Here is a 144,179-nt window from a genome sequence, read left to right on the forward strand (position 1 = left end):
GTGGCACATTACGCCAACGTTTCAGCGCCGCGCAGGGCGCTTTTGTCAAGGCTGTGTGCAAATGCTGCATTTGCACACAGCCTTGACAAAAGCGCCCTGCGCGGCGCTGAAACGTTGGCGTAATGTGCCACTTATATTATTGATTTTTTCAATACACCATTTTTTTCACCAAGACCTTGGAGTGCCGCCTGTTCTTTTCATAGTAGGAGCGGATGGATGCATACCCCTCTCTATAAGAACGGCATCTATATTTATTGGATTTTCGGATGACACCAAGGCAGCTGCTGATTTAAGTGAGTGCCAACCTTACCAGTTCTGTATATATATATATATATATATATATATCACGGCCGTAACTAGGGGGGCCTAAGGGGTCACGTGCCCCGGGCGCGGGACTTGAAGGGGGCGCAGATAACAGAGAACACTTCCCAGGTCCCCTTACCTGGTTGCTCCTCCCCACCTGCCCGCCGCGATCATCTCCTGCAGCAGCAGCAGCCGCGTATGACACCGTCATGTTACGGTCCAGCCGCTGCTGCAAAAGCCTCCATCTGCCTCCCTCTGCATGTGCGGCCGCCGGCCACCCTCTTATTATTATTATTATTATTATCCTTTATTTATATGGCGCCACAAGGGTTCCGCAGCGCCCAACTACAGAGTACATAAACAAATAATCAAACAGGAAAACAGCAACTTACAGTTGACGACAATATAGGACAAGTACATGGTAAATAAGCATAGCTATATCAGCAGATGACACTGGAATAAGTATCAGGTGGCAGATGACTGCTGGATTTGGTGCAGCTGAAGATTATTAAAGTAAGAAAAGGGTAAGCACATGAGGGAAGAGGGCCCTGCTCGTGAGAGCTTACATTCTAAAGGGGAGGGGTAGACAGACAGGGGTGAGACAGATGGGGTACATAGAGAGCGTGGAACAGAGGTTTAAGATGAGATTTGGCTGGGTTTGGTGAAGAAGTGGGTCTTGAGAGCCCGTTTGAAGTTTTGTAGAGAGGTGTAGAGTCTGAGGGGGAGAGGTAGGGAATTCCAGAGAAGTGGTGCAGCACGTGAAAAATCTTGGAGGTAGGAGTGGGAGGAAGTAATCCGTAGGCAGGAGAGTCGGCGTGCATTAGCAGAGCGAAGAGGACGGGTGGGAGTGTAAAGCGAGATAAGATCAGAGATGTAGATGGGAGAGGAGTGGCTGAGGGCTTTGTAAGCAAGTGTGAGAAGCTTGAAATGGATTATGAAAGGGAAGGGGAGCCAGTGAAGGTCTAGTAAGAGAGGAGCGGTGGACGTAGTGCGTTTGGTGAGGAAAATGAGCCGGGCAGCAGCATTGAGGATAGATTGGAGTGGAGAGAGGTATTTGTCAGGAATGCCAGTCAGGAGGAGATTACAGTAGTCCAGTCTGGAGATGACCAGTGAGTGGATAAGAGTCTTAGTAGAATCCTCTGCCCTCCCGTCCTCCCGCTTCGGAGCGCCTCCGCACTCTCTCCTGCCCGGCGGTCTAACTGCTTGCCAAGACCTTCGGAGGGATGCTGAGAGAGTACAGAGCCGGAGACAAGTTAACAGCTTCCAATACTTTGCACTGAGACAAGTGGGCATTGTGAGGAAGGGGGGCTGGGAAAGAGGCTTTACAATATATATAGTATATGGGTATATATATATATATATATATATATATATACACACATGTGTATATATACATATACATGTGTGTGTATATATATATATATATTTATATATTTATACACACACACACACACACACACACACAGCACCAGTCAAAAGTTTGGACACACTTTTTCATTCAAATGAATGAGAAAGTGTGTCCAAACTTTTGACTGGCACTATATATACTGTGTGTGTGTGTGTGTGTGTGTGTGTGTGTGTGTGTGTGTGTGTGTGTGTGTGTGTGTGTGTGTGTGTGTGTGTGTGTGTGTGTGTGTGTATATATATATACACTGTACACGTATGTATATATATATATATATATATATATATATTTTTTTTTTTTTTTTCATTTATAAATATTTTCTTCTTTTTTGGGGGGGGGCGCTAAATTACCGCCTCGCCCCGGGTGCCGAGAAACCTAGTTTCGGCCCTGTATATATATATATATATATATACTAGAGATGTGCTCCGGAAATTTTTCTGGTTTTGTGTGTTGGTTTTGGATTCGGTTCCGCAGCCGTGTTTTGGATTCGGGCGCGTTATGGCAAAACCTCCCTGAAAATTTTTTGTCGGATTCGGGTGTGTTTTGGATTTTTGGAACCCTCAAAAACAGCTTAAATCACAGAATTTGGGACTAATTTTGATCCCATAGTATTATTAACCTCAATAACCATAATTCCACTCATTTCCAGTCCATTCTGAACACCTCACACCTCACAATATTATTTTTAGTCCAAAAATTTGCACCGAGGTCGCTGGATGACTAAGCGAAGCGACCCAAGTGGGCGGCACAAACACCTGGCCCATCTAGAAGTGGCACTGCAGTGTCAGACAGGATGGCACTTAAAAAAATTGGCACCAAACAGCACATGATGCAAAGAAAAGAGAAAAAGAAGTGCACTGTGGTCGCTGGATGGCTAAGCTTAGCGACACAAACACCTCAATATCCCAGGAATTATTCGTTCTAATCAATGGTATTATTGGTCCAAATCACTGGAAGAAAATGACAAAATCACAGGAATTATTCGTTCTAATCAATGGTATTATTGGTCCAAATCACTGGAAGAAAATGACAAAATCACTGGAATTAAATGGCAGTAATGTCGGGAATTATATAAAATGGCAGTACCACTGGACATATACGGAAGTGTCAGACAGGATGGCACTTAAAAAAATTGGCCCCAAACAGCACATGATGCAATGAAAAGAGAAAAAGAAGTGCACTGTGGTTGTTGGATGGCTAAGCTAAGCGACACAAACACCTCAATATCACAGGAATTATTCGTTCTAATCAATGGTATTATTGGTCCAAATAACTGGAAGAAAATGACAAAATCACAGGAATTATTCGTTCTAATCAATGGTATTATTGGTCCAAATCACTGGAAGAAAATGATAAAATCACTGGAATCATTTGGCAAGATCATTGTAATTAATAATTAATTATAAATCACTGATATTAATTGGTAAAATCTCGCTATCGCCTGCCTAGTGAAGTGGAATCTATATGGGATTTTGTACCGGGGACACAATAACTTCATCAATTGTCTAAATGCCAATGCACTAATGGCGGAAAACGGGCGCACATCTAACAGCACACTGATTATACTGAGAACTGATTATACTGATCAATCACTGATTATACTGAGCACTGATTTTACTGAGCACTGATGAGAACTGACACTGAGCAGCGAGAACAGCATTGGACTATTGTACTGTAGTATACTGGTCACCACAATGCTGCACTGTACTACTATATATACTGCTCACAACAATGCAGCACAGATATGGATACTTGCAGTGACACAGAGCTGCAAAATACAGCAATGGCCTACTGTACTGTACTACTATAATTATTATATAGTGACAGATATAAAGTTACATTGTGGGGGAATCCAGTATACGTTCTGTCACCAGGTACCAGTGAATGACCACATCATGTATATAGGTGACAAATATAAAGTTACATTGTGAGGGAATTAGAGATGAGCGGGTTCGGTTTCTCTGAATCCGAACCCGCACGAACTTCATGTTTTTTTTCACGGGTCCGAGCGACTCGGATCTTCCCGCCTTGCTCGGTTAACCCGAGCGCGCCCGAACGTCATCATGACGCTGTCGGATTCTCGCGAGACTCGGATTCTATATAAGGAGCCGCGCGTCGCCGCCATTTTCACACGTGCATTGAGATTGATAGGGAGAGGACGTGGCTGGCGTCCTCTCCATTTAGATTAGGAGAGAGAGAGAGAGATTGACCTGAGGCTGATACTGTAGAAGAGAGTGCAGAGTTTAGTGACTGACCACAGTGACCACCAGCAGTGCAGTTGTTTTATTTAATATATCCGTTCTCTGCCTGAAAAAAACGGTACACACAGTGACTCAGTCACATACCATATCTGTGTGCACTGCTCAGCCCAGTGTGCTGCATGCCTGCATCATCTATGTATATATTATATATCTGACTGTGCTCAGCTCACACAGCTTATAATTGTGGGGGAGACTGGGGAGCACTGCAGTGCCAGTTATAGGTTATAGCAGGAGCCAGGAGTACAAGACAGTCACATACCATATCTGTGTGCACTGCTCAGCCCAGTGTGCTGCATCATCTATGTATATATATTATATATCTGACTGTGCTCAGCTCACACAGCTTATAATTGTGGGGGAGACTGGGGAGCACTGCAGTGCCAGTTATAGGTTATAGCAGGAGCCAGGAGTACATATTATATTAAAATTAAACAGTGCACACTTTTGCTGCAGGAGTGCCACTGCCAGTGTGACTGACCAGTGACCTGACCACACTGACCACCAGTATAGTTAGTAGTATACTATATTGTGATTGCCTGAAAAAGTTAAACACTCGTCGTGTGACTTCACTTGTGTGGTGTTTTTTTTTTTATTCTATAAAAAACTCATTCTGCTGACAGACAGTGTCCAGCAGGTCCGTCATTATATAATATATATACCTGTCCGGCTGCAGTAGTGATATATATATATTTTTTATATCATTATTTATCATCCAGTCGCAGCAGACACAGTACGGTAGTTCACGGCTGTAGCTACCTCTGTGTCGGCACTCGGCAGTCCATCCATAATTGTATACCACCTACCCGTGGTTTTTTTTTCTTTCTTCTTTATACATACATACTACTACATCTCTTTATCAACCAGTCTATATTAGCAGCAGACACAGTACAGTACGGTAGTTCACGGCTGTGGCTACCTCTGTGTCGGCACTCGGCAGTCCGTCCATAATTGTATACCACCTAACCGTGGTTTTTTTTTTCTTTCTTCTTTATACATACATACTACGACATCTCTTTATCAACCAGTCTATATTAGCAGCAGACACAGTACAGTACGGTAGTTCACGGCTGTGGCTACCTCTGTGTCGGCACTCGGCAGTCCGTCCATAATTGTATACCACCTAACCGTGGTTTTTTTTTCTTTCTTCTTCATACATACATACTACGACATCTCTTTATCAACCAGTCTATATTAGCAGCAGACACAGTACAGTACGGTAGTTCACGGCTGTGGCTACCTCTGTGTCGGCACTCGGCAGTCCGTCCATAATTGTATACCACCTAACCGTGGTTTTTTTTTCTTTCTTCTTTATACATACATACTACGACATCTCTTTATCAACCAGTCTATATTAGCAGCAGACACAGTACAGTACGGTAGTTCACGGCTGTGGCTACCTCTGTGTCGGCACTCGGCAGTCCGTCCATAATTGTATACCACCTACCCGTGGTTTTTTTTTCTTTCTTCTTCATACATACATACTACGACATCTCTTTATCAACCAGTCTATATTAGCAGCAGACACAGTACAGTACGGTAGTTCACGGCTGTGGCTACCTCTGTGTCGGCACTCGGCAGTCCGTCCATAATTGTATACCACCTAACCGTGGTTTTTTTTTTCTTTCTTCTTCATACATACATACTACGACATCTCTTTATCAACCAGTCTATATTAGCAGCAGACACAGTACAGTACGGTAGTTCACGGCTGTGGCTACCTCTGTGTCGGCACTCGGCAGTCCGTCCATAATTGTATACCACCTAACAGTGGGGTTTTTTTCTTTCTTCTTCATACATACATACTACGACATCTCTTTATCAACCAGTCTATATTAGCAGCAGACACAGTACGGTAGTTCACGGCTGTAGCTACCTCTGTGTCGGCACTCGGCAGTCCGTCCATAATTGTATACTAGTATCCATCCATCTCCATTGTTTACCTGAGGTGCCTTTTAGTTGTGCCTATTAAAATATGGAGAACAAAAATGTTGAGGTTCCAAAATTAGGGAAAGATCAAGATCCACTTCCACCTCGTGCTGAAGCTGCTGCCACTAGTCATGGCCGAGACGATGAAATGCCAGCAACGTCGTCTGCCAAGGCCGATGCCCAATGTCATAGTACAGAGCATGTCAAATCCAAAACACCAAATATCAGTAAAAAAAGGACTCCAAAACCTAAAATAAAATTGTCGGAGGAGAAGCGTAAACTTGCCAATATGCCATTTACCACACGGAGTGGCAAGGAACGGCTGAGGCCCTGGCCTATGTTCATGGCTAGTGGTTCAGCTTCACATGAGGATGGAGGCACTCAGCCTCTCGCTAGAAAAATGAAAAGACTCAAGCTGGCAAAAGCAGTAGCACCGCAAAGAACTGTGTGTTCTTCGAAATCCCAAATCCACAAGGAGAGTCCAATTGTGTCGGTTGCGATGCCTGACCTTCCCAACACTGGACGTGAAGAGCATGCGCCTTCCACCATTTGCACGCCCCCTGCAAGTGCTGGAAGGAGCACCCGCAGTCCAGTTCCTGATAGTCAGATTGAAGATGTCAGTGTTGAAGTACACCAGGATGAGGAGGATATGGGTGTTGCTGGCGCTGGGGAGGAAATTGACCAGGAGGATTCTGATGGTGAGGTGGTTTGTTTAAGTCAGGCACCCGGGGAGACACCTGTTGTCCGTGGGAGGAATATGGCCGTTGACATGCCTGGTGAAAATACCAAAAAAATCAGCTCTTCGGTGTGGAGGTATTTCAACAGAAAAGCGGACAACAGGTGTCAAGCCGTGTGTTGCCTTTGTCAAGCTGTAATAAGTAGGGGTAAGGACGTTAACCACCTCGGAACATCCTCCCTTATACGTCACCTGCAGCGCATTCATAATAAGTCAGTGACAAGTTCAAAAACTTTGGGTGACAGCGGAAGCAGTCCACTGACCAGTAAATCCCTTCCTCTTGTAACCAAGCTCACGCAAACCACCCCACCAACTCCCTCAGTGTCAATTTCCTCCTTCCCCAGGAATGCCAATAGTCCTGCAGGCAATGTCACTGGCAATTCTGACGAGTCCTCTCCTGCCTGGGATTCCTCCGATGCATCCTTGCGTGTAACGCCTACTGCTGCTGGCGCTGCTGTTGTTGCTGCTGGGAGTCGATGGTCATCCCAGAGGGGAAGTCGTAAGCCCACTTGTACTACTTCCAGTAAGCAATTGACTGTTCAACGGTCCTTTGCGAGGAAGATGAAATATCACAGCAGTCATCCTGCTGCAAAGCGGATAACTGAGGCCTTGACAACTATGTTGGTGTTAGACGTGCGTCCGGTATCCGCCGTTAGTTCACAGGGAACTAGACAATTTATTGAGGCAGTGTGCCCCCGTTACCAAATACCATCTAGGTTCCACTTCTCTAGGCAGGCGATACCGAGAATGTACACGGACCTCAGAAAAAGACTCACCAGTGTCCTAAAAAATGCAGTTGTACCCAATGTCCACTTAACCACGGACATGTGGACAAGTGGAGCAGGGCAGGGTCAGGACTATATGACTGTGACAGCCCACTGGGTAGATGTATGGACTCCCGCCGCAAGAACAGCAGCGGCGGCACCAGTAGCAGCATCTCGCAAACGCCAACTCTTTCCTAGGCAGGCTACGCTTTGTATCACCGGTTTCCAGAATACGCACACAGCTGAAAACCTCTTACGGCAACTGAGGAAGATCATCGCGGAATGGCTTACCCCAATTGGACTCTCCTGTGGATTTGTGGCATCGGACAACGCCAGCAATATTGTGTGTGCATTAAATATGGGCAAATTCCAGCACGTCCCATGTTTTGCACATACCTTGAATTTGGTGGTGCAGAATTATTTAAAAAACGACAGGGGCGTGCAAGAGATGCTGTCGGTGGCCAGAAAAATTGCGGGACACTTTCGGCGTACAGGCACCACGTACAGAAGACTGGAGCACCACCAAAAACTACTGAACCTGCCCTGCCATCATCTGAAGCAAGAAGTGGTAACGAGGTGGAATTCAACCCTCTATATGCTTCAGAGGTTGGAGGAGCAGTGTGACGACATGTGATGACACAGCTGGCGCGTCGTGTCGCTCAGTGGTAAAAGACACGTGGTTACTTTCCTAGCCCTGGTCCTACACATGAACTTCATCAATTGCCAATGTGTTATTAGTTATATGTTAGGCAATATTGTATTATATTGTATGATGTTATTGTTACAAGGGTACAGTTATGTTTTCAATGTATATATATGAATGTAATGGTTATTGTGTTATAGTTTGTAAAATAATGTTTTCCCAATATGACTGATCAGATAACCTGTGTGTTTGCTGTTGTGTAGATACAGCCAGTCTCAGATGTCAGGCCATACACCCCCCTCATTCTTCCCCACACAATGGATTCCAGGCCACACAATCAGATTAAGTAAGGTTACTTTAGTTAACATCTATTGTGGCCTAGGGGACATGCCTGGGCATGTGAAACTGTTCTGGGGGTGTCGCCTTATTGTAGAAAAGACAAAGGCTTGATAATAGCAAAGAGGGGACGTGAGACAGAAGTTGAGAGAGAGGCAGGAGACTGACTAAGAAGTAATGTTCTGTCAGGAGCTCCAGGAGGGATTGTCGTGTAGAATTGGATCACAGAAGTGTGCTGAGCTGTGTTATAACCTATTCTGTCAATAAACCACTGTTGGTTTTTCATCTACCACCGTGACTGAGTGATTTTGAACCCAATATCCTCACATTTGGCGGCAGCGGTGGGATCACTCAAGACACCAGCAGAAAGGTATAAACCACAGCAGGCAATGGATTCCGCCCCGCTATGCTACCGTTACAGCAAGAAGGATCAACTACAGGACCTCTGTCGAGCAAGCCAGATTGAGTTTAATACAGTGGATACCAAGGAATCCCTAATTGGAAAACTGGCTCAATGGGACGTTGAGCACCCTTGTGATAAGGAGGAAGAGGAGGATATGGTCGAGGCCTCAGCGGAGGAGACCAGTAATGGAACCAGGGCAGTGGAGCTCGTGGTTGGAAGTTCGTCAGCATATCGGCAGGCTGAGAAGCCGGATATGTTATTTATATTTACCAAGATGCAGTACATTTGGGAGTACTGGAATGAAGCTCAGTGGGAAATCAGCAGGTGGAGAGTATCCAGCATACAGGACAAGTTGTGTCATCTTGGGAATGCGTTCATGCACTGCAGAAGTGAAGCAGCCACATGGAATCTGCTGGGGGAGCCAGAGTTTGAGGAATTCAGGGAGGAAGTGATCGCCACAGTGGCCCAAATGGCACAAAGGATACAATATCCAGAGACGGAAGGGCAAGTGCAGAGTAAATTGCCTTCCCGGACAGAGCCAGAAGAAGTGGCATTGGATCGGGGGCCCCTGGATACCCCAGCATGGCGAGGCCAGTGTTACAGGGTGGATGTGGAAAGGCACCACCTGCAACAGCTTCTCCCATACCCAAGGGAAGAAGTTGCCCAGTGGTCTATACGGAAGGAAGCACACGAAGTGAAGAAAGCAGTGAGCACAATCCAGGCACCCCAGGAGGAACTGCACTACAACTTCCCTGGTGCTGATACGGAAGATGAGGACTTAGTGAGAGAGCGTCAAGAACTGTTTGCCCAGTATGTTACACTGAAAAAGGATGAGCTTGTCCAGGTGGATGCAAGGAAGCACTGTCTGCAACCCGTTCTCTTGTCCCTGGGGGAATGTCGCAGTAAAACACTTGGTGACCAGTCTGAGCTGTGTTACAAGTGGCCATTTGCGGGCTTGGAGGATATAGAAACCATCGCAGAGTGCCAGCGAGACATTGAGGAAGAAGTCGCTACTATCACCCGACCACCACTCGAGCAACAGAGCCTCCAAGGGAATCCTTCAGGTGAGCACCAACCAGTCCTGGCTACTGAGCCATTTACAGTGTTGTGTTTGGGGGAGGCTACTGAAAATGAGAAGGAAGTGGGGTCTGTCATCCAAACACCCCAGTAGAAGATGCACTATACCTTCCTATTGGCAGAGGTGGAAGAGGAGATCTCTGCGAGGGCAGCAGTAGGTGGTAATGTCCCAACTATAAGCATGGCTAGTGCAGACAGTGTCTCACTGCAGGCTGATCAGCATATGCGGCTGAGGGAGGCCTATTGTGAAGCTATGTTCATGGCTGCCCCAGTTATTTTATCAGAAAAGGATGTTCAGGAAGGGCCCAGTGTATCCCCAGCTATTGTATCTCTCCCAGAAGATTCTGGAGGTCTGTTCCCATTCAGTGAACTTGATGGTAAAGAGCTGCAGTCTGAATGCCAGAATCTTCCCTGTGACTCAGAGAAAATCCAGGTATCAGACCTGGTGAAAATAGCATCAGCTCAGGAACTGGAAGGGAACATGTTGCTCTACTCTAGGGCACCTGAGTGTGTTTTGGACTGGCATTGTGTGCAAGGTGAAATGACTGACTCTAACCAGGACAATGGTGTTCAGCCAGGACATGTAGCAGTGACTGGAGAAGGTAATGCCACTGTCCCTGTGAACCTACATCCATGTTCCAGTACAACGATGGTCGAGTTGGTGGTTACACACAAGGAAGCTGAGCAGATTGTACTCCAGGCCAAAGCATACAAGACTCAGAGTAGGATCCCACAAGTTACCCAGCCAGCCAGGCTGGAGGAAGCATTTACCCAGGATAGCACAGAAGAAACTTCTGGCATGAAGGAATCCCCATTGTGCCCTGACAATTACCATACCCGTGATTCATGTTTGGGGGAGGGAAGCCACTGTCCTGATGCACCAGAGGTGATGGAAGTGGGGTTCCCAGGGAATACATGGTTGGGGAGGGAGAGTGAAGGCCCCAGAGATCAGATTTTGTTTATGGAGGAAAATTGTCACTATCTGAAATGTGAGGTTACCCAGTTGGGTGTAGGGGAATTATTAGGTCCCCAGGTGCAGTTATTGCACTTATTGAATTACACTGTTGCACATGCTGTTACCCCAACCCGGCGGCTGTCTACAAAGGGGACTTTGATTAATGTATTTAGATGGGACACCGGGTGGAAATACAAGAACTATGGACTGCTGATCACGTTTCCACCGGACACTGGTAAGACTGTATTGAGTTATGCACTGTGGGCCACACACCCACCAGACCGGGGAAAGAAATTCCCACACAAGCCTCATGACAATTACCACAGACTTTGGACCTGGGACGCAGGTAGTCTCCGTACAAACTGTACAATGCTATTCACAAAAACCACCAGACCCACAAGAGAAACCTGCCAGTCATTATTATGACGGGGCACAGACTGTCTGATGTAGGAGAGCATCACTGCGCTCAGCAAGCTTCAGCTACTTAGGACACAGGGCAAGAAAGTAGGGGAAGGTAATGTGACGACATGTGATGACACAGCTGGCGCGTCGTGTCGCTCAGTGGTAAAAGACACGTGGTTACTTTCCTAGCCCTGGTCCTACACATGGACTTCATCAATTGCCAATATGTTATTAGTTATATGTTAGGCAATATTGTATTATATTGTATGATGTTATTGTTACAAGGGTACAGTTATGTTTTCAATGTATATATATGAATGTAATGGTTATTGTGTTATAGTTTGTAAAATAATGTTTTCCCAATATGACTGCGCAGATAACCTGTGTGTTTGCTGTTGTGTAGATACAGCCAGTCTCAGATGTCAGGCCATACAACCCCCCCTCATTCTTCCCCACACAATGGATTTCAGGCCACACAATCAGATTAAGTAAGGTTACTTTAGTTAACATCTATTGTGGCCTAGGGGACATGCCTGGGCATGTGAAACTGTCTGGGGGTGTCGCCTTATTGTAGGAAAGACAAAGGTTTGATAATAGCAAAGAGGGGACGTGAGACAGAAGTTGAGAGAGAGGCAGGAGACTGACTAAGAAGTAATGTTCTGTCAGGAGCTCCAGGAGGGATTGTCGTGTAGAATTGGATCACAGAAGTGTGCTGAGCTGTGTTATAACCTATTCTGTCAATAAACCACTGTTGGTTTTTCATCTACCACCGTGACTGAGTGATTTTGAACCCAATATCCTCACAAGCAGCAAAAGGCCATTCAAGCCTATACAATTGAGCACGATATAGGAGGTGGAATGCACCTGTCTCAAGCGCAGTGGAGAATGATTTCAACGTTGTGCAAGGTTCTGATGCCCTTTGAACTTGCCACACGTGAAGTCAGTTCAGACACTGCCAGCCTGAGTCAGGTCATTCCCCTCATCAGGCTTTTGCAGAAGAAGCTGGAGACATTGAAGGAGGAGCTAACACGGAGCGATTCCGCTAGGCATGTGGGACTTGTGGATGGAGCCCTTAATTCGCTTAACAAGGATTCACGGGTGGTCAATCTGTTGAAATCAGAGCACTACATTTTGGCCACCGTGCTCGATCCTAGATTTAAAGCCTACCTTGGATCTCTCTTTCCGGCAGACACAAGTCTGCTGGGGTTGAAAGACCTGCTGGTGAGAAAATTGTCAAGTCAAGCGGAACGCGGCCTGTCAACATCTCCTCCTTCACATTCTCCCGCAACTGGGGGTGCGAGGAAAAGGCTCAGAATTCCGAGCCCACCCGCTGGCGGTGATGCAGGGCAGTCTGGAGCGACTGCTGATGCTGACATCTGGTCCGGACTGAAGGACCTGACAACGATTACGGACATGTCGTCTACTGTCACTGCATATGATTCTCTCACCATTGAAAGAATGGTGGAGGATTATATGAGTGACCGCATCCAAGTAGGCACGTCACACAGTCCATACTTATACTGGCAGGAAAAAGAGGCAATTTGGAGGCCATTGCACAAACTGGCTTTATTCTACCTAAGTTGCCCTCCCACAAGTGTGTACTCAGAAAGAGTGTTTAGTGCCGCCGCTCACCTTGTCAGCAATCGGCGTACGAGGTTACATCCAGAAAATGTGGAGAAGATGATGTTCATTAAAATGAATTATAATCAATTCCTCCGCGGAGACATTGACCAGCAGCAATTGCCTCCACAAAGTACACAGGGAGCTGAGATGGTGGATTCCAGTGGGGACGAATTGATAATCTGTGAGGAGGGGGATGTACACGGTGATATATCGGAGGGTGATGATGAGGTGGACATCTTGCCTCTGTAGAGCCAGTTTGTGCAAGGAGAGATTAATTGCTTCTTTTTTGGGGGGGGTCCAAACCAACCCGTCATATCAGTCACAGTCGTGTGGCAGACCCTGTCACTGAAATGATGGGTTGGTTAAAGTGTGCATGTCCTGTTTTGTTTATACAACATAAGGGTGGGTGGGAGGGCCCAAGGACAATTCCATCTTGCACCTCTTTTTTCTTTTATTTTTCTTTGCGTCATGTGCTGTTTGGGGAGGGTTTTTTGGAAGGGACATCCTGCGTGACACTGCAGTGCCACTCCTAAATGGGCCCGGTGTTTGTGTCGGCCACTAGGGTCGCTAATCTTACTCACACAGTCAGCTACCTCATTGCGCCTCTTTTTTTCTTTGCGTCATGTGCTGATTGGGGAGGGTTTTTTGGAAGGGACATCCTGCGTGACACTGCAGTGCCACTCCTAAATGGGCCCGGTGTTTGTGTCGGCCACTAGGGTCGCTAATCTTACTCACACAGTCAGCTACCTCATTGCGCCTCTTTTTTTCTTTGCGTCATGTGCTGATTGGGGAGGGTTTTTTGGAAGGGACATCCTGCGTGACACTGCAGTGCCACTCCTAAATGGGCCCGGTGTTTGTGTCGGCCACTAGGGTCGCTAATCTTACTCACACAGTCAGCTACCTCATTGCGCCTCTTTTTTTCTTTGCGTCATGTGCTGATTGGGGAGGGTTTTTTGGAAGGGACATCCTGCGTGACACTGCAGTGCCACTCCTAAATGGGCCCGGTGTTTGTGTCGGCCACTAGGGTCGCTAATCTTACTCACACAGTCAGCTACCTCATTGCGCCTCTTTTTTTCTTTGCGTCATGTGCTGATTGGGGAGGGTTTTTTGGAAGGGACATCCTGCGTGACACTGCAGTGCCACTCCTAAATGGGCCCGGTGTTTGTGTCGGCCACTAGGGTCGCTAATCTTACTCACACAGTCAGCTACCTCATTGCGCCTCTTTTTTTCTTTGCGTCATGTGCTGATTGGGGAGGGTTTTTTGGAAGGGACATCCTGCGTGACACTGCAGTGCCACTCCTAAATGGGCCCGGTGTTTGTGTCGGCCACTAGGGTCGCTAATCTTACTCACACAGTCAGCTACCTCATTGCGCCTCTTTTTTTCTTTGCGTCATGTGCTGATTGGGGAGGGTTTTTTGGAAGGGACATCCTGCGTGACACTGCAGTGCCACTCCTAAATGGGCCCGGTGTTTGTGTCGGCCACTAGGGTCGCTAATCTTACTCACACAGTCAGCTACCTCATTGCGCCTCTTTTTTTCTTTGCGTCATGTGCTGATTGGGGAGGGTTTTTTGGAAGGGACATCCTGCGTGACACTGCAGTGCCACTCCTAAATGGGCCCGGTGTTTGTGTCGGCCACTAGGGTCGCTTATCTTACTCACACAGTCAGCTACCTCATTGCGCCTCTTTTTTTCTTTGCGTCATGTGCTGATTGGGGAGGGTTTTTTGGAAGGGACATCCTGCGTGACACTGCAGTGCCACTCCTAGATGGGCCAGGTGTTTGTGTCGGCCACTAGTGTCGCTTAGCTTAGTCATCCAGCGACCTTGGTGCAAATTTTAGGACTAAAAATAATATTGTGAGGTGTGAGGTATTCAGAATAGACTGAAAATGAGTGGAAATTATGGTTTTTGAGGTTAATAATAATATGGGATCAAAATGACCCCCAAATTCTATGATTTAAGCTGTTTTTTAGTGTTTTTTTAAAAAAACACCCGAATCCAAAACACACCCGAATCCGACAAAAAAAATTCGGTGAGGTTTTGCCAAAACGCGGTCGAACCCAAAACACGGCCGCGGAACCGAACCCAAAACCAAAACACAAAACCCGAAAAATTTCAGGCGCTCATCTCTAGAGGGAATCCAGTATACGTTCTGTCACCAGGTACCAGTGAATGACCACATCATGTATATAGGTGACAGATATAAAGTTACATTGTGGGGAAATCCAGTATATGTTCTGTCACCAGGTACCAGTGAATGACCACATCATGTATATAGGTGACAGATATAAAGTTACATTGTGGGGGAATCCAGTGCACTTTCTGTCACCAGGTACCAGTGAATTGCCACATCATGTATATAGGTGACAGATATAAAGTTCAATCACTGATTATACTGAGCACTGATTTTACTGAGCACTGATTATACTGATCAATCACTGATTATACTGAGAACTGATTTTACTGAGCACTGATTATACTACGGAGAACTGACACTGAGCAGCGAGAATAGCATTGGACTATTGTACTGTAGTATACTGGTCACCACAATGCTGCACTGTACTACTATATATACTGCTCACAACAATGCAGCACAGATATGGATACTTGCAGTGACACAGAGCTGCAAGATACATCAATGGCCTACTGTACTGTACAACTATATACTGTTGGTCACCAAAATGCTGCACTGTAATACTATATGTACTGCTCACAAAAATGCAGCACAGATATGGAATGGATACTTGCAGTAACACAGAGCTGCAAGATACAGCAATGTCCTACTGTACAACTATATACTGTTGGTCACCAAAATGCTGCACTGTACTACTATATATACTGCTCACAAAAATGCTGCACAGATATGGAATGGATACTTGCAGTGACACAGAGCTGCAAGATACAGCAATGGCCTACTGTACAACTATATACTGTTGGTCACCAAAATGCTGCACTGTAATACTATATATACTGCTCACAAAAATGCAGCACAAATATGGAATGGATACTTGCAGTGACACAGAGCTGCAAGATACAGCAATGGCCTACTGTACTGTACTACTATAATTATATACTGGTGGTCCCCAGTCCCCACAATAAAGCACACTGAGCACAGATATTTGCAGCACACTGAGCACAGATATGATGGCGTTTTCAGGCAGAGAACGTAGATATTTTCAGCACACTGAGCACAGATATTTGCAGCACACTGAGCACAGATTACGGAGCTTTTCAGGGAGAGAACGCAGCCACGTCCTCTCCGTTCAATCTCCAATGCACGAGTGAAAATGTCGGCGACGCGCGGCTCTTTATATAGAATACGAATCTCGTGACAATCCGACAGCGGGATGATGACCTTCAGGTTAACCGAGCAAGGCGGGAAGATCCAAGGCTGCCTCGGACCCGTATAAAATAGGTGAAGTTCGGGGGGGGTTCGGATCTCGGAGAACCGAACCCGCTCATCTGTAATATATACATATATACACACACACACACACACACACACACACACACACACACACATACATACATCAGGGACATGCAGTCAGGGGAGGCAGGGGAGGCAGAGCCTCACCTGTCATACTCCCTGTCAGTACTCCTGAGTTTTAACTATAAAAATGATTAGAATAATACAAAGAAGATATTTATAACTTAGAAACATCTTCTTTGTACTAAAGTAATAATTTGTATAGTTACTGTAAAACTGTCCAGTTTTGCAGATCTCTCTGGAACTTCAGGGAGAAACTAGACGTGAGGCAGCAACAGCTTTGCCTCACGTCTCATAGTTGGGGACTGCTGCAGCGCTGACTGTAGAGCGAGGCGGGGTTACACAGAGTCCAATCACAGCACTTAAAAAAGAGCCAACTGAGGCATGCCTCACAGTGGCTCCAGCTATGATTGGAAACCTTGGATGTGTCATGTGACCATCCAGGAAGTGACCGGAGCTCGGATAGCAGCAGCACAATGGCCGAGGCTGCCTATTTTCTGCGTCCCGTACCCGCTGTGACAAAACCTGGAGGCATGTGAGCGCATACCTTCCCCCGCGCAGATGAAGCCATTTCCCACTGTGCCGCCGGGCCCCGCATGCCGGAAGGAGATTTTAGCACCTAGCAAATGAAACCTGGCCGCATCCCGGGGGAGGAGTGCGCAGACCCGGGTCCCCTGTCCACCGCCAGCCGCCGAGCTCAGTCTCTCCTTTCCCACATCAGAAGTCCAGCGGACGAGTGACAGGAGAGGACACCAGCACTGCCAGCGATGGGGGGGAAAGGAGACCAGCAGGTACCCGGCTAATGTGAGGCACTGGGTGGGCTCAGTTCTCTCATTAAATAGATGAGAGTGTGTGTAACGCTCCGTGCATATGTGCATACTTCATTCTGTGTGTTATATTTAAATGAGTACAGTGCCTTTTTTTCTCCTTTATTTATATATCTATTTATATAAAGGTATGCTGGGGTGGGGGGGATGGGAGGGTTAGGTAACCCTTCAGGGGGATGGTTATGGTTAGGCTGTGGGGAGGGAGGATTAGGGTTAGGCTGCACGGGAGGGAGGGTTAGATTTAGGCTGTAAAGAGGGTTAGGATTAGGCACCACCGGGGAGGGTTTGGGTTTAGGCTGCTGGAAAGGTGGGTTAGGGGTTTTTGGGGTCGCTTTTAAATTTAGCCAGTGTCAGTATTTTAAACATTAGGATGATGTTGTTGGTATTTTGCATCCCGACCGCCAGGATCCCGATATCAACGCACAAATATACATATATATATATATATATACACACTCTTCCTTGCAGCGATGGACACAGCAGTGTATCACACAACGTTTCCATGAGTAAATATTGTCATCAGGTGTAGGATATGGTTGAGAGTGCACCAGGCAAAGTAACCATTTGGAACTGGCGTGCCAGTCGTTTGGTATGCATACCAATTTTTTTTTTGTGTGTAATGTGTGTAAATCTGGCTCTGATGCTAGCCAGTGCCTCCCCAGGCATTAACCTCACCGCACGTCACTGACATACATACATACATACAAATCGAAACCCCATTGGCTAAATCCTGTGTTTGCCCCTAAATTGGGTGGCAAAGTCAAAGGCAGAGAGTGTGAAGGGGAGTTGAGGTGGGGGTTGGCAGAGGAGGGAGTTGACAGTGCCAAAGAGACGCCAGGGAATTTGAAAACTGGGTGGAGGTGAGGTTCTTGAAATATGATTGTTTAGAGAGGAAGGATGACAGCATAAATTTGAAACTGGAAGTAGTTCATCTTAGCATGATTTCCTCCACTGTCGCTCAGCGGTACGTGGACACTGGGAGGTGGTTGATAGACAGTTAAAATATAGACAGTCATTAGATCGACACCATAGGGTCAACAGTGAAAAGGTCAACAGGGTCGACACATGCTTTTACAACTTTTGCCTCATTTACTATCCATGTAACAAACCATTATCTTTAGTAACCTTGTAGTAAGTGAAGTAGGGCGAGCCACCAATCCCGAAGCGTGGAGCATGAAACGAGCCCGCGAGGGGATACAATTCCACAAATTTGGGTAAAAAAAATTAAAAACACAATTTTCTGTGTGTTGACTTTTTGACCCAGGCTACCTTTTGACCCTATGACTTTTTCACCTTGTAGACCCTACAGTGTAGATCTAATGACTGTCTATCTTTATAATGTCTAACTTCTGTAACACGCTCGTGAACATTTATGCAGGTATCTTATGAGTTTGGAAAGCCAGGGATGAGGTTTTGATCTGCTAGGGAGAATATTGGTTGCTGGAGAAACAATGGTGGTCATTCCGAGTTGTTCGCTCGCAAGCTGCTTTTAGCAGCATTGCACACGCTAAGCCGCCGCCTACTGGGAGTGAATCTTAGCATAGTAGATTTGCGAACGAAAGATTAGCATATTTGCGAATAGACAGTTCTTAGCAGTTTCTGAGTAGCTCGAGACTTACTCTGCCACTGCGATCAGTTCAGTCAGTTTCGTTCCTGGTTTGACGTCACAAACACACCCAGCGTTCGCCCAGACACTCCCCCGTTTCTCCAGCCACTCCCGCATTTTTCCCAGAAACGGCAGCGTTTTTTCAAACACTCCCATAAAACGGCCAGTTTCCGCCCAGAAACACCCACTTCCTGTCAATCACATTACGATCACCAGAACGAAGAAAAAACCTCGTAATACCGTGAGTAAAATACCAAACTTAATAGCAAATTTACTTGGCGCAGTCGCACTGCAGACATTGCGCATGCGCATTAGCGACTAATCGCTCCGTTGCGGGGAAAAATAACGAGCGATCAACTCGGAATGACCACCAATGTCCGCTCTTGCAGAAGTAAGGGATTTGCTGTATAGGGAAGTGGCTTGTTCAGGACATGAGAGAGAGAGATGTCAAAGTCGAAAAATATTGCAGAACACACATCACATACAAAATACACACACATGCCCACTGCGCGTGCACTTGTTCTGCCGTGCGTGCACATATCCGCAATTTGCGTATGGTCGCTCCCGCGGTCCTGCACATCGGCGCGTGGTATGGGTATTTACGGCAGAGTTTGTGAACGCATGGAGAGCCATCAAAACACATTACATATTTAATCCAAATAGTACACAATGTACACATAGGGGTATATTTACTAAAATTCGTATTTGTGCCGATTTGGAGGGAGATTCATAACGAATGACATCGGATGTGTAAATATGCAACTTTTTGAATTTTTTACGCCTCATTTACTAAGCTGCCGTATTTTACATTTTCGTGTTTTCCGATGTCGATGTTATTCGTGGTTTTGTAAGGTAGAATGCGGCCGATTTAGTGGTTTTGCGGCCGTGTTATGAGGTTTATTTTACGACTGCGTCACATTTCGGTTACGGCAGTGTTAAACCGTTCCCGGACGCGTTTTTTATCTAAGTTTCGTTTTTGTCACTCGTCTGTGATTGGTTTGATTCGTGGATGGAGGAGTGTCTGTGCTCATTACTATAAAAACGCCCCAAACCGTCCGCACCTTGTGGGTTTAGCTAGTGGAGAGGTGAGAGGAAGGTGTGTTAGAAGTTGGTGAGTTGTTTGGAGTTTTTGGCGGTTTTGAGGAGGTTTTTTGCGATTGTTGAGTGCTGTACTGTGTGTGTAAGTAGTCTTGTCATACTTGTTGTGTAGTTATTTAAAAATCTGTCTAGTTTTTTGTCTTTGTTTTTTTTTAACGTCTATTGTCATTGTTTGTGAGTGAGTGTATGTGTGTTTGGTGTGTGGTGTGTAGTGGTAGTGGAGGAGTGTGTTTACTGGTTTTTTTTCTCAGTGTTATTTGTTGTTTGTCCTGATTATATGTCCCAGCCAGAGGTGAGTGTGGTGGAGGATGTGAGTGAGAGGGAGGAGGTGAGTGAGAGGGAGGAGGTGAGTGAGGTGGAGGAGGTGAGTGTGGTGGAGGAGGTGAGTGAGAGGGAGGAGGTGAGTGAGGTGGAGGAGGTTAGTGAGGAGGAGGGGGAGGTTGCTGCTGCGGCCTTCAGTAATAGTGACAGTGATGGTGGTGTGGATCCGCAGCCACGCACCACTACAAAGACGGGCCGCAATGTTAAATTCAGCTACGCTGAGAATATGGCTTTGGTGTGGGAGCTGATGAGGCATCATCGCCAGTTGTTTGGCCATGATGCTGCAAAGGTGTCGTCACGCAGGAAGACTGTTCTGTGGGGGAAGGTCGTTGCGACTGTGAATAGTGAGGGTGTGGTTAGGCGGACCGAGGACACGTGTCGTAAGCGATTCTACGACATCAAGCGCCGTATCAAGGCTAAGATGGCGAAGGAGGCTAAATCAGCCCACCAAACCGGTGGTGGACACCCCTTCTGAGCGTCTTATCGGGATTGGGAGGAGCCTGTGCGTACTCTGATTCCTGCAGAAGTGGTTGGTGCTACTCATGTCCGTGATTCTGATCGGCCAAGGCAGGATGGTGAGTTATTATTTTTATTTTTTTAAAATTTCTAACATCTGTGCTTTGTCCTTAGTTGTCTGAAATGTCTTAGAGCTAATTGTGATTGTAAGTTGGTTCTTTCTTCTAATGTGTTGGTGATGTAGTGCAGGCATGGCCAACCTGTGGCTCTCCACCTGTTGTAAAACTACAAGTCCCATCATGCCTTGCCACAGTTTAGCAATTAGAGAATGCTAAAAGTGTGGCATGGCATGCTGGGATGTGTAGTTTCACAACATCTGGAGAGCCACAGGTTGCCCAGGCCTGATGTAGTGTTAATCTCTATTATGTATGTTTTTATCCTTTGTTTTGTTTTTTATTCTGGTTGGCTTGGCCTTTTTCTGGTGTCTTATTTCCAAAGTCATTTTTTGTTGGTGTATTTTTAATTTTTAATTTTTTTTTTAAACAATGGACTTATGTTTATTGTGTGTTGTTCTGGGTTGTCATTTGTGTTGTTGTTGTTGTTGTTGTGATTTTCATGCATATTTGGATTAGATGTTTTCAATTTTGTGCAGATATTTGTGGGTAGTGTTTTCTTGTTTGCATCAAAAATTGGTAACTTAGCGTGCAATATTGTGGTGGTGTCAAGCTACTTCATTTTTGTTTTAATTAGTATAATATTGAGCATTATTTACCTTAGTGTATGTATTGTTTGCTGGAATTGTGTCTTATTTAAAGTATACACACCCAATGAACTCAGGCAGAAAAGCATAAGCATCGTTTAGTTTACTTTTCATCAGGTTCCACATATGTTTACATCACAATAAGGTATTTGCATAAACATATACAAAATAAAGTTTGTTCATAAAGACATTCTTCATATTTCTACAGTACGAAAGAGAAGCAGCACAGCCAGGCCACATCCCACACTGCCAAGAGATGCAGATGGTGGCAATGCAGGTAAGATTTTAATGTAAACACATATTCTGCAAACACATAGACAAACAAAATGTTAATGCTTATCTTATCACATAGGTTCTTCTTCTGCCAACCCCCCTCCACTAAGGCGCCCATCACAGGGCTCGGTTACTGCGGCTAGGAGGCCTACCAAGACACTCCGTCTTGAGGATGAGTCCCCAGCACCAACATCACCACCCCAACGGCGCATCTCCGCAGTGTCGGCCCTGCCACCACAAGCAATTTTGGCAAGCCCACAAAGTGAGGATCCACAATCCCCTCAGTTGTCTGGTGAGTAAACATAACAATTACCTGTAAAGAGAAAAAAAAACAGTGGTGTAGAGGTATTAACCTGGAGAAGGCATAAGGAATTGAAAAACCTGTGATATGTGCAAGGTGATAAAGGCATCAGCACAAAAACAACATAACTGTTCATTTTCATATTGAAGCTGTTTGCCTTGTGCCTTTAACACCTTAGACATATCACTGGTTTATCGCTTCCTTATGCCTTCTCCAGGTTTAGACATCTGCCCCACTGTTTGTGCACAGCTAAAAAAAAACAAAAAAAGGAACAGTCATCCTTGTATTAATCACCAACAGCAAGCACATGGTGGTAAGGTTTGTTTCAGTGCTTAATTGTCAGATGTGATGTTGGCCATAGCAACAAATATATTTATTTTGAAGATTAGCGAAAAACTCCAACATAAATGTAATGTCTCATCCAATTGTTTTGCATGGCCAACATCACCAGTTCGAAACTTAGGCCACCTTAAGACTTTTACACCCATTGTTAATGTTTACATTTTACACCAATATTTTTGATAACGTTTTGGCCAGACCACTGACTGCCTTGAACAATGTATGAGTGTATTGGGTAACACATTTATTGTATTGTGTGTGTTGTCCCAAAGGAAGCTTCATACCCAATATGTAAAGGGAGTATTTGGTTTATTTTAGCGTTATTCGTGGTCACACATTAATTATGGCTTACAGTACAACAATTAGGTCAAACTTTACCAAAATGAGTAGTGAACGTTAGAAGCCACATATTTGTACAAAAAGGTAAACTACATAGTTTATTTTAGGACTCAATCTATTTTTCAATTCCTACATGAATATAAAGAAGCAATGCATGTTGACGAAAACATAAAGTAAGACCAATGCAAAAAAATCTCTAAATAGTGTCTGTCTTCAACCCCATACAGAACCAGCCATCATGACCGTGGATGCCTAGCAGGAAAGTGACCAGCAGGACACCTACACTCTACACCTGCAAGCCATCGATCCTACCCAGCCAACCATGGCGCAGGACATACCCCAACCACCACAAACATCCCACAGCCCCCAATTGATCACAACACCACCCCAAACACAAGTGGACACTGAGTTTTGGGACAGTTGGGTCACACAACAGGCGCTAAACTATGCGTGCCTGAAGACCCACAGCCAATACCTGGCAAGTCTGCCCCATCATCTGCCTAGACTGAGTCTTAACTCAGGCAGACTTATAGTTCAGGTGGGCAGAATTGCCAACTCAATGGAGCAGATGAGGGAAGACAACTTCCAAATGCAAGCCAATCTCCAAAGCATCATGGATGAGCAACAGCGGCAGCAGCAAGCACTAATTCAGCTCATCCAAAACAACCAAATTATCAATGACAACCTGTCCCGCATAATAGCAAGCAACACTGCAGCTAATACGCAACTGACTGCAAGCCTCAATATACTCAGCCAAAGCCTTAATGTATTGGCATCACACCAAGTCAGCTCTAGCTCGGGGACAACTACACCAAACCAGACACCAGTTCAATACCCAGTTAGACGCTCAAGTAGAACCAGGACCAACGAGCCAGCCCAATCCTCCGCAACCAACACACACAAAATAAATAATAATCTGCCCTGCAGCGATTATTTTGTTAATTAGAATATTATGTTGATTTTATACCCCAAAAATGACTGTGTTGAAGGTAATAAATTGCTCACACGGAATATGTGTCTTGTTTCATTAGCTACACAAACCACCAGCACATTAGTGTATAGGCACAGATGTCTATTGGTTTAAATATATTGGCTGCCCCTAGGTGGCCATAACTCAACGTGTGTGTAATCTATGGCACCCAGCACATTGGGCATGGCCACAAGCTCAGAGAAAGCTACCCTGAATGCATGCCACTGCGACTCCTGGGTAGGGAAGCAGAGAGAGGCATCTATGTGGCCATCCAAGACATACAAAACATGAGTGGACCTTCCTAAATTTAAGGTGCGTGTCATGACCTGTAATCAATACAATACTGTGTTATATTACATTACAGAAGCACCACTTAGACATAGATGTGTATGTATATTTTAACACACCTGAATTAAATATTTAGAAAAGGTGGCCTGTGAGATGCTAATGACATCGATAGTCACAGGCTGCAAGCTGCCAGTAGGCATAAAGTGCAACACAGCCAGGAGTTTGTGCAGGCCAGAGAAAGAACGAGACCGTGCTGTCTCAGGGTATAGGTTAAGTTTGACAAGGTCAAACAGACGGAAAATGTAATTTACATTTATTCGGACCATCTGTATAAACTGGTCAACAGCCAATTTGTTTACGTTTAATCGCACACTAAAAAAAACAGCCATGCCCAGCCTACGCGGAACCTGTTCAACCTGATGACCATGTTCATTTTCCTGGACTTGGTTTATTGTAGCCTCATGGAGCAGTGTCAGGTATCCCCCAGCAAACCAGAAAGCAGTACTACACACGGTAGCAGCCATTTCAGAGTGAGAGTGGAGAAAAATTTGTTTGGGCCCCTTTTAAAGGACCAAAAAGTCAGGTGTGAGTAATGTTGAATTGGCAACACATGTAAACAGGCTTCTCAAAAACAGGTCTACTTTTTTTTAGGCTTTTTGTACGATTAGTATTTTTTCACGGCCGCACATGCATTTTCACGGAAGAGATTTCAAATACGAATGCTTAGTAAATGACCGAGTTCTATACCTAAACAGCCGCGTTTGACCGATGGTGTATTCATTCGTTAGTAAATTCCCGAGATGACACTTTGAAGAAAAAACACAATCTCGGTCAAAATCGGGAGCTTAGTAATTATACCCCATAGTGTCCTTGCACCACATCAGAAAGTGATAGCTGTTTAAATGGTTACAGAACAAAGGGATTCACCTTTACAGGATAAGAGAGGACAGACTAAGGTTATAAGGTGGTGTTTGGTATCCAGCTGTAGGGTATTTTAAGGGTAACATTCCGGTGTTGGTCTGCGGAAGATCGCATGTTCCTGCGGATAGTTATGTGCAAAAGCAGAATATAGATATAAACTGTATTTACTGTATATTATGTATGCGGCGGGAATCCAGAGGAGACCACCCACAAGAGCAGTTGGGAAAGACATCGCCTACCTTTTCAAATCGACCTATGACCTCTCCTGTACTGTAAAAGTGCATTCCTGTGTCCAATGGACAAAGGGATTACAGTATCCATTGTATTGCTATTGGATGAATTGTATAAATAAAGCCTGCTGCAGCCTGGTCTGGCAGAAGACTCACAAAGTTATCTATCTGATGACCGAGGACCGGACCGGGTAGTGCAAGCGATTCCAATCACGTATGTACATTGACTGTAGCCATTATTCTGTTATATTGTATTATATTGTATTGTATATATTGTAACCCCCTTTCAGCAATATTACCCTGTGGTGTCGGAACCCAGTGGTTTAACTACAAATCGGTGTTGTGTCTTCCTTTTCCTGCTAAGGTTTAAGAGTGTATTAGTAACGCATTGCATTGCTGTATAAGGTTTAGAGTGTACTCATTGGGTGTGTACGCGCTGTGGGTGCATTGTACCGTCAGCGCGGCGTTTGTACACAGAGTCCGTACATCGTACGGGACTCTACGCTAATAGCGTAAAAAGTACGTAGCGTGTGTACCAAGTATAGCGGCCACAGCGGCTAAAGGTTTAAAGCGTGTTTAGAGTGTATAGAAGGTATAGCTTTTCATTCTTGTAAGATAATCGGCATTATCAATTGGGGGCTCTCCGGTTTTCCACATTTTTAAAATCTGTGAATTTATTTTTGGCGCCAAATGCGTACACAACAAAAGTGTACACCCATACTCTTTGTACACCCGCTCACATTGTTGCCATAGGACTGAGTACTAGATTCATAATATAAATATTAAGGAAGTAAGTGTAAAACACAAACGCAGTCTGGCCTAGTTATAAAGGTTTATACAGAAAAGAAACTGTGTGGCGTGTTAAGTGAGCGATTATAGTTAATATTGCTCACATTTATAGAAATTGTGTGAGTTGTTTTATTGCGTCCGCACATTGGTACACGTGGTACGGAACGTGAGGACAGCATACACAAAACGTGCACGTGGCGCAAGGCCGCACACGTGGCATAGAGGTACGCACGGTTGCGTAATTACGCAAGCTTGCGTAGCGTTGTGTGCGCAGAATAAAACCACACGATAGTTCGTTTAGTTTAAAGGTGGGACAGTAGCCACGCTACAACAGCACTTAATTGCCCAGTTTCCAAAGTTTAGTATAAAACTCTTATTTACTGTATTGCCTCTGGGAGTAAAACTGCTTGTCTGAATGAATGATAATTTTCTGTACAGAAAAACCAAAGTGTATTTGAGTGAGCGAACGTAGGAGCGAGTGGAAATTTGAACCCTGGAATTCGGGATCTCGTCGTGTGGTACATCAAGTGAGTGGAGACTTGGTGGCGTGAGGCGGCTGACTCACGTTAGTATAAGGTTTAAAACGCAAATCGTGAGGTGATTTGTAGCGGAGCGAGATAGTGCATTGTGTTGCGAAGTATTGAAATAAAAAGTTTTTTTTGGTATTACGCTCCGGACTGAGGGTCCCAGTTTGTACAACGACCCGTGATCGTACGGCAGATAGGTAACAAGTACCTATACGCTGTGCGATTGGACCGCGCATTTGTGGATGCAATATATATAGCGCAACTGGATACCCCTTTATGTGCTTTGCTTAAAATCGCTGTACCATTAGCACTGTATAGAGCATACGCAATTGTGATTTGTGTATAAGTGTATAGGGAGTTTTCGCTGGTCTCTCTCAGGAAAATCTCCAACGGTGTATTTTCACTGGAAATAGGTAAGTCACTCCTAAACACTTCCAGTGAATAGAAATCAGATAGGGACCTCACTGGGTACGCGGTGGTCATTCTTGGAGTGAGTCATGGTACCCGGCGGAGAAGGAGTGGGTGAAAGCGCTTTAAGAACTTTCACCGTCTATTCGGTGTGCATTGGGGATTGCGTAATAAGGAAAAAGTCCGCGATGGGATACAATTGCACAAGCGGTGGACGTTTAGCCAGGGTTCAGGTTGAGGTGCCACAGCCCAAGGGGTCAGCGAGGTTTGTTATGTGTGATAAATATGGATCACACACTGAAGACTTTTTGTCTGAACGGGTACGTATGACTGACAAAGATAGGGTGCCATTCCCTAAAGTGGGCAGTTTTGAACCAGAGGTATTGCAGAATTTAAGGATAAGGATATGTTTAATAAAATCCAGAAAACAAAGGATTAGACATACAGATTGTTTAAATTTATGTCAACAAGAGGGGGATATACAAAGAGAATTAGCTCGCGCAGCAGGTTCCAAACCTAGCGGGAAAATAATGGCGACAGCACCACCACCACCACCACCGTATATTGTGGGGGAGAAAGTGGCTACAGACAATGGCACATTGGTACAAGATAAGAGTGTAATTGATAAATGTACTAATGCTAACCCTTGCCAGTTGTATCCCATTTTAAATTTTCCCCAGGATTGCGAGCAGGAAGATGAGCCCAGTATGATATCGGCACTCTCTCTAGCAGCCACCATACAAGACACTCAGGTCGGCACGGCCCAACCAACAAGAGCGGTATTCAGGCCCCCTAGCGGAGGGATAAGTGAGGTCGTGTCCACAGGTAAGTACGGTACCGTACATTATGCAGAAACCATAGCACCCCACATTGTAGAATCAAACCAGAATGATGTAATTGAATTAAATCCTGTCAGGGTGATTGCAGTCCCCAATGAGAAGACTGACGCTCAGGGAGTAACTCCCGTCAGGAACATTGCCATGCATTGTCCCTGGTCCCGGACAGAATTAAGGTCAATTATGTCAGAATTTCCTGATCCCAGAAAAGATCTAGTCGCATGCCAGAGGTTCATTAAAGAGTTAGGTAACGCCACCGAACCCGCAAACAAAGATTGGCGAATAGTGCTACGGGTATGTTTACCCTCCAATATTGACCCCGCGAAGTTCATAACTGATTGTAACTTAGACGCAGAGGTACCTCTCACTGAGGAGTACACTCAGGAGAATGTGCGGCAAATAAATCTGCAATTAGGAGTATATTTCCCTACTGTTGTCAAATGGAATAAAATCTTTTCCATAAGACAAAAGGAAGGTGAAATGGCATCTGAATATTTCCATCGAGCACTGCAGGAAATGGCTAGATATACTGGGATCGAGGACATTAGGGACAATGCACACCACAGGCAGGTAGCCGTTTCTGTATTAATGGACGGGTTGAAGGACACACTGAGGACAAGGGTACAGACCTCTCTATCAAACTGGAGAGGTATCTCAGTGGCTGCATTGAGAGAGTCCGCTATCGAGCATGATAGGAACATCGTTAAACACAGGGAGTCACAGGGGGGGGGAAACTGATGACTGTAAGTATAGGTGCACTTACCACAAAGCGACATCAGCCGAAACCCCAGACCCCTGATGGTAAGTCACGTGAAGCAACATGCTATAATTGTCACAAGGTAGGACATTACGCAAGGGAATGTAGAAATAAAGGTTCACATAATGTATACCGACCCCCTAGACCAGGATATGAACCACACTACAATACACCTAATTGGGATCAGGGACCGCATAGGAGAAGCTACGAGCCACACGCCGGGGAAACAAGGAGGTACCCACCTAGGAGGGACTGGCAGACCTCTGAAAATTCTCAGCTACCCCCCTCACATATTGTAGCTGCCAGCGCGCTGTGGGAGGGTCTCACCACACAATAGGGGTTGGGCCACACCTGTAGTCTGCAGCCAGTGAAGCTGATTGCTAGCCTTGGTAGTGAACCTGAGGTCACGGTTGATGTAGCTGGTATACCATTACCTTTTCTTGTAGACACAGGGGCGGCCAGGTCGGTGTTAAATTCGACTGCAGGTATAAAAACCACGGGTATAACAATTGCGGCAATGGGAGTAACAGGAACAGTGCAACACTACCCTTTGAGTAGACCTGCAGAGATTACGATTAGTGATGAGCGCCTGAAATTTTTCGGGTTTTGTGTTTTGGTTTTGGGTTCGGTTCCGCGGCCGTGTTTTGGGTTCGACCGCGTTTTGGCAAAACCTCACCGAATTTTTTTTGTCGGATTCGGGTGTGTTTTGGATTCGGGTGTTTTTTTCAAAAAACCCTAAAAAACAGCTTAAATCATAGAATTTGGGGGTCATTTTGATCCCATATTATTATTAACCTCAAAAACCATAATTTCCACTCATTTTCAGTCTATTCTGAATACCTCACACCTCACAATATTATTTTTAGCCCTAAAATTTGCACCAAGGTCGCTGGATGACTAAGCTAAGCGACCCTAGTGGCCGACACAAACACCTGGCCCATCTAGGAGTGGCACTGCAGTGTCACGCAGGATGTCCCTTCCAAAAAACCCTCCCCAAACAGCACATGACGCAAAGAAAAAAAGAGGCGCAATGAGGTAGCTGTGTGAGTAAGATTAGCGACCCTAGTGGCCGACACAAACACCGGGCCCATTTAGGAGTGGCACTGCAGTGTCACGCAGGATGTCCCTTCCAAAAAACCCTCCCCAAACAGCACATGACGCAAAGAAAAAAAGAGGCGCAATGAGGTAGCTGTGTGAGTAAGATTAGCGACCCTAGTGGCCGACACAAACACCGGGCCCATCTAGGAGTGGCACTGCAGTGTCACGCAGGATGGCCCTTCCAAAAAACACTCCCCAAACAGCACATGACGCAAAGAAAAAAAGAGGCGCTATGAGGTAGCTGACTGTGTGAGTAAGATAAGCGACCCTAGTGGCCGACACAAACACCGGGCCCATTTAGGAGTGGCACTGCAGTGTCACGCAGGATGTCCCTTCCAAAAAACCCTCCCCAAACAGCACATGACGCAAAGAAAAAAAGAGGCGCAATGAGGTAGCTGTGTGAGTAAGATTAGCGACCGTAGTGGCCGACACAAACACCGGGCCCATTTAGGAGTGGCACTGCAGTGTCACGCAGGATGTCCCTTCCAAAAAACCCTCCCCAAACAGCACATGACGCAAAGAAAAAAAGAGGCGCAATGAGGTAGCTGTGTGAGTAAGATTAGCGACCCTAGTGGCCGACACAAACACCGGGCCCATCTAGGAGTGGCACTGCAGTGTCACGCAGGATGTCCCTTCCAAAAAACACTCCCCAAACAGCACATGACGCAAAGAAAAAAAGAGGCGCAATGAGGTAGCTGACTGTGTGAGTAAGATAAGCGACCCTAGTGGCCGACACAAACACCGGGCCCATTTAGGAGTGGCACTGCAGTGTCACGCAGGATGTCCCTTCCAAAAAACCCTCCCCAAACAGCACATGACGCAAAGAAAAAAAGAGGCGCAATGAGGTAGCTGTGTGAGTAAGATTAGCGACCGTAGTGGCCGACACAAACACCGGGCCCATTTAGGAGTGGCACTGCAGTGTCACGCAGGATGTCCCTTCCAAAAAACCCTCCCCAAACAGCACATGACGCAAAGAAAAAAAGAGGCGCAATGAGGTAGCTGTGTGAGTAAGATTAGCGACCCTAGTGGCCGACACAAACACCGGGCCCATCTAGGAGTGGCACTGCAGTGTCACGCAGGATGGCCCTTCCAAAAAACCCTCCCCAAACAGCACATGACGCAAAGAAAAAAAGAGGCGCAATGAGGTAGCTGACTGTGTGAGTAAGATAAGCGACCCTAGTGGCCGACACAAACACCGGGCCCATTTAGGAGTGGCACTGCAGTGTCACGCAGGATGTCCCTTCCAAAAAACCCTCCCCAAACAGCACATGACGCAAAGAAAAAAAGAGGCGCAATGAGGTAGCTGACTGTGTGAGTAAGATAAGCGACCCTAGTGGCCGACACAAACACCGGGCCCATTTAGGAGTGGCACTGCAGTGTCACGCAGGATGTCCCTTCCAAAAAACCCTCCCCAAACAGCACATGACGCAAAGAAAAATAAAAGAAAAAAGAGGTGCAAGATGGAATTGTCCTTGGGCCCTCCCACCCACCCTTATGTTGTATAAACAAAACAGGACATGCACACTTTAACCAACCCATCATTTCAGTGACAGGGTCTGCCACACGACTGTGACTGATATGACGGGTTGGTTTGGACCCCCCCCAAAAAAGAAGCAATTAATCTCTCCTTGCCCAAACTGGCTCTACAGAGGCAAGATGTCCACCTCATCATCATCCTCCGATATATCACCGTGTACATCCCCCTCCTCACAGATTATCAATTCGTCCCCACTGGAATCCACCATCTCAGCTCCCTGTGTACTTTGTGGAGGCAATTGCTGCTGGTCAATGTCTCCGCGGAGGAATTGATTATAATTCATTTTAATGAACATCATCTTCTCCACATTTTCTGGATGTAACCTCGTACGCCGATTGCTGACAAGGTGAGCGGCGGCACTAAACACTCTTTCGGAGTACACACTTGTGGGAGGGCAACTTAGGTAGAATAAAGCCAGTTTGTGCAATGGCCTCCAAATTGCCTCTTTTTCCTGCCAGTATAAGTATGGACTGTGTGACGTGCCTACTTGGATGCGGTCACTCATATAATCCTCCACCATTCTTTCAATGGTGAGAGAATCATATGCAGTGACAGTAGACGACATGTCCGTAATCGTTGTCAGGTCCTTCAGTACGGACCAGATGTCAGCATCAGCAGTCGCTCCAGACTGCCCTGCATCACCGCCAGCGGGTGGGCTCGGAATTCTGAGCCTTTTCCTCGCACCCCCAGTTGCGGGAGAATGTGAAGGAGGAGATGTTGACAGGTCGCGTTCCGCTTGACTTGACAATTTTCTCACCAGCAGGTCTTTCAACCCCAGCAGACTTGTGTCTGCCGGAAAGAGAGATCCAAGGTAGGCTTTAAATCTAGGATCGAGCATGGTGGCCAAAATGTAGTGCTCTGATTTCAACAGATTGACCACCCGTGAATCCTTGTTAAGCGAATTAAGGGCTCCATCCACAAGTCCCACATGCCTAGCGGAATCGCTCCGTGTTAGCTCCTCCTTCAATGTCTCTAGCTTCTTCTGCAAAAGCCTGATGAGGGGAATGACCTGACTCAGGCTGGCAGTGTCTGAACTGACTTCACGTGTGGCAAGTTCAAAGGGCAGCAGAACCTTGCACAACGTTGAAATCATTCTCCACTGCGCTTGAGACAGGTGCATTCCACCTCCTATATCGTGCTCAATTGTATAGGCTTGAATGGCCTTTTGCTGCTCCTCCAACCTCTGAAGCATATAGAGGGTTGAATTCCACCTCGTTACCACTTCTTGCTTCAGATGATGGCAGGGCAGGTTCAGTAGTTTTTGGTGGTGCTCCAGTCTTCTGTACGTGGTGCCTGTACGCCGAAAGTGTCCCGCAATTCTTCTGGCCACCGACAGCATCTCTTGCACGCCCCTGTCGTTTTTTAAATAATTCTGCACCACCAAATTCAAGGTATGTGCAAAACATGGGACGTGCTGGAATTTGCCCATATTTAATGCACACACAATATTGCTGGCGTTGTCCGATGCCACAAATCCACAGGAGAGTCCAATTGGGGTAAGCCATTCCGCGATGATCTTCCTCAGTTGCCGTAAGAGGTTTTCAGCTGTGTGCGTATTCTGGAAGGCGGTGATACAAAGCGTAGCCTGCCTAGGAAAGAGTTGGCGTTTGCGAGATGCTGCTACTGGTGCCGCCGCTGCTGTTCTTGCGGCGGGAGTCCATACATCTACCCAGTGGGCTGTCACAGTCATATAGTCCTGACCCTGCCCTGCTCCACTTGTCCACATGTCCGTGGTTAAGTGGACATTGGGTACAGCTGCATTTTTTAGGACACTGGTGACTCTTTTTCTGAGGTCTGTGTAAATTTTCGGTATCGCCTGCCTAGAGAAATGGAACCTAGATGGTATTTGGTACCGGGGACACAGTACCTCCAACAAGTCTCTAGTTGGCTCTGCAGTAATGATGGATACCGGAACCACGTTTCTCACCACCCAGGATGCCAAGGCCTCAGTTATCCGCTTTGCAGTAGGATGACTGCTGTGATATTTCATCTTCCTCGCAAAGGACTGTTGGACAGACAATTGCTTGGTGGAAGTAGTAAAAGTGGTCTTACGACTTCCCCTCTGGGATGACCATCGACTCCCAGCAGCAACAACAGCAGCGCCAGCAGCAGTAGGCGTTACACGCAAGGATGCATCGGAGGAATCCCAGGCAGGAGAGGACTCGTCAGAATTGCCAGTGACATGGCCTGCAGGACTATTGGCATTCCTGGGGAAGGAGGAAATTGACACTGAGGGAGTTGGTGGGGTGGTTTGCGTGAGCTTGGTTACAAGAGGAAGGGATTTACTGGTCAGTGGACTGCTTCCGCTGTCACCCAAAGTTTTTGAACTTGTCACTGACTTATTATGAATGCGCTGCAGGTGACGTATAAGGGAGGATGTTCCGAGGTGGTTAACGTCCTTACCCCTACTTATTACAGCTTGACAAAGGGAACACACGGCTTGACACCTGTTGTCCGCATTTCTGTTGAAATACCTCCACACCGAAGAGCTGATTTTTTTGGTATTTTCACCAGGCATGTCAACGGCCATATTCCTCCCACGGACAACAGGTGTCTCCCCGGGTGCCTGACTTAAACAAACCACCTCACCATCAGAATCCTCCTGGTCAATTTCCTCCCCAGCGCCAGCAACACCCATATCCTCCTCATCCTGGTGTACTTCAACACTGACATCTTCAATCTGACTATCAGGAACTGGACTGCGGGTGCTCCTTCCAGCACTTGCAGGGGGCGTGCAAATGGTGGAAGGCGCATGCTCTTCACGTCCAGTGTTGGGAAGGTCAGGCATCGCAACCGACACAATTGGACTCTCCTTGTGGATTTGGGATTTCGAAGAACGCACAGTTCTTTGCGGTGCTACTGCTTTTGCCAGCTTGAGTCTTTTCATTTTTCTAGCGAGAGGCTGAGTGCCTCCATCCTCATGTGAAGCTGAACCACTAGCCATGAACATAGGCCAGGGCCTCAGCCGTTCCTTGCCACTCCGTGTGGTAAATGGCATATTGGCAAGTTTACGCTTCTCCTCCGACAATTTTATTTTAGGTTTTGGAGTCCTTTTTTTACTGATATTTGGTGTTTTGGATTTGACATGCTCTGTACTATGACATTGGGCATCGGCCTTGGCAGACGACGTTGCTGGCCTTTCATCGTCTCGGCCATGACTAGTGGCAGCAGCTTCAGCACGAGGTGGAAGTGGATCTTGATCTTTCCCTAATTTTGGAACCTCAACATTTTTGTTCTCCATATTTTAATAGGCACAACTAAAAGGCACCTCAGGTAAACAATGGAGATGGATGGATACTAGTATACAATTATGGACGGACTGCCGAGTGCCGACACAGAGGTAGCTACAGCCGTGAACTACCGTACTGTACTGTGTCTGCTGCTAATATAGACTGGTTGATAAAGAGATGTAGTAGTATGTATAAGTATAAAGAAGAAAGAAAAAAAAACCACGGGTAGGTGGTATACAATTATGGACGGACTGCCGAGTGCCGACACAGAGGTAGCTACAGCCGTGGACTACCGTACTGTACTGTGTCTGCTGCTAATATAGACTGGTTGATAAAGAGATGTAGTAGTATGTATAAGTATAAAGAAGAAAGAAAAAAAAACCACGGGTAGGTGGTATACAATTATGGACGGACTGCCGAGTGCCGACACAGAGGTAGCTACAGCCGTGGACTACCGTACTGTACTGTGTCTGCTGCTAATATAGACTGGTTGATAAAGAGATGTAGTAGTATGTATAAGTATAAAGAAGAAAGAAAAAAAAACCACGGGTAGGTGGTATACAATTATGGACGGACTGCCGAGTGCTGACACAGAGGTAGCTACAGCCGTGGACTACCGTACTGTACTGTGTCTGCTGCTAATATAGACTGGTTGATAAAGAGATGTAGTAGTATGTATAAGTATAAAGAAGAAAGAAAAAAAAAACACGGGTAGGTGGTATACAATTATGGACGGACTGCCGAGTGCCGACACAGAGGTAGCTACAGCCGTGGACTACCGTACTGTACTGTGTCTGCTGCTAATATAGACTGGTTGATAAAGAGATGTAGTAGTATGTATAAGTATAAAGAAGAAAGAAAAAAAAACCACGGGTAGGTGGTATACAATTGTGGACGGACTGCCGAGTGCCGACACAGAGGTAGCTACAGCCGTGGACTACCGTACTGTACTGTGTCTGCTGCTAATATAGACTGGTTGATAAAGAGATGTAGTAGTATGTATAAGTATAAAGAAGAAAGAAAAAAAAAACACGGGTAGGTGGTATACAATTATGGACGGACTGCCGAGTGCCGACACAGAGGTAGCTACAGCCGTGGACTACCGTACTGTACTGTGTCTGCTGCTAATATAGACTGGTTGATAAAGAGATGCAGTAGTATGTATAAGTATAAAGAAGAAAGAAAAAAAAACCACGGGTAGGTGGTATACAATTATGGACGGACTGCCGAGTGCCGACACAGAGGTAGCTACAGCCGTGGACTACCGTACTGTACTGTGTCTGCTGCTAATATAGACTGGTTGATAAAGAGATGTAGTAGTATGTATAAGTATAAAGAAGAAAGAAAAAAAAACCACGGGTAGGTGGTATACAATTATGGACGGACTGCCGAGTGCCGACACAGAGGTAGCTACAGCCGTGGACTACCGTACTGTACTGTGTCTGCTGCTAATATAGACTGGTTGATAAAGAGATGTAGTAGTATGTATGTATAAAGAAGAAAGAAAAAAAAACCTCGGGTAGGTGGTATACAATTATGGACGGACTGCCGAGTGCCGACACAGAGGTAGCTACAGCCGTGAACTACCGTACTGTACTGTGTCTGCTGCTAATATAGACTGGTTGATAAAGAGATGTAGTAGTATGTATGTATAAAGAAGAAAGAAAAAAAAACCTCGGGTAGGTGGTATACAATTATGGACGGACTGCCGAGTGCCGACACAGAGGTAGCTACAGCCGTGAACTACCGTACTGTACTGTGTCTGCTGCTAATATAGACTGGTTGATAAAGAGATGTAGTAGTATGTATGTATAAAGAAGAAAGAAAAAAAAACCTCGGGTAGGTGGTATACAATTATGGACGGACTGCCGAGTGCCGACACAGAGGTAGCTACAGCTGTGAACTACCGTACTGTACTGTGTCTGCTGCTAATATAGACTGGTTGATAAAGAGATGTAGTAGTATGTATGTATAAAGAAGAAAGAAAAAAAAACCACGGGTAGGTGGTATACAATTATGGACGGACTGCCGAGTGCCGACACAGAGGTAGCTACAGCCGTGGACTACCGTACTGTACTGTGTCTGCTGCTAATATAGACTGGTTGATAAAGAGATGTAGTAGTATGTATGTATAAAGAAGAAAGAAAAAAAAACCACGGGTAGGTGGTATACAATTATGGATGGACTGCCGAGTGCCGACACAGAGGTAGCTACAGCCGTGAACTACCGTACTGTGTCTGCTGCGACTGGATGATAAATAATGATATAAAAAATATATATATATCACTACTGCAGCCGGACAGGTATATATTATATAATGACGGACCTGCTGGACACTGTCTGTCAGCAGAATGAGTTTTTTATAGAATAAAAAAAAAAACACCACACAAGTGAAGTCACACGACGAGTGTTTAACTTTTTCAGGCAATCACAATATAGTATACTACTAACTATACTGGTGGTCAGTGTGGTCAGGTCACTGGTCAGTCACACTGGCAGTGGCACTCCTGCAGCAAAAGTGTGCACTGTTTAATTTTAATATAATATGTACTCCTGGCTCCTGCTATAACCTATAACTGGCACTGCAGTGCTCCCCAGTCTCCCCCACAATTATAAGCTGTGTGAGCTGAGCACAGTCAGATATATATACATAGATGATGCAGCACACTGGGCTGAGCAGTGCACACAGATATGGTATGTGACTGAGTCACTGTGTGTATCGTTTTTTTCAGGCAGAGAACGGATATATTAAATAAAACTGCACTGTCTGGTGGTCACTGTGGTCAGTCACTAGTAAACTCTGCACTCTCTACACTTCTACAGTACTCCTAAGCTCCAGTAAATCAGGTCAATCTCTCTCTCTCTCTCTCTCTCCTAATCTAAATGGAGAGGACGCCAGCCACGTCCTCTCCCTATCAATCTCAATGCACGTGTGAAAATGGCGGCGACGCGCGGCTCCTTATATAGAATCCGAGTCTCGCGAGAATCCGACAGCGTCATGATGACGTTCGGGCGCGCTCGGGTTAACCGAGCAAGGCGGGAGGATCCTAGTCTGCTCGGACCCGTGAAAAAAACCATGAAGTTCGGGCGGGTTCGGATTCAGAGAAACCGAACCCGCTCATCTCTAATTACGATAGGGCCCTTGCAAACCAAGCATTCTTTTTTGCTGGCTGCAGCGGCTCCGACTAACCTGCTTGGAAGAGATTTATTGTGTAAAATGCGGTGTGTCATATACTGTACTCCTGAGGGTGTCTTCTTGGATATACCTGGGAATCACGTTCAGGAAGTACAAGATATATTAGACACCCCTCAAAGGCTAATGTCGCATTCTGCTGTTATAGACAAGTGTCCAGCAAAGGTAGAGGAAATGATCTCACAAATACCAGGTTCCCTTTGGACCAAAGATGGACAAGACACTGGATTGATGGTGAATGTAGCTCCGGTAGTAGTGCAAGTAAAAGACGGTAGGATAGCTCCAAAAATCCCTCAGTATCCTCTGAAGCCAGAGGTAGAATTAGGAGTGTACCCCGTCATAGAGCGGTTGCTACAACAGGGCATACTAGTCAGGACGTCCAGCACTGCCAATAGTCCCATCTTCCCTGTGAAAAAGAGTTTGGGGAGGAGTTACAGGCTAGTGCAGGATCTAAGGGGGATAAACAAGATAGTTGAGAGCCAATTCCCCGTAGTGCCCAATCCAGCTGTCATCCTCATGCAAATTCCCCCTACTGCAAAATTTTTCACTGTCATTGACCTCTGTTCTGCCTTCTTTTCTGTCCCTCTGCACCCTGACAGCCAATACCTCTTTGCATTTACATACAGGGGAGTACAGTACACCTGGACTCGTCTCCCCCAAGGTTTCATTGACAGCCCAAGTATTTTCTCCCAGGCTTTGCATGACTGTTTACAGTCCTTTCAACCTGAGAGTGGCTCAGTATTAATACAGTATGTCGATGACTTATTGCTGTGTTCTGATTCACTCGAATCGTCCTTGAAAGACACGAAACAGCTTCTGTTTCATCTTTCCCATACGGGACACAAGGTTTCAAAGGATAAGTTACAGCTGTGCCAGACCAGGGTAAAATATTTGTGACATTGCTTGACTCAAGAACTTAGACATCTCACCGCTGATAGAATACAGGCGATTCGCGACATGACTCTGCCACAAACCCAGCAACAGATACGCACTTTCCTTGGAATGTGTGGGTACTGCCGAAACTGGATCCCAGGATTCTCCATGCTGGCTTTACCTCTGCAAGAAATGGTCTCCTCGAACAAACCAGATCGGATCTCGCACACAGATGAGTCCGAACTGGCCTTTGAGAGACTCAAACAGTGCCTATCACAGGCACCTGCATTAGGTATGCCAGATTATGGGAAGCCCTTTGAATTATATGGTACAGAAAGTGCAGGGTGCGCAGCAGGAGTTTTAACCCAGAGACATGGTGATGCCAGCAGGCCGGTATCTTACTACAGTGCAGTTGGACACCGTAGCGCGGTCTCTCCCCACATGCTTGCAAAGTGTTGCAGCGATAGCTTTGCTAGTAAGTAAAAGCGAAGACGTAGTGTTAGGACACAACCTGACCATCCATACACCTCATGCAGTATCAGCCTTACTAAACTCCGCCCAAACCAGACATGTCTCATCGGCACGGTTTACAAGGTGGGAATTATCACTGATGGCCCCTGTAAACATCACCATTAAGAGATGCAGCGCACAAAATCCTGCAACTTACTTGCCAAGTGTGCTTGGACAGGCACAAAGGGTGGAGGATGAGAATGATGGTGAAGGAGGATTTAGTGCAGATACTGATACGCATGATTGTATGGAATACCTGAATCAGACTTTCACTGCGAGACCTGACATCAGTGACAACCCACTGGAAGGCATAGACTTTACCTTTTACACTGACGGTAGTTGCCACAGACAGACGGACTCAGGAGACTTGTGTACTGGATACGCAGTTGTAGATGACAGAGGTATCATAGAAGCTGAATCCCTGGGCCCACCGCACTCAGCACAAGTTGCTGAGCTGGTCGCCCTAACCAGAGCGTGTGAATTGGCCAAGGGTAAATCAGCTAATATATACACAGATTCTAGGTATGCCTTTGAAGTGGTGCATCATTTCGGGGCCCTATGGCGCCTCAGAAATATCATGACGGCAGCTGGCACACCTGTAGCGCATGCGTCCCACATAAAAAGGCTTCTAACAGCGATACAAGAACCAGACAGAGTGGCTGTTATCAAGTGCAAAGCACACACTTACAACCAAGACCCAATCTCACTTGGTAACAGCCGGGCAGACGAAGCTGCTAAATCCGCAGCCAGCACCCCCATACAAACGAACATCACATCACTGATGACATTCAACACAATCAACACACAAAAACTAATTGTAATGCAAAATTTGTGTTCTCCACAGGAAAAGGCGGTCTGGAGGTCAAAGGGGTATGGCCAGGAGTCCTCAGGACTCTGGACAGGTGGACACGGTAAGCCAGTGGCCCCCAGAGCATATCTTCCAAGCTTAGCTGAAGCGGCACACGGTCTGACTCATCTGGGTAAAGAGGGTATGTGTAAGCTGGTGAGAGCCTACTGGTGTGCGCCAGGATTCTCTTCTCATGCGGGTAAGAGAGCAATGACATGTCTTACTTGCTTCAGGAAGAATATTGGAAAGTCAATACCAACAGAGCCATCCCATATCCCTCCGACAGACGGCCCTTTTCAGGTAATACAAATTGATTTCATACAGTTACCACCCCGTAGGAATTTTAAATATGTGTTAGTCTGTATTGATGTATTTTCCAATTGGGTAGAAGCGTTCCCTGCTGCCACAAATACTGCTACGTTCACTGCAAAGAAAATTGTGCAGGAATTTGTGTGTAGATATGGTATCCCTAGAATAATTGAAAGCGATAGGGGTACCCATTTTACAGGTGAAGTCTTTCAGGTAATGTGCAAACTGATGGGAATTAATAGCAAGCTGCATACTCCGTACCAACCACAGGCGAGTGCGAAGGTGGAGAGAATGAACAGCACTATTAAGAACAAGCTGAGCAAAGTGATGGCTGAGACTGGATTGTTGTGGCCAGAAGCTTTGCCACTAGTATTGTACAGCATCAGAACCACTCCCAGGTCCCCCCTTAACCTATCACCCTTTGAGATTCTTTTTGGCCGACAACCTCATGTAATGATAGACCCCCAGGATGATTTTAAATGCAATAATGAAGTGACTGTGAAATATTTGGTTAGGATGAGCCAGCAGCTGAGAAATCAAAATAGAAATCTAAAGCTGGTGATTCCTGACCTACCGAACAGTAATTGTCATGACACTGAACCTGGGGATTATGTGATGATTCAAAATTTTCTACGCTCAGGTTGCCTCATTGACAGGTGGGAAGGACCGTACCAAGTCTTGCTAACCAGCACGACAGCATTAAAGGTTGCCGAAAGAGAGACTTTGGTCCACTCGTCCCACTGTAAGAAGGTCGCTGACCCGGAGAGAACCTGTGACAAAGAGCAGAGTGTAGAGAACATCGTATCACTGGAGTGTCTGTTCCGGGAAGGTTGAGAGGCAGGACTGTTGAGACGGCACCTGAGCACGGAGAAAAACAAGACCAGAGGCGGTTGTCGCACCAGTTTTTCTTTTTCCACCTCCCACTACCCCCCTCCTCTTCTTCTCTTTCTCCCCCTTCTTGTCTCCCTTCTCTTCCCTTAACGTGATGGACTTACCCCAAGAGACTGCGTTCCGGGTTTTCCTGTTAATCCTGTTATTGACCAGGACAGTCTGTTTCGGTGAGGGTCCCAGAGAGGTCGAGCAAGGATCTGGAATGGGTTCTGATGGCGAGGATGGATTTGTAGAATCTCAGGAGCAACACATCACTCGAGCAAAGGCGGGTATCAGAAAGCGCTCTGGTAGTCAGGGAGCTCGGAGGCACTGTGAAGGGTTATTGTCTGAGGAAAATTGCATTTGTAGGAAATGTGAGAACATAGTCGAGGATGGGTGCATCCAGAGATGTCAGTCCAGCCTTAACATCGACATGGACCGTCATCCATTGAGTGATTACCACTCACTAGTGGGTAAGGTCTTAAACCAGACAGAATGCTGGGTGTGCTCACAAGTACCTCAAGGTCAGAGCAAGTCAGGATTAGTACCGTACCCTTTAGCAATAGATGAGGTACTCGAATTACGGGGTGGGAGACCGGTGGACAAGAAATTCAATATTTCTAGGCCCCCTAGATTGAAGCTCCACCAGTATCATGTAGATAGATCCTTATTATGTTTCAATATTTCCAATTACCGAAAACCGGGAAATTGGGAAGTGATGTGGAATAACCAGACAATGACCTTTTCGCACAGAGCTGATAGGATACCCATAGACTCTGAACTTGTACGCCAAATAGCCAACAGTGGAAGGTATTTCCGGTATAGGTATACTCGAGGAAGCAAGACCATGTGGTTTGGAGAAATATCACCAGGGTACTGTGCTCATATCATCCAGCCCGATACTTGTACTGAGCAGATGGGAGAACTAGGGATTGGGTTTTTCCCTTGGAAAGTTTGTAATATGGTAATGTCATATTCTGTCCCCTATGTTCTCCCAGATGATGCCTATTTCATATGTGGGAGGAAGGCGTACAAGTGGCTTGCCCCGAGCTCAGAGGGATTGTGTTATATTGGAAGAGTACTGCCAGAGGTCATGACCATAACCCATGATAAGATGAAAGATGTTCACCGCAGTGCTCAGGCTCCTTATACTCATGCTCACTATGAACACATTGTCAAGAGACACCTCATAGAGAGGACAGAGCACGTAGCCTCTGATTTGATCCACAAATCCACCGGGATTCAATTCCTTCTCGCAGTAGACATCACCCGTACTGCCAGAGGAATTATAAATTATAGGTATATCCATGCGCTAGCGAACTTGATAGATAATATCACTGAGATGTATGACGACACCTTCAGGTATACGGGAAGGGAGTTACAAGCTTACAAGAAGGAACTGATTCAGCACAGGATGGTCCTAAATTATATCACGGCCGTGACGGGTGGGTACTGTGTCACTTTGGCAACTCAATATGGTGTGAAGTGCTGTACGTATATTACAAACAGCACTGACGACCCAACGGAGATCATCGATCAAAAGATGGATGATATCTTGCAGTAGAAGTGGGAGTTCCGGAGGAGACACAACCTTACCCTGACGGCTGTGGGTAATGAGCTGACCGGCTGGGTCTCATGGTTGAACCCACAAAATTGGTTATCAGGATTAGGAGATTGGGCTCAAAATGTTATTATGAGTATAGGGAAGTTTCTCCTTTGTATCCTGGGAGTCGTCATAATTATTGGCTTGATATTTAGGTGTGTTCGAATTCTGACGCGGTGCAAGCACGGCACAAATTTGATGAGTCTAAGGAGCGAGGGCATTGTTATAGCTGCAGATTTAATTTACGACCCATCCATAGAGACATTGTTATGATAAGGATTGCAAATGAATTCCATGGCCTGTTTCTTTCACCCATTTTTCTTTTGTCTCCCCCTCTGCCCAGATACACCCATCCGGAAAAGACATCAGCCCTACCCAAGAATGTTTATGTAAATGTTATGTGAATGTATTTTAGATATGTGTCTTATCTTCATCTCTACAACCTTCAGTTAATGACACACATAGTCGACAGGTGATATCCACATATACTAGCACTCACATATGTTCCCTTTCCATGTATCATCAACTAAATGTGCACCCCATTTGTTGGAACAAGAAGCCGAAAAGAGCTCGGTAGTGTTTGTTGGCCCACTTACAGACCCTTAATACGGGATAAGAAGGATTTAATGTATACTTCGCAATACCTCGAAGCTTATCTAGAACATATACGGCACGATGATACATGCCCCTCAGACATGGATTCATACATACATGCTTTTTACTATCCCACTAGGTCATACCTTTCCTACCTACCACTTTCCCCCGACCATCCAATTTTTCTGTAAATATTGTGTAGATCTTTTTCTGTTTAGTGATTAGATAGTGGCAGTTATTGGTGACTGCCAAAGGGTGGACTGTCAAAGTCGAAAAATATTGCAGAACACACATCACGTACAAAATACACACACATGCCCACTGCGCGTGCACTTGTTCTGCCGTGCGTGCACATATCCGCAATTTGCGTATGGTCGCTCCCGCGGACCTGCGCATTGGCGCGTGGTATGGGTATTTACGGCAGAGTTTGTGAACGCATGGAGAGCCATCAAAACACATTACATATTTAATCCAAATAGTGCACAATGTACACATAGTCTCCTTGCACCACATCAGAAAGTAATAGCTCTTTAAATGGTTACAGAACAAAGGGATTCACCTTTACAGGATAAGAGGGGACAGACTAAGGTTATAAGGTGGTGTTTGGTATCCAGTTGTAGGGTATTTTAAGGGTAACATTCCGGTGTTGGTCTGCGGAAGATCACATGTTCCTGCGTATAGTTATGTGCAGAAGCAGAATATAGATATAAACTGTATTTACTATATATTATGTATGCGGCGGGAATCCAGAGGAGACCACCCACAAGAGCAGTTGGGAAAGACATCGCCTACCTTTTCAAATCGACTTATGACCTCTCCTGTACTGTAAAAGTGCATTCCTGTGTCCAATGGACAAAGGGATTACAGTATCCATTGTACTGCTTTTGGATGAATTGTATAAATAAAGCCTGCTGCAGCCTGGTCTGGCAGAAGACTCACAAAGTTATCTATCTGATGACCGAGGACCAGACCGGGTAGCGCAAGCGATTCCAATCACGTATATGTACATTGACTGTAGCCATTATTCTGTTATATTGTATTATATTGTATTGTATATATTGTAACCCCCTTTCAGCAATATTACGCTGTGGTGTCGGAACCCAGTGGTTTAACTACAAATCGGTGTTGTGTCTTCCTTTTCCTGCTAAGGTTTAAGAGTGTATTAGTAACGCATCGCATTGCTGTATAAGGTTTAGAGTGTACTCATTGGGTGTGTACGCGCTGTGGGTGCATTGTACCGTCAGCGCGGCGTTTGTACACAGAGGGGTATATTTACTAAGGTCCCGATTTTGACCGAGATGCCGTTTTTTCATCAAAGTGTCATCTCGGTAATTTACTAAGCAATAATCACGGCAGTGATGAGGGCATTCGTAATATTTTGGAAGTCCTAGGAAAAAATCACGAATCAATACACCATCGGTCAAATACGCCTGCAATTTGCTAGAAATCGGGAATTTACTAAAAAAGTGCAAAACACAAACACTGCCGACAATAGCCAAACACTGCCGTGATAAAATACAAATCGTGAAAAAGTGCTAAAAAAAAACAGACCTGCTTTTTTATCCCGTGTTTGTATAGGCATGCACGGATCCATGAGATCCGTGCATGTTTTTCAGTGGGAAGGGGGGGGAAATGTTCTAAATTTTCGGGAAAAAAATTGCGTGGGGTCCCCCCTCCTAAGGCAAACCAGCCTCGGGCTCTTTGAGCCGATCCTGGTTGCAGAAATATGGGAAAAAAATGGACAGGGGTTCCCCCATATTTAAGCAACCAGCATCGGGCTCTGCGCCTGGTCCTGGTTCCAAAAATACGGGGGACAAAAAGAGCAGGGGTCCCCCGTATTTTTGAAACCAGCACCGGGCTCCACTAGCTGGACAGATAATGCCACAGCCGGGGGTCACTTTTATACAGTGCCTTGCAGCCGTGGCATCAAATATCCAACTAGTCACCCCTGGCCGGGGTACCCTGGGGGAGTGGGGACCCCTTCAATCAAGGGGTCCCCCCCCAGCCACCCAAGGGCCAGGGGTGAAGCCCGAGGCTGTCCCCCCCATCCAATGGGCTGCGGATGGGGGGCTGATAGCCTTTGTTGATAGTTATGAATATTGTTTTTAGTAGCAGTACTACAAGTCCCAGCAAGCCTCCCCCGCAAGCTGGTACTTGGAGAACCACAAGTACCAGCATGCGGCGGAAAAACTGGGCCGCTGGTACCTGTAGAATACTACTAAAAAAATACCCCAAAAATGACAAGACACACACACCTTGAAAGTAAAGTTTTAATACATCCATCCACACAAACATATACACATACTTACCTTATGTTCACACGCAGGTCGGTCCTCTTGTCCAGTAGAATCCATGGGGTACCTGTTGAAAAAATTATACTCACAAAATCCAGTGTAGATCGGTCCTCTTCAAATCCATTTGTAATCCACGTACTTGAGAAAATAAAAAAACGGAGTCCCGACAACGAACTGACAGGGGCCCCATGTTTTCACATGGGTCCCCTTTCCCCGAATGCCAGAAACCCACTCTGACTTCTGTCTAAGTGGGTTTCTTCAGCCAATCAGGAAGCGCCACGTTGTAGCACCCTCCTGATCGGCTGTGTGCTCCTGTACTGTCTGACAGGCGGCACACGGCAGTGTTACAATGTAGCGCCTATGCGCTCCATTGTAACCAATGGTGGGAACTTTCTGCTCAGCGGTTGACCGAAAGTGACCTCACCGCTGAGCAGAAAGTTCCCACCATTGGTTACAATGGAGCGCATAGGCGCTACATTGTAGCGCCTACAGTACAGGAGCACACAGCCGATCAGGAGGGTGCTACAACGTGGCGCTCCCTGATTGGCTGAAGAAACCCACTTAGACAGAAGTCAGAGTGGGTTTCTGGCATTCGGGGAAAGGGGACCCATGTGAAAACATGGGGCCCCTTTCAGTTCGTGGTCGGGACTCCGTTTTTTTATTTTCTCAAGTACGTGGATTACAAATGGATTTGAAGAGGACCGATCTACACTGGATTTTGTGAGTATAATTTTTTCAACAGGTACCCCATGGATTCTACTGGAGAAGAGGACCGACCTGCGTGTGAACATAAGGTAAGTATGTGTATATGTTTGTGTGGATGGATGTATTAAAACTTTACTTTCAAGGTGTATGTGTCTTGTCATTTTTGGGGTATTTTTTTTTGTAGTATTCTACAGGTACCAGCGGCCCAGTTTTTCCGCCGCATGCTGGTACTTGTGGTTCTCCAAGTACCAGCTTGCGGGGGAGGCTTTCTGGGACTTGTAGTACTGCTACTAAAAACAATATTCATAACTATCAACAAAGGCTATCAGCCCCCCATCCGCAGCCCATTGGATGGGGGGGACAGCCTCGGGCTTCACCCCTGGCCCTTGGGTGGCTGGGGGGGGGGACCCCTTGATTGAAGGGGTTCCCACTCCCCCAGGGTACCCCGGCCAGGGGTCACTAGTTGGATATTTGATGCCACGGCCGCAGGGCACGGTATAAAAGTGACCCCCGGCTGTGGCATTATCTGTCCAGCTAGTGGAGCCCGGTGCTGGTTTTAAAAATACGGGGGACCTTTACGCTTTTTGTCCCCCGTATTTTTGGAACCAGGACCAGGCGCAGAGCCCGATGCTGGTTGCTTAAATATGGGGGAACCCCTGTCCATTTTTTTCCCATATTTCTGCAACCAGGATCGGCTCAAAGAGCCCGAGGCTGGTTTGCCTTAGGAGGGGGGACCCCACGCAATTTTTTTTTAACATTTAAACTTTATTTTTTTTTTTAAACAAAGTGCACAATGAAGCCCAGCACGGATCTCTCAGATCCGGCCGAGATTCATTGTATTAAAGTCGGCAGTGTTTTACAAGTCACTCACGTAAAACACTGCCTAAAAAAACGAATGACATCGACATCGGAAAACCCGAAAATGCAGAATACGGCAGCTTAGTAAATTAGTCGTAATCAATTCAAAAAGTTGCATATTTACACTTTCGATGTCATTCGTGATTGAACTTTGACCTCAAACGGGAAAACACGAATCTTAGTAAATTTACCCCAGAGTCCGCACATTGTACGGGACTCTGTACGCTAATAGCGTAAAAAGTACGTAGCGTGTGTACCAAGTATAGCGGCCGCAGTGGCTAAAGGTTTAAAGTGTGTTTAGAGTGTATAGAAGGTATAGCTTTTCATTCCTGTAAGATAATCGGCATTATCAGAGAATACAAGTGAGAAGTGAATCAAACAGGGAGGATAAGGAAATGGTGTTGATAGCCTCAATGTTACGCTTAGTGATGGTAGCCTTCGGAGGCAGAGATGTTCAGTTAAAAGAGAACAAGTGTTGGTCAAAGAAGGGGAATGGAGAGTTGCAGTGATCAAAAATATCACAATGGTGAGTGAAGACTAGATCAAGTGAGTGTCCATTGGGAGACACCAAATTTTGAAGTGAGGTTAAGGAGTTTAGAACCTTGGTGAGGATATCGATTGAGATGTTGAAATCACCTAAAATAATGGAGGGTGTCAGCGTCCGGGGTCTTACCGGCACGCTAGGGCTGCAGGGCGGGCTTCACAGGCGGCTGGGCAGCGGCGGAGGTGAGCTGTCGCGCCAGGTCCGAGGGCAGCAGTAGCGGCGGTGAGGGGGTCCGCTCGTGGCGGCGGTACGCCGCTGCAGCAGGTCTCTCTTGCTGAGCTGTTGCTAGGAGACCAGGGGCAGTGAGCTGTGTGGCTATGTAAAAGGTCTGCAGTATTTGGCGCCGCCATGTTGGAGACCAAGTTTGAGGTATAGTTCTTGCTTCCTGTTCCTTCCAGCCAATCCAGGGAAACTTCTTCCTATAAAAGGGTGCTGGTTTAGGACAGGGACGCCAGTGCTTCAAGTTACAACCCTGTTGCAGGTGCTTTAGCCCTGTGCTCCCAGGATTCTTGCCGTATTCTGGTTACTCCTGACCCTGCTTGGTTGGTTCTCAGTTGCTGCTGCATCCCTGCCGTTCCTAACCTGCTGCTGCCTGTGGAAGCGCTCCTGGAAAACCCGGTCCAGTAACACCCTTTGGGCATGGCCGGCCCCGGGTCTCCTGCCTCGTCCTTCAAGCCACAAGCCGCAGATCTTTGTCTCCAGCCACGTCTTTGAACCATCGTCCACAGTCCACAGCTCATTATCGCCAGCCTTGTCTTTCAAACCACAGTCCACAGTTCTTTGTCTCCAGCCACGTCTTTAACCATCATTCACAGTTCCGCAGTTCATTATCTACAGTCTCGTCTTTCAAATCACAGTCCACAGTTCTTTGTCTCCAGCCACGTCTTCAACTACCATTCATAGTTCCTCAGTTTATTATTTACAACCCCATCTTTCAAGCCACAACCCGCAGTTCTTGTCTACAACTACGTCTTTTAAGTCATCGTTCACCAGCCGCAGTTCTCTACCTCAGCCCTGTCCACAAGAACTACAATCCACTGACTCTTTGCCCCGCCTACGTTCTTCAATGCCCATTGTCCCATGAGAAGGAACTATATCCAACCCCCTTATCTTGTTCATCCACAGACAACTACCTCCTTGGGCAAGTCTCAGCTGCCGGATCCTCAAAGCTTGCTAGACGTGACAGAGGGAGTGTCACCAGGCTGACCCCCGGGCCGTGGGTGTGTGTGACTGTGAGGCCCCCAGTAGAGAGAGCAGCAGGAGAAGTGGTGTCAGAGGGAGTTATCCATGTTTCTGTAATGGCTAGGAGATTCGGGGAGTTGGAGATGAAAAGGTCATGTGTGGGGACCAATTTGTTACAGATATATCTGGCATTCCAGAGGGCACAGGACAGAAAGAGAGAGTTTGTGGGAGAGACAGAGGCGGAACTACCGCCAGTGCAACCAGTGCGTTGCACTGGTGCCCGCCACTGACTAGGGGCCCAAAGCAGCGCGGCATGTAATGAGTCAAACTGACTCATTACATGCCGCTGTGTGCTGCGGGCAACCGCCGCCCGCAGAACACAGCCGCCGAGGACAGGTGAGGAGAAGCGGCTACGGGGGTGAAGGAGGGGGGAGGGAGGTGGAGGAGGGATTTGCAACAGCGCACTGTAATTGGTAGAGGCGCTGCTGCTGCTGTCTCTTTCCTTCCCCATAGGCTGTCCTCCGCCGCTGTGAATGCTGGGAAGCGCATCCCAGCATTCACAGCGGCGGAGGACAGCCAATGGGGAAGGAAAGGGACAGCAGCAGCGCCTCCACCAATAACACAGCGCTGCTGCGGCTCCCTCCTCCACCTCCCTCCTACACCTTCTCTCCTGCCCGGGATCATCATCTGCCAGAAGCTGCACGAGGAGCCTGAGCCAGCGGAGACTGTAAGTATAATTCTCTTTCTTTCTTTCTTTCTTTCTTTCTTTCTTTCTTTCTTTCTTTCTTTCTATTCTGTCTGCCTCAATGTGTAAAACAGGGGCCACTGTCTGCCTCAATGTGTAAAAAGGGGGTCACTGTCTGCCGTAATGTGTAAAAAGGGGGTCACTGTCTGCCGTTATGTGTAAAAAGGGGGTCGCTGTCTGCCGTTATGTGTAAAAAGGGGGTCGCTGTCTGCCGTTATGTGTAAAAAGGGGGTCGCTGTCTGCCGTTATGTGTAAAAAGGGGGATGCTGTCTACCGTAATGTGTAAAAAGGGGACGCTGTCTGCTGTAATGTGTAAAAAGGGGGGCGCTGTCTGCCGTACTGTGTAAAAAGAGGACGCTGTCTGCCGTAATGTGTAAAAAATGGGACGCTGTCTCCCGTAATGTGTAAAAAGAGGACGCTGTCTGCCGTACTGTGTAAAAAGAGGACGCTGTCTGCCGTACTGTGTAAAAAGAGGACGCTGTCTGCCGTAGTGTGTAAAAAATGGGACGCTGTCTCCCATAATATGTAAAAAGGGGATGCTGTCTGCCATAATGTGTAAAAAATGGGACGCTGTCTCCCATAATGTGTAAAAAGAGGACGCTGTCTGCCGTACTGTGTAAAAAGAGGACGCTGTCTGCCGTAATGTGTAAAAAATGGGACGCTGTCTCCCGTAATGTGTAAAAAGGGGACGCTGTCTGCCGTTATGTGTAAAAAGGGTATGCTGTCTGCCGTAATGTGTAAAAAATGGGACGCTGTCTGCCGTAATGTGTAAAAAGGGGACGCTGTGGTACTATTTTGTGGCCACACCCCTTCCCTACAAAGCCATGCCTCTATATTTTTTTGTGCGCCTACGGCGCACACTGCTCCTGTTTTACATGGAGGTGGGGGGGCTCCGATGCCATTTCTTGCACACAGTGACGGCACTGTTGCTAGGTATCCATTTCTCTGGCCCTGAGCAGGTCCCCCTCACCAGATCCTCTCCAGGGGTGAGGGGGTGGACTTAGATGGGATGGGGGGCCCAAAGCATTTTGTCACACCTGGGCCCACCGCTCGCTAGTTCCGCTACTGGGGAGAGATGTTAATGACAGGGTTGCTGTAGCGGTGAGGTGAGATTAATTTGGATGGCGGGGATAAACAGGGTGTAGTGGTGGTGTGGTCTCCTGGGTTAGGAAGGGAAACTGCCGGAGGTTAGCAGGGAGGGAGTACAGTGTTATGAGGATGGAGGTGGAGTGACAGAGGAGGGAGGGAGCATGACTGAGTGGAGGGGTAGTAGGCCCATGGTGTGGCAGAGGTGAATGAAAGTGAGGTAACAGGAGAGAACGAAAAGAGAAGCCGAAAAGTGGATGGGAGACATTGCAGGTGAGAGAGGAGATGCAGGAGACTAGGGGGGAAGGATAGCGGTGGAAAAGGGGCAAAACAAAAGATTAAGTAGACAAAGAGAGATAGGGGTATATTTACTAAAATTCGTATTTTTCTGAATGAGGTTAAAGTGTAATCACAAATGACATCGAATGTGTGGTTTTGCAACTTTTTGAATTTATTACGCCTCATTTACTATGCTGTCGTGTTTTGATTATTACCATTTTTCGATGTCGATGTCATTCGTGTTTTTCCAAGGTGGATTTTGTGTATTTGCGGCCTTGTTATGAGGTTTTTTCCCGACTGCGTCATTTTTCGGTTACGGCAGTGTTTATCCGTTCCCGGACGCGTTTTTTTTTCTAAGTTTCGTTTTTGTCACTCGTCCGTGATTGGTTTGATTCGTGATGGAGGAGTGTCTGTGCTCATTACTATAAAACTGCCCCAAACCGTCCGCACCTCGTGGGTTTAGCTAGTGGAGAGGTGAGAGGAAGGTGTGTTTGGAGTTGGTGAGTTGTTAGGAGTTTTTGGCGGTTTTGAGGAGGTTCTTTGCGATTGTTGAGTGCTGTACTGTGTGTGTAAGTAGTCTTGTCATACTTGTTGTGTAGTTATTTAAAAGTTTGTCTAGTTTTTTTTCTTTGTTTTTTTTTTAATGTCTATTGTCAGTGTGTGTGTGTGTGTGTGTGTGTGTGTGTGTGTGTGTGTGTGTGTGTGTGTGTGTGTGTGTGTGTGTGTTTGGTGTGTGGTGTGTAGTGGTAGTGGAGGAGTGTGTTTACTGTATTTTTTTCTCAGTGTTATTTGTTGTTTGTCATGAATATGTCCCAGTCAGAGGTGAGTGTGGTGGAGGAGGTGAGTGAGAGGGAGGAGGTGAGTGAGGTGGAGGAGGTGAATGAGAGGGAGGAGGTGAGTGAGAGGAAGGAGGTGAGTGAGGTGGAGGAGGTTAGTGAGGAGGAGGGGGAGGTTGCTGCTGCGGCCTCCAGTAATAGTGACAGTGATGGTGCTGTGGCTCCGCAGCCACGCACCACTACAAAGACGGGCCGCAATGTTGAATTCAGCTACGCTGAGAATATGGCATTGGTGCGGGAGTGGATGAGGCATCATCGACAGCTGTTTGGCCATGATGCTGCAACGGTTTCGTCTCGCAGGAAGAGTGTTCTGTGGGGGAAGGTCGTTGCGGCTGTTAATAGTGAGGGTGTGGTGAGGGGGACCGAGGACACGTGTCGTAATCGATTCTACGACATCTAGCGCCGTGTCAAGGCTAAGATGTCGAAGGAGGCTAAATCAGCCCGCCAAACAGGGGGTGGACACCCCTTTCGAGCGTCCTATCGGGATTGGGAGGAGCCTGTGCGTACTCTGATTCCGCCAGAAGTGGTTGGTGTGACTCATGTCCGGGATTCGGATCGCCCAAGGCAGGATGGTGAGTTTTTGGTGTTGGTTTTTTTAAAATTTAAACATCTGTGCTTTGTCCATAGTTGTCTGAAATGTCTTCTAGGTAATTGTGATTGTAAGTTGGTTCATTCTTCTAATGTGTTGGTGATGTAGTTTTTATTACAAATAGTTATGTTTTTATCCTTTGTATTGTAAATTTAGCAGGTGGACTTGTGCTTTTTCTGGTGTTTTAATTCAAAAGTAAATTGTTGTAGGTGTATTTTCAAGAAGTGTGAGTCATGTGTTTTTGGAAAAGTTGTTGTTATAAATATTTTCTATGGACTTATGATTATTGTGTGTTGTTCTGGGTTATCCTTTGTGTGGTTGATGTGATTTTTCATGCATATTTGTATTTGATGCTTACAATTTTGCGCAGATATTTGGGGGTAGTGTTTTGTTGTTAGCAGCAAAAATTTGTAAAATAGAGAGCAATATTCTGGTTGTGTTAAGCTACCACGTTTGGGTTTTAAAAAGTAGTATAATATTGTGAATTCTGCACCTTTGTGTATGGATTGGTTGGTGAAATTGTTTCATAATTCAACTATACACACCCAATGAAGTCAGGCAGAAAAGCATAAGCATCGTTTAGTTTACTTTTCATCAGGTTCCTCATATGTTTACATCACAATAAGGATTTTGCATAAACATAAACATAATAGAATGTTCATAAGGACATTCTTCATATTTCTACAGTACGAAAGAGAAGCAGCACAGCCAGGCCACAACCCACACTGCCAAGAGATGCAGATGCTGGCGATGCAGGTAAGATTTTAGTGTAAACACATATTCTGAAAACAGAAAAGCAGAATGTTAATGTTTATCTTATCACATAGGTCCTTCTTCATCAAACCCCCCTCCACTAAGACGCACATCACAGGGCTCGGATACTCTACATAGGATGCCAACCAAGAGACGCCGTCTTGAGGCTGAATCTCCAGCAGCATCCTCACCACCCCAACGGCGCATCTCCACAGTGTCGTCCCTGCCACCACAAGACATTTTGGACAGCCCACAAAGCGAGGATCCACAATCCCCTCAGCTGTCTGGTGAGTAAGCATAACAATTACTTGTAAAGAAGTTAAAAAACAGTGGGGTAGATGTATTAACCTGGAGAAGGCATAAGGAAGTGATAAACCAGTGATATGTGCAAGGTGATAAAGGCACCAGCCAATCAGATCCTAACTGTTAATTTACATATTGGAGCTGTTTGGCTTGTGCCTTTATCACCTTGCACATATCACTGGTTTATCACTTCCTTATGCCTTCTCCAGGTTAATACATCTACCCCACTGTTTGTGCACAGCCAAAAAAAATGTGTTACAAATAAACAGTCATCCTTGTAATAATCACCAACAGCAAGCACATGGGGGTAAGGGTTTTTTTTTTTTTTTTTTTTTTAAAGCTTTGCTAGAAACAGCTACATAAATGTTAAGTCTCATCCAATTGTTTTGCATGCCCAACATCACCAGTTCTAAACATAGGCCACCTTAAGACTTTTTCCCCCATTGTTAATGTTTTCATTTTTTTCAACTATATTTGTTGTTTTGGCCAGACCACTGACTGCCTTGAACAATGTATGAGTGTATTGCGCAACACATTTATTGTATTGTGTGTGTTTTACAAAAGGAAGCTTCATACACAATATGTAAATGTAGTAATTTTTATTTGTTAGAGTTCTTCGTGTTCGCACATTAATTATGGCTCAAAGTCCAACAATTCCCTCAAACATTTTTCAACTGAGTAGGGAACGTTAGAAGCCACATATTTCTACAAAAAGGTGAGCTACATAGTTAAGTTTAGGCCACAATCTATTTTTCATTTCCAACATGAATATTAAGAAGTAATGCATGTTGACGTAAAGCTATAATAAGACCAATGCTAAATATTGACTAAATAGTGGCTGTCTTCAACCCCATACAGAACCACCCATCATGCCCGAGGATGCCCAGCAGGAAAGTGACCAGCAGGATACCTACACACTACACCTGCAAGCGATAGATCCTACCCAGCCAACCACGCCGCAGGACATAACCCAACCACCCCAAACATCCCACAGCCCCCAATTGGGCCCAACACCACCCCAGCAACAAATGGCCCCAGAGTTTTGGAGCAGTTGGGCCACACAACAGGCGCAAAACTATGCCTGCCTGAACACCCACACCCAATACCTTGCCAGTCTGCCCCATCATCTGCCGAGACTCAGTCGGAACTCAGGCAGACTGATAGATCAGGTTGGCAGAATTGCCAATTCAATGGAGCAGATGAGGGCAGACAACACCCAAATGCAAGCCAATCTGCAACGCATCATGGATGAACAACAGCAGCAGCAACAATCCCTCATTCAACTGATTCAACACAACCAACTGATTAACGAAAACCTGTCCCGAATTATTGCAAACAACACTGCCGCTAATACCCAACTCACTGCAAGCCTAAATAACCTGAGCCAAAGCCTTAATGTGTTGGCATCACACCAAATAAGCTCTAGCTCGGGAACAACTACACCAAGCCAGACCCCAGTTAACTCCCCAGTTAGACGCTCCAGCAGAACCCGGACCAACGAACCAGGGCAATCCTCTGCACCCAGCACACAAAAAAAAAAATAATGACGGCTGCAGCAAATAGTTTGTTACAAATAATGTTTTTTGAATTGTTACACAAAAAATGCCTGTGTTCAAGGTAATAAATTATTCACACGGAATATGTATATTGTTTAATTTGCTACACAAACCACCTGGACATTAGTGGATTGGCCCAGATGTCTATTGGTATAAATATATTGCCTGCCCCTAGGTGGTCTCAGCTCAACGTGTGTGCAATCTATGGCACCCAGCACATTGGGCATGCCAGCAAGCTCATAGAAAGCTACCCTGACTGTATGACACTGTGACTCCTGGATAGGGAAGCAGATAGAGGCATCTATGTGGGAATCCAAGACATCCAAAACCTGAGTGGACATTACAAAATATAAGGTGAGTGTCATGACCTGTAATCAATACAATACTGTGTTATATTACATTACAGAAGCACCACTTAGACATAGACGTGTATGTATGTTTTAACTCACCTGAATTAAATATTTTTAAAAGGTGGGCTGGGAGATACCAATTACATCGCCAGTCACAGCCTGGAAGCTACCAGTAGCCATAAAGTGCAACACAGCCAGGAGTTTGTGCAGGCCTGAGACAGAGCGAGAGCGTGCTGTCTCAGGGTCTAGGTCCAGTTTGACATGGTCATACAGACGGAAAATGTTGTTTCTATTTAGCCGGAACATCTGTATGACCTGGTCATCAGCCAATGTGTTCAAGTTTAAACGCCCCCTAAAAAAACCAGGCCTGCGCAGCCTCCGCGGAACCTGTACAACCTGCTGACCATGTTCAGTTTCCTGGCCTTGCTTTATTGTAGCCTCATGGAGCAGTCTCAGGTATCCCCCAGCAAACAAGAAATCAGTACTACACACGGTAGCAGCCATTTCAGAGTGAGAGATGTGAAAAATGTGCTTGGGTGCCTTTTAAAGGTCAAAAAATTCAGGTGTGAGTAATGTAGAATTGGAAACACATGTAAACACGCTTCTCAAAAGCAGGTCTACTTTTTTTTAGGCTTTTTTTTACAATTTGCAATTTTTCACGGCCGCACATGCATTTTCACAGTAGAGATTACAAATACGAATGCTTAGTAAATGACGGAGTTCTATACCTAAACAGCCACGTTTGACCGATGGTGTATTCATTCGTGTTTTTAGTACACAGCCGTAAAAAAAATACAAATGCCCTCATCACTGCCGAGATTTGAGTTTAGTAAATTCCAGAGATGACACTTTGAAGAAAAAACACCATCTCGGTCAAAATCGGGATCTTAGTAAATATACCCCCTGGAGTGAGAAACCTAGACATTGGGGTTAATTTACTAAGGTTTTGTTTGTTTGTTTGTTTGTTTGTTTTTTGGAACTGGTGAAGTTGCCCATTGCAACCAATCAGATGCTACCTATTATCTTCTAGATGCAGCTAGATAAATGTTACGTAGAATCTGATTGTTTGCTATGAGCAACATCACCAGTTCTAAAAAACTCCCACCTTAGTAAATTTTGTAAATTTACCCCATAGTGTGTATTGGGTAAATAGGGGGTGAAAAATTAGAAATAGAAGTGACTGCTGTATGACTGATATGCTACAGATAGAGCCTATCCTTGTGTATCTTTCCTACTTCCCTATAGATTGTAAGCTTGCGAGCAGGGCCTTCCTACCTCTATGTCTGTCTGTTATTACCCAGTTTGTCTTATCACTGTTGATTGTAAAGCGCAACGGAATATGCTGCGCTATATAAGAAACTGTCAATAAATATTAAATAATGAGAGGTAGAGGGGGCGTGGCCTGACTGGAGAGACGGCTGGATGCAGGAATTCAGAGCTCCTGCTTATTATCCACCAAACATTATCAGCCGCTGGACTTATTAGCCCCATAATACCCCTATCGTTCCCCCTGTGGCTCTGGGTGCCTGAGTGCCTGGTCGCGGAGCCGGGAGACCGTTTTTACGGTCTTTGCAGGTTGTGGCCTACGCCGGGTGCCAGTGCCGCGGGCTAAATTTTCATGTCCGGCCCGCCGGGAGGCTCCGTGAGACGCGTTGACGCCGGAGCTGCCCGCAAACACTGGAACACCTGGGTTCATCTTACAGCCTGCTGAGAGGTCTCTGGGACCCTCCTACACCGAAGCTGGTGCCCCGTGAAGCGGTAATCGAGACCCGGCGCTCACAGATGGAGAAAGCCGCGGGGCCGCACTTCCGGTGCTGCGACAGCACGGATCTGCCTCTGCCTGCCGCGGACTCCCTCTGAAGCGGCTGCGCCTTCCCTGCACCCCTTTCCCGTTGGAAATATCATCTACCGGAACTGGGAGAGGCGGGAGAGGGCCCTGAAGGTGAGAAGGCCTATTAGTGCCATAGTTATATTAGAGACTGGGGGGGGTCACCTGACACTCCGGGCCTCTTACATGGAATCAGCTACAGGGACACCACAGACCTACCAAACCCTACCTCCCTTCATCCTCTGCTGATTAAATCTTTGCCCTAAGCTGGATATCTCCTGAACCATATTATAGTGGGACTGGATACTCCCAATACCATCACTGTTGATCCTCAGAACCAGCGCTATTTCTCTAGTCCGTTGCCACAAAGCGAATTACAACTCCTACCCCCCCCCCCCTCCCCGTCGCCACGTGTGTGGGAGGTGAGTGTGATTATCTCAATACCTACTAATTTGTCTTCAGTTGGCGTGCTCATACGGTGATGCCGCTGGCCAGATTGCCATTGTAATTGAAATTCTACATTACCGATATTATTTACCACGCTCCCTAAATCTCGCTGCTTACTCTCCCACATATACTGGCGATATCAAATTTATACCCGGTAAACACAATTGCATTCCTCTGACAACTTGGTGGACTATACCCGCTCTCAGTTTCCCCTAAATCGACACATTTCACGGCGATATGTGAATTCGCACCACCCGCAGCTGTGATGTAAAATTCTTCCTGCTTCTATAACCAACGGCATACCATCTCATCTGTCCGACCCTCATGAGCTCATAATTATTATTATGGACAAATTCTTAAGTTCTTCTGCACCAAAACCCCAAAGATATAGAAGTGGTAGTAAACGCGGGGAACCAAGCCCCAACTCTCCGCCACTGTCATCTAATCCTGTCTGCCTAGACATCGCGGTTGAATCATCGCCTACCATGCCCCCAAAGGCTCCCCACGCTCCTCCTTCCTTTTCGGAAATAGTGAAAGCGATTAAGGAAACCGTGGAACCTTTATTACAAGCTCAGGCGGATAAATTTATGACTGCAGTATCAGACTTGAAATCAGAGCTTTGGTCTATGACTCGCAGAATCTCGGTGAATGAGAATAGGATTGGAGTTAACTTCAAGGAAATTGAGAATCTTAAAGAACAGGTCGTATCCTTAACATCTTCACGCCAACATATGATGAAGATGGACGACCTAGAAAATCGTTCGATACGTAACAACCTGAGAATTGTAGGCCTTAAAGAATCACTGAAAGGCCCTGATCTTCTAAAATTTCTCCTCTCCGACTTGCCAGACCTCCTGGGTATCCCTGAAGAACTCTCTTCGTTGGAAATTGAACGGGCTCATAGACTGGGTCCGCCACGTGACTCTAACCAATCTAGACCTCGCCCGGTTATCTTTAAATGCTTAAATTTCAGACATAAAGAACTGATATGGTCTGCGGCTCGGAGCAAAGGCCCACTTCAATGGGATGGCCAACGGCTGTTTCTCTTCCAGGATTATTCCGCGGAAGTCTCTAGAGCCAGAAGGGAAATGTCTCCAGTATGCTCTCAGTTGGTGAAAAGCGGTATCCGATTTGCCCTTCTTTATCCTGCGTGGCTGCGCATTTTCACTCCACAAGGTCTGAAGGATTTCACTTCAGTGGACTCGGCTAAGGACTTTGTAACGGAGCTCGGAGGACCCATGCGGTCGCCCTCGGCCTCACATCGATCTTCTCCGAGCAGAGCTGATGATAATGATTGAAACCTGATACCGGGACTTAGTCCATATTCTTATGCTGGTTGATATAGCTAATATTTCTCCTCTATTGCGGAGTGGATTTGGTTTAACTCCTACCATGATAATTTAGAAGTCGCTTCATTTTCTTTATATAAGGGTCATTGTGATGTTTCCTTGAGCTCATTATCTTGGTATTGCCTGTTGGTTATTTTGTTATTTCTTTTTGTTCTACATTGCAGCGGACCCATGCTGAAAGTCTATACTGATGTATGCTGGTGTAGACGCTCTCATATATTGTCTTTGTTTTAACCTTTGTCTTTACTTTTCTTTCTTCTTTCCGACTTTTTCTGCCTTCTTCTCTATTCCTTCTTACTTGAAGATGCCTAGCCGGTTGGAGTGGGGATTGTCTATGTTTATGATACTCTGGATTATTTATATAAGGATGTTTCTCATCTCAAGACCTGTTACTGTCCTTCTGTATTCCCCTGCTGATGGTATAAATGTCACAACTTAATATAATATCGTGGAATGTTAGGGGTATCAATTCACCTATCAAACGGAGACGTATCCTTACCTACTTAAATAAGATAAAAGCAGACGTCTCTATGCTCCAGGAGACACACCTGACCCCTGCTGAACACGCTAAACTTACCATGCTTAGACAAGAGGTTGTAGCTTTTTCTTCATTCTCTTCTAAGGCGAGGGGGGTCGTGATCCTTATCCGTAAGGGGGTGGTGTTTGACATTCATCATCAGATTATTGACCCTCTAGGTAGATACATTGTCTTAGATATCACCTTGGAGGGCACCAGATTAACCTTATGCAATGTCTATGCCCCGGCTGTCTATGATAAATCATTTTATTTGGAGATAACGAATATTCTCCGCCCATATTCGCATACCTCTCTTATTGTTGGAGAGGATATGAATATGGTGTCCTCTTTGGTTTTGGACAGGAAGGATGCTTCGTCTCAGAGGACCCGACTTCCTGGGATCAATCTGGATTACATGTCTGCACAGCTGGGACTGGTTGATGTATGGCGTCTTCATAACCCTGTGGAATTGGAATATACTTACTACTCTTCAACTCATAATTCCTTCTCACGTATTGATTATTTTTTTGTTTCCACCGATCTGTCCCCCAGGATCATTGAGGCAGCTATTAACCCTATAACCATTTCAGACCATGCCCCTATATCGCTTGTGCTACAGGGTAGACTCACTTTGGGTACCAATTCACATTGGAGATTCCCTGCCAAGATGGCAGCTTCTCCAGACTTTAAAAATATGTTGATGGCTTCCTGGGACTCTTATGTTCTCAACAACTCTGACCATACGTCTGACCCTGCCTTGTTTTGGCAGACTGCTAAAGCTGTTTTACGAGGGGATATAATTGCATACATGGCGAAATATAGACGAGACCAAGACGCCGCATATAGGACGACACACTCTATACTCACTTCCTCATTTCAAAACTTTAAATCCTCACCTACGTTAGCTAACAAGCAGAAATATAGGGACGCTAGGACCCAGTTTGATCATACTCTGACACATATGGATAATAGATTTCTTATTGCAGGTAAATATAAATTTTTTCAATATGGAGATAAGCCTAGCCGAATGCTTTCCAATTTACTTAAATCTGATAAGGGACCCCAACATGTGACAGCTCTGAGGGACTCGACCTCAGCTGTACAATCCGAAGGGAAGGCGATCACTGATATTTTTTACTCCTTTTTTAGCGATCTCTATTCACATAGCGATGTTGACCAACCTACTAAAAACTCCTTCTGGGAAACATTACAGTTGCCTCAGATCTCCCCAGATCAATCAGATTCCCTTACGGCTCCTGTTACTGTCACTGAAGTGACAGAGGCTATTAAAGCCCTTAAACCACTGAAGACCCCGGGCCCTGATAGTTTATCTGGGGAATTCTTTAAATTGCTCTCCCCTAAAATAGTGGACTCCCTAACAGCCTTTTTTAATTCCATTTTCTCCAACCTTACTATCCCACACTATTTTAACTCGGCCCTGATTCGAGTTATACCCAAACCTGGTAAAGACCCGCTCCTCCCATCCTCTTACCGCCCTATCTCCTTACTTAATGTGGACTACAAATTGTTTACTAAACTGTTGGCGGATCGGCTAAAATTTATCTTGCCTGAAATAATCCATGAGGATCAAACCGGTTTTATCTCAGGCAGACACTCGGTGACCAATATCCGTAAAGCTCTGACAGTTCTACAATCCCTGGGGGGGGGGGGGGGGGGGGGGGGACAGGTGATCCCACGTTCCTATTATCATTAGACGCTGAAAAGGCATTTGATTTGGTGACGTGGGACCACCTGTTTGAGACACTCCGGCGTTTTAGATTTCCTGACCGATTTGTGGCCATTATACACACCATATACCATAATGCATCTACACAAATTTTCACTAATCGATATCTGTCTCAACCCTTAATGATTCATAGGGGGACTAGACAGGGCTGCCCCTTATCCCCTTTGCTTTTTGCGGCAGCTTTAGAACCACTGGCTATAGCACTGAGACAATTACCAGCCTTTTCGGGGGTCTCGGTAGGGGGGAAGGAAGTTAAACTTGGACTATTTGCAGATGATATGATCTTATTTGTCTCCAATCCCCGTACTTCGATACCAGCTATTTTTGACACTATACACAGTTTTAGTACCTTTGCTGGTTATCGCATAAATACCCATAAATCTGAATTACTCCCTCTGACTAACATAAAGGACCCCCTTCTCTATACTGACTTCTCTTCCCAATTCACGCTGACTCCTACTAAACTAAAATACTTATGTATTTATATTCCTTCGGAACTCTCCCGGCTGTATCTATTTAATTATACACCCATTATTCAACAAATTAAAACACGTTTAGAAACTTGGAAAGACCTCAGACTTTCTCTGTTAGGCAGGATAGTGGTGATAAAGGCTGTTATCTTCCCAAAACTGGCTTATTTGCTCCAAATGCTCCCCATTACGATCAATAAACAAGACTCCCTACTTTGCACACAAATGTTTTCAAAATTTATCTGGAAAAATACAAAGCCTCGCATGCCCAAGACCCGAACTTATGTTAACAAACGAAAAGGTGGTCTGAGTATGCCCAATGTGACGATGTTTGCTAGATCAGCACTATTTAAGTTTGCCTCAGACTGGCTGCTTCGGTCAGATCTATTTACGAACCTGGAATTGGAGGAGGCACTATTTTCCCCTTACTCCCCTGCAGCATTGCTTCACACACCACTGTCTAAACTACCCCAGGAATTTAGGACTAATATTTTATTTTGGGATACTTATAGGGCCTGGATCTCCACTCATAAACTATTTCGTACTGACCCTTTTGAGTCACCATACATACCCTTATGGGGCAACCCCAATTTCCCCTCTTCTTTAGATAATCGTCATTTTTACACATGGAAATGTAAAGGAATATACACTATCAAGGATGTTTTTGATCCTGGTGGACAGATGCTCTCCTTCATGCAACTACGTGACAGATTTTCTTTGCCCCACTCTAATTTTTTTATGTACCTCCAAGCGCACCATTATATTAACTCCCTTGGTGACCCCTTAGGCAAAAAGGCCTCTACTCGAACAATACTCGACACTCTCACGTTTTGCAGACATAATCCATTCAAGATTCGTTATCTTTACAATGACCTGATTGAGGTGTCAGCCCCCTCTTGGTCCCCTCTCTCTGCTTCTTGGCGGCTGGAGCTCCCGGAGGCACCCGCGATGGGCGAGATTTCTGCGAACACTGAATTGGTCCTAAAGGCTCTAAAATCCGCTACACTACAAGAAATACATTTAAGGATTGTGAACAGGATGTATGTATCCCCCTCCCAAAGACAACATTTCCGCCCTGGTGAGTCGGGCATTTGCCCTAAATGTGGAGTGAGTGGAGCATCCCTTGCACACAATCTTTGGTTATGTGGGAAAATTAAACGGTTCTGGTGTAAGATTCTCCAGTATTTATCCCGTTTACTCAAATTAACTCTTCCTGGAGCGGTGGGCCCGTTGCTGTTCGCGGACTTCTCGCCCTGGTTGTCGCGGTTTGACTTCGCTCCTGTGATCCCTCTGCTGACTGTGATGGTCACGGTGGCGAAACAGCTGATACTGCGACATTGGATATATAAAAATGCTCCATCGGTAGGAGAATGGGAATCTGCTTTATTAGATGTACTATTTTGTGAGAGACGAATGGCCACTTTCCAAATTGAAAATGGAGAGATACTTTTCCATAAAAAATGTGGAACCTATATAGAGAGTTTACCCCTAGACAGACGCGAATGTATCTGGAAGGTATTCCGGGACACAACGTGGTATTGGACAAGTCAGATAGCGGGAACTATTACTTGACCTTCTGTAATCTGAAAGATAGGTTTACTTGGTAGACCTCGCTTATAACATAGACTCTCCACATTAGGGTACTGCATACTACAGTGTTTACTCCAAAACCACGATTTAATCTCCTCATCCAGAATATATATTTGACCCTTTCCCCCCCCCCCCCCCGGCAATATACACCACCTATCTATGGTATCTCTGTACTATTTCTTTTTCTTTACTTTCTATCTCTATCCCTTTTCTTTCCTGTCTCTCCTTCCCTCTAACAGCTGTGATATTTAGTTCACTTGTTATGACTGTTGCTTATTATTAGAGGCAGTGGTGCACCTAGGTGAATCATGCCCCCTACTATTGTTACTAGACAGCTGTGTTTGTATTATTTGATGTGAAATATTTCTGTTTTTCTTCTTTTCTCCAAAAAACAAAACAAAAAGTTGTACAGCCTTCAATTTTCTGTATTATATTCATTTTTTAACCTGATTATATGTCACTGCTGAATATTCTTGTAAGCTGATCCCTGGTAACTTATGTTGTGACTTTATGGCTGTCTAATAAAGAAATTTATAAAAAAAAAATAATGAGAGGTAGAGCAGTAGAATTGCAGGAATGGCGGTGAAAGTACAGTGTTGGTACTTGTGTATGTCCAATGGCAAAAATATAGTTTCAAGGGAAGTAAAAAATTATAAGGTTGCAGAAATTGAAATATAGGGTAGACTGTGTTAGAAATGAGAGGTTGTTAGGTTAGGCAAAAAAGCAATGCTAATTCAGACAGGACTTTCAAATGTCTGATAACTGATCATAGCCGTGCAAAATTTTGCACGGCTACGATCATGTCTGAATTAGGGGGGTTATTCCGAGTTGATCGCTCGCTAGCTAGTTTGAGCAGCCGTGCAAACACTATGCCGCCGCCCCCTGGGGAGTGTATTTTAGTTTAGCAGAAGTGCGAACGCCTGTGCAGCCGGGATCTGCAAAAACAGTTTGGGCAGTTTCACAGTAGCGCTGAACCTACTCAGCGCTTGCGATCACTTCAGCCTTATCGTGTCCGGATTTGACGTCATACACCCGCATACCGAACGCCCAGCTCCACCTGCGTTTTTTCAGACACGCCTGCATTTTTGCAAACACCCCTGAAAACGGTCAGTTGACACCCAGAAACGCCCCTTCCTGTCAATCTTCTTGCAGCCGTCAGAGTGACTGAAAACTTAGCTAGAACCTGTGCAAAATAACAAATGCCTTTGTACCCATATGTCGCGCATGCGCATTGCGGAGCATACGCATGTGCAGAAATGCCGATTTTTACCCTAACAACGGAAACTAGCGATCAACTTGGAATGACCCCCTAGGCCCAGAGATCAGTGTTGTGTGTCCAGGTTGCCCAGATAGGAGATGTTTGTTGTGAAGAGTCACTGAACTCACATTTGTTGCTTCTTTGCAGTCCTTCAGTATTCCTGTTTATGGATAGTATGTTCTGCTTCTAATTTCTTTGGTTTAACGCAGGTATAACGATGAAGTTCTGTTTCATTTTTAACACACTTTGCTAAATATGTACACACATATAGCAGACCTTCCAAATGTACCATTTTAGCTGGTACAGAACCGTTATATTTTAATGGTTTGTGCTTGTGAGGAAGATAGATGTATTTAGCTTAAGCATGTCAGCCATTTTGTTAAGTAGCAGCCATGATGTAGTGAATAAGAAGTATGCTTTGCTGAGTTAATCATAATAATGCTGACATTTCATAGCTAGTACATTCTGTGCGAAGCAAGGTCGTAGCTATAAGTCTTGAAAACATGTTATTAGACAGTCTCTTTGTTATGAACCACAGGTAGTGGTTCATTCCTGTTTTCCGTTTATGTATTTTATGTTTATAGTTCTCTTGCAGGCCAGGATTTCCCTTTGCTCTTGTTTAGAAACTCTTGTTTGCTGCCGGTGGTGAGTCTGTGTAATTGCAGCCTGTTTCCATGTGTTTGGCCTCACCTGTCTGTTAATTGCATCTTGTCAGTTTGGAGTCGTGCAACAGGGCAGCTGCACGACATAATTAATTAGGGCTCCCTGTTATATTCTGGCTCAGTGCATTACACAAATGCCGGTGATAGTTCCTGAGTTTCTGAACTTCTGTCTAGCTGCTTCCAGCCTTGATCCAGTGTCTGATCCAGTGTCTGATCCAGTGTCCTGCCTTGAAGCGTTCCTGTCCAGAAGTCCTGTGGTTTTTGTCTGGGCCTGATCGAGTATCTGGCTTCTGGGTGTCCACCGGTCTGTCGTTTGGGATTCTGCCTGTCCTCCGGTTCTGAGAGCCTGTGTCTGCTGCATTGGGGGTTCCTGTCCGTTTGCCAGTATTTGTACCAGTTTCGTGAGTAGCAGCTTTGCCGCGTCCGTTGGCCTAGGCCGCTGTATTCTTTAGTTATACTAGTTACTGGTGTTTTGCAGAAGGTTCTGCATATGCTGTCACCGCCGGTACATAACAATATTGTGTCGGCGTGTGGACAGCATTTCCTTTGTTGCTGTTTATCCTGGTGGCTGTGCCGCATATACGTTTAGTTTTAGGTCTCTAGGTAGCCCCTAGCTCTCTGTTTTGTTTAGTTAGAGGTCCCCTTGTTATCATCCCGTCTCGGTTCACGCCTTGTCTCACATTAAGACCTGGGGGCATTGGAGTTGGGCAGACCTAATCCGCCCTTCAAACGCAGCTGCCTTGGGCCCAAGAAACCATAGTCTCGCAGGCGTAAACTGACCATGCGGGTGAAACAACGGAGGTAGGCTGTTAGGGGCTATTATTACACCTTGCCATTATTTCAGCGTCACGTTCTTGTGCTCTGGACTTTCTATGCAATACCTCTTTGTTCAGAGCACCAAGAACATAACACTCTTGTGTTTAGACTTCTGGTGAAGGACACATAGGAGGATGTCAGCCTGAGAGGAGTTATGAGAAGAGATGCATTATTGTTTTTGAAATGTGATGTGTATCAAGTATTCATGCAAATAGCTTTTTTCTCTATATAATGTCATGCTAAATAAAGGTAAGGCAGTCTCATTTTGCTGGACATAACTGACGTGTCTGCTTCCTGGGATTCCCAATCGATTGGTAAACAAAGAGTAACGAACAGACAATTGAAGGAGATTGATAGAAGGAGGCTTATCTCCAAGTTACATGGGGGCTCGTCAATATCGTCCAAGTTACATGGGAGCTTATCAATATCAGATAACGACGCGACTGTTGGATGTGTGTGCAACTGCTGACATACCCGGGTAAGTGATCTGAAGCTTTATCATTATATATATCAACCGGATTACTTTGTCAGTACTTGTATATACATTCATCTGGTCTGTTCATCTGATTAGGTAAGCGATACTCGATTATTTGGACCCAATTGTCTGTTTGATAAACATTTATTATTTGTCTGTGTGCGCTGATAAAGATTATAAGTTTTAGCTTCACTGTTGCAAGGGAAAAATTTGGTTTTATTTTAGCGTTATAAGTTTCAGTTTCACTTTTGCAAGGAAAAATTTGATTTGATTTTTAGATAACTTGTCATAACTGCAAATGTTCAGAATTTTTGTGGTGTAATCCTACTATTGAGTCAGAATATTGTGACTTTAAAGGGGTCAGCTTGCTGGGGGTAGCTTGCTGGAATTTATTAAGTGTGGAATTAATAAGTGTGTTATCCGAACAGTTAAAAAAAAACAGTTCTTCTTCTTGGGACTAGGCTAATCACCTTTTTTTCTTCTCATCTCTCAGGTATGTGAATTCATTGCTACTATGCTACCAGGCTCAGACTGACACACATGCTGCGTACAAACCACATCTTATATTTGAATGTATGTGATGTTTTTCTTGTAATTTCCTATGTATGTGATTGAATTTATTGTGAATAGCTAGAGTAGTTTTAGTCTGTTGACCCACCCTGTGCAATTTGTTTGATGATCAATTAGCATTTCAATCAGGTGACCAAATGTTCAGAGGTAGGCCTGTTCCTAATCAGAGACAGTATTTCCTTAGAGACAGTTAAGGGGTCAGCTTGCTGGGGGTAGCTTGCTGGAATTTATTAAGTGTGGAATTAATAAGTGTGTTATCCGAACAGTTAAAAAAAAACAGTTGAACAAACATTGAACAACATCAAGAAAAGGTAACTTACTTTAACAACTTACTCTACCTCCACTTAACCCATAATACACAAACAACCTCAGCATGCTCATCACACTACTGTGTCTAATTTCAATTCATGGAATTCTCACCAAATTTAACACATTCTACACTCACCCTGAAACTCACCCCTCTGTACACATTACAGCTTCTATTCTCCACTCCCCTCTTCTAAACACTCATGAGATTTATACTTTCCTCTCTGCAAGTACTTTGACAACCGCAATTGGCCACCAGTACAAATACTCGCAAACATCCACCAAGATTTATCTCACTCTTCTGCTTTTATTAGCTGGTGACATATCACCAAATCCAGGCCCCAGCCACCTTTCCCTCTCACACTCTGCTGTCTCAAAACAACATAGAAATCCATCTAACCTCATAAATATCACGTGTCTCCCATCCCCCTCCAAATCACTAAAATGTGCCTTATTGAATGCACGCTCTGTTTGTAACAAATTAACATCCATCCATGACCTCTTCATATCTCACAACTTTAATCTGCTGGCTATAACAGAAACATGGCTCACACAATCAGACACTGCCTCCCCTGCAGCACTGTCACATGGTGGTTTCCACTTCTCACATACATCTAGGCCTAATAATAGTAAAGGTGGTGGGGTCGGAATCTTACTGTCACAGTTTTTCACATACACTGCTCTACCTCAGGTTCCATCACTCGCATTCACCTCATTTGAAGTTCACTCTATCAGGATTTTCACCCCCTTCTCTCTGCGTGTTGCAGCTATCTATCGCCCTCCTGGGCAACCTAAACAACAATTTCTAGAAGATTTCTCTGCCTGGCTCCCACACTTCTTATCCTCTGACATCTCCACCATCATTATGGGTGATTTCAATATAGCTCTTGACAGTCCACAATCTGTTCATGCATCCAAACTCCTCTCTCTAACCTCCTCTCTTGGCCTAACCCAATGGTCCGACTCCTCTACTCACTATGAGGGCCACTGCCTTGATCTTGTGTTCACCAGGCTCTGCTCAGTTTCCGAATTCACTAACACTCCTTTCCCTCTCTCTGATCACAACCTGATCACCTTCACAATCTCTTCTGTTACTTTAAATTCTAGGACACTAAAACCAAGCAAGCCTCCTCTAACCCGCAGAAATACTAACAATATACATTTTCAACAACTTTCCACTTCTCTGCAACAACTGCTCTCACCAATCTCTACATTTGCTACACCTGACACTGCTGTATCACACCTGCACCAGACCCTAGAGAGTGCCCTTGATGAAGTGGCTCCAGCTACCCATCACACTCCACGTAGGCTTAGATGCCAACCATGGCACTCTAAATCAACAAGACACCTACAAAAACTGTCACGTAAAGTAGAACGTCAGTGGCGGAAATCTCAGAATCCAAGTGACTTTCTCACATATAAGACTACCTACCACTCCTATCGTCAGGCCCTGGACACTGCCAAACAAACATATTTCCAATCTCTCATCTCTTATCATGCCAACAACCCCAAGCGACTTTTTAATACATTTAAATCACTTCTTTACCCTCCCTCACCTCCCCCACTAGCTACTATCCGTGCACAAGAACTTGCTTCCTACTTCAAAGATAAGATTGATAAAATCCGAGATGAAATGGTATGCTCTAACTCAGCCAGTGACCTGCTCAATCCCCTACCTGAACCCTCTGGAACTTTCTCTTCATTTGATCCCACAAGTGAAGATGAAGTATCAACACTCTTTTCATCCTCCTACTCCACTACCTCTCCTCTTGATCCTATATCCTCACAGGTCAGTAAAACTTTGTCTCCTGTGCTTATCCCAACCTTAACTAAAATCTGTAATCTCTCTCTCTCTACTGGTATCTTTCCCTCTCTGTTTAAACATGCAGTCATTACTCCCATTCTAAAAAAACACAACTCTGACCCAAACACACTCTCTAACTACCGTCCCATTTCTCAGCTACCCAGTCCCTCCAAGCTACTTGAGAGGCTTGCCTACACTCGCCTTACACACTTTCTTAACTCGCACAACTTATTGGATCCACTTCAGTCAGGCTTTCGTGCTCAACACTCCACAGAGACGGCACTGACCAAAGTAGTGAATGATCTGGTCACTGCTAGATCAAAAGGCCATTACACACTACTTATTCTTCTAGATCTCTCTGCTGCTTTTGACACTGTTGACCACTCTCTTCTCATACAAACACTACAATCCCTAGGTCTTCAGGACACAGCCCTTTCTTGGTTCTCATCCTACCTATCTAATCGCTCTTTCAGTGTTCACTTCTCTGATTCTACCTCCTCTTCTCTACCTCTATCAGTTGGAGTACCGCAAGGCTCAGTCTTAGGTCCTCTGCTTTTCTCAATCTATACCTCCTCTCTTGGTAAACTAATCAGCTCCTTTGGATTTCAGTATCATTTGTATGCTGATGATACTCAAATCTACCTATCCTCCCCAGATTTGTCACCACCAGTATTGGCTTGTGTCACTGGATGCCTGTCTGCCATTTCATCCTGGATGTCATCTCGCCACCTCAAACTCAACATTTCCAAAACCGAATTAATTATTTTCCCACCAGCTAAGAGTAGTTACCAACCTGATATCTCTATAACTGTTGACAATGCAACTATCCACCCCACCCCACAAGCTCGTTGCCTAGGTGTCACCCTTGACTCTGAACTGTCCTTTGTTCCACACATTCAATCTGTCTCTAAATCATGTTACATGCACCTTAAAAACATATCCAAAATACGCCCTTATCTTACACAAGACACTGCAAAACCTCTAATCCATGCACTCATCATCTCCCGCATTGATTATTGTAATAGTCTCCTTACTGGTCTTCCCAAACATAGGCTATCACCACTTCAATCCATTTTAAATGCAGCTGCGAGGCTAATCTTCCTCGCCAGACGTTCTTCATCTGCTGATCCGCTCTGTCAGTCCCTCCATTGGTTACCGGTATTCTACCGTGTCAAATATAAAATACTTTTACTTACATACAAGGCTATTAACCAAACTGCACCATCATACATCTCATCACTCATCTCAAAATATCTCCCTACCAGACCTCTCCGCTCTGCACAAGATCTGCGTCTCTCATCCACATGTATTACCTGTTCCCACTCAAAATTACAGGACTTTACCCGGGCTTCACCCACTCTGTGGAATGCACTCCCACGCACAATAAGACTCTCCTCTAGTCTCCAAACCTTTAAACGTTCTCTGAAAACTCATCTCTTCAGACAAGCCTACCAAATTTCAGACCCACACACATAACCTTCACAGCTTCCCTATCAAGTTACATCCCCTCTGTACAGTCCACATAAACTCACATTTTGTCTTCCAACATTGCTGGGTGATCATATCATATACAACCCATTAAGAACCTAGCAACCTGGGGAACGATTATGTGACAGGTAGCATCTATCCTTGTGTATCAATGCCTATTTCCCTATAGATTGTAAGCTTGCGAGCAGGGCCTTCCTACCTCTGTCTATCTGTCTTTGCCCAGTTTTGTTCTATAATTGTTGTTCTAATTGTAAAGCGCAACGGAATATGCTGCGCTATATAAGAAACTGCTAATAAATAAATAAATAAATAAATAATATTTGCAAAATAGTGATTTCATTCTTTTAAGGAACCTAAGACAGGTTTTGCAAGAGTTGTGGGAGGTCATGTTGATAAGGTGATGATAGAAAAATTTATTGGTGATAAATTTCTGTATTGTCTTGATAAATTAATTACCTGTTAATTATATACTCCTTGGTCCCAGAGCTATAGTTGGTGAAGGAAATCCTTCTGACTATAAACAACGTTTAACCAGATGGCATAGACTGAGGTTAAGGCATTTAAAAACACACTCAGTCTTTGCAATCCAGTAAAGCCAGGGTGTGTGTGTGTGTGTGTGTGTGTGTGTGTGTGTGTGTGTGTGTGTGTGTGTGTGTGTGTGTGTGTGTGTGTGTGTGTCTTTTAATGTAAGGAATCTGCAGTCGATATTTAACATATAAGGTGTGGAAATAGTGGTATAAGTTTTTCATAGTAAAGCATACTAAGTCTTTTTGTCACTTAAAATGTATTCCTGGCTAATTCAAAGAGTTTAACATTATTGGAAGTAGACGTTAAAGCCATTATTGACAAAGGTAACTTATGCATATGACTCAGTGATTTAAGAAGTCTTTGTAAACTAGATAAAGTCATGTCAGTAATGCAGAATTTTGGGTTTGTTGTGTCAGAGGATTAAAGGTCCAAGTGGTTTGCTTCATTTTTGTCCCGCATTGCTGATGAATATAGAAAACACTTAAATAAGAAGTGTGACGTTTATGAGAGGCAAGCCTCTTAAACTGAGGTATTTTCCTAAGAAAACACTTAATTCAAGTAAGTGTGATGTTTAGAATTCAATTAAAAGGTGCAGTCCAAAGGGTTTCGCAATGTGAATTGATCAATCACGCGATGGACCGCACAGTGAGCCCCTGTCAGTACTAGGGAAGGAAAAATAGGCACAATTTGTGTAAGGGGCAAACTTCCTAGAGGAAGGAAAGTGTTTACTAATGAGGGAGAATTGAAGCAAACAACAAACACTGAATTGATAAATTAGGTTTTACTGACACTGTTAAGAATTTGACAAACTGTTTCAGGGGAATAAGGTTTAAATACATCACCTGTATGAATAAGTAGTTAAAAGCGTATACCCATGTCGACAGAAGACGTATGCTCAAAATGTTTGTGTGTGGCATTTATAGAAAAGAAAGGGCAGGGTCCTTTTATATACTCAGTAGAAAGTGTTTTGATGGGATGTCACTTTATTCCAAAACCAAGTGATATCGGGAAAGAGTGTCAGGAAATTGAGCACATAGCTGCATATCCTACGATCCTTTAGATCCTGGATATTGATACTTGGAAAAGTACCTAAGTATTACATTTTAAAATACTTAATGGTTTGGTTGTATCTAACCTCCAGAATAGTTTTATTATGTCATCCACAAGAACAGTGGATCCAAATTGTTCCCTGGTTTATACAAACTATAATGTTCCTAGTTCTTGAAAAAGCAGAACTGATAAGTCTGGCATACTGCCCACAGCACGTACTGCTAGAAGCGGTAATGAGGGAGAGTTAAGGGTTACTCCCTATAAGCAAGGTTCCTGGAAATGTGAATATTCTCAGACCAAGTTATGCATAGCAATACATCGTCTAGATTGCAATAGCAAAGAGAAAGGAATCGCTACAGCCCATCTGTGTTGTAAATCCCTCGGGGAAACCAGAAAGGCTGATTCCATATGACCAAAATACTAGTGTGTAAATCCAAAATATTACAAAATCTGAACAATAGATAATTGATATATCAAAGTTTATCGTAGTAGTAAATTAGTAAAATTGTCAATTGTAATCTGTTGTTCTATGTGCTCTGTAAATATACAGGCTGGGGATGGGATGTGAGGTAACAATTCACCTGTTAGTTCTATGTGACTAATGACATGCGGATGTACAAATGTTTATGACTATGGAATATGGATAATATAATATAATATATATATATATATAACATAACAGTAGAGAAAAATTGCATTAGAAAAATAATGGTCATTTTATTCCTTAAGGTCTTAGAAAGTTTTAAAGATAATTAGAAAGCAGTAAGTTTTATAAGAACATGCTACTGCAAAGTATATTAATGGGTGACTACGCATAATTATGCAGATTTATATATATTTCCATAAAGTAATTTTTTCACATATGCAATGTGTATTTTATTTTTGGGTTAGAGAATAATTCTCAGCTGTCAGGTAGCTGAAGGATAGTAAGCATAGTGCTCATTATTACAGTGCTTTATTATTATTATTATTATTATTATTATTATTATTTAAAATACTAAGTTTTGTGATGCAGTTTTTGATACAGGGGGAAAAATGAGTTACTATTCTGGGGAAAAAGGGAAGTGGAAGAACTACTGCACAAGTACTGTACTGTATATTATTTTTCTACGAACCCCATATTATTTTCTGTTTCATAAATTTGAATTAGTTATGGGGGTGCTGCCACACACCGTGGTGTTACCAACTTTAGAGAACTTGTTTTCAAAAAGAAGAAAGAATTGGTCTTGAATGGCGCACAGAAATGATAGAACAATTACCTAAAATGTAACTTTTATTCTAGTTTATTTAAAAGACCTGTAACTGTGAAATATTAAAACCAACATGTAATAACAAGACAAAGTGTATTCATTAAAAACACACGCTGCACTCAGAGTGTCATGCACTGCTCTTCTATTTACTTAATGGGTACAATGACCTCTATAAATTTTGTGTGTATTGTCTTATACTGAGTGAATAAAGATTTGTATCGATATCCGTGTTGCAATCTGTCTCTGTTTTGTGTCAGTTACCAAACTCTCCAGTATATTGTGAGATACTATGTCACTTTTGAGATTTTCAGTGTGTCTGTGTTAATACACTCAGTTACTCTGGGATTTTAATAGTTGCTGGCTGTTGAACCCCTATCTCATGTATCTACAGATTTTACTCTGCAGGGTGCATATGTATAGTTTTAGTTTCCAAAGATTTACTGTTATTTCGTATTCCTTAATATCACCCTAAGTGATCAATTAAGATTCCATGTAATTAACTAGTGCTCTCAATCCTTGTAGTCAGCACTGTCAGTGTAAAGGAGAGATGCTGTGTCTCACTGCTGGTACATTCCACCTTTTATTACAGTGATCTTAGCTTAGAATCTCTACTTGGATGGTATCCACTTATTATAAGTGTATCAATCTTTGAGGTACTCAATGTATCTCTTTATACTGCACCCATTTAATGCAGAGAAATGATACTTTATTATGAGAATTTATTCAAAGGGATCCACCGCTCTATATGTACAGCTTTAAATTAGAGTGAGTGAATTGAAACATTAAATTGTTTCCAGAATAATCCACACATTTATTTCTCTCTGGAGACTTGGTTGTTTTAGTAACAGATTTGTTGCAACTGTTTCTATGTAGAGTCTGCGGGTTAATAGGTACATATGATAGTTATTAAGTATCAACCTTCTGCCATTCCACCTCAGATTATTACACAACTGTTAACAATGTGTTCAGAGCAGCTGCGTGTCACTGAATATTTGGGTGAGGGCAGTAATAGTTTCCTATTCATGAACAGACAGTTCCAGCTTTTTACTCCTATATAATGGTGTCTTGTGATGTTATATTCAATCCACTGTGAGCTACTGCTAATGGCTGGATGCTTGATATATTTATTAGAAGGCAGGTATTTAGTTATCATGTGTTGATTATATTGCCATTGATAATATATCCCCCACACGTGCATAGAATTAATTACTGAATGGAGTCTGCATCATTCAGCCAGTTAACTCGAGAGAGAGCTATGGTTTCATACCTTATCATATTGTATGAACTATAGGATTGTACGATATACCACAGGCACCTCTGTATATGCAGTCTATACAGGAGTATATTAGACAATACGTCTCACTTCTAGTGTTAGGGTTTCTAAGTAGCTGGTTACTTGTACTGCTGGCTATTTGGCTCGCCACCCCTCTACATTAAAAGTACATTTATGATCTCAATCACGCTTAGACAGATACACATATAATTAGCATGCATGCATTATTTTCACTCTGGTGCAGCGTGAACCGCCGACGCGCGTTTCACAGACTGTTTTTTCAGGGCTAACCCGAATGTCTCCGGTAACCGGATTATCACAGTATCGCCGCGCCAATCACGGGCCGAATTCAGGGTCACGTGATTTATTTATCCAATCGCGGCACGGCTCCTGTGTAAAGAGACTCAGACAAAATGTATCTGGTCACATAGTGTCCCTGGACCAATCACGGGATCTTAAAAACTGTTTGCTAGGGGGAGAGACAGTGTTAGAATTGTGTCTCCTAATATGGGTTCCCGATCACGTGACTCCTTTTACACTCGCAATAGAGTTCCTATGTATAGGGATTTAGATGGAGTCTGTCCTAACACATGATATCTCCGGACCAATCTTAAGGCTTAGGCATTATTTACTAGGGGTAAATACAATGTTATAAATATGTCTCCTAGTATGTATTCCGTTTACTGATCGCCTGATCTTTTTAAATCCATATATTAGTAAAATAAGTCCCCTTGCCTTTAATTATATTGCCAGAATTCCTATTTTACTTATGTCTTTACTGTACTGGTATGATTATACCTTCTATCTCATACATGAAAAAATTATTATGTATCCCATTAATTTATATTAATTTGTTATAATAATAATAATGATACTGAAATAAACATGGCTTTATGTGAGATTTAATGACGTGAAAAATTGAACAAAACTCATATTTGTGTTAGTGACCAAACATATATAAAAAGTGACCAAACAAAACCCGTTTATACTTTTGTAAGCACCTGTACGTCAGTGCGTGGTTATAATTAATAATACAGTAAAAGTCAGTGCTTGTAAAATAAAGATAATAAATATAAAGTAAGTGCGAATGAAAATGTGATTATAATAAAATATTTGGTGAGGATAATGACGGTAATCATATCCTCATAATCTTGTTGTGCATGAAATCAATGCAGTACAACTTGTACTGCCTTCTGGTGATATAATTGTGATCTGTTGTGCATACTTTCAGTACAGTGCTAACTGTACTGTATTTTGGTGATATAACTGTGATCCATTATAAGGATTGTGCATGTGTTATAATACGATCCTGTATCATCATACTTGTCCATTGATCTTAATCATGCTGATTTCCCCATCTATCCCATATGTCAATTCCTATGTCTCTTTTTCCTTTTTCCCCTCCAGGTTCTCAAGGTCCAGGTCACAAGGTAAGTATTCAGTCTCTGAGTCTCCTAGCAAAATTGCTTCAGTGTTAGAGCTGCTTGTAATTAAATAAACATTCCTTATAGGGAAAAATTGTTATCACCCTTCCCATTATTACTTGTCCCAGATCTATACATTACTCACATTTATAGATGTATATCTGTATACATATACAGGCACCCATGCCCATATGCACACACCTCCACTTTTTTATCCTGTGTACCTTATGGGTCAATGTTACATGACAATGTTACATGATTATTTTTCAATTTGTGAGTGCTTCACTCAATCCAGGGAATCTGTGTGTCTATTTTTCTCTATTCTTCCCATTCTTAGTAGGGAAGAGAGAATCACGAGGATAGATCTTACTAATATTGAAGGCTCTTGGACTTAATAAGAGTCCCAATTTTGATACTGTTTCTAAAAGAATTATTCGAGACTAGATGTGTATATAGAGTCTTCCTAAAAGAACTGGCCAGTAGATGAATTATAGGAATGGTAGGTAACTATTATATTCATTCAGTCCCAATGGATGCTGGCTATCCATTAAGAATATCAGTTTTGTTTCCAGCTTCAGAAGTTCATTATCTAGATCGCCACCTCTGATACCCAATTGGATACTCTGCATGCCATAAGCCTTCAGACCTGCATTTTCACCTCCATGATATTGTAAGAAGTGTCTGGCTACTGATGTCAAGGTCTTAAATCTGCTCACATCTTGTTTTGCATTTTTGATATTATTGGCATGCTCCAAAATCCGTACCTTGAGTGGTCGAATAGTTTTGCCAATATACCGCTTCCCACAAGGGCATTCCAGGTGGTATACCACGCCCATTGTGGTGCAGCTGATGAAATTCTGAATGAGCCATTTTTTGCCATACTTATCTGTGTAAGACTGCTTTGGTGTCATATATTTGCAGGCTTTACATCTGCCGCACTGGTAGGAGCCCTTTTTATTATAAAGTTGTTTAGTAGGGGTCGAAAGATGACTTCGAACCACTAAGTCTCGTAAGTTTTTGGATCTCCTCCAGCTACTTTGTACTCTGGCAGGCAAAACTTGGCTCAATGTATCGTCAGTCTGTAAAATCGGCCAATGCTTCTGTAGAATTCCATTAATTTTCTTCCATTGTGGATTGTATGTCCCAATAAATCTAACTGGTTCGTCTTTCTGTGGCCTAATTCTGGGGGTCAAAAGAGAGTCTCTCGTATAGGTTTCTACACTTTTCACAGCAGATTTAATACTCCTATTGCTGTAACCTCTCTTTTTCAAGCGGTCACAGATCTGTTTCTCACGTTCTGAGTAAACTTGTTCATTAGAGCAATTCCTTTTTGTGCGGAGTAATTCTCCTTTAGGAATAGCTTTAAGAGTTGCAGGTAAGTGTGAGCTGTTAAAATGGAGAATACTGTTTGTTGCTGTTTTCTTCCGGAAAATGTCAGTGCTTATCTTACCATCTATCTCAATTTTGATACATAAATCCAAGAAATTGATTTCCTTTTGACTTTTCTCACCAACTAATCGTAGATTCAGATCATTGTGGTTCAGAATAGTAATAAATTCTTCCAAAAGTTCTCCATCTGCCTCCCAGATGATCAGGACGTCGTCTATGTAACGGAGGTATAACAGGATATGTTGCGTGTATTTCTCCAGGGTTTCATTGAACACGTGTTCTTTCTCCCACCATCCCAGGTAGAGGTTAGCGTACGATGGGGCACAAGCTGTCCCCATCGCTGTCCCTCTAACCTGGAGGTAGAATTTTTCCTCACTAATGAAATAATTCTTAGTCAATATGAACTCTAGCAGGGAAATCAAGAAGTTGTTAAAATCATGATGTATCCCCATGTTCAGGAAGTATTTAATGGCAGCCACTCCCTTCTTATGATCGATACTGGTATATAAGCTTTCAATATCATAAGTGGCTAACCATGTTCCCTGGTTTACTGTCATGTCCTGTAATTTATTTAACACGTCCATAGTGTCCCTGGTGTAGGAAGGCAAGGCCAACACATAATGTCTGAGATGTTGATCGACATAAATGCTGGCCTTTTCTGTCAAACTTCCCACCCCTGAGACAATTGGTCTTCCGGGAGGTGTTTTTTCATTTTTGTGCACTTTTGGCAGTAGGTACAGTGTGGCAACTTTTGGGTTATCTGTTTTAAGGAAATCTAAATCTCTTTTCCTTATAATCCCATTCTGATATGCTCTTGAGATGATGGTATTGTATTGACAGAGGAAGTTACATGTAGGGTTGAAGATTAGTGCTTTGTAGCATTTTTGGTCACTCAGTTGTTTCCTCAACTCTGTTGTATACATTGATCTAGGCCATAGCACTATATTTCCCCCTTTATCCGAGGGTTTTATAACAGTATCCTGCCATTGTTTAATTTCATGTAGTGCCTCCCTTTCTGCTTCTGTTAGGTTATCCGTATGGGATTGTATACATCGTTCCTGTGCGAACATACGATCTAAATCACGAGATACAAGATCATAAAACACTTTCACTGGTGGAGATACCTTAAATTCTGGGAAAAAAAAAGAGGATTTGGTTTTAATTTTGAGAGGGTCAAAAGGGGAAGGGTTGGGATAAGCTTCATTCCCTGTTTCCAGTTCTTCCAGGATATTCAGGGCTGGTTGGTCTGCTGCTGTTAGCGACAGTGTTGGTGTCTGTGATGAGAGGATGCTCTCTATATTGGTTGTTTCTTCTCGTATTTGTTGCTGAGTTTGGAAATGTTTCTTCAGAAGTATCTTTCTCACGAACAACTGTAAGTCCTTTTCACACTCAAATCTATCTGGTTGATATGTAGGGGAAAAATACAATCCTTTACTTAATAATTGGTTTTGATTTTCAGTTAATATCTTATCCGTGAGATTGATAATTCTCATTGTGTCATCCCCACTTATCTCCTTCTCCTCTGTTCTCGAGGCTCCTCTCTCCAATCTCTGTCGTCTCTTTTTCTTCTCGCTCCCCTTCCCCCTCCTGATCTTAATTCTTCCATACTGGTATGATCTTTTATCCCCTTCAGGCTTTGTTCTAAAAAATCCCTACTGTGGGGTCTGTTCCTATTGGGGAGTTCCTCTCCTTCGGATGATTCAACATCCGAAGTTGTATAGTTCATGGTATTGGTTTTCCTAGTCCGTTGTGGATAGGTCTTCCATTTGTAAACTCTATCTTGTGCAAAGTCATTTTTATCCCTATAGAGTTTCCTCTTCTTTCTCTCTATAATTTCCTGCTCCAAATCCTCTACTTCTTTCTTATATTTGTTATATGTTTGTTGAAACTTATCAATGGTTTCAAACTGCTTCAATTTTTCTCCCAGTACGGAAATCTCCTGTGCATATTGTGTTAATAGTATTTCATCGTGTTTAATTAGGATCTTTATAAGATCTTTTGAGCATTGTGTTAACACTTTTTCCCATTCTTTTTTAAGATCACTATTGGCCAGTTCGAATGTCGGGAATATTCGTGGTCTCAAACCTCTTGGTGTTATTTCATGTTTAATATAGCTGTCAAATGTAAGTCTATTCCACCATGTTTTCCCTTGTTTAATCAATAATTGTTTTAACGAGAAAAGGTCATCCGACCAATCTCTATTAAGTGAGCCTGGGTTATTCAACTCATTTCCAAAGGGTGCATCTAAGCTATTCTTTAATCTTTCCCGTCTGTCGTCCAGCTCTTTTGCAAGGTTAAAGGATGACATTCTGGAGTGTACAATTGACTAAAAATTAGAATTTTTATTAATTTTAAATTTTTGTACCTTAATGTATCTGTATTCACTGTGCTAGTAGTCAGAGAATTGCTGAGAAATCAGCTGGGTACTGTCACTATTCTGGGGAAAAAGGGAAGTGGAAGAACTACTGCACAAGTACTGTACTGTATATTATTTTTCTACGAACCCCATATTATTTTCTGTTTCATAAATTTGAATTAGTTATGGGGGTGCTGCCACACACCGTGGTGTTACCAACTTTAGAGAACTTGTTTTCAAAAAGAAGAAAGAATTGGTCTTGAATGGCGCACAGAAATGATAGAACAATTACCTAAAATGTAACTTTTATTCTAGTTTATTTAAAAGACCTGTAACTGTGAAATATTAAAACCAACATGTAATAACAAGACAAAGTGTATTCATTAAAAACACACGCTGCACTCAGAGTGTCATGCACTGCTCTTCTATTTACTTAATGGGTACAATGACCTCTATAAATGTTGTGTGTATTGTCTTATACTGAGTGAATAAAGATTTGTATCGATATCCGTGTTGCAATCTGTCTCTGTTTTGTGTCAGTTACCAAACTCTCCAGTATATTGTGAGATACTATGTCACTTTTGAGATTTTCAGTGTGTCTGTGTTAATACACTCAGTTACTCTGGGATTTTAATAGTTGCTGGCTGTTGAACCCCTATCTCATGTATCTACAGATTTTACTCTGCAGGGTGCATATGTATAGTTTTAGTTTCCAAAGATTTACTGTTATTTCTTATTCCTTAATATCACCCTAAGTGATCAATTAAGATTCCATGTAATTAACTAGTGCTCTCAATCCTTGTAGTCAGCACTGTCAGTGTAAAGGAGAGATGCTGTGTCTCACTGCTGGTACATTCCACCTTTTATTACAGTGATCTTAGCTTAGAATCTCTACTTGGATGGTATCCACTTATTATAAGTGTATCAATCTTTGAGGTACTCAATGTATCTCTTTATACTGCACCCATTTAATGCAGAGAAATGATACTTTATTATGAGAATTTATTCAAAGGGATCCACCGCTCTCTATGTACAGCTTTAAATTAGAGTGAGTGAATTGAAACATTAAATTGTTTCCAGAATAATCCACACATTTATTTCTCTCTGGAGACTTGGTTGTTTTAGTAACAGATTTGTTGCAACTGTTTCTATGTAGAGTCTGCGGGTTAATAGGTACATATGATAGTTATTAAGTATCAACCTTCTGCCATTCCACCTCAGATTATTACACAACTGTTAACAATGTGTTCAGAGCAGCTGCGTGTCACTGAATATTTGGGTGAGGGCAGTAATAGTTTCCTATTCATGAACAGACAGTTCCAGCTTTTTACTCCTATATAATGGTGTCTTGTGATGTTATATTCAATCCACTGTGAGCTACTGCTAATGGCTGGATGCTTGATATATTTATTAGAAGGCAGGTATTTAGTTATCATGTGTTGATTATATTGCCATTGATAATATATCCCCCACACGTGCATAGAATTAATTACTGAATGGAGTCTGCATCATTCAGCCAGTTAACTCGAGAGAGCTATGGTTTCATAACTTATCATATTGTATGAACTATAGGATTGTACGATATACCACAGGCACCTCTGTATATGCAGTCTATACAGGAGTATATTAGACAATACGTCTCACTTCTAGTGTTAGGGTTTCTAAGTAGCTGGTTACTTGTACTGCTGGCTATTTGGCTCGCCACCCCTCTACATTAAAAGTACATTTATGATCTCAATCACGCTTAGACAGATACACATATAATTAGCATGCATGCATTATTTTCACTCTGGTGCAGCGTGAACCGCCGACGCGCGTTTCACAGACTGTTTTTTCAGGGCTAACCCGAATGTCTCCGGTAACCGGATTATCACAGTATCGCCGCGCCAATCACGGGCCGAATTCAGGGTCACGTGATTTATTTATCCAATCGCGGCACGGCTCCTGTGTAAAGAGACTCAGACAAAATGTATCTGGTCACATGGTGTCCCTGGACCAATCACGGGATCTTAAAAACTGTTTGCTAGGGGGAGAGACAGTGTTAGAATTGTGTCTCCTAATATGGGTTCCCGATCACGTGACTCCTTTTACACTCGCAATAGAGTTCCTATGTATAGGGATTTAGATGGAGTCTGTCCTAACACATGATATCTCCAGACCAATCTTAAGGCTTAGGCATTATTTACTAGGGGTAAATACAATGTTATAAATATGTCTCCTAGTATGTATTCCGTTTACTGATCGCCTGATCTATTTAAATCCATATATTAGTAAAATAAGTCCCCTTGCCTTTAATTATATTGCCAGAATTCCTATTTTACTTATGTCTTTACTGTACTGGTATGATTATACCTTCTATCTCATACATGAAAAAATTATTATGTATCCCATTAATTTATATTAATTTGTTATAATAGTAATAATGATACTGAAATAAACATGGCTTTATGTGAGATTTAATGACGTGAAAAATTGAACAAAACTCATATTTGTGTTAGTGACCAAACATATATAAAAAGTGACCAAACAAAACCCGTTTATACTTTTGTAAGCACCTGTACGTCAGTGCGTGGTTATAATTAATAATACAGTAAAAGTCAGTGCTTGTAAAATAAAGATAATAAATATAAAGTAAGTGCGAATGAAAATGTGATTATAATAAAATATTTGGTGAGGATAATGACGGTAATCATATCCTCATAATCTTGTTGTGCATGAAATCAATGCAGTACAACTTGTACTGCCTTCTGGTGATATAATTGTGATCTGTTGTGCATACTTTCAGTACAGTGCTAACTGTACTGTATTTTGGTGATATAACTGTGATCCATTATAAGGATTGTGCATGTGTTATAATACGATCCTGTATCATCATACTTGTCCATTGATCTTAATCATGCTGATTTCCCCATCTATCCCATATGTCAATTCCTATGTCTCTTTTTCCTTTTTCCCCTCCAGGTTCTCAAGGTCCAGGTCACAAGGTAAGTATTCAGTCTCTGAGTCTCCTAGCAAAATTGCTTCAGTGTTAGAGCTGCTTGTAATTAAATAAACATTCCTTATAGGGAAAAATTGTTATCACCCTTCCCATTATTACTTGTCCCAGATCTATACATTACTCACATTTATAGATGTATATCTGTATACATATACAGGCACCCATGCCCATATGCACACACCTCCACTTTTTTATCCTGTGTACCTTATGGGTCAATGTTACATGACAATGTTACATGATTATTTTTCAATTTGTGAGTGCTTCACTCAATCCAGGGAATCTGTGTGTCTATTTTTCTCTATTCTTCCCATTCTTAGTAGGGAAGAGAGAATCACGAGGATAGATCTTACTAATATTGAAGGCTCTTGGACTTAATAAGAGTCCCAATTTTGATACTGTTTCTAAAAGAATTATTCGAGACTAGATGTGTATATAGCGTCTTCCTAAAAGAACTGGCCAGTAGATGAATTATAGGAATGGTAGGTAACTATTATATTCATTCAGTCCCAATGGATGCTGGCTATCCATTAAGAATATCAGTTTTGTTTCCAGCTTCAGAAGTTCATTATCTAGATCGCCACCTCTGATACCCAATTGGATACTCTGCATGCCATAAGCCTTCAGACCTGCATTTTCACCTCCATGATATTGTAAGAAGTGTCTGGCTACTGATGTCAAGGTCTTAAATCTGCTCACATCTTGTTTTGCATTTTTGATATTATTGGCATGCTCCAAAATCCGTACCTTGAGTGGTCGAATAGTTTTGCCAATATACCGCTTCCCACAAGGGCATTCCAGGTGGTATACCACGCCCATTGTGGTGCAGCTGATGAAATTCTGAATGAGCCATTTTTTGCCATACTTATCTGTGTAAGACTGCTTTGGTGTCATATATTTGCAGGCTTTACATCTGCCGCACTGGTAGGAGCCCTTTTTATTATAAAGTTGTTTAGTAGGGGTCGAAAGATGACTTCGAACCACTAAGTCTCGTAAGTTTTTGGATCTCCTCCAGCTACTTTGTACTCTGGCAGGCAAAACTTGGCTCAATGTATCGTCAGTCTGTAAAATCGGCCAATGCTTCTGTAGAATTCCATTAATTTTCTTCCATTGTGGATTGTATGTCCCAATAAATCTAACTGGTTCGTCTTTCTGTGGCCTAATTCTGGGGGTCAAAAGAGAGTCTCTCGTATAGGTTTCTACACTTTTCACAGCAGATTTAATACTCCTATTGCTGTAACCTCTCTTTTTCAAGCGGTCACAGATCTGTTTCTCACGTTCTGAGTAAACTTGTTCGTTAGAGCAATTCCTTTTTGTGCGGAGTAATTCTCCTTTAGGAATAGCTTTAAGAGTTGCAGGTAAGTGTGAGCTGTTAAAATGGAGAATACTGTTCGTTGCTGTTTTCTTCCGGAAAATGTCAGTGCTTATCTTACCATCTATCTCAATTTTGATACATAAATCCAAGAAATTGATTTCCTTTTGACTTTTCTCACCAACTAATCGTAGATTCAGATCATTGTGGTTCAGAATAGTAATAAATTCTTCCAAAAGTTCTCCATCTGCCTCCCAGATGATCAGGACGTCGTCTATGTAACGGAGGTATAACAGGATATGTTGCGTGTATTTCTCCAGGGTTTCATTGAACACGTGTTCTTTCTCCCACCATCCCAGGTAGAGGTTAGCGTACGATGGGGCACAAGCTGTCCCCATCGCTGTCCCTCTAACCTGGAGGTAGAATTTTTCCTCACTAATGAAATAATTCTTAGTCAATATGAACTCTAGCAGGGAAATCAAGAAGTTGTTAAAATCATGATGTATCCCCATGTTCAGGAAGTATTTAATGGCAGCCACTCCCTTCTTATGATCGATACTGGTATAAAAGCTTTCAATATCATAAGTGGCTAACCATGTTCCCTGGTTTACTGTCATGTCCTGTAATTTATTTAACACGTCCATAGTGTCCCTGGTGTAGGAAGGAAAGGCCAACACATAATGTCTGAGATGTTGATCGACATAAATGCTGGCCTTTTCTGTCAAACTTCCCACCCCTGAGACAATTGGTCTTCCGGGAGGTGTTTTTTCATTTTTGTGCACTTTTGGCAGTAGGTACAGTGTGGCAACTTTTGGGTTATCTGTTTTAAGGAAATCTAAATCTCTTTTCCTTATAATCCCCTTCTGATATGCTCTTGAGATGATGGTATTGTATTGACAGAGGAAGTTACATGTAGGGTTGAAGATTAGTGCTTTGTAGCATTTTTGGTCACTCAGTTGTTTCCTCAACTCTGTTGTATACATTGATCTAGGCCATAGCACTATATTTCCCCCTTTATCCGAGGGTTTTATAACAGTATCCTGCCATTGTTTAATTTCATGTAGTGCCTCCCTTTCCCCTTCTGTTAGGTTATCCGTATGGGATTGTATACATCGTTCCTGTGCGAACATACGATCTAAATCACGAGATACAAGATCATAAAACACTTTCACTGGTGGAGATACCTTAAATTCTGGGAAAAAAGAGGATTTGGTTTTAATTTTGAGAGGGTCAAAAGGGGAAGGGTTGGGATAAGCTTCATTCCCTGTTTCCAGTTCTTCCAGGATATTCAGGGCTGGTTGGTCTTCTGCTGTTAGCGACAGTGTTGGTGTCTGTGATGAGAGGATGCTCTCTATATTGGTTGTTTCTTCTCGTATTTGTTGCTGAGTTTGGAAATGTTTCTTCAGAAGTATCTTTCTCACGAACAACTGTAAGTCCTTTTCACACTCAAATCTATCTGGTTGATATGTAGGGGAAAAAGACAATCCTTTACTTAATAATTGGTTTTGATTTTCAGTTAATATCTTATCCGTGAGATTGATAATTCTCATTGTGTCATCCCCACTTATCTCCTTCTCCTCTGTTCTCGAGGCTCCTCTCTCCAATCTCTGTCGTCTCTTTTTCTTCTCGCTCCCCTTCCCCCTCCTGATCTTAATTCTTCCATACTGGTATGATCTTTTATCCCCTTCAGGCTTTGTTCTAAAAAATCCCTACTGTGGGGTCTGTTCCTATTGGGGAGTTCCTCTCCTTCGGATGATTCAACATCCGAAGTTGTATAGTTCATGGTATTGGTTTTCCTAGTCCGTTGTGGATAGGTCTTCCATTTGTAAACTCTATCTTGTGCAAAGTCATTTTTATCCCTATAGAGTTTCCTCTTCTTTCTCTCTATAATTTCCTGCTCCAAATCCTCTACTTCTTTCTTATATTTGTTATATGTTTGTTGAAACTTATCAATGGTTTCAAACTGCTTCAATTTTTCTCCCAGTACGGAAATCTCCTGTGCATATTGTGTTAATAGTATTTCATCGTGTTTAATTAGGATCTTTATAAGATCTTTTGAGCATTGTGTTAACACTTTTTCCCATTCTTTTTTAAGATCACTATTGGCCAGTTCGAATGTCGGGAATATTCGTGGTCTCAAACCTCTTGGTGTTATTTCATGTTTAATATAGCTGTCAAATGTAAGTCTATTCCACCATGTTTTCCCTTGTTTAATCAATAATTGTTTTAACGAGAAAAGGTCATCCGACCAATCTCTATTAAGTGAGCCTGGGTTATTCAACTCATTTCCAAAGGGTGCATCTAAGCTATTCTTTAATCTTTCCCGTCTGTCGTCCAGCTCTTTTGCAAGGTTAAAGGATGACATTCTGGAGTGTACAATTGACTAAAAATTAGAATTTTTATTAATTTTAAATTTTTGTACCTTAATGTATCTGTATTCACTGTGCTAGTAGTCAGAGAATTGCTGAGAAATCAGCTGGGTACTGTCACTATTCTGGGGAAAAAGGGAAGTGGAAGAACTACTGCACAAGTACTGTACTGTATATTATTTTTCTACGAACCCCATATTATTTTCTGTTTCATAAATTTGAATTAGTTATGGGGGTGCTGCCACACACCGTGGTGTTACCAACTTTAGAGAACTTGTTTTCAAAAAGAATAAAGAATTGGTCTTGAATGGCGCACAGAAATGATAGAACAATTACCTAAAATGTAACTTTTATTCTAGTTTATTTAAAAGACCTGTAACTGTGAAATATTAAAACCAACATGTAATAACAAGACAAAGTGTATTCATTAAAAACACACGCTGCACTCAGAGTGTCATGCACTGCTCTTCTATTTACTTAATGGGTACAATGACCTCTATAAATTTTGTGTGTATTGTCTTATACTGAGTGAATAAAGATTTGTATCGATATCTGTGTTGCAATCTGTCTCTGTTTTGTGTCAGTTACCAAACTCTCCAGTATATTGTGAGATACTATGTCACTTTTGAGATTTTCAGTGTGTCTGTGTTAATACACTCAGTTACTCTGGGATTTTAATAGTTGCTGGCTGTTGAACCCCTATCTCATGTATCTACAGATTTTACTCTGCAGGGTGCATATGTATAGTTTTAGTTTCCAAAGATTTACTGTTATTTCTTATTCCTTAATATCACCCTAAGTGATCAATTAAGATTCCATGTAATTAACTAGTGCTCTCAATCCTTGTAGTCAGCACTGTCAGTGTAAAGGAGAGATGCTGTGTCTCACTGCTGGTACATTCCACCTTTTATTACAGTGATCTTAGCTTAGAATCTCTACTTGGATGGTATCCACTTATTATAAGTGTATCAATCTTTGAGGTACTCAATGTATCTCTTTATACTGCACCCATTTAATGCAGAGAAATGATACTTTATTATGAGAATTTATTCAAAGGGATCCACCGCTCTATATGTACAGCTTTAAATTAGAGTGAGTGAATTGAAACATTAAATTGTTTCCAGAATAATCCACACATTTATTTCTCTCTGGAGACTTGGTTGTTTTAGTAACAGATTTGTTGCAACTGTTTCTATGTAGAGTCTGCGGGTTAATAGGTACATATGATAGTTATTAAGTATCAACCTTCTGCCATTCCACCTCAGATTATTACACAACTGTTAACAATGTGTTCAGAGCAGCTGCGTGTCACTGAATATTTGGGTGAGGGCAGTAATAGTTTCCTATTCATGAACAGACAGTTCCAGCTTTTTACTCCTATATAATGGTGTCTTGTGATGTTATATTCAATCCACTGTGAGCTACTGCTAATGGCTGGATGCTTGATATATTTATTAGAAGGCAGGTATTTAGTTATCATGTGTTGATTATATTGCCATTGATAATATATCCCCCACACGTGCATAGAATTAATTACTGAATGGAGTCTGCATCATTCAGCCAGTTAACTCGAGAGAGCTATGGTTTCATACCTTATCATATTGTATGAACTATAGGATTGTACGATATACCACAGGCACCTCTGTATATGCAGTCTATACAGGAGTATATTAGACAATACGTCTCACTTCTAGTGTTAGGGTTTCTAAGTAGCTGGTTACTTGTACTGCTGGCTATTTGGCTCGCCACCCCTCTACATTAAAAGTACATTTATGATCTCAATCACGCTTAGACAGATACACATATAATTAGCATGCATGCATTATTTTCACTCTGGTGCAGCGTGAACCGCCGACGCGCGTTTCACAGACTGTTTTTTCAGGGCTAACCCGAATGTCTCCGGTAACCGGATTATCACAGTATCGCCGCGCCAATCACGGGCCGAATTCAGGGTCACGTGATTTATTTATCCAATCGCGGCACGGCTCCTGTGTAAAGAGACTCAGACAAAATGTATCTGGTCACATGGTGTCCCTGGACCAATCACGGGATCTTAAAAACTGTTTGCTAGGGGGAGAGACAGTGTTAGAATTGTGTCTCCTAATATGGGTTCCCGATCACGTGACTCCTTTTACACTCGCAATAGAGTTCCTATGTATAGGGATTTAGATGGAGTCTGTCCTAACACATGATATCTCCGGACCAATCTTAAGGCTTAGGCATTATTTACTAGGGGTAAATACAATGTTATAAATATGTCTCCTAGTATGTATTCCGTTTACTGATCGCCTGATCTATTTAAATCCATATATTAGTAAAATAAGTCCCCTTGCCTTTAATTATATTGCCAGAATTCCTATTTTACTTATGTCTTTACTGTACTGGTATGATTATACCTTCTATCTCATACATGAAAAAATTATTATGTATCCCATTAATTTATATTAATTTGTTATAATAGTAATAATGATACTGAAATAAACATGGCTTTATGTGAGATTTAATGACGTGAAAAATTGAACAAAACTCATATTTGTGTTAGTGACCAAACATATATAAAAAGTGACCAAACAAAACCCGTTTATACTTTTGTAAGCACCTGTACGTCAGTGCATGGTTATAATTAATAATACAGTAAAAGTCAGTGCTTGTAAAATAAAGATAATAAATATAAAGTAAGTGCGAATGAAAATGTGATTATAATAAAATATTTGGTGAGGATAATGACGGTAATCATATCCTCATAATCTTGTTGTGCATGAAATCAATGCAGTACAACTTGTACTGCCTTCTGGTGATATAATTGTGATCTGTTGTGCATACTTTCAGTACAGTGCTAACTGTACTGTATTTTGGTGATATAACTGTGATCCATTATAAGGATTGTGCATGTGTTATAATACGATCCTGTATCATCATACTTGTCCATTGATCTTAATCATGCTGATTTCCCCATCTATCCCATATGTCAATTCCTATGTCTCTTTTTCCTTTTTCCCCTCCAGGTTCTCAAGGTCCAGGTCACAAGGTAAGTATTCAGTCTCTGAGTCTCCTAGCAAAATTGCTTCAGTGTTAGAGCTGCTTGTAATTAAATAAACATTCCTTATAGGGAAAAATTGTTATCACCCTTCCCATTATTACTTGTCCCAGATCTATACATTACTCACATTTATAGATGTATATCTGTATACATATACAGGCACCCATGCCCATATGCACACACCTCCACTTTTTTATCCTGTGTACCTTATGGGTCAATGTTACATGACAATGTTACATGATTATTTTTCAATTTGTGAGTGCTTCACTCAATCCAGGGAATCTGTGTGTCTATTTTTCTCTATTCTTCCCATTCTTAGTAGGGAAGAGAGAATCACGAGGATAGATCTTACTAATATTGAAGGCTCTTGGACTTAATAAGAGTCCCAATTTTGATACTGTTTCTAAAAGAATTATTCGAGACTAGATGTGTATATAGAGTCTTCCTAAAAGAACTGGCCAGTAGATGAATTATAGGAATGGTAGGTAACTATTATATTCATTCAGTCCCAATGGATGCTGGCTATCCATTAAGAATATCAGTTTTGTTTCCAGCTTCAGAAGTTCATTATCTAGATCGCCACCTCTGATACCCAATTGGATACTCTGCATGCCATAAGCCTTCAGACCTGCATTTTCACCTCCATGATATTGTAAGAAGTGTCTGGCTACTGATGTCAAGGTCTTAAATCTGCTCACATCTTGTTTTGCATTTTTGATATTATTGGCATGCTCCAAAATCCGTACCTTGAGTGGTCGAATAGTTTTGCCAATATACCGCTTCCCACAAGGGCATTCCAGGTGGTATACCACGCCCATTGTGGTGCAGCTGATGAAATTCTGAATGAGCCATTTTTTGCCATACTTATCTGTGTAAGACTGCTTTGGTGTCATATATTTGCAGGCTTTACATCTGCCGCACTGGTAGGAGCCCTTTTTATTATAAAGTTGTTTAGTAGGGGTCGAAAGATGACTTCGAACCACTAAGTCTCGTAAGTTTTTGGATCTCCTCCAGCTACTTTGTACTCTGGCAGGCAAAACTTGGCTCAATGTATCGTCAGTCTGTAAAATCGGCCAATGCTTCTGTAGAATTCCATTAATTTTCTTCCATTGTGGATTGTATGTCCCAATAAATCTAACTGGTTCGTCTTTCTGTGGCCTAATTCTGGGGGTCAAAAGAGAGTCTCTCGTATAGGTTTCTACACTTTTCACAGCAGATTCTTCCACTTCCCTTTTTCCCCAGAATAGTGACAGTACCCAGCTGATTTCTCAGCAATTCTCTGACTACTAGCACAGTGAATACAGATACATTAAGGTACAAAAATTTAAAATTAATAAAAATTCTAATTTTTAGTCAATTGTACACTCCAGAATGTCATCCTTTAACCTTGCAAAAGAGCTGGACGACAGACGGGAAAGATTAAAGAATAGCTTAGATGCACCCTTTGGAAATGAGTTGAATAACCCAGGCTCACTTAATAGAGATTGGTCGGATGACCTTTTCTCGTTAAAACAATTATTGATTAAACAAGGGAAAACATGGTGGAATAGACTTACATTTGACAGCTATATTAAACATGAAATAACACCAAGAGGTTTGAGACCACGAATATTCCCGACATTCGAACTGGCCAATAGTGATCTTAAAAAAGAATGGGAAAAAGTGTTAACACAATGCTCAAAAGATCTTATAAAGATCCTAATTAAACACGATGAAATACTATTAACACAATATGCACAGGAGATTTCCGTACTGGGAGAAAAATTGAAGCAGTTTGAAACCATTGATAAGTTTCAACAAACATATAACAAATATAAGAAAGAAGTAGAGGATTTGGAGCAGGAAATTATAGAGAGAAAGAAGAGGAAACTCTATAGGGATAAAAATGACTTTGCACAAGATAGAGTTTACAAATGGAAGACCTATCCACAACGGACTAGGAAAACCAATACCATGAACTATACAACTTCGGATGTTGAATCATCCGAAGGAGAGGAACTCCCCAATAGGAACAGACCCCACAGTAGGGATTTTTTAGAACAAAGCCTGAAGGGGATAAAAGATCATACCAGTATGGAAGAATTAAGATCAGGAGGGGGAAGGGGAGCGAGAAGAAAAAGAGACGACAGAGATTGGAGAGAGGAGCCTCGAGAACAGAGGAGAAGGAGATAAGTGGGGATGACACAATGAGAATTATCAATCTCACGGATAAGATATTAACTGAAAATCAAAACCAATTATTAAGTAAAGGATTGTATTTTTCCCCTACATATCAACCAGATAGATTTGAGTGTGAAAAGGACTTACAGTTGTTCGTGAGAAAGATACTTCTGAAGAAACATTTCCAAACTCAGCAACAAATACGAGAAGAAACAACCAATATAGAGAGCATCCTCTCATCACAGACACCAACACTGTCGCTAACAGCAGCAGACCAACCAGCCCTGAATATCCTGGAAGAACTGGAAACAGGGAATGAAGCTTATCCCAACCCTTCCCCTTTTGACCCTCTCAAAATTAAAACCAAATCCTCTTTTTTTCCCCAGAATTTAAGGTATCTCCACCAGTGAAAGTGTTTTATGATCTTGTATCTCGTGATTTAGATCGTATGTTCGCACAGGAACGATGTATACAATCCCATACGGATAACCTAACAGAAGGGGAAAGGGAGGCACTACATGAAATTAAACAATGGCAGGATACTGTTATAAAACCCTCGGATAAAGGGGGAAATATAGTGCTATGGCCTAGATCAATGTATACAACAGAGTTGAGGAAACAACTGAGTGACCAAAAATGCTACAAAGCACTAATCTTCAACCCTACATGTAACTTCCTCTGTCAATACAATACCATCATCTCAAGAGCATATCAGAATGGGATTATAAGGAAAAGAGATTTAGATTTCCTTAAAACAGATAACCCAAAAGTTGCCACACTGTACCTACTGCCAAAAGTGCACAAAAATGAAAAAACACCTCCCGGAAGACCAATTGTCTCAGGGGTGGGAAGTTTGACAGAAAAGGCCAGCATTTATGTCGATCAACATCTCAGACATTATGTGTTGGCCTTGCCTTCCTACACCAGGGACACTATGGACGTGTTAAATAAATTACAGGACATGACAGTAAACCAGGGAACATGGTTAGCCACTTATGATATTGAAAGCTTATATACCAGTATCGATCATAAGAAGGGAGTGGCTGCCATTAAATACTTCCTGAACATGGGGATACATCATGATTTTAACAACTTCTTGATTTCCCTGCTAGAGTTCATATTGACTAAGAATTATTTCATTAGTGAGGAAAAATTCTACCTCCAGGTTAGAGGGACAGCGATGGGGACAGCTTGTGCCCCATCGTACGCTAACCTCTACCTGGGATGGTGGGAGAAAGAACACGTGTTCAATGAAACCCTGGAGAAATACACGCAACATATCCTGTTATACCTCCGTTACATAGACGACGTCCTGATCATCTGGGAGGCAGATGGAGAACTTTTGGAAGAATTTATTACTATTCTGAACCACAATGATCTGAATCTACGATTAGTTGGTGAGAAAAGTCAAAAGGAAATCAATTTCTTGGATTTATGTATCAAAATTGAGATAGATGGTAAGATAAGCACTGACATTTTCCGGAAGAAAACAGCAACGAACAGTATTCTCCATTTTAACAGCTCACACTTACCTGCAACTCTTAAAGCTATTCCTAAAGGAGAATTACTCCGCACAAAAAGGAATTGCTCTAACGAACAAGTTTACTCAGAACGTGAGAAACAGATCTGTGACCGCTTGAAAAAGAGAGGTTACAGCAATAGGAGTATTAAATCTGCTGTGAAAAGTGTAGAAACCTATACGAGAGACTCTCTTTTGACCCCCAGAATTAGGCCACAGAAAGACGAACCAGTTAGATTTATTGGGACATACAATCCACAATGGAAGAAAATTAATGGAATTCTACAGAAGCATTGGCCGATTTTACAGACTGACGATACATTGAGCCAAGTTTTGCCTGCCAGAGTACAAAGTAGCTGGAGGAGATCCAAAAACTTACGAGACTTAGTGGTTCGAAGTCATCTTTCGACCCCTACTAAACAACTTTATAATAAAAAGGGCTCCTACCAGTGCGGCAGATGTAAAGCCTGCAAATATATGACACCAAAGCAGTCTTACACAGATAAGTATGGCAAAAAATGGCTCATTCAGAATTTCATCAGCTGCACCACAATGGGCGTGGTATACCACCTGGAATGCCCTTGTGGGAAGCGGTATATTGGCAAAACTATTCGACCACTCAAGGTACGGATTTTGGAGCATGCCAATAATATCAAAAATGCAAAACAAGATGTGAGCAGATTTAAGACCTTGACATCAGTAGCCAGACACTTCTTACAATATCATGGAGGTGAAAATGCAGGTCTGAAGGCTTATGGCATGCAGAGTATCCAATTGGGTATCAGAGGTGGCGATCTAGATAATGAACTTCTGAAGCTGGAAACAAAACTGATATTCTTAATGGATAGCCAGCATCCATTGGGACTGAATGAATATAATAGTTACCTACCATTCCTATAATTCATCTACTGGCCAGTTCTTTTAGGAAGACTCTATATACACATCTAGTCTCGAATAATTCTTTTAGAAACAGTATCAAAATTGGGACTCTTATTAAGTCCAAGAGCCTTCAATATTAGTAAGATCTATCCTCGTGATTCTCTCTTCCCTACTAAGAATGGGAAGAATAGAGAAAAATAGACACACAGATTCCCTGGATTGAGTGAAGCACTCACAAATTGAAAAATAATCATGTAACATTGTCATGTAACATTGACCCATAAGGTACACAGGATAAAAAAGTGGAGGTGTGTGCATATGGGCATGGGTGCCTGTATATGTATACAGATATACATCTATAAATGTGAGTAATGTATAGATCTGGGACAAGTAATAATGGGAAGGGTGATAACAATTTTTCCCTATAAGGAATGTTTATTTAATTACAAGCAGCTCTAACACTGAAGCAATTTTGCTAGGAGACTCAGAGACTGAATACTTACCTTGTGACCTGGACCTTGAGAACCTGGAGGGGAAAAAGGAAAAAGAGACATAGGAATTGACATATGGGATAGATGGGGAAATCAGCATGATTAAGATCAATGGACAAGTATGATGATACAGGATCGTATTATAACACATGCACAATCCTTATAATGGATCACAGTTATATCACCAAAATACAGTACAGTTAGCACTGTACTGAAAGTATGCACAACAGATCACAATTATATCACCAGAAGGCAGTACAAGTTGTACTGCATTGATTTCATGCACAACAAGATTATGAGGATATGATTACCGTCATTATCCTCACCAAATATTTTATTATAATCACATTTTCATTCGCACTTACTTTATATTTATTATCTTTATTTTACAAGCACTGACTTTTACTGTATTATTAATTATAACCACGCACTGACGTACAGGTGCTTACAAAAGTATAAACGGGTTTTGTTTGGTCACTTTTTATATATGTTTGGTCACTAACACAAATATGAGTTTTGTTCAATTTTTCACATCATTAAATCTCACATAAAGCCATGTTTATTTCAGTATCATTATTATTATTATAACAAATTAATATAAATTAATGGGATACATAATAATTTTTTCATGTATGAGATAGAAGGTATAATCATACCAGTACAGTAAAGACATAAGTAAAATAGGAATTCTGGCAATATAATTAAAGGCAAGGGGACTTATTTTGCTAATATATGGATTTAAATAGATCAGGCGATCAGTAAACGGAATACATACTAGGAGACATATTTATAACATTGTATTTACCCCTAGTAAATAATGCCTAAGCCTTAAGATTGGTCCGGAGATATCATGTGTTAGGACAGACTCCATCTAAATCCCTATACATAGGAACTCTATTGCGAGTGTAAAAGGAGTCACGTGATCGGTAACCCATATTAGGAGACACAATTCTAACACTGTCTCTCCCCCTAGCAAACAGTTTTTAAGATCCCGTGATTGGTCCAGGGACACCATGTGACCAGATACATTTTGTCTGAGTCTCTTTACACAGGAGCCGTGCCGCGATTGGATAAATAAATCACGTGACCCTGAATTCGGCCCATGATTGGCGCGGCGATACTGTGATAATCCGGTTACCGGAGACATTCGGGTTAGCCCTGAAAAAACAGTCTGTGAAACGCGCGTCGGCGGTTCACGCTGCACCAGAGTGAAAATAATGCATGCATGCTAATTATATGTGTATCTGTCTAAGCGTGATTGAGATCATAAATGTACTTTTAATGTAGAGGGGTGGCGAGCCAAATAGCCAGCAGTACAAGTAACCAGCTACTTAGAAACCCTAACACTAGAAGTGAGACGTATTGTCTAATATACTCCTGTATAGACTGCATATACAGAGGTGCCTGTGGTATATCGTACAATCCTATAGTTCATACAATATGATAAGGTATGAAACCATAGCTCTCTCGAGTTAACTGGCTGAATGATGCAGACTCCATTCAGTAATTAATTCTATGCACGTGTGGGGGATATATTATCAATGGCAATATAATCAACACATGATAACTAAATACCTGCCTTCTAATAAATATATCAAGCATCCAGCCATTAGCAGTAGCTCACAGTGGATTGAATATAACATCACAAGACACCATTATATAGGAGTAAAAAGCTGGAACTGTCTGTTCATGAATAGGAAACTATTACTGCCCTCACCCAAATATTCAGTGACACGCAGCTGCTCTGAACACATTGTTAACAGTTGTGTAATAATCTGAGGTGGAATGGCAGAAGGTTGATACTTAATAACTATCATATGTACCTATTAACCCGCAGACTCTACATAGAAACAGTTGCAACAAATCTGTTACTAAAACAACCAAGTCTCCAGAGAGAAATAAATGTGTGGATTATTCTGGAAACAATTTAATGTTTCAATTCACTCACTCTAATTTAAAGCTGTACATATAGAGCGGTGGATCCCTTTGAATAAATTCTCATAATAAAGTATCATTTCTCTGCATTAAATGGGTGCAGTATAAGGAGATACATTGAGTACCTCAAAGATTGATACACTTATAATAAGTGGATACCATCCAAGTAGAGATTCTAAGCTAAGATCACTGTAATAAAAGGTGGAATGTACCAGCAGTGAGACACAGCATCTCTCCTTTACACTGACAGTGCTGACTACAAGGATTGAGAGCACTAGTTAATTACATGGAATCTTAATTGATCACTTAGGGTGATATTAAGGAATAAGAAATAACAGTAAATCTTTGGAAACTAAAACTATACATATGCACCCTGCAGAGTAAAATCTGTAGATACATGAGATAGGGGTTCAACAGCCAGCAACTATTAAAATCCCAGAGTAACTGAGTGTATTAACACAGACACACTGAAAATCTCAAAAGTGACATAGTATCTCACAATATACTGGAGAGTTTGGTAACTGACACAAAACAGAGACAGATTGCAACACGGATATCGATACAAATCTTTATTCACTCAGTATAAGACAATACACACAAAATTTATAGAGGTCATTGTACCCATTAAGTAAATAGAAGAGCAGTGCATGACACTCTGAGTGCAGCGTGTGTTTTTAATGAATACACTTTGTCTTGTTATTACATGTTGGTTTTAATATTTCACAGTTACAGGTCTTTTAAATAAACTAGAATAAAAGTTACATTTTAGGTAATTGTTCTATCATTTCTGTGCGCCATTCAAGACCAATTCTTTCTTCTTTTTGAAAACAAGTTCTCTAAAGTTGGTAACACCACGGTGTGTTGCAGCACCCCCATAACTAATTCAAATTTATGAAACAGAAAATAATATGGGGTTCGTAGAAAAATAATATACAGTACTTGTGCAGTAGTTCTTCCACTTCCCTTTTTCCCCAGAATAGTGACAGTACCCAGCTGATTTCTCAGCAATTCTCTGACTACTAGCACAGTGAATACAGATACATTAAGGTACAAAAATTTAAAATTAATAAAAATTCTAATTTTTAGTCAATTGTACACTCCAGAATGTCATCCTTTAACCTTGCAAAAGAGCTGGACGACAGACGGGAAAGATTAAAGAATAGCTTAGATGCACCCTTTGGAAATGAGTTGAATAACCCAGGCTCACTTAATAGAGATTGGTCGGATGACCTTTTCTCGTTAAAACAATTATTGATTAAACAAGGGAAAACATGGTGGAATAGACTTACATTTGACAGCTATATTAAACATGAAATAACACCAAGAGGTTTGAGACCACGAATATTCCCGACATTCGAACTGGCCAATAGTGATCTTAAAAAAGAATGGGAAAAAGTGTTAACACAATGCTCAAAAGATCTTATAAAGATCCTAATTAAACACGTTGAAATACTATTAACACAATATGCACAGGAGATTTCCGTACTGGGAGAAAAATTGAAGCAGTTTGAAACCATTGATAAGTTTCAACAAACATATAACAAATATAAGAAAGAAGTAGAGGATTTGGAGCAGGAAATTATAGAGAGAAAGAAGAGGAAACTCTATAGGGATAAAAATGACTTTGCACAAGATAGAGTTTACAAATGGAAGACCTATCCACAACGGACTAGGAAAACCAATACCATGAACTATACAACTTCGGATGTTGAATCATCCGAAGGAGAGGAACTCCCCAATAGGAACAGACCCCACAGTAGGGATTTTTTAGAACAAAGCCTGAAGGGGATAAAAGATCATACCAGTATGGAAGAATTAAGATCAGGAGGGGGAAGGGGAGCGAGAAGAAAAAGAGACGACAGAGATTGGAGAGAGGAGCCTCGAGAACAGAGGAGAAGGAGATAAGTGGGGATGACACAATGAGAATTATCAATCTCACGGATAAGATATTAACTGAAAATCAAAACCAATTATTAAGTAAAGGATTGTCTTTTTCCCCTACATATCAACCAGATAGATTTGAGTGTGAAAAGGACTTACAGTTGTTCGTGAGAAAGATACTTCTGAAGAAACATTTCCAAACTCAGCAACAAATACGAGAAGAAACAACCAATATAGAGAGCATCCTCTCATCACAGACACCAACACTGTCGCTAACAGCAGAAGACCAACCAGCCCTGAATATCCTGGAAGAACTGGAAACAGGGAATGAAGCTTATCCCAACCCTTCCCCTTTTGACCCTCTCAAAATTAAAACCAAATCCTCTTTTTTTTTCCAGAATTTAAGGTATCTCCACCAGTGAAAGTGTTTTATGATCTTGTATCTCGTGATTTAGATCGTATGTTCGCACAGGAACGATGTATACAATCCCATACGGATAACCTAACAGAAGGGGAAAGGGAGGCACTACATGAAATTAAACAATGGCAGGATACTGTTATAAAACCCTCGGATAAAGGGGGAAATATAGTGCTATGGCCTAGATCAATGTATACAACAGAGTTGAGGAAACAACTGAGTGACCAAAAATGCTACAAAGCACTAATCTTCAACCCTACATGTAACTTCCTCTGTCAATACAATACCATCATCTCAAGAGCATATCAGAATGGGATTATAAGGAAAAGAGATTTAGATTTCCTTAAAACAGATAACCCAAAAGTTGCCACACTGTACCTACTGCCAAAAGTGCACAAAAATGAAAAAACACCTCCCGGAAGACCAATTGTCTCAGGGGTGGGAAGTTTGACAGAAAAGGCCAGCATTTATGTCGATCAACATCTCAGACATTATGTGTTGGCCTAGCCTTCCTACACCAGGGACACTATGGACGTGTTAAATAAATTACAGGACATGACAGTAAACCAGGGAACATGGTTAGCCACTTATGATATTGAAAGCTTATATACCAGTATCGATCATAAGAAGGGAGTGGCTGCCATTAAATACTTCCTGAACATGGGGATACATCATGATTTTAACAACTTCTTGATTTCCCTGCTAGAGTTCATATTGACTAAGAATTATTTCATTAGTGAGGAAAAATTCTACCTCCAGGTTAGAGGGACAGCGATGGGGACAGCTTGTGCCCCATCGTACGCTAACCTCTACCTGGGATGGTGGGAGAAAGAACACGTGTTCAATGAAACCCTGGAGAAATACACGCAACATATCCTGTTATACCTCCGTTACATAGACGACGTCCTGATCATCTGGGAGGCAGATGGAGAACTTTTGGAAGAATTTATTACTATTCTGAACCACAATGATCTGAATCTACGATTAGTTGGTGAGAAAAGTCAAAAGGAAATCAATTTCTTGGATTTATGTATCAAAATTGAGATAGATGGTAAGATAAGCACTGACATTTTCCGGAAGAAAACAGCAACGAACAGTATTCTCCATTTTAACAGCTCACACTTACCTGCAACTCTTAAAGCTATTCCTAAAGGAGAATTACTCCGCACAAAAAGGAATTGCTCTAACGAACAAGTTTACTCAGAACGTGAAAAACAGATCTGTGACCGCTTGAAAAAGAGAGGTTACAGCAATAGGAGTATTAAATCTGCTGTGAAAAGTGTAGAAACCTATACGAGAGACTCTCTTTTGACCCCCAGAATTAGGCCACAGAAAGACGAACCAGTTAGATTTATTGGGACATACAATCCACAATGGAAGAAAATTAATGGAATTCTACAGAAGCATTGGCCGATTTTACAGACTGACGATACATTGAGCCAAGTTTTGCCTGCCAGAGTACAAAGTAGCTGGAGGAGATCCAAAAACTTACGAGACTTAGTGGTTCGAAGTCATCTTTCGACCCCTACTAAACAACTTTATAATAAAAAGGGCTCCTACCAGTGCGGCAGATGTAAAGCCTGCAAATATATGACACCAAAGCAGTCTTACACAGATAAGTATGGCAAAAAATGGCTCATTCAGAATTTCATCAGCTGCACCACAATGGGCGTGGTATACCACCTGGAATGCCCTTGTGGGAAGCGGTATATTGGCAAAACTATTCGACCACTCAAGGTACGGATTTTGGAGCATGCCAATAATATCAAAAATGCAAAACAAGATGTGAGCAGATTTAAGACCTTGACATCAGTAGCCAGACACTTCTTACAATATCATGGAGGTGAAAATGCAGGTCTGAAGGCTTATGGCATGCAGAGTATCCAATTGGGTATCAGAGGTGGCGATCTAGATAATGAACTTCTGAAGCTGGAAACAAAACTGATATTCTTAATGGATAGCCAGCATCCATTGGGACTGAATGAATATAATAGTTACCTACCATTCCTATAATTCATCTACTGGCCAGTTCTTTTAGGAAGACTCTATATACACATCTAGTCTCGAATAATTCTTTTAGAAACAGTATCAAAATTGGGACTCTTATTAAGTCCAAGAGCCTTCAATATTAGTAAGATCTATCCTCGTGATTCTCTCTTCCCTACTAAGAATGGGAAGAATAGAGAAAAATAGACACACAGATTCCCTGGATTGAGTGAAGCACTCACAAATTGAAAAATAATCATGTAACATTGTCATGTAACATTGACCCATAAGGTACACAGGATAAAAAAGTGGAGGTGTGTGCATATGGGCATGGGTGCCTGTATATGTATACAGATATACATCTATAAATGTGAGTAATGTATAGATCTGGGACAAGTAATAATGGGAAGGGTGATAACAATTTTTCCCTATAAGGAATGTTTATTTAATTACAAGCAGCTCTAACACTGAAGCAATTTTGCTAGGAGACTCAGAGACTGAATACTTACCTTGTGACCTGGACCTTGAGAGCCTGGAGGGGAAAAAGGAAAAAGAGACATAGGAATTGACATATGGGATAGATGGGGAAATCAGCATGATTAAGATCAATGGACAAGTATGATGATACAGGATCGTATTATAACACATGCACAATCCTTATAATGGATCACAGTTATATCACCAAAATACAGTACAGTTAGCACTGTACTGAAAGTATGCACAACAGATCACAATTATATCACCAGAAGGCAGTACAAGTTGTACTGCATTGATTTCATGCACAACAAGATTATGAGGATATGATTACCGTCATTATCCTCACCAAATATTTTATTATAATCACATTTTCATTCGCACTTACTTTATATTTATTATCTTTATTTTACAAGCACTGACTTTTACTGTATTATTAATTATAACCACGCACTGACGTACAGGTGCTTACAAAAGTATAAACGGGTTTTGTTTGGTCACTTTTTATATATGTTTGGTCACTAACACAAATATGAGTTTTGTTCAATTTTTCACGTCATTAAATCTCACATAAAGCCATGTTTATTTCAGTATCATTATTATTATTATTATTATTATAACAAATTAATATAAATTAATGGGATACATAATAATTTTTTCATGTGTGAGATAGAAGGTATAATCATACCAGTACAGTAAAGACATAAGTAAAATAGGAATTCTGGCAATATAATTAAAGGCAAGGGGACTTATTTTACTAATATATGGATTTAAATAGATCAGGCGATCAGTAAACGGAATACATACTAGGAGACATATTTATAACATTGTATTTACCCCTAGTAAATAATGCCTAAGCCTTAAGATTGGTCCGGAGATATCATGTGTTAGGACAGACTCCATCTAAATCCCTATACATAGGAACTCTATTGCGAGTGTAAAAGGAGTCACGTGATCGGGAACCCATATTAGGAGACACAATTCTAACACTGTCTCTCCCCCTAGCAAACAGTTTTTAAGATCCCGTGATTGGTCCAGGGACACCATGTGACCAGATACATTTTGTCTGAGTCTCTTTACACAGGAGCCGTGCCGCGATTGGATAAATAAATCACGTGACCCTGAATTCGGCCCGTGATTGGCGCGGCGATACTGTGATAATCCGGTTACCGGAGACATTCGGGTTAGCCCTGAAAAAACAGTCTGTGAAACGCGCGTCGGCGGTTCACGCTGCACCAGAGTGAAAATAATGCATGCATGCTAATTATATGTGTATCTGTCTAAGCGTGATTGAGATCATAAATGTACTTTTAATGTAGAGGGGTGGCGAGCCAAATAGCCAGCAGTACAAGTAACCAGCTACTTAGAAACCCTAACACTAGAAGTGAGACGTATTGTCTAATATACTCCTGTATAGACTGCATATACAGAGGTGCCTGTGGTATATCGTACAATCCTATAGTTCATACAATATGATAAGGTATGAAACCATAGCTCTCTCGAGTTAACTGGCTGAATGATGCAGACTCCATTCAGTAATTAATTCTATGCACGTGTGGGGGATATATTATCAATGGCAATATAATCAACACATGATAACTAAATACCTGCCTTCTAATAAATATATCAAGCATCCAGCCATTAGCAGTAGCTCACAGTGGATTGAATATAACATCACAAGACACCATTATATAGGAGTAAAAAGCTGGAACTGTCTGTTCATGAATAGGAAACTATTACTGCCCTCACCCAAATATTCAGTGACACGCAGCTGCTCTGAACACATTGTTAACAGTTGTGTAATAATCTGAGGTGGAATGGCAGAAGGTTGATACTTAATAACTATCATATGTACCTATTAACCCGCAGACTCTACATAGAAACAGTTGCAACAAATCTGTTACTAAAACAACCAAGTCTCCAGAGAGAAATAAATGTGTGGATTATTCTGGAAACAATTTAATGTTTCAATTCACTCACTCTAATTTAAAGCTGTACATATAGAGCGGTGGATCCCTTTGAATAAATTCTCATAATAAATTATCATTTCTCTGCATTAAATGGGTGCAGTATAAAGAGATACATTGAGTACCTCAAAGATTGATACACTTATAATAAGTGGATACCATCCAAGTAGAGATTCTAAGCTAAGATCACTGTAATAAAAGGTGGAATGTACCAGCAGTGAGACACAGCATCTCTCCTTTACACTGACAGTGCTGACTACAAGGATTGAGAGCACTAGTTAATTACATGGAATCTTAATTGATCACTTAGGGTGATATTAAGGAATAAGAAATAACAGTAAATCTTTGGAAACTAAAACTATACATATGCACCCTGCAGAGTAAAATCTGTAGATACATGAGATAGGGGTTCAACAGCCAGCAACTATTAAAATCCCAGAGTAACTGAGTGTATTAACACAGACACACTGAAAATCTCAAAAGTGACATAGTATCTCACAATATACTGGAGAGTTTGGTAACTGACACAAAACAGAGACAGATTGCAACACGGATATCGATACAAATCTTTATTCACTCAGTATAAGACAATACACACAAAATTTATAGAGGTCATTGTACCCATTAAGTAAATAGAAGAGCAGTGCATGACACTCTGAGTGCAGCGTGTGTTTTTAATGAATACACTTTGTCTTGTTATTACATGTTGGTTTTAATATTTCACAGTTACAGGTCTTTTAAATAAACTAGAATAAAAGTTACATTTTAGGTAATTGTTCTATCATTTCTGTGCGCCATTCAAGACCAATTCTTTCTTCTTTTTGAAAACAAGTTCTCTAAAGTTGGTAACACCACGGTGTGTGGCAGCACCCCCATAACTAATTCAAATTTATGAAACAGAAAATAATATGGGGTTCGTAGAAAAATAATATACAGTACAGTACTTGTGCAGTAGTTCTTCCACTTCCCTTTTTCCCCAGAATAGTGACAGTACCCAGCTGATTTCTCAGCAATTCTCTGACTACTAGCACAGTGAATACAGATACATTAAGGTACAAAAATTTAAAATTAATAAAAATTCTAATTTTTAGTCAATTGTACACTCCAGAATGTCATCCTTTAACCTTGCAAAAGAGCTGGACGACAGACGGGAAAGATTAAAGAATAGCTTAGATGCACCCTTTGGAAATGAGTTGAATAACCCAGGCTCACTTAATAGAGATTGGTCGGATGACCTTTTCTCGTTAAAACAATTATTGATTAAACAAGGGAAAACATGGTGGAATAGACTTACATTTGACAGCTATATTAAACATGAAATAACACCAAGAGGTTTGAGACCACGAATATTTCCGACATTCGAACTGGCCAATAGTGATCTTAAAAAAGAATGGGAAAAAGTGTTAACACAATGCTCAAAAGATCTTATAAAGATCCTAATTAAACACGATGAAATACTATTAACACAATATGCACAGGAGATTTCCGTACTGGGAGAAAAATTGAAGCAGTTTGAAACCATTGATAAGTTTCAACAAACATATAACAAATATAAGAAAGAAGTAGAGGATTTGGAGCAGGAAATTATAGAGAGAAAGAAGAGGAAACTCTATAGGGATAAAAATGACTTTGCACAAGATAGAGTTTAAAAATGGAAGACCTATCCACAACGGACTAGGAAAACCAATACCATGAACTATACAACTTCGGATGTTGAATCATCCGAAGGAGAGGAACTCCCCAATAGGAACAGACCCCACAGTAGGGATTTTTTAGAACAAAGCCTGAAGGGGATAAAAGATCATACCAGTATGGAAGAATTAAGATCAGGAGGGGGAAGGGGAGCGAGAAGAAAAAGAGACGACAGAGATTGGAGAGAGGAGCCTCGAGAACAGAGGAGAAGGAGATAAGTGGGGATGACACAATGAGAATTATCAATCTCACGGATAAGATATTAACTGAAAATCAAAACCAATTATTAAGTAAAGGATTGTCTTTTTCCCCTACATATCAACCAGATAGATTTGAGTGTGAAAAGGACTTACAGTTGTTCGTGAGAAAGATACTTCTGAAGAAACATTTCCAAACTCAGCAACAAATACGAGAAGAAACAACCAATATAGAGAGCATCCTCTCATCACAGACACCAACACTGTCGCTAACAGCAGAAGACCAACCAGCCCTGAATATCCTGGAAGAACTGGAAACAGGGAATGAAGCTTATCCCAACCCTTCCCCTTTTGACCCTCTCAAAATTAAAACCAAATCCTCTTTTTTTCCCCAGAATTTAAGGTATCTCCACCAGTGAAAGTGTTTTATGATCTTGTATCTCGTGATTTAGATCGTATGTTCGCACAGGAACGATGTATACAATCCCATACGGATAACCTAACAGAAGGGGAAAGGGAGGCACTACATGAAATTAAACAATGGCAGGATACTGTTATAAAACCCTTGGATAAAGGGGGAAATATAGTGCTATGGCCTAGATCAATGTATACAACAGAGTTGAGGAAACAACTGAGTGACCAAAAATGCTACAAAGCACTAATCTTCAACCCTACATGTAACTTCCTCTGTCAATACAATACCATCATCTCAAGAGCATATCAGAATGGGATTATAAGGAAAAGAGATTTAGATTTCCTTAAAACAGATAACCCAAAAGTTGCCACACTGTACCTACTGCCAAAAGTGCACAAAAATGAAAAAACACCTCCCGGAAGACCAATTGTCTCAGGGGTGGGAAGTTTGACAGAAAAGGCCAGCATTTATGTCGATCAACATCTCAGACATTATGTGTTGGCCTTGCCTTCCTACACCAGGGACACTATGGACGTGTTAAATAAATTACAGGACATGACAGTAAACCAGGGAACATGGTTAGCCACTTATGATATTGAAAGCTTATATACCAGTATCGATCATAAGAAGGGAGTGGCTGCCATTAAATACTTCCTGAACATGGGGATACATCATGATTTTAACAACTTCTTGATTTCCCAGCTAGAGTTCATATTGACTAAGAATTATTTCATTAGTGAGGAAAAATTCTACCTCCAGGTTAGAGGGACAGCGATGGGGACAGCTTGTGCCCCATCGTACGCTAACCTCTACCTGGGATGGTGGGAGAAAGAACACGTGTTCAATGAAACCCTGGAGAAATACACGCAACATATCCTGTTATACCTCCGTTACATAGACGACGTCCTGATCATCTGGGAGGCAGATGGAGAACTTTTGGAAGAATTTATTACTATTCTGAACCACAATGATCTGAATCTACGATTAGTTGGTGAGAAAAGTCAAAAGGAAATCAATTTCTTGGATTTATGTATCAAAATTGAGATAGATGGTAAGATAAGCACTGACATTTTCCGGAAGAAAACAGCAACGAACAGTATTCTCCATTTTAACAGCTCACACTTACCTGCAACTCTTAAAGCTATTCCTAAAGGAGAATTACTCCGCACAAAAAGGAATTGCTCTAACGAACAAGTTTACTCAGAACGTGAGAAACAGATCTGTGACCGCTTGAAAAAGAGAGGTTACAGCAATAGGAGTATTAAATCTGCTGTGAAAAGTGTAGAAACCTATACGAGAGACTCTCTTTTGACCCCCAGAATTAGGCCACAGAAAGACGAACCAGTTAGATTTATTGGGACATACAATCCACAATGGAAGAAAATTAATGGAATTCTACAGAAGCATTGGCCGATTTTACAGACTGACGATACATTGAGCCAAGTTTTGCCTGCCAGAGTACAAAGTAGCTGGAGGAGATCCAAAAACTTACGAGACTTAGTGGTTCGAAGTCATCTTTCGACCCCTACGAAACAACTTTATAATAAAAAGGGCTCCTACCAGTGCGGCAGATGTAAAGCCTGCAAATATATGACACCAAAGCAGTCTTACACAGATAAGTATGGCAAAAAATGGCTCATTCAGAATTTCATCAGCTGCACCACAATGGGCGTGGTATACCACCTGGAATGCCCTTGTGGGAAGCGGTATATTGGCAAAACTATTCGACCACTCAAGGTACGGATTTTGGAGCATGCCAATAATATCAAAAAATGCAAAACAAGATGTGAGCAGATTTAAGACCTTGACATCAGTAGCCAGACACTTCTTACAATATCATGGAGGTGAAAATGCAGGTCTGAAGGCTTATGGCATGCAGAGTATCCAATTGGGTATCAGAGGTGGCGATCTAGATAATGAACTTCTGAAGCTGGAAACAAAACTGATATTCTTAATGGATAGCCAGCATCCATTGGGACTGAATGAATATAATAGTTACCTACCATTCCTATAATTCATCTACTGGCCAGTTCTTTTAGGAAGACTCTATATACACATCTAGTCTCGAATAATTCTTTTAGAAACAGTATCAAAATTGGGACTCTTATTAAGTCCAAGAGCCTTCAATATTAGTAAGATCTATCCTCGTGATTCTCTCTTCCCTACTAAGAATGGGAAGAATAGAGAAAAATAGACACACAGATTCCCTGGATTGAGTGAAGCACTCACAAATTGAAAAATAATCATGTAACATTGTCATGTAACATTGACCCATAAGGTACACAGGATAAAAAAGTGGAGGTGTGTGCATATGGGCATGGGTGCCTGTATATGTATACAGATATACATCTATAAATGTGAGTAATGTATAGATCTGGGACAAGTAATAATGGGAAGGGTGATAACAATTTTTCCCTATAAGGAATGTTTATTTAATTACAAGCAGCTCTAACACTGAAGCAATTTTGCTAGGAGACTCAGAGACTGAATACTTACCTTGTGACCTGGACCTTGAGAACCTGGAGGGGAAAAAGGAAAAAGAGACATAGGAATTGACATATGGGATAGATGGGGAAATCAGCATGATTAAGATCAATGGACAAGTATGATGATACAGGATCGTATTATAACACATGCACAATCCTTATAATGGATCACAGTTATATCACCAAAATACAGTACAGTTAGCACTGTACTGAAAGTATGCACAACAGATCACAATTATATCACCAGAAGGCAGTACAAGTTGTACTGCATTGATTTCATGCACAACAAGATTATGAGGATATGATTACCGTCATTATCCTCACCAAATATTTTATTATAATCACATTTTCATTCGCACTTACTTTATATTTATTATCTTTATTTTACAAGCACTGACTTTTACTGTATTATTAATTATAACCACGCACTGACGTACAGGTGCTTACAAAAGTATAAACGGGTTTTGTTTGGTCACTTTTTATATATGTTTGGTCACTAACACAAATATGAGTTTTGTTCAATTTTTCACGTCATTAAATCTCGCATAAAGCCATGTTTATTTCAGTATCATTATTATTATTATAACAAATTAATATAAATTAATGGGATACATAATAATTTTTTCATGTATGAGATAGAAGGTATAATCATACCAGTACAGTAAAGACATAAGTAAAATAGGAATTCTGGCAATATAATTAAAGGCAAGGGGACTTATTTTACTAATATATGGATTTAAATAGATCAGGCGATCAGTAAACGGAATACATACTAGGAGACATATTTATAACATTGTATTTACCCCTAGTAAATAATGCCTAAGCCTTAAGATTGGTCCGGAGATATCATGTGTTAGGACAGACTCCATCTAAATCCCTATACATAGGAACTCTATTGCGAGTGTAAAAGGAGTCACGTGATCGGGAACCCATATTAGGAGACACAATTCTAACACTGTCTCTCCCCCTAGCAAACAGTTTTTAAGATCCCGTGATTGGTCCAGGGACACCATGTGACCAGATACATTTTGTCTGAGTCTCTTTACACAGGAGCCGTGCCGCGATTGGATAAATAAATCACGTGACCCTGAATTCGGCCCGTGATTGGCGCGGCGATACTGTGATAATCCGGTTACCGGAGACATTCGGGTTAGCCCTGAAAAAACAGTCTGTGAAACGCGCGTCGGCGGTTCACGCTGCACCAGAGTGAAAATAATGCATGCATGCTAATTATATGTGTATCTGTCTAAGCGTGATTGAGATCATAAATGTACTTTTAATGTAGAGGGGTGGCGAGCCAAATAGCCAGCAGTACAAGTAACCAGCTACTTAGAAACCCTAACACTAGAAGTGAGACGTATTGTCTAATATACTCCTGTATAGACTGCATATACAGAGGTGCCTGTGGTATATCGTACAATCCTATAGTTCATACAATATGATAAGGTATGAAACCATAGCTCTCTCGAGTTTACTGGCTGAATGATGCAGACTCCATTCAGTAATTAATTCTATGCACGTGTGGGGGATATATTATCAATGGCAATATAATCAACACATGATAACTAAATACCTGCCTTCTAATAAATATATCAAGCATCCAGCCATTAGCAGTAGCTCACAGTGGATTGAATATAACATCACAAGACACCATTATATAGGAGTAAAAAGCTGGAACTGTCTGTTCATGAATAGGAAACTATTACTGCCCTCACCCAAATATTAAGTGACACGCAGCTGCTCTGAACACATTGTTAACAGTTGTGTAATAATCTGAGGTGGAATGGCAGAAGGTTGATACTTAATAACCATCATATGTACCTATTAACCCGCAGACTCTACATAGAAACAGTTGCAACAAATCTGTTACTAAAACAACCAAGTCTCCAGAGAGAAATAAATGTGTGGATTATTCTGGAAACAATTTAATGTTTCAATTCACTCACTCTAATTTAAAGCTGTACATATAGAGCGGTGGATCCCTTTGAATAAATTCTCATAATAAAGTATCATTTCTCTGCATTAAATGGGTGCAGTATAAAGAGATACATTGAGTACCTCAAAGATTGATACACTTATAATAAGTGGATACCATCCAAGTAGAGATTCTAAGCTAAGATCACTGTAATAAAAGGTGGAATGTACCAGCAGTGAGACACAGCATCTCTCCTTTACACTGACAGTGCTGACTACAAGGATTGAGAGCACTAGTTAATTACATGGAATCTTAATTGATCACTTAGGGTGATATTAAGGAATAAGAAATAACAGTAAATCTTTGGAAACTAAAACTATACATATGCACCCTGCAGAGTAAAATCTGTAGATACATGAGATAGGGGTTCAACAGCCAGCAACTATTAAAATCCCAGAGTAACTGAGTGTATTAACACAGACACACTGAAAATCTCAAAAGTGACATAGTATCTCACAATATACTGGAGAGTTTGGTAACTGACACAAAACAGAGACAGATTGCAACACGGATATCGATACAAATCTTTATTCACTCAGTATAAGACAATACACACAAAATTTATAGAGGTCATTGTACCCATTAAGTAAATAGAAGAGCAGTGCATGACACTCTGAGTGCAGCGTGTGTTTTTAATGAATACACTTTGTCTTGTTATTACATGTTGGTTTTAATATTTCACAGTTACAGGTCTTTTAAATAAACTAGAATAAAAGTTACATTTTAGGTAATTGTTCTATCATTTCTGTGCGCCATTCAAGACCAATTCTTTCTTCTTTTTGAAAACAAGGAAAAATGAGTTAGACATGGCAGCTCCAAACATATTGATTGGGAACATTACATACCATGGTGTCAGTCAAATGTGTTGGGAATTGTAAACAAGTTGCCAGATATGAGAGAATAGAATCCTGCTGCATTCTTTTAGTACCGTATATACTCGAGTATAAGTCGACCCGAATATAAGCCGAGGCACCTAATTTCACCCCAAAAAACTGGGAAAACTTATTGACTCGAGTATAAGCCTAGGGTGGGAAATGCAAGTCTAGCCGTACACAGCCCTCAGTGCCAGATATGCCCCCACATTGCCAGATATGCCCCCACATTGCCAGATATGCCCCCACAGTGCCAGATATGCCCTCATAGTGCCAGATATGCCCCACAGTGCCGGATATGCCCCCACAGTGCCAGATATGCCCCCACAGTGCCATACTGCCAGATATTCCCCCACGGTGTCAGATATACCCCCACAGTGCTACATGTGCCCCCACAGTGCCAGATATGCCCTCATACTGCCAGATTTTCCCCACGGTGCCAGATATGCCCCCACAGTGCTACACATTCCCCCACAGTGCCAGATATGCCCTCACAGTGCCAGATATACCCTCATGGTGCCAGATATGCACAGCCCCCAACCCCCCCCCCCCACCCCCCCACTGCCGCCGCCTGTCTCTACTCACCATTGACGGGCTATGTGTAAACGAATGAAGGGGCAGCGGAATGCGGGCAGCAGCAGGCGGTGCGGGCATCGGTGGCCGGCCTTAGGTCATACAGGAAAGTCTGCAGCGGCTGAGGAGGCGGGCGGCGCGGCGGTGCTTCAGCGAGCAGGGAGAGGGAGACGGACGGCTGCAGCAGCGTCACTGATTGATGCACCAATTACAGTGCGCTGCTGCGGCTCCCGTGTCCCCCTCCCTCCTCCTCCTTCCCTCCTTCCCAGAGCTCTCTACGCTCTGCTCCGGAGCATCACTCGAGTATAAGCCGAGGGGGAACTTTTTCAGCACAAAAAATGTGCTGAAAAACTCGGCTTATACTCGAGTATATACGGTAAGTACGTGTATGATGTATGATATATATGTATATGTATATGTATATATATATATATATATATATATATACCCTGTTAAGTAATTTTAGAACAGGTTTTAAAAGCATGGCAGCAGGTTTATTATCAGCCATATGTTAGGCAGCACACACAAGATAGAATATGAGGGTGTGCAACCCCTGTGTCACCAACAGCAACAGTGTACTCAGTTGCCACTGGCAGATCGACAAAAGTGACTTTACCCACAGGAGACACAAGGGTTTCAAGAGCTGTTTTTATGCACAACCAGATTCCTCTATGTGTGCTTACAGATCAGGCCATTGCAACAACTGGATTGGGAGGTTGAGCCCTACCCCTGCAAGAAAGCAAGGATGTAACCTGAAATACAAGCTGCTATACAAGTCTACCTTTCACAGGAAAAGTAAGACAAAGAGGAACAACAACTCCCAGCATGTATATCATTATGTTGAACACCAGCATGGGTGGACTTGGACTAAGGAGATGACATGCCAGCAACAGTGGGAAAGAATATGCAAGTGAAGAAAGGATAAAGTATGAAGAATAATGGATGAATTATAAGGAGAGGTGACTGGGAAAAAGAAAAGTTGAGAAGCAATATGAAGGTCACATGAAAGTTTGTAGACTAAAGGAAGTCTGCTTTAAGAAAGACAAAGAAAGACATCTGACAAGTGGTCAGTACTACGTGGCAAGATTACAGAGATGATGCCATGATTAGAAGATTTAAAGCACCAGAAGCTCCAGGGTTTCAAGCAAATAATAAGGAACAAGACAGAAAAAGTCCCATAAGATAAATGAATGATGCTACTTCTGCCAATATGAAGTACAAGCTTCTTCAGGTACTCCCCAGTGAACATAATGTCTGCAGAGGAAACAGTAGAAGGTATGATTACAGTCACCTTGCCCACTTGTGTCTAATGAATGCTGGAGCCAGCACACACAGAAGACAGCAGAGGGAGATACCACAAGAACTGATGATATCATAAATACTTAAAAGGACAGGAGATACAAGAACTACAGTCACTAATACCAGTCCAGTTCTTGACCTTGGAGTACATGTCCAGTGACTTTGCTGGAGTACAATGTACTGAAGCTTATCCAAGGAGAATACAGTATACACCAGCAGAAGTTGAACTTTCGAGCAACTTATTAGAGGAAAGAACAGAACCATTAAGAAGCAAGTTAGAGCAGAAGTTCAGTATTGGCTCATTCCCGCAGTACCAGTTGTGGCAATACTACTGGACCAGGATACCCCAGGGAGGGGCTACAGCACCCAGTGATTTATCCAGAAGACACAACTAATATAGAATGTGAATGAACTGCTGATTGCCACCACTACTAAAAGAAGTACCAAGAAGAGACAGTGTCCTTACTGTAATCTCTGGACGAACAAGACCGCAGAGCCTCAGAAGGAAAAATTGCAGCTAGCCAAGCAAGAGGTAATCTTCCTAGGACACTCAAGGTACCCGACATCTAACAAAAGTGAGAAGGGAGAAATTCATACTGCAAGCTAAGATGTCAACTAGTGTCAAGCAAGTCAGATGATCATTCCTGGGCCTTGTAGGACACTACAGAACACGGATACCTCTAGCACCAGTCTACATGCAAGCATTGTATGACAACACTGAAAGGGAGGAGGGACCGCATCCTACACACGGCAACAGATGAATGAAGCAATTGAACAATTGGAAGCAGCAGTTGCCTCATCACAAGCCCTAGAACTACATGACTATTGAAGAAGGAAGCCATACATAGAAGTCCTTACGCAAAATTATGGACTGAGGTGAAGACCAGTGGCCTACCACTCAAGCAAGCTTGACAGCAGTACTCAAGGAGCACCTACTGGCATTTGAGCAGTGACAGCAGCAACAGTTTTTAGAAGAGTACAAGAGCACAGACACAGTGCTGGATCAGTAGTCCTAGAAGAGGACAAGAGCACAGGCATAGTGCTGAATCATGAACTTATCATCCAGGTACCACATGCAGGTACAGAGAAGCTTCAGCAAGCAAGAACCTAACACCTGTCAGCGGCAAGGCTGAAGTAGCACTGCCAAAGTGCGACAAGTAACCATCAGAAGATGTATTACCCTCAACTCAGCAACCCTTTTCCAACATTAATCAATAAAGGTGTTGAATCTCAAGATTCAAAAGGAGGGAAAATAGATTATCTACTGATGAATGGGAAAGCAAGAAGTTGATAAGGACCAGGAAGGTGGTCCAGAAGAGACAGACAGATCATCATGGATGCAGGACCGGAGGGATGGTCCAGAAGAGGAAGAGAATAATTCAAGTAATCAAAAATTAGAGATGAGCGGGTTCGGTTTCTCTGAATCCGAACCCGCCAGAACTTCATGTTTTTTTTCACGGGTCCGAGCGACTCGGATCTTCCCGCCTTGCTCGGTTAACCCGAGCGCGCCCGAACGTCATCATGACGCTGTCGGATTCTCGCGAGGCTCGGATTCTATCGCGAGACTCGGATTCTATATAAGGAGCCGCGCGTCGCCGCCATTTTCACACGTGCATTGAGATTGATAGGGAGAGGACGTGGCTGGCGTCCTCTCCGTTTAGAATTAGAATAGATTAGAGAGACACTTGATTTACTAATTTTGGGGAGCATTAGGAGTACTCAGTAGTGTACAGTGCAGAGTTTTGCTGATAGTGACCAGTGACCACCACTTTTATTTATAATCCGTTCTCTGCCTGAAAAAAGCGATACACAGCACACAGTGACTCAGTCACATACCATATCTGTGTGCACTGCTCAGGCTCAGGCCAGTGTGCTGCATCATCTATTATCTATATATAATATTATATATATCTGTCTGACTGCTCAGCTCACACAGCTTATAATTGTGGGGGAGACTGGGGAGCACTACTGCAGTGCCAGTTATAGGTTATAGCAGGAGCCAGGAGTACATAATATAATCCGTTCTCTGCCTGAAAAAAGCGATACACAGCACACAGTGACTCAGTCACATACCATATCTGTGTGCACTGCTCAGGCTCAGGCCAGTGTGCTGCATCATCTATTATCTATATATATAATATTATATATATCTGTCTGACTGCTCAGCTCACACAGCTTATAATTGTGGGGGAGACTGGGGAGCACTACTGCAGTGCCAGTTATAGGTTATAGCAGGAGCCAGGAGTACATAATATATTATATAGTGAGTGACCACCAGACACACAGTGCAGTTTATTTAATATATCCGTTCTCTGCCTGAAAAAAGCGATACACACAGTGACTCAGTCAGTCACATACCATATCTGTGTGCACTGCTCAGGCTCAGGCCAGTGTGCTGCATCATCTATATATATTATATATCTGTCTGACTGCTCAGCTCACACAGCTTATAATTGTGGGGGAGACTGGGGAGCACTACTGCAGTGCCAGTTATAGGTTATAGCAGGAGCCAGGAGTACATAATATTATATTAAAATTAAACAGTGCACACTTTTGCTGCAGGAGTGCCACTGCCAGTGTGACTAGTGACCAGTGACCTGACCACCAGTATATAATATTAGTAGTATACTATCTCTTTATCAACCAGTCTATATTAGCAGCAGACACAGTACAGTGCGGTAGTTCACGGCTGTGGCTACCTCTGTGTCGGCACTCGGCAGCCCGTCCATAATTGTATATACCAGTGACCTAACCGTGGTTTTTTTTTCTTTCTTTATACATACATACTAGTTACGAGTATACTATCTCTTTATCAACCAGTCTATATATTAGCAGCAGACACAGTACAGTGCGGTAGTTCACGGCTGTGGCTACCTCTGTGTCGGCACTCGGCAGCCCGTCCATAATTGTATATACCACCTAACCGTGGTTTTTTTTCTTTCTTTATACATACATACTAGTTACGAGTATACTATCTCTTTATCAACCAGTCTATATATTAGCAGCAGACACAGTACAGTGCGGTAGTTCACGGCTGTGGCTACCTCTGTGTCGGCACTCGGCAGCCCGTCCATAATTGTATATACCACCTAACCGTGGTTTTTTTTTCTTTCTTTATACATACATACTAGTTACGAGTATACTATCTCTTTATCAACCAGTCTATATATTAGCAGCAGACACAGTACAGTGCGGTAGTTCACGGCTGTGGCTACCTCTGTGTCGGCACTCGGCAGCCCGTCCATAATTGTATATACCACCTAACCGTGGTTTTTTTTTCTTTCTTTATACATACATACTAGTTACGAGTATACTATCTCTTTATCAACCAGTCTATATATTAGCAGCAGACACAGTACAGTGCAGTAGTTCACGGCTGTGGCTACCTCTGTGTCGGCACTCGGCAGCCCGTCCATAATTGTATATACCACCTAACCGTGGTTTTTTTTCTTTCTTTATACATACATACTAGTTACGAGTATACTATCTCTTTATCAACCAGTCTATATATTAGCAGCAGACACAGTACAGTGCGGTAGTTCACGGCTGTGGCTACCTCTGTGTCGGCACTCGGCAGCCCGTCCATAATTGTATACTAGTATCCAATCCATCCATCTCCATTGTTTACCTGAGGTGCCTTTTAGTTGTGCCTATTAAAATATGGAGAACAAAAATGTTGAGGTTCCAAAATTAGGGAAAGATCAAGATCCACTTCCACCTCGTGCTGAAGCTGCTGCCACTAGTCATGGCCGAGACGATGAAATGCCAGCAACGTCGTCTGCCAAGGCCGATGCCCAATGGCATAGTACAGAGCATGTCAAAACCAAAACACCAAATATCAGTAAAAAAAGGACTCCAAAACCTAAAATAAAATTGTCGGAGGAGAAGCGTAAACTTGCCAATATGCCATTTACCACACGGAGTGGCAAGGAACGGCTGAGGCCCTGGCCTATGTTCATGGCTAGTGGTTCAGCTTCACATGAGGATGGAAGCACTCAGCCTCTCGCTAGAAAACTGAAAAGACTCAAGCTGGCAAAAGCACCGCAAAGAACTGTGCGTTCTTTGAAATCCCAAATCCACAAGGAGAGTCCAATTGTGTCGGTTGCGATGCCTGACCTTCCCAACACTGGACGTGAAGAGCATGCGCCTTCCACCATTTGCACGCCCCCTGCAAGTGCTGGAAGGAGCACCCGCAGTCCAGTTCCTGATAGTCAGATTGAAGATGTCAGTGTTGAAGTACACCAGGATGAGGAGGATATGGGTGTTGCTGGCGCTGGGGAGGAAATTGACCAGGAGGATTCTGATGGTGAGGTGGTTTGTTTAAGTCAGGCACCCGGGGAGACACCTGTTGTCCGTGGGAGGAATATGGCCGTTGACATGCCAGGTGAAAATACCAAAAAAATCAGCTCTTCGGTGTGGAGGTATTTCACCAGAAATGCGGACAACAGGTGTCAAGCCGTGTGTTCCCTTTGTCAAGCTGTAATAAGTAGGGGTAAGGACGTTAACCACCTCGGAACATCCTCCCTTATACGTCACCTGCAGCGCATTCATAATAAGTCAGTGACAAGTTCAAAAACTTTGGGTGACAGCGGAAGCAGTCCACTGACCAGTAAATCCCTTCCTCTTGTAACCAAGCTCACGCAAACCACCCCACCAACTCCCTCAGTGTCAATTTCCTCCTTCCCCAGGAATGCCAATAGTCCTGCAGGCCATGTCACTGGCAATTCTGACGAGTCCTCTCCTGCCTGGGATTCCTCCGATGCATCCTTGCGTGTAACGCCTACTGCTGCTGGCGCTGCTGTTGTTGCCGCTGGGAGTCGATGGTCATCCCAGAGGGGAAGTCTTAAGCCCACTTGTACTACTTCCAGTAAGCAATTGACTGTTCAACAGTCCTTTGCGAGGAAGATGAAATATCACAGCAGTCATCCTACTGCAAAGCGGATAACTGAGTCCTTGACAACTATGTTGGTGTTAGACGTGCGTCCGGTATCCGCCGTTAGTTCACAGGGAACTAGACAATTTATTGAGGCAGTGTGCCCCCGTTACCAAATACCATCTAGGTTCCACTTCTCTAGGCAGGCGATACCGAGAATGTACACGGACGTCAGAAAAAGACTCACCAGTGTCCTAAAAAATGCAGTTGTACCCAATGTCCACTTAACCACGGACATGTGGACAAGTGGAGCAGGGCAGGGTCAGGACTATATGACTGTGACAGCCCACTGGGTAGATGTATGGACTCCCGCCGCAAGAACAGCAGCGGCGGCACCAGTAGCAGCATCTCGCAAACGCCAACTCTTTCCTAGGCAGGCTACGCTTTGTATCACCGCTTTCCAGAATACGCACACAGCTGAAAACCTCTTACGGCAACTGAGGAAGATCATCGCGGAATGGCTTACCCCAATTGGACTCTCCTGTGGATTTGTGGCATCGGACAACGCCAGCAATATTGTGTGTGCATTAAATATGGGCAAATTCCAGCACGTCCCATGTTTTGCACATACCTTGAATTTGGTGGTGCAGAATTTTTTAAAAAACGACAGGGGCGTGCAAGAGATGCTGTCGGTGGCCAGAAAAATTGCGGGACACTTTCAGCGTACAGGCACCACGTACAGAAGACTGGAGCACCACCAAAAACTACTGAACCTGCCCTGCCATCATCTGAAGCAAGAAGTGGTAACGAGGTGGAATTCAACCCTCTATATGCTTCAGAGGTTGGAGGAGCAGCAAAAGGCCATTCAAGCCTATACAATTGAGCACGATATAGTAGGTGGAATGCACCTGTCTCAAGTGCAGTGGAGAATGATTTCAACGTTGTGCAAGGTTCTGATGCCCTTTGAACTTGCCACACGTGAAGTCAGTTCAGACACTGCCAGCCTGAGTCAGGTCATTCCCCTCATCAGGCTTTTGCAGAAGAAGCTGGAGGCATTGAAGAAGGAGCTAAAAGGGAGCGATTCCGCTAGGCATGTGGGACTTGTGGATGCAGCCCTTAATTCGCTTAACAAGGATTCACGGGTGGTCAATCTGTTGAAATCAGAGCACTACATTTTGGCCACCGTGCTCGATCCTAGATTTAAAGCCTACCTTGGATCGCTCTTTCCGGCAGACACAGGTCTGCTGGGGTTGAAAGACCTGCTGGTGACAAAATTGTCAAGTCAAGCGGAACGCGACCTGTCAACATCTCCTCCTTCACATTCTCCCGCAACTGGGGGTGCGAGGAAAAGGCTCAGAATTCCGAGCCCACCCGCTGGCGGTGATGCAGGGCAGTCTGGAGCGACTGCTGATGCTGACATCTGGTCCGGACTGAAGGACCTGACAACGATTACGGACATGTCGTCTACTGTCACTGCATATGATTCTCTCAACATTGATAGAATGGTGGAGGATTATATGAGTGACCGCATCCAAGTAGGCACGTCACACAGTCCGTACTTATACTGGCAGGAAAAAGAGGCAATTTGGAGGCCCTTGCACAAACTGGCTTTATTCTACCTAAGTTGCCCTCCCACAAGTGTGTACTCCGAAAGAGTGTTTAGTGCCGCCGCTCACCTTGTCAGCAATCGGCGTACGAGGTTACATCCAGAAAATGTGGAGAAGATGATGTTCATTAAAATGAATTATAATCAATTCCTCCGCGGAGACATTGACCAGCAGCAATTGCCTCCACAAAGTACACAGGGAGCTGAGATGGTGGATTCCAGTGGGGACGAATTGATAATCTGTGAGGAGGGGGATGTACACGGTGATATATCGGAGGGTGAAGATGAGGTGGACATCTTGCCTCTGTAGAGCCAGTTTGTGCAAGGAGAGATTAATTGCTTCTTTTTTGGGGGGGGGTCCAAACCAACCCGTCATATCAGTCACAGTCGTGTGGCAGACCCTGTCACTGAAATGATGGGTTGGTTAAAGTGTGCATGTCCTGTTTTGTTTATACAACATAAGGGTGGGTGGGAGGGCCCAAGGACAATTCCATCTTGCACCTCTTTTTTCTTTTCTTTTTCTTTGCATCATGTGCTGATTGGGGAGGGTTTTTTGGAAGGGACATCCTGCGTGACACTGCAGTGCCACTCCTAGATGGGCCCGGTGTTTGTGTCGGCCACTAGGGTCGCTAATCTTACTCACACAGTCAGCTACCTCATTGCGCCTCTTTTTTTCTTTGCGTCATGTGCTGTTTGGGGAGGGTTTTTTGGAAGGGACATCCTGCGTGACACTGCAGTGCCACTCCTAGATGGGCCCGGTGTTTGTGTCGGCCACTAGGGTCGCTAATCTTACTCACACAGTCAGCTACCTCATTGCGCCTCTTTTTTTCTTTGCGTCATGTGCTGTTTGGGGAGGGTTTTTTGGAAGGGACATCCTGCGTGACACTGCAGTGCCACTCCTAGATGTGCCCGGTGTTTGTGTCGGCCACTAGGGTCGCTAATCTTACTCACACAGCTACCTCATTGCGCCTCTTTTTTTCTTTGCGTCATGTGCTGTTTGGGGAGGGTTTTTTGGAAGGGCCATCCTGCGTGACACTGCAGTGCCACTCCTAGATGGGCCCGGTGTTTGTGTCGGCCACTAGGGTCGCTAATCTTACTCACACAGCTACCTCATTGCGCCTCTTTTTTTCTTTGCGTCATGTGCTGTTTGGGGAGGGTTTTTTGGAAGGGACATCCTGCGTGACACTGCAGTGCCACTCCTAGATGGGCCCGGTGTTTGTGTCGGCCACTAGGGTCGCTAATCTTACTCACACAGTCAGCTACCTCATTGCGCCTCTTTTTTTCTTTGCGTCATGTGCTGTTTGGGGAGGGTTTTTTGGAAGGGCCATCCTGCGTGACACTGCAGTGCCACTCCTAGATGGGCCCGGTGTTTGTGTCGGCCACTAGGGTCGCTAATCTTACTCACACAGCTACCTCATTGCGCCTCTTTTTTTCTTTGCGTCATGTGCTGTTTGGGGAGGGTTTTTTGGAAGGGCCATCCTGCGTGACACTGCAGTGCCACTCCTAGATGGGCCCGGTGTTTGTGTCGGCCACTAGGGTCGCTAATCTTACTCACACAGCTACCTCATTGCGCCTCTTTTTTTCTTTGCGTCATGTGCTGTTTGGGGAGGGTTTTTTGGAAGGGACATCCTGCGTGACACTGCAGTGCCACTCCTAGATGGGCCCGGTGTTTGTGTCGGCCACTAGGGTCGCTTATCTTACTCACACAGCGACCTCGGTGCAAATTTTAGGACTAAAAATAATATTGTGAGGTGTGAGGTATTCAGAATAGACTGAAAATGAGTGTAAATTATGGTTTTTGAGGTTAATAATACTTTGGGATCAAAATGACCCCCAAATTCTATGATTTAAGCTGTTTTTTAGTGTTTTTGGAAAAAAACACCCGAATCCAAAACACACCCGAATCCGACAAAAAAAATTCGGTGAGGTTTTGCCAAAACGCGTTCGAACCTAAAACACGGCCGCGGAACCGAACCCAAAACCAAAACACAAAACCCGAAAAATTTCAGGCGCTCATCTCTATCAAAAATGTTCCTTTTCCTTGTGTGGCGTTAATGGAACAAGAACCTCAACTTGCCATATGTTACATACACAGCCCTACCTAATGCTCAGCATGAGCTATATGTGGATGGTACCATGAGGATGGAATTCCTTATACAGGAGTAAGTGACCACTGAACATGGAGTTGTGGATTCAGGATCCTTACCATCACCAGTTCAGAGCTTTACAAGGGCCACAGAAAAGGTTGCAGTAATGAAGATCCAGGCACATGCAAGAAATGACACTCCTGAAACAAGAGGCAACAATCTGGCAAGATGCTGAAGCCAAGAGGGCAGCAAGATGCCCCCAGCAAGTCTATCCAGTAACCATTCCAGTGCCAGACTAGATACGCTGATTGAACTTCAGAACCAAGCAGGAGAGAGTGAGAAAGTAGCCTGTGGATAAAGAAAGCAACCAAACAACCAACCAACCAGTAAAGGAAGCCATCTACACCACACATACAGAAGTAACAGAGAAAAGAAAGGCCTCAAATGCCTGATCTACAGGATTTGAAGAAATTTCAGGAACAAGCAGGTCCTGAAGAAGAAGCATCATGGCAAAGAAGAAGAGCCAGACAAGAAAACACTGGCTTATGAAAATTAGAAGAGAAGTTATACTTACCCAGAAGCTTATAACACATATGTGTTAAGTCAGCCATGGATTCACACACCTGGGAAAGGATCAAATGGAAAATTTAGTTAATGGAAGATGGATAGCTCCAGGATGTAATCCAGCCACAACAAAGTTTGTACAAACCTAATGGATATGTGGAACTCTCCAATCCAGGACAGAAGGTCAAGTCAACCCTTGGAGCAATCCCCCAAAAAAGTTATTTTCCATTTCAAAGACAGCAAATTGACTATATCTAACTGCCAAAGATGTATTGGTAGCCACAGACATTTTCAGTTATTTTCCAATGGCAAAAGCCACAGCAAAATCAATAGCTAGAAAATTAGTTTCAGAAGTTATGTGCAGATATGGAGTACCAGAAGTTATAGTAGCCGATAGCGGTATTTATTTCATTAAAGAAATAATGTAGTACATAAGGTATGATTTGGGAATACAACTGCATTCCATGTATTCCCCACAGGTTACTGGGTGTGTCACAGAAGCCAGAAAGGGATGCTAAAGTGTTTATTTTTAGTACTGGTTAATAGTAGAACCATATTCAGTAAAACCATAGGTTATTCACCTTATGAAATAATGGGGGTCATTCCGAGTTGTTCGCTCGTTATTTTTTTCTCGCAACAGAGCGATTAGTCGCTAATGCGCATGCGCTATGTCCGCAGTGCGACTGCGCCAAGTAAATTTGCTATGCAGTTAGGTATTTTACTCACGGCATTACGAGGTTTTCTTCTTCGTTCTGGTGATCGTAATGTGATTGACAGGAAGTGGGTGTTTCTGGGCGGAAACTGGCCGTTTTATGGGAGTGTGTGAAAAAACGCTACCGTTTCTGGGAAAAACGCGGGAGTGGCTGGAGAAACGAAGGAGTGTCTGGGCGAACGCTGGGTGTGTTTGTGACGTCAAACCAGGAACGACAAGCACTGAACTGATCGCACTGGCAGAGTAAGTCTCGAGCTACTCAGAAACTGCACAGAGAAGTCTTTTCGCAATATTGCGAATCTTTCGTTCGCAATTTTACTATGCTAAGATTCACTCCCAGTAGGCGGCGGCTTAGCGTGTGCAAAGTTGCTAAAAGCAGCTTGCGAGCGAACAACTATACATTGTTTGATAGTATACCTAAGATAGGATGTTATTATCCATGAGAGTTACAGCATATATATATATATAGTAATTTGACTGCATATGTTAAAAAGTCTTACTGAAGAAACTGACACTTCTGTATTTTCTAGTTTGCCTTTCTCCCAGATTAATGAGCAAATCTGAATCCCCACAAGCTTTAACCAGGAGATTGGGTGTATCTGGAAAGACACGTGAAAGAGTCATTTGAGCCCAGATTTGATGGTCCATATCGAGTGTTGCTGACCACGCCCATTTTCATGTCAATTAAGGAAAGAGAGACTTGGGTTCCACTGCAAATTTGCTCAAGTTAAGTTTGAACAATGGAATACACAAACATACAAAGGATAATTGGGCCTAAACTAGACAGACCACTATGGGTCATTATATTGGGAACTTCAGTACTCATTGTTGTCATAATATACTCTATATCTCTCACAGGAGAGGGCAGGGACTAGCATGTCCGCCAATCCAAAGTTACACGCCAGTGTTTAGTATATAAGTATATACTTTTTATATATGTATATATATATAAGAAGTGTGATATCACACTAGAGCTTGTGTTAGTCAAGTTAAAGTAAAGATCATGAAATCTCTAGAAGTTCAAAGATATCAGTTAATTAAGAAATGCTGGGCTTACATGGGCCCACATCTGGAAAAGGAGGGGAATGGACATCTGTCCCCACTAAATATAAGGGTTTTAATTGGTTTAAAGCAAATGCATACCACTAAATAGAGTGTAATATTTTTTTGAATATGTATGAAGAGAACTCCAAGAATGTGTTGTATATTTATTACTAATTAAACAAATAGTGCACAAGTAGTGGTTTAGAGAAATGTTCTGCTCAAACCCAGCTAATTGGTTTAGTGGGATCAAAGAGTAGATTGTTGAAATAGTGATGTTTTTATTAAAAATTGTTGGCTTAGCAATTTGCATATATCTGTGTTTTAAGATGCTATTTTCTTTCCTTTCAGCTTGAAAGAAATCTGTAAACTGAAAGATGTGAATCCTCCGAGTTTAAGAAACTACAGAAGAGCTTGCCAAGAAGGAGCCGTGAGCAGTCTACCTTAATGGATATGAAGCAAATGGTTCTTTACCTTCCGTGGGATAGAGTGACAAGCGCGGTCCTATGGGATCATAGCCTTTAGCACCATCATAGCTAGACTGTTTGCCTAGACTCTTGTAGGTAGAGTTTATGTGATGCCTTGTAGCTCAACTGTAATGTCATATTGTTATCAGCTGTAATGTCATTTTATTATGAAAGGAGGGACTGAGGAAGATAGATGTATTTAGCTTAAGCATGTCAGCCATTTTGTTAAGTAGCATCCATGATGTAGTGAATAAGAAGTATGCTTTGCTGAGTTAATCATAATAATGCTGACATTTCATAGTTAGTACATTCTGTGCGAAGCAAGGTCGTAGCTATAAGTCTTTAAAACATGTTATTAGGCAGTCTCTTGTGTTTAGACTTCTGGTGAAGGACACATAGGAGGATGTCAGCCTGAGAGGAGTTATGAGAAGAGATGCATTATTGTTTTTGATATGTGACGTGTATCAAGTATTCATGCAAGTAGCTTTTTTCTCTATATAATGTCATGCTAAATAAAGGGAAGGCAGTCTCATTTTGCTGGACATAACTGACTTGTTTGCTTCCTGGGATTCCCAATCGATTGGTAAACAAAGGGTAACGAACAGACAATTGAAGGAGATTGATAGAAGGAGGCTTATCTCCAACACTTGCTAAAATCCTTGTACTGTTTTTGTACCAGATTTCTTAGCAGCGCTGTGGTATCACGGACTCCTGCAGCACTGCTCTGTGACATGCGGCATCTCCGCACCCCTGTCCTTCCATGGCTGTCTGTGGAGCACACAGAACTGAAAAACAGGGGAGGGAGCATAGATGGGGGTGAGAGCCCAGGTGGAGAGACGGGATGCAGTCAATTGTCGAAGTCAAAAATATTACACAGAGAGAACATACAGACTCTGGCGTGTGACATACCCCCTCCTCCAGGAGTGGCCCCCGGACACTTTCCAGGTTTTGTTGGATCTCTGGAATGGAAAATCCGCACCAGTCGGGGAGCCATAATTTCAGTAGCCTTGACACAGCTCCTCTCCTCGGGGCCAAAACCTTTCCACTCCACCAAATACTGTAGATTCTTGTGAAGATAACGAGAGTCAAGAATAGCTTTGATTTCAAAGTCCGTTCCAGCTTCAGTCTCTGCAGAGGTTGGCCTCGGGGACTTTGAATGGAACCGGCTTAAAATAAGGGGGCGAAGGAGAGATACATGGAAGGAATTTGGTATCCGGAGGTGGGAAGGCAATCCCAATTTGCAGACAACCGGGTTCAGGACTTGTAACACGGGGTAAGGACCAATAAACCTCGGAGCAAACTTCATAGTGGGCACCCTCAACCGAAGATTGCGGGTAGAGAGCCATACCCTGTCACCAACCTTGAATTGGGGAGCGGCTTGTCGCTTCCTATCCGCAAAGAACTTATAGCGGCCGGAGACTCTCTTGAGGTTAGCATGAACTCGGCTCCAAATTTGACTGAAGTGCTGGAGAGTAGAGGCTGCAGCAGTAACATCCTCCGGAGGACAAATGGGTAATTCTGGAACTTGAGGATGGAATCCATAATTAATGAAAAATGGGGAGTCACCAGTCGAAGAGTGGTACAGATGATTATGGGCAAACTCGGCCCATGGCAACAGTTCCACCCAATCATCTTGCGAGGGAGAGAGATAAACACGGAGAAAAGTCTCTAAATCTTGATTGACGCGTTCAGTTTGCCTATTGGTTTGTGGATGAAAACTTGAGTTTTATTTGTAAGGCCGTACAGAGAGCTCTCCAGAATCTTGCAGTGAATTGTATCCCCCGATCAGAGACGATTTCCTGAGGTAACCCGTGCAGGCGGAAATGTTCTCGGATAAATAACAAGGCCAACTTGGGAGCTGATGGTAAACCAGTCAAAGGTACAAAATGCGCCATCTTAGAGAAATGGTCAATAATTACCCAGACAGTATTGTGACCCTTGGAGAGGGGCATTTCGGTGACAAAGTCCATAGAGATATGGGTCCAAGGCCTCTTAGGAATGGACAGTGGATGCAACAACCCCGCAGGAGGCAGATGAAGAATTTTGTGCTGAGCACACTGAGGACATGAGTTGACATAATCTTGAATATCCTTCTTCATAGTGTCCCACCAGTAAGATCTTTGTAGAAACTCCCACATCTTTTGAACTCCAGGATGACCGGAAAACTTGGAAATATGAGCCCACTGCAACAACCTTGGTCGAAATTTAGCTGGCACAGACATTCTCCCAGGAGGAGGACCCAGAGCGGTGGGAGCCGCTGACATAGAAACTGGACTGAGAATCAAAGCCTTCTCAACGGAATTCTCCTCATCCGAAGCCGTTAAGGAATGGGATAAAGCATCAGCCTTGGTGTTAAAAGTCCCAGCCCGGTACTTAATAACAAACGAGAACCGAGTAAAGAAGAGCGCCAATCTAGCTTGACGGGGATTCAAGCACTGGGCCGTCTTGAGGTACAGCAAATTCTTGTGATCAGTGAAAATTGTAATTAGGTGTTTAGCACCTTCCAAAAGATATCTCCATTCCTCCAAGGCAGATTTTATTGCCAAAAGCTCTTTGTCTCCAATGGTGTAATTTCGTTCAGCCAGAGAGAACTTGCGAGAATGGAAACCACATGGATGTAACTTCCCGTCTGGAGTGTACTGCGAAAGCACGGCATCTATGCCTACCGTGGAAGCATCAACCTCCAAAAAGAATGGTTTTGAAAAATTTGGTTGTTGAAGTACTGGAGCGGACATAAAGGCTGCCTTCAACTGAGCGAACGCTGCTACAGCTTCAGAGGACCAATGACTTGGGTCAGAACCCTTCTTGGTTAGGGCAGTGATAGGTGCCACAATGGTAGAGAATCCCTTTATGAACTTCCGGTAGTAATTTGCAAAACCCAGAAATCGTTGTACCGCTTACAAGGAAAGAGGCTAAGTCCAGTCCCGAATGGCAGTGAGTTTCTCTGGATCCATATGAAGCTTCGTGCCTTGAAATGATTTAACCAAGAAATGGAATAGAAGGGACCTCAAAGGTACATTTGGAAGATGATTCTCTCGCAATCTTTGACCTGTATTCTGTGCTCTGTGAGATTCTTAGAAAATATCAGAATGTCATCCAAATATACCACTACACTTAGGTATAGCATATCCCGAAAGACTTCATTAATGAATCCCTGGAAGACTGCTGGGGCGTTGCTGAGGCCAAACGGCATTACCAGATACTCGTAATGCCCGTCCCTGGTATTGAAGGCCGTCTTCCCTGTCGGATACGTATCAAATTATAAGCTTCCCTTAAATCGAGCTTGGTGAAAACTCGGGCTCCGCGAACTCTATCAAAAAGCTCCGTGATGAGCGGCAAAGGATACTTATTCTTAATGGTGACATCATTTAGACCACGATAGTCAATACATGGTCTCAGCCCTCCGTCCTTCTTCTTCACAAAAAAGAAACCCGCCCCCACCGGGGAGGTAGAGGGGCGGATGAATCCTTTCTGCAGATTAGACTTGATATAGTCCGACATAGCTTGGGTCTCGGGTAATGATAAGAGATAAGTGCGACCCCGAGGTGGCATTTTCCCCGGAATGAGCTCAATGGGGCAGTCCCAGGGTCTATGCGGTGCTGACCGAGAACACGTCTGAAAACTCCCGATAGGCCTCCAGAATGAGCCCTTCATCTGACTTGGAAGATACACGGAGCGGGTAGACAGGAGTGAGACAATTTGAAAGACAAAATGGACTCCAAGATGTTATTTGTGTCGAACTCCAGTCGACGTGAGGGTTGTGAAGTTTAAGCCAAGGAAGGCCAAGAACCAGATCGTGGGGCATCTCCCGAATCACTAGGAACTCCAGGTGTTCTTGATGCAGAGCTCCCACTTGCAGCTTGATTGGTACTGTACAACTTGAAATCAGACTGTAAGAAATTTGGGTACCATTGATAGCAGTCAACGTAATAGGTCGTTCAACCGACCGTAACTGAAAACCCAGATTCTGGGCACAGGAAAGGGAAATAAAATTCCCTGCAGCCCCTGAGTCCAGCAGAGCCTTATCGGGTTTGGCTATTGACTCAGAAAACAGAGACACGGAGAGTAAACAGTCCACTGTCGGAGAAGGTTTAGAAGAAACCCCTAGCTCGACTCCTCCGGAACAAGCTAGGACTGCCCGTTTCCCGGGCGAGACTTCCAAAACTTGGGAAAATGATCCGCGGCTCCACAGTAGAGGCAGAGTCTACCCTCACGACGACGCTGACGTTCTTCTGGGGACAGCCGAGATCGATTAATCTGCATGGGTTCGTCAGGACTCGGAATAACCGTTTGCTTAGACGGAAGAGATCGGACCCTTGATCGATCTGACCGACTACATTCGCCACCTCGTTCCTGCATGCGAAGATCCACCTTTACACAGAGCGAGATCAACTGTTCTAAGGAGTCTGGCAAATCTTTAGTGATCAACTCGTCCTTTAGACGATCGGAGAGCCCGTTCCAAAAGGCAGCCCGGAGGGCATCATTATTCCAGCGCAGTTCTGAGGCTATGGTCTGAAAGTTAATCACATACTGTCCCACTGAACGAGAGCCTTGTCGGACACGGAGCAAGTCTGCAGAGGCAGCGGTCATCCTGCCGGGCTCATCAAAGATCCTCCGAAATGACGTAATGAAATTGGTGTAACTAGAAATCAATGGATCAGATCGCTCCCATAATGGAGACACCCAATCCAACGCTGAACCCTCGAGCAAAGAAATAATGTATGCCACCTTGGACCGATCAGTAGGGAAGTTATGTGAAAGGAGTTCAAAATGTACCTCGCACTGATTGAGAAAACCACGGCAGTTCTTTGGATTCCCATTATAGCAAGAAGGAGTAGGGAGCTGAAGGCGTGACCTGGTTCCAGAGAAGGATGGAACATTACTAGAGACAACCACTGGAGCGGGTACTGGAACTGGGGCCGGCACTACTGAAGCCAGAGAAGTCTGAATTTGATCCAGCCGGCCAGATAATTCCTGGAGATAATGCATCACCTGGCCCTGTGCTGCTTCCTGACTTTGAACTCGGGAAACCAAGTCCTGGATGGTACTTGCCTCTGGGCTCCGATCCCCCGGGTCCATGAGGCCTGAGTATACTGTCACTGACCTAGGTTGGGGGTGTTGTGAACTCGGGGGTTCTTCCGATGGTAGGGAAGAGGAACCACAGTTGGGTCGGAACAGGGATGGCCTGATATAGGTCTTCCTCATACAGGACACTGACAGTAAGGTTTGATGAAAATATTGAAGAACTTTATTGCAGGAAGGGAGCAACACAATGTCACAAAGCAGAGAAGGAACGTATGGGGAACTGTCCAGGCCTATAGAAGAACTTGTAAGCAATGTTAAAGATACTAGTAAATGAAGTACTTGTGAGTGATGGTAAAAGATACTGGTGACTGAAGAACTTGTGAGTGATGTTTTTAAAGACACTGATGATTTGAAGAACTTGTGAACGGTGTTTAAAGACACTGATGATTTGTAGAACTTGAAAGCGGTGATTAATGACACTGATGATTTGTAGAACTTGAGAGCGGTGATTAAAGACACTGATGATTTGTAAAACTTGTGAGCGGTGGTTAAAGACACAGATGATTTGTATAACTTGAGAGCAGTGATTAAAGACACTGATGATTTGTAGAACTTGAGAGCGTGGTTAAAGACACTGACGATTTGTATAACTTGAGAGCGGTGTTTAAAGACACTGGTAACTTGCAAAACTTGAGAGCGGTGTTTAAAGACACTGGTAACTTGCAAAACTTGAGAGCGGTGTTTAAAGACACTGATGACTTGTAGAACTTGAGAGTGGCGTTTAGCCCGCAGCCCACGCTGACTCCAAGAAGCACTGGTGACTGGACCGCAGAGGAACACACCAGCCGCTGGGAACGCTGGAAACTGTGCAGCAACTGGCACCTGGAAATGCCGGAGACACTGGGGTACAACTGCAGAGAGATTCGCCGGGAACAAGAGCACTGGCATCCACTTCAGGGGAAAAGATGATACTCAGGCGCCGAGGCTCTGCCCGGCGTCTGACTTTGAATCTCCCGCCTCCGCTGGATTGGCGGAACAGTCTGATGACGTCACCTGCTCCCCGTCCACGTGATGCCGGGTGTCATGGCGGCGCCCCTGCCCCGGGAAACCGCCGGGAGCCGCGCCAGCCAGACGCCCAGAGCCCGTGGACCACCGAAGGAGGAGGCTGCAACACAGACCAGCAGGCACACAGGGGTAAGCGCGGTGAACGCCGCCTGTGGCGTGTGACACTTTGATCCTAAGGTATTGTAGGTAGTATGTCTAACCAAAGTCATATAAGACAAGAACGGAAATATAAGAACTGTTGGAACTTGTAGTAACAATAAACAAGTAGGAAGAAAAAGAGAAAGCAAGTACACCGCCATATGTAGATGTGGAAGCAGTTATGGCCAGCATACAAACTATAGAAAATAATAAAAATATAAAAAATATGAATGTAACCTATATATGTACTAATGAATGTTGAAGTTTTATCTAGGAGGAGAAGGCGACCTGACTGGTTTCAGCCATTTCTCATGCACTCAGAGGAGTATCCAACCAGTAAAAGAAGAGCAGTAGCCTGCGGGGGAAGTGGCTGAGACCAGTGGAACTGATAAGTATGGTGTCATTCGTGTACATAAATAGCAAAAAACCCCAGAAATAAATAAAATAAAAATCAAGAAAGTAACGTCAGAAATGGAGAAAAACCTGTCCGCACATTAGTATTTGCCAGTAGGAAAGCGGACAGAGACAGGGTAACCCCCGGGTATTTCTTTTAGTTACCATATGAGTGGTATTCATTCCTAGTAATGCCCCTAGTCTAGATGAGCTCGGAAATGTTTGTTGGACCATGTACAGACCCTTAGTACGGGATGGGAAGGATTGAATGAATACTTCACATGACCTAGAAGCTTGTTAAAAAAAATGTTGTCTTTTGCAGTAATAGAAAATTTGTCCATCTGGATAAGATCACTGGTAAACAATAATTTGGCAAATGGGAGGAACGAAAGAAGTGCAACATTACCCTTTGACAAAAACCTGCTGAAGTTACGATTGGGCCCCTACAATGCTAAACCCTTTCCTTTCCTTCTTTTTCCTAACAGAAATGGCCCCTGACTAACGTAACAGAGATTTTGTTAAATGTGAAATACATATATTGTACTCCTGCTCAGGAAGTACAAGGTATGTCAGATACCCTCAAAGACTAATGTTGCATTACACTGTTCTAGATTCATGTCCATCACAGGTAGAGGAAATTATCTCACAAATACCGGGTTACCTTTGGACCAAAGATGGACAGGACACTGGATTGATGGTGAATGTAGCCCCAGTAGCAGTACAAGTAAAAGATGGTAGGATAGCTCCAAATATTCCCCAGTATCCTCTGAAGCCAGAGGAAGAATTAGGAGTGTACCCCATCATAGAGCGGCTGCTACATCAGGGCATCCTAGTCAGGACGTCCAGCACAGCCAATAGTCCCATCTTCCCTGTGGAAAAAGAGTGGGGGGAGAGGTTACAGGCTAGTGCAGGATCTAAGGGGGATAAACAAGATAGTTGAGAATCAATTCCCCGTAGTGCCCAATCCAGTTGTCATTTTAATAAAATCCTCTCCACCTCTACAAACTTATCTGTCACCAACCTCTATTCTGTTTCTCCACAGTTTCCATCTGTTGCGTTCACACAGGGTGGTACAATACATGGACCCGATTACAGTTCAAACACTACATGCCTAATTGGTCCTTCAGAGTTCTACCCGAACCCAGTATAACTCACCAGCACGATAACACCAGTATTACTGCAGTGTGCCTTGTCATGCACAAAGGGTGGAGGATGGATGAGAATACTGGTGAAGGAAAAATTTGTATAGACACTGATAAAAAAAATGTTGTCTTTTGCAGTAATAGAAAACTCTCCGTCTGAATAAGATCACTGGTAAACACTAATTCGGCAAATGGGAGGAACGAAAGAAGTGCAACATTACCCTTTGACAAAAACCTGCTGAAGTTACGATTGGGCCCCTACAATGCTAAACCCTTTTCTTTCCTTCTTTTTCCTAACAGAAATGGACCCTGACTAACGTAACAGAGATTTTGTTAAATGTGAACGCAGACTTGATATTTTCTTCTTCTTTCTCTCCTCTAGAGATGTTTTTTTTTTCTTCTTTTTTTTTGAGTTATGCTCATGGTACTCTACATTGCAAACACACAACAGTTAAATTAAGATACAAATTTGTGTTCCCTACAGGAAAAGGAGGTCTGGAAGGCGAAGGGATATGGTCAGGAGTCCTCAGGACTTTGGACAGATGGACACAGTAAGCCAGTGGCCCCCAGAGCATGTCTCCCAAGCCTAGCTGAGGTGGCACACGGTCTGACTCATCTAGGTAAAGAAGGTATGTGCAAGCTGGCAAGAGCCTACTGGAGTGCACCAGGGTTCTCTTCTCATGCAGGTAAGAAAGCAATGACATGTCTTACTTGCTTGAGGAAGAATATTGGTAAGGCAATACCAACAGAGCCATCCCATATCCCTCCTGCAGACGGACCTTTACAGTTAATACAAATCAACTTCGTACAGTTAACACCCCTTAGGAATTATTGTTATGTATTGGTGTGCACTGATGTTTTCTCAAACTGGGTAGAGGCATTTCCTGCCGCCACGGATGCTGCTGTGCTTACCGCAAAGAAATTGCGCAAAAATTTGTGTGTAGATAATGGTACCCCTAGAAGTAGGAGTAAAGTGAAATTGGACTATTGTGGTCATAGACATTGCCACTGGTATTATGTAGCATCGGAACCACTCCCAGATCTTCACTTAACAAATCACCCTCTTTGAAAATTTTGTTTTGGTTTTTGTGTCTTTTTGTTTTTTTTGGAAGACAACCTCATCTCATGATTGATCCGCACAATGATCAGAAATACACCAATGAGGTGACAGTACAGTACCTTATCGAGATGAGCCAGCATTTGAGAACTTGACAAAAGAACTTGAAACTGTTGATTCCTGGTATGCCAAATACTAACCGTCTTGATTGTGAACCAAGAGACTGTGTGATTGTTCTTACGCTCAGGTTGCCTAATAGACAGGTGGGAAGGACCATACCAAGTTTTGTTGACAGCACTATCCCAGTGAAAGTAGCCGAGAGAGAGACTTGCGTCCACGATTCCCATTGCAGGAAAGTCGGTAGTCTGGAAGGAACTTGTAAATGGAGTGAGATCGCAAAAGTATCACCAGAGAGTCTGTTCCGTGAAGACTGAGAGGCGGCACTGTTGAACACTACCTGAGCATGCTGAAGGATTGCAGAAAGACCAGTCATTGTAATTGATTTGCTATGGACAAGATTTGTTTTGTTCTATTTCTCTTTTCCGCTGACAAACATTTACTTCAGGACATTCTATTTTTGCGAGGTTTTTCATGAGAAGTCGAGTGTGGGACTGGAACTGGTTCTGGAGGATGGAGTGATTTCCTTATAGGATCCCAGGATTAGCCGATCAGTTTGTTAAAGCCAGAGAAAAATCAAAGGTCTAGTAGTTACGGAGTTCGGAGGTAACGTGATAGGCTATTGTCTGAGGAATACTGTATTTTGTAGTTATTGTGACACCATATTTGAAGATGAGAGCATCCAGAGATGTCAGTCTAGCAATAAGGTGACAGACATCCCTTGAGTGATTACCACTCACTAGTGGGTAAGTTCTTAAACCATATGGAATGTTGGATGTGCTCACAGGTAACTCTAAGATGAAAAGATGCAGGATTAGTGCCATATTTTTTTTAGAGTTAGCTGAGGTACTTGAATTACACGGAAGGGGGAGGGGACCGGTGGACAAGGAATATAATATAACTAGACCCCCTAGCCTTAAGATCCACTAGTACCATAGATAAATCCTTGGTATGTTTAAATCTCACCAATTTCAGGAAATCAGGAAATTGGGAGGTAATCAGGAACAATCAGACAATGGCTATTCACACATAGCAGATAAAGAGCTCATTAATATATGTGGAAGAAAGGTTTATGAGTGGCTCTCCCCGAACTCCAAAGGTTTATGTTATCTAGGAAGGACACTACTTATAACCCTTGTTCAATGATTAAACAGACCTAGCATACGTTCCAGAAATGGAAACAATGTTCAGAAAATGATAGGAATATGTAAATCATGAACATTTTATATGTCACTTTCACGATTTGTTTGTGTCTTCTCCCTCTACCCAGCAGAACCTCAATCGAATCCGAACATAAGTGTACAAAGAAGTAGGTACATGTATGTGTGAAATGTTCGTCCAAATCAGACATTATAGGCCAAAGCACTGTCCCAGCATACTCTATAGGTTGAATGTTGTCCCACACCCAACCAGTGGTCCCGTGACCGCCGAGTGCATATAGAGGATGTCTTGTCCTCCTCCCTGTCTTCCCCAAATATAGTCAAATGTCTGATTTGCTAAATGAATACATACGTGTGTCTAGGTCACCGATTATTGTTTGAAATATTTTTCTTATGTTAATAATTTATGGCAGTTATTGTTTACTGCCAAAGGGTGGACTGTCGAAGTCAAAAATATTACACAGAGAGAACATACAGACTCCACACATTATAAGTCGCTATGCTTGCAAATATGCGCAGCGAGCACAGCAATATATGGTAACATATGCATTTACACAGACATGCCACAAAGATAGATTCAACACATATTTCATACAGCACATAATTATAACATATCAAGCGCCAGACATCATAATGTTTTAAAATTATATAATGGAGTAACGTTATGTATGTGTATTATTGGAATGAAGCAAGATGGACATGTCATGTTTGGTATTAAAGCAACCAGATTAATGTGTATATCAATTTGATGCCTGTTATTAAGTTGTAGCTCATTGCAACAAGTAGATATGATTAAATGTATGAAAGCTAAAGTCACTCTTATTAGAACAATGGATTTCCTGGAAGACAGCATGAACTGACCAGTGACTCATCATGAATGAGAAAGTTCCCTCCCCTAGACTAATCTGTGCACTCCCCCAAAACTACATAGTATATAGCTGATTGCAGACACAAGAGCTGGCTGTTCTTTTTGTCCCAGATGACGATGGAGATGCTGTCTGTCCAGTGGCTGCATGATTTTACAGAGAGAGAGTGATATGGAATGGGGACTTTATTTGAGCAAAATATGGTAATTGTATCGCTGGCCATGTATGTATTTGAATTAGTTTGTATTAACTGCTTACTGTGTAAATTGTAACCATGTAACTATATATGTATACTGTACACTGTGATATATTGAATACATATCTTTTTAATAACAAATATATACATCAATGAGCTTTGGAACTCAGATAATGTGTGGGTGTATTGTTTTTCTCTTATGGCATGCAGTGTTTTGCGATGTAAAGCGCACATTCATAGCACATGGTAATAAGATGCGCAGGCGTCCACAGTATATATTAGAGTGGGCATTTTAAATATTTGTAAGAAAGCAATTTGGTATTTACACAATTTACTTACAATCAAATCCCGACAGTCAAAATACCGACAACCATTGATTGATGGTCAAAATACCGACAAGATCAAAATATCGACAAGGTCAAAATACTGACATTTAAAATACCAACAAGGTCAAAGTACCGGCATTTAAAATGTCGACAGGTCAAAAAGTCAATATGAGTTTTTTGTTGAAACCGACTTGTTCATACCTTCACAGTGGACCTGGAGGGGGAATATATTAGTGTGCCGAGCGCAGCGAGATTCCATGCCCGAAGTATGACCAGCGCAGCGAGACATGTGAGGGGTCGGGGTACACTTATATGGTGGTCATGTCTACCTATGTCTACATATACACCAAAAAAAACAGAAAAACGTGTCGACCTTTTGATCGGTCGACATTTTAATTGTCGGTATTTTGACCGTGTTGACATTTTAAATGTCGTTATTTTGACCTTGTTGGTATTTTGACCTTGTCTGTATTTTGACCATTGGTCAATTGTTGTTGGTATTTTGACCATCGGGATTTTGTTTGTAGGTATTACATACTGATTCCATAAGTGCAAGGTGATAACGTACCACTTATCACTGCTATATCACTTCTCCAGGCTTAATACATCTGCCCCAAAATGAGAAAGAAGGCAGGGACCAAGGGAAGGATGGAGATGACACGTGTGCAAGTGACAGAAGAAAAACTGTAGAAATGAAAGATGACGGGGTAAAGAAAGGATAAGGGTTGCAGTAAGAGGAGGTTACAGGTGAAGAGATGAAAGATGATAAAATGGGAGAAGGAGCTAAAGAAACAAAAGGAAAAGATAAAGTCTCAAACTTACCCTGCCAGCCCTTTTAGCAGTGGCCACCCCCCTTAACCCATGACCACACCCACTCACCTCATCTGTACCAAATTTTAACAGAGAAATGTTGGAGGGTATGATATAATATGCACACAGCCTACTGACTGAAACTTAAGTAGATACACTATGCATGTGTACGCAATAATTGAAAGACTACACTCAATCACCGCCCCCTACAGTGGATAGCAGTAATCATCCAAGAAGTATGAAAAAGTAATGCCTTTGCACAGATTACAGTCTGAAGGTAAAAGTTTTGCCAATTAAATTCGGAAGGCTCTTTTGGTCGGTAGCAGATGACTGATACCTATAGCAGAGATGAATATGTTTTTACCTAAACATATCTTTACAAAGCAGTAATTACTTGGAAAGTTCTGCTGGAGAAATGAATTTTGTTTTTACCTACGCACATCTTTACAAAGCAGTAATTAGATAAAATGTTCTTCTAGAGAAATTAAATGTTATTTTTTTACCTAAGCATATCTTTATATTAAATCTAAAAGACAATAAGTCTCTGTTCTCATGCTGTAAAATAATTATTTTGCCTCATGAAGATAAGCATTGGCAAGTTAACTGTTGAATGCTAGACTACAAAGTATTTAACTCTGAGTGTTAGCATTGTGGTGAGATGGCTTGTGTGTCACCACAACTGTTTACATTCTGGTGGGATCAGCTCCATCCAAGGGAGAAGAAAACAAGACATGCACATTCTGCAGCTGCAGTAGAGATTTGGAACTCCGGATTTTGTGGATTGTCCAGTTCCAGCAGGAACTCATCACTGAGAATACAAAGAGTGTACTGCTCCACAGGGGCGTAGCCAGAACTTTGTGGACCCCACAGCAACATTTTGAAGGGGCCCCTGTCCCAATACTTCTAGACAGACACTTCTCTGCAGCAGTTGGTAATTTTATGCCCTATAATAGTGCCCTAATTCATTTTCTAAACCATAGTAGAGCCTTATTTAATGTTATGCCCCATAGTAGTGCCCTAGTTTCTTTTATGAATCGCAGCAGTGCTTAAGTTCACCCTATGTCACATTTCAGAGCTGCCAGTACACATTATGCCGCCCAGTACCCCCAATTCACATTCTGATATATAGTGCTCCCCGTTCATACTGTGCCTCATTGCAGTGCCCTGGTTAATATTATATAATATTATAATGCCCTCCAGTTCATTTTATAACACACTACAATGAGCAGGTCCAGGGGCATTCCTAGATATATTGCAGGCTCCAAGGAAACAGTTTGAAAGGACCCCTACGTACAACCCAATGGTGAAAAAAGTATATATAACACATGTAACTTTGACAGGTAAGGTGGGCTCCTCTCAGCTCTAGGCCCCATAGTAGCTGCACTGCCTGCACCTATGGTAGCTATGCCTTGCTGCTCCCATTCACCCAGAGTTCAGTGCGCTGCTGCCTGATAGAGGCAAGTGAGTAGGGGACCGTTTGTAGTGCAAGGAACTGTGGACATTGAGCGTCAGGAGAGCATGGCAAGTGTGGTTGCAAGCCTCTGCAGCAGTCTGACTACTGAGCACATGGAGTGCTAGGACTTTTTATTTTTGCTTATTTTCTGTTTATACCTGTGTGACCAGGCCCAAGCCTGTGTATGCTGTTCATAGTGTCTGATGCCAGTAAAGGACACTGTGTTTAATCGGAAGATCTGCCTCATGAGTCCTTATTTCCAGCACCCGTTTTACAGCATGCAAAGTGTTAAAAGCAAAATTATTACCAAATAGAGTGTACTGAGTGTGCAATTTTGTAAGTTAGGTTTTCACTGACATGGATAGCAGTTAGTGTTGGCAGCCAGGGTGTGGGATGTAAGATTAAGTTTATTACTTTAGAAGCCCTTTCAGTAGGGTCGGAGTGGCCCACAGGGGCAACTCCTGGTGGGCCTCACGGTCTGTGGGCCCACCTTCTCCTCTAGGGATCAAGTTCTAGACTATGCACTTGACTTATACATATGTCTATCATGCATGCACTAGCAGTATTTTATATATATATATATATATATATATATTCATTAAGGGGCCCATGCACTCTCTAATGGCTAGCCAAAATCTCTGGGGAGGCTAACCACACCCATAAACATGGGCCCCTGCTACCACATTTTCCCGGTGGGCCCTTCATGCCCCAATTCGACACTGCCTTTCAGTACAGTAGGCATGCATAGGTGAGGCCTGTCCTCAGGGGCTCAGACTCAGGTAGACAGAAACCCAGAAAAACACCATTAGGGGCTCTGGCCCAGACTAGTTTAAATCAGCAACAGCAGAAATTGAGAAATCAGGACACATATTTGTCAAGAAAAGATATGAAAAACAATATATTGGCCATTTTACATATGAATAATTGGTAACATGAAAATAAGACCATCTTGACAGTATAATGATGACCAACTGCCTAGATGACCTCACAGTTAGCCATAAATGTCAAGTTTTAAAATTGTTTTTTTATATTCCTAACAAAATTATTACATTTTTCTACTTTTATGGTGTTTATGTAGACCATAAGGCTGACAGTATAGGGCAGGGTTGCCCAAAGCGACGATCGCAAACAACCAGTTGACCACAGACACTTAACTGGTTGATCGTGGTGGACGTCCAGCAGCAGCTAATAAGAATCAGGCTGATTCTTATTACCTAGCTGCACTGATCAGAAGCCACGGTTGGAAGGGGCAGCTGTCTGCCATCCATCACTGTAACACAGCAATTACCAATAGGAATCAAGCTGATTCTCTTATTGGCTGAGGCTGTGACAGCCTCCATTCTGCTGGTGACAAATTGCTGGATTAAGGAGGGCACATGGGCAGAGTCGGGATCCTGGACCGATCAAGACTTATGCACATGGCATCAACTGCAGCCTACCCGCCTGCTGGCACAGTGCTATGGAGTCTACGCTGAGGCTGCTGCTAAACTGCTGGTGGTACCGATGACTGAGGGCAGGGGAAGATGGAAAGCTACTCTCTCAAGCAGATCAGGTCAGTCTTCATGTGGTTGAGTTGGGGCAATTTAATGTATGGGGGGGAGTTTTGGGGGGGGGGATGTTTTTTTCTTACTGTGGGGGACATTGTGTTTGCTTTCTTTCTGAGGGGGACAATTTGTTTTATTACTGTGGGAACCAATGTCTATGGGGGTCATTCCGAGTGGTTCGCTCGTTATTTTTTTCTCGCAACGGAGCGATTAGTCGCTAATGCGCATGCGCAATGTCCGCAGTGCGACTGCGCCAAGTAAATTTGCTATGCAGTTAGGTATTTTACTCACGGCATTACAAGGTTTTTTCTTCGTACTGGTGATCGTAATGTGATTGACAGGAAGTGGGTGTTTCTGGGCGGAAACTGGCCGTTTTATGGGAGTGTGTGAAAAAACGCTACAGTTTCTGGGAAAAACGCGGGAGTGGCTGGAGAAACGGAGGAGTGTCTGGGCGAACGCTGGGTGTGTTTGTGACGTCAAACCAGGAACGACAAGCACTGAACTGATCGCACTGGCAGAGTAAGTCTCGAGCTACTCAGAAACTGCACAGAGAAGTCTTTTCGCAATATTGCGAATCTTTCGTTCGCAATTTTGATAAGCTAAGATTCACTCCCAGTACGCGGCGGCTTAGCGTGTGCAAAGCTGCTAAAAGCAGCTTGCGAGCGAACAACTCGGAATGACCCCCTATGTGTTTTTCCCTGTGAAGGACAATGTGTGATTTCTCAAGGCAGTTACTTACAAGCGAAACGCACGTCAGTGCCTCCACTATGTACTATTAATGCTGTCAGCATAATTGCTTATGTTTAATCTGTGTATCTGTGTAGCTGCACAACTATATTATTAACGTGTCAATGATATGCTGTATCCGTGAATAGGTCTATTGATAGATCCCAGACTTATACAGTTAAACAGAACACTGTGGTCCTGCCAGCTGGCGTCATAGCCACTGACATTAAATAACAGACTCACAGCATACCACACCAGCATGACATGTGTTAAGAAAAAGTTATAAGCCACTTTTATTAGTTATTAGACTCACTGCATACTATACTGGCATACAGGGGCATAGCAAGAACTGGGCGAAGCCAGAACTTTGTGGGCACAATAACAACAGTTTGAAGGGGCCCCTGTGCAAATGCTTCTAGAGAGACACCTCTCTGCAGCAGATGTTAACATTATACCCCATAGTACTGCCCTAGTTCATTTTAGGAACCATAGTAGTGCCCCAGTTCACTTTACAGTATTTCACATTGTTGGGCTGCCAATACCCATTGGGGGTCATTCCGAGTTGTTCGCTCTTTATTTTTTTTCACTACGGAGTGATTAGTCGCAAACTGCGCATGCGCAATATATGCAGCGCGCCTGCGCCAAGTAAATTAGCACAAAAGTTTGGTATTTTACTCACGGCGTAACAAAGTTTTTTCATCGTTCTGCTGATCGTAGTGTGATTGACAGGAAGTGGGTGTTTCTGGGGCGGAAACTGACCGTTTTCTGGGAGTGTGCGGAAAAACGCAGGCGTGTCAGGGAAAAACGCGGGAGTGTCTGGGCGAACGCTGGGCGTGTGTGTGACGTCAAACCAGGAACGAAACTGACTGAACTGATCGCAGTGTAGGAGTAAGTCTCGAGCTACTCAGAAACTGCTAAGAAATTTCTATTCGCAATTCTGCTAATCTTTCGTTCGCAATTCTGCGAAGCTAAGATACACTCCCAGAGGGCGGCGGCTTAGCGTGTGCTATGTTGCTAAAAGCAGCTAGCGAGCGAACAACTCGGAATCACCCCCATTATGCAAGACAGTGCCCCCAATTCACATTATGGCATATAGTTTCCCTGGTTAATATTAAGCCACATTACATTATCCCCAGTTCATATTATGCCACAATACAGTGCACCCAGCTCATATTATGTAACATAATGCCCTCCAGTTTATTTGATACCACATTATAATGAGCAGGTCCAGGGGAATGATTAGATATATATTGTAGGCCCAAGTCAAAAGTACGCATGGGCTCCCATGTACCACCCAATGCTGAAAATTTATATAACACATGTAACTGTGATAGATAAGGTGTGCCCCTCTCAGCTCTGGGCCCCAATAGCAGCTGCACTCCCTGCACCTATGGTCAGGGCCGGTGCTAGGGTGTTCGGTGCCCCCCTGCAAACTATAAATTTGCACCCTCCCATACTTCACAAAAGGTCAGCGTGCACTTTCGACGTGTGTCAGGAAAAGGGGTGTAGTCTCACAAGGAAGCGGCGTAGTCACACAATAGTACCCCCATTTGAATTTCTGTACACCGTAGCACAATCGTATTCACATCACACTGCACGTAGTAGTGCTGCTCATTCACATAATTCCCCCAATAGCAGCGTCATTATACATAAAACCCGCCAGTAGTACTGTCATTATCCGTAATGCCCACTAGTAGCGTCCTTATCTGTAATGCCCGCCAGTAGTAGCGCCCTTATACGTAATGCCCCCCCCCAGTAGAAGCGTCCTTATCTGTAATGCCCGCCACTAGTAGCGTCCTTATCCGTAATGCCCCTAGTAGTAGCGTCCTTATACGTAATGCCCGCCAGTAGTAGCGTCCTTATCTGTAATGCCCGCCACTAGTAGCGTCTTTATACATAATGCCCACCAGTAGTAGCGTCCTTATACGTAATGCCCTGCCAGTAGTAGCGTCCTTATACGTAAAGCCCTGCCAGTAGTAGCGTCCTTATCTGTAATGCCCACCACTAGTAGCGTCCTTATCCGTAATGCCCACCAGGAGTAGCGTCCTTATACGTAATGCCCCCCAGTAGTAGCATCCTTATCTGTAATGCTCGCCACTAGTAGCATCCTTATACGTAATGCCCGCCAGTAGTAGCGTCCTTATACGTAATGCCCGCCAGTAGTAGCGTCCTTATCCGTAATGCCCGCCACTAGTAGCGTCCTTATCCGTAATGCCAACCAGGAGTAGAATCCTTATACGTAATGCCCGCCACTAGTAGCATCATTATACGTAATGCCCGCCAGTAGTAGCGTCCTTATACGTAATGCCCGCCACTAATTGCGTCCTTATACTTAATGCCCACCACTAGTTGCATCCTTATACTTAATGCCCGCCAGTAGTAGCGTCCTTATATGTAATGCCCGCCGGTAGTAGCGTCCTTATCCATAATGCCCACACTAGTAGCTTCCTTATACGTAATGCCCGCCACTAGTAGCGTCCTTATACGTAATGCCCCCTAGTAGTAGCGTCCTTATACGTAATGCCCGCCAGTAGTAGCGTCCTTATCTGTAATGCCCGCCACTAGTAGCGTCTTTATACGTAATGCCCGCCACTAGTAGCGTCCTTATACGTAATGCCCGCCAGTAGTAGCGTCCTTATCTGTAATGCCCACCACTAGTAGCGTCCTTATCCGAAATGCCCACCAGTAGTAGTGTCTTTATACATAATGCCCGCCAGTAGTAGCGTCCTTATACATAATGCCCTGCCAGTAGTAGCATCCTTATACGTAATGCCCTGCCAGTAGTAGCGTCCTTATCTGTAATGCCCACCACTAGTAGCGTCCTTATCCGTAATGCCCACCAGTAGTAGCGTCCTTATACGTAATGCCCTGCCAGTAGTAGCGTCCTTATCTGTAATGCCACCCACTAGTAGCATACTTATACGTAATACCCGCCAGTAGTAGCGTTCTTATACGTAATGCCCACCAGTAGTAGCGTCCTTATCTGTAATGCCCACCACTAGTAGCGTCCTTATCTGTAATGCCCACCAGTAGTAGCGTCCTTATACGTAATGCCCTGCCAGTAGTAGCGTCCTTATCTGTAATGCTCGCCACTAGTAGCATACTTATACGTAATACACGCCAGTAGTAGCGTCCTTATACGTAATGCCCGCCAGTAGTAGCGTCCTTATCCGTAATGCCCGCCACTAGTAGCGTCCTTATCCGTAATGCCCACCAGGAGTAGCGTCCTTATACGTAATGCCCGCCACTAGTAGCATTCTTATACGTAATGCCCGCCAGTAGTAGCGTCCTTATACGTAATGCCCGCCACTAATTGCGTCCTTATACTTAATGCCCACCACTAGTTGCATTCTTATACTTAATGCCCGCCAGTAGTAGCGTCCTTATATGTAATGCCCGCCACTAGTAGCGTCCTTATCCGTAATGCCCACACTAGTAGCTTCCTTATACGTAATGCCCACCACTAGTAGTGTCCTTATACGTAATGCCCCCCAGTAGTAGCGCCCTTATACGTAATGCCCGCCAGTAGTAGCGTCCTTATACGTAATGCCCGCCAGTAGTAGCGTCCTTATATGTAATGCCCGCCAGTAGTAGCGTCCTTATCCGTAATGCCCACACTAGTAGCTTCCTTATACGTAATGCCCGCCACTAGTAGTGTCCTTATACGTAATGCCCGCCACTAGTAGCGTCCTTATCCGTAATGCCCACCAGGAGTAGCGTCCTTATACGTAATGCCCCCCAATAGCAGCGTCATTATATATAATACCCGCCAGTAGTAGCATCCTTATCCGTAATGCCCCCAGTAGTAGCGTCCTTATACGTAATGCCCGCCACTAGTAGTGTCCTTATACGTAATGCCCGCCAGGAGTAGCATCCTTATACGTAATGCCCCCCAGTAGTAGTGTCCTTATACGTAATGCCCGCCAGTAGTAGCGTCCTTATACGTAATGCCCACCAGGAGTAGCGTCCTTATGCGTAATGCCCCCCAATAGCAGCGTCATTATATATAATACCCGCCAGTAGTAGCGTCCTTATCCGTAATGCCCCCAGTAGTAGCATCCTTATACGTAATGCCCGCCACTAGTAGCATCCTTATACGTAATGCCCGCCACTAGTAGCGTCCTTATACGTAATGCCCCCCAGTACTAGCATCCTTATCCGTAATGCCCC

The sequence above is a fragment of the Pseudophryne corroboree genome, chromosome 3, assembly GCF_028390025.1.
Source record: "Pseudophryne corroboree isolate aPseCor3 chromosome 3, aPseCor3.hap2, whole genome shotgun sequence".
Classification (NCBI taxonomy): Eukaryota; Metazoa; Chordata; class Amphibia; order Anura; family Myobatrachidae; genus Pseudophryne; species Pseudophryne corroboree.